Source organism: Phyllobates terribilis, unplaced genomic scaffold, assembly GCF_046119375.1.
Source record: "Phyllobates terribilis strain yellow unplaced genomic scaffold, ASM4611937v1 Scaffold_7__3_contigs__length_470593459, whole genome shotgun sequence".
In the NCBI taxonomy this organism is placed as follows: Eukaryota; Metazoa; Chordata; class Amphibia; order Anura; family Dendrobatidae; genus Phyllobates; species Phyllobates terribilis.
The window spans coordinates 246,742,190-246,860,922 of NW_027362767.1; the positions used below are offsets into that span (position 1 = coordinate 246,742,190).

The 118,733-nt window shown below is 46.4% G+C and overlaps 2 protein-coding genes and 1 long non-coding RNA gene across 3 annotated transcripts; 2 read left to right on the forward strand and 1 right to left on the reverse strand.

Moving 5' to 3' along the window:
- Positions 1–242: 242 nt before the first annotated feature.
- On the forward strand, positions 243–42,249 carry LOC141153109 (uncharacterized). Its single transcript, XR_012247239.1, has 5 exons — positions 243–454; positions 531–590; positions 23,467–23,555; positions 37,227–37,283; positions 42,104–42,249. It is a non-coding gene; the product is annotated as an uncharacterized lncRNA (long non-coding RNA).
- Positions 42,250–52,072: 9,823 nt separating this feature from the next.
- PMPCA (peptidase, mitochondrial processing subunit alpha) lies at positions 52,073–99,722 on the reverse strand. Its single transcript, XM_073640164.1, has 13 exons — positions 99,567–99,722; positions 98,345–98,547; positions 97,242–97,321; positions 95,964–96,046; positions 91,130–91,224; positions 72,303–72,403; positions 68,431–68,694; positions 60,181–60,273; positions 59,979–60,097; positions 59,725–59,815; positions 57,067–57,129; positions 56,802–56,946; positions 52,073–53,288 (listed from the first exon to the last, which is right to left on the reverse strand). Exons 1-13 carry the CDS (start codon positions 99,611–99,613, stop codon positions 53,119–53,121), a joined length of 1,554 nt encoding a protein of 517 aa, XP_073496265.1. The 5' UTR covers positions 99,614–99,722; the 3' UTR covers positions 52,073–53,118.
- On the forward strand, positions 99,668–116,584 carry ENTR1 (endosome associated trafficking regulator 1). The gene is made up of 8 exons (XM_073640166.1): positions 99,668–99,905; positions 103,561–103,673; positions 110,878–111,267; positions 111,510–111,583; positions 112,582–112,693; positions 113,398–113,460; positions 113,561–113,700; positions 113,780–116,584. The coding sequence occupies exons 1-8, from the start codon at positions 99,845–99,847 to the stop codon at positions 113,871–113,873; spliced, it is 1,047 nt and encodes a 348-aa protein (XP_073496267.1). The 5' UTR covers positions 99,668–99,844; the 3' UTR covers positions 113,874–116,584.
- The last annotated feature ends 2,149 nt before the right edge of the window (positions 116,585–118,733 follow it).

Sequence of the window (118,733 nt, forward strand, 5' to 3'; positions counted from 1 at the left end):
CATTCTGCAGTTATATCTGTGAACCAGGAAGCTCAGGATGAACAAAATTAGATTTAGCTTACACATTTCTTCCTCCTTTAACAACAGTAATGTCTATCATCAGGCAGCGCTGTAAAGTATGTGCCCCCCGAGGAATAGCGCTTCACTCTGTGTTCCCTTCTACGTAAAGTGATAATCTCATTGTCTGACTGCAGACATGGCGTCTGCACAATAAACACCTCCCCGACTGTAAATGTAACCAGTGATGAAGAAATAACCCAGCGCCACCACGCACAGCAATATCAGCCTGGGACAGACATTATCAATCCATTGCAGAAGCCGTGGGCATTGCCCGGCTGGCAGTGCCCGCTGGGACCCGGTGATTCCAGGACACAGCGTGCTGACTGAGCAATGAAGCCGCGGCTCTGCTCGTTCTTTATGTTACCGGCACATTAATATGAATTGTGGTGGAAATGTATGTATGCATGCAAATGAATTCACACATTTATGTATGTATGGAAATGTATTAATCATCATTTCTGTATTTCTAGAGCAGGTGTCAAGCTTCACGAGAGACGTCACATTACATCCCCCATCATAGAGGATTACAGGTAGGCTTGTGATAAATATTCCTATCTGAGATAAGCTGCAGGTGGACTACAAGAACCAGAACACTCCCCTTTAGGCCTCTTTAAATGAAGTCTAATGACCTATGTAATATCACCTATATAGAGGCTGAGATCAAGTGTGTAACTATAGGGGTTGCAGTCGCACCCAGACCCTGGAGACTAGGGGACCCAAAAGGTCCGTATGAGAAGACCAATACTATTAAAGACCCATAACAGTTGGGAGCTCAGTTGGAGATTTTGCAATGAGTCCGTGAGCCTCGTGTTGTGGCATCGGCTGGGGTGCATTATTTGCTGATCCAACAGGTTAGATAGGGTTTCATTGGGCAATTGGTTCAGATGTTGCATGGCTTAATGTGCTTTGCTTTATAGGATGTGCAAAAATATTCCCACCAATCCAAATGCTCTCTACTATTACTATTCGTCAAAATGCCCACACATTAGACCAACGTTGGCCAAACCTGCCGATCTCAATGAGTTTGGCCAACTGTCTAACGTGCATAGGGGCTCACGATCTTCTCCCAACAGATATCGGGGAAGATAAGGATCCGTCCTGTCCAATTTCAGACTGCCAATCCTTTTGTTCTCTAAGATCTAAGCCACCACCAGAGGAGTCTTGACAGATTGAGTGCTCCTGTGCCTGGAAGAGTTGGGTGAGATCTCTGTTGTCTGAACCATCGTTCGGCTGCCAGCTATCTAAAGTATATGGGGAGGCTTATAGGTGTCCCGAAGCTCTGCTGATGGAATATATTGAGGGAGAAAAGGTTTGGGGATTTTGGATTTCTGTAACTTCAATCTACTCGGATCAGTGGTCACTCAAGTTGCAGCGACGTAAGTCAATAGGAAAAATCAGCAATGAGGTCACTGGACAAGGTGTTCAAATAAAGGAACATTTCACTGGCGATGAAGACATGGCTCATACATAGTCTGGCCTTTTCTATAGTAACATATGGATTCGAAACCTGGACGATAAAGAAACAAGACAGAAGAAGAATCAACGCCTTCGAAATGTGGTGCTGGAGAAGGATGTTATCAGTACCATGGATGGCAAGAAAAACAAAGAAATCAATTTTGGAACACATCAATCCAGACACGTCACTCGAAGCAAAGATCACCAAGCTACGACTTGCCTATTTTGGACACATCATACGAAGAGCGCAATTACTGGAGAAGGACATCATGGTCGGAAGGATAGAAGGAACAAGGCAAAGAGGAAGACCAGGAACCTGTTTGCTTGATACAATCAAGATAGCGGCAGAGAAGACGTTAGTGGACCTATCTAGGCTTGCATAAGATCGATCTACCTACAGAACGTTCATCCATCAAGTCACCATGGCTTGAAATAGAGCTGAAGGCCACTAATATGAAGTATGCCCAATCCTTTCTTGCCATAGATGATAGACCAGTGCCGTACTAACCAACAGTCCAATATTTACCAGTACTGTCCCGTTAAATTTAGAGCTCTCCTGGGATGTGAAAAAATGGGGTTTGCATAAATTCTGCCCCCCCCACCCCCCCAATTTTTTTTTTTTTTAGCGTTCCTGGGTGGAATTGGAGCTCTTACCGAGTGAGTTTGGGAATGGGACTCAAACGTCCCTAAAATATGAACAGTAACGTTGATGTGTATGTACTTGTAGAGGGATATTAATGGGGCAGGGGTGAAAGAGAGAGTGTCTGGAAGGCTTTGGGAGGGAGGGGGTGGTAATAATAAACCAGTGTGCCTTGGCTGGGGTATTTAGATACAGAAAAAGGGCAGCAATCCTTCCTGGTTAAAGGAATCCCTAGCTATGGTACACAGCAGGGCTTTGGTGGGCTTTAGACCCTCTTCATTATGGTTGGGCCCTTACTATACGTCGTGAGGGTCAGTGGACTATATTAGTGCCCACACAGCTGAGCTTCACTTCCCTTCACATTCAGCTTGGTAAGGGTTAACAGGCGATCTCTCCTTTTTTTTGTGAATATTTTCAGCCTAACATAGGTACATTCAGAGCCGAGCCGCGAAGTACAGGGCTCAATTAGAACACATTCACTTCTGACTACCTATTTATAACAGCCGAGTGAGACTTTTTCCACAGTTAATTAACACGGTGTTCTCGAGTGAAATATCATCGCAAGCCAAGGAATAACACTTTTGATGTGTAAATTCCAGGCGAGGGGACGGTCTAAAGTGACCTGAATACATTTTATTAGCCTATAATAAGGCAAGTTGTGGCGCTTCACCGAGATATTTGCATTTTTTTATCTTCGAATAAAAAAAAAAAAAAAAAGAATGTTTGCTTAAGTTTGAGAATGAAATTAGATCTGGGCGCAAGGGAAAGGAGAAGAATTGCCAAAAAAAAAAAGTATTTCTATATGAGATGGATTAATCCAAACGCTGATGTGATCTCATTCGGCAGAAAAAAAAAAGCATAAATTCCGCGGCTGGGGAAGATGGGGATGTTCGGGGGACATGTGATTTGCAGAGAAGAATACAATGCTATCTCCGTCCTAGGCTTTGATTAGACATTTGTCCACGCCAACAATAACACCATCACAAAGGGAGATGAAAGGAGGGGAAAATTAGAAGCCGCCATTCTGTCGCTTTGTCTAGGGACACGGCGGAATTTAGTGGTATACGGATATAGACAATGGGGGGGTGCAGGACGGATTTGGACAGCGATTGATGAACTGTCATGTAGACATCAGGATGTTGATTGGAGAAGAAGGTAAAGCTCATCATGTATGGTGAGAGGTCTCATCAACACCTGCTTACTAGATCATACTCCTCCAGCCCAGCAGGGCCCCTGTTCAGTTACATGAACACGAGAAAATTTCCCATCATGTTAAGTGGTATAATGCAATGTAATGATTTGAGTATGACCCCAGTACCTAGCGACATCTAGCTATATAAAGCCAGGGGTCACTTGTAAGTGTTCAAAGGGACAGTGTGGCATCCTCTTTAAATAGTAAGGATACATTGAGACTTGTTGGACAGAGTGATTTCCCCACTCAGGAATGGCGAAAGTCCTCAGCAACAGTTTGAGTGAATTTTACTCACTCGGAGGCAACGAGCTTGATGATTACCAAATGTCTTCAAGAGTCAACAGGCTTGAACACGCATAGAAAGTTGGCTTATAGCAGCAAACTGAAAATGGCAACACTTTGATTGTATTTGAGACAAATTGCTGGCAAACACCTCAGCAGCTCTTCCTTCATACAGCTTTGTCTTCTTCCTAATGTAGCACAGGACACCCACAGTGCTTGTCACAGCTCACTTCTCATGATTACCTCTCATGGCAGGGGTACCCTTCATCAGATCTTACCTGGAAAAGTACACATTTGTGGTCTACTCGCTCAGTAACCGCAACACAATTCCTCATACATAGCACACTTTTTTCTGGCTGTCTCTGAGGTACTAATTCTCAAACTTCATAATTAAACCTCTATGCTCACCTCTGCTGTTTCTAGCCTTTGCTGTTTTGGCAGCTAACTTTGCAATACCTTCGCTACCCCACAGCCCTGCTGGTATACACTACATAAGCGGGCATAATATGCACAAGATTCTTGGAGTAATTCTTGCACAATTGCCAGAGCAACGTAGAATATTGATCTATATATGGCCAACTTTTAGAGAGACAGCTTAGTTTTCCTGGCCCTAGTGGGCCAGGGGGCTGATGCTGTGCAGTTTTAGTATCCAGTTGGATATGATCAGCAAGCAACTGGATCACGGAACCTGAAGGGGCACAAAAACACCTCTTCTAATATGGAAAGGAGCACTGAATCAGATTTTGGGGCCAAGGAGCTTCAAATTAGAACAACTCTGTACCAGGATGCTCTTTTCTTGTCTGAAACAGCACCATTCCTGCCCATTGGGCTATGCTTAATATTGTGATACTGCAACCTAGCCTCATTCACTTCAATGATGCTGAGCTGCAGTACCAAAAACAGTCTATGGACAAAAGAGGCGCTGTTTTGGGAGAAAAGAAAAGCCGTCAACAGGTCAAAAGTGACCAGTGTTTGCTCTCATTGTATTCCCTCTGTTCCCCTGAGTGATTTATTTATTTATTTTTTTCATGGATCCAGACCCACAGATTATCATAGGAGCATCTGACCATCTAACGTGTGGTGGATTCTTGACTGTCTCCTGAGGACAGTTGTTGGGAAAATTAAGGATTGGGCAGTCGGATTTCGTTATGTTCTCTTAGGGGAGATAAGGCGTCATCAGAGGTGTCTGGCAGCGGCTCCCCCGCCATCTCCATACGTGCAGTCTCTGGGGCGCGTACAATGAGGCATCTGCCGCAATCTACATTATGAATACAGGCAGGGATGGGGCCTTGGTTTCTTGAGCAGGTAATTAATTCAGCAGACACATCAACGGTACTGTCAATAATCTCTGACCCAAAGATGGAGATGCCGTCTGCTGAAGGTTTATCCCAGATCATAATATCTTGTGCAAACTCAGCCGCTTTTATAGAGCTTCACAAGTGAGTATGATTCCTACATATGGAAACAAGGAGCCACGGATATCTCGAGTCAACAAATTATCTTCCCGATCCGCCGGCAATGAGTTTATTTAGGATGCTCCTGTAATCCATATAAGCGGAGGGTTATTTTTGCGATTCTGACGATACCGGAGGAGGGGCTGCTATACACAATATGGACTTGGAAAGCAGCTGATTGCTGGAGAAAGGCTGAGCAATCATGGGGGCCATAAATGCAGGGCATCTCCACCCGGAACATCTTTATTCATGGGTGCCATCATCGTCCGTGTATCAATATGACAACAGGACGGATTTATGTTGATGGGGTTTTCAGGGTCACAAAATACAAGACCATGATAAATTCTTTGTGGCAAGACATCATGTACCTGGCTCAGGAAGAGAAAATACCTAACCCTGCCCATGCTCCTTAGATAGTGCTTGGCTGACAAATCTCTTCTGACTCCCCCATACACATGGACACTTGACCAACTGATTGTTCCTCTGTTTTCAATGGTCGAGAGTAGAGTTGAGCAAAAAGGGTTTGCAGGACCCTGGTCCGGCTGCCACACAATACCGACGTTGATGCCGAACCTGCAAATCTTTTTTACTCAGCTCTACTCTCGACCATTGGAAACAGGAGAACGCTCTTTTGAGTCAAGCATCCATATGTATGGGGGTGTCAGGAGAGATTTCGTTCTGTAAATCTATGTCCTCAACTCCAGTGGAGAGGAAAATTAAGCCACTGGCAGACACCTCTGGGGCTGGCTTATCTCCATACCGAAACAAAAGGATCGGGCTTGGCAAAATCAGCATGTCTGTCCCATCTGTTACTGGAGAATTGGGAGGCCTCCATACACAATAGATAAACTGCCGTTCCCACTGAAATTGCTGGTTCAGCAACCTTAATCTAATATTTATGGGCATAAGGCATCCATTGAATTTAGGACCCTTTACAATACAATCACATGGGCATTGGGCTGTCCAGGACCTGGCAGACCTCTTCTGTTTTGTCCATTGCTGCCTGTCAATATCTCATATTACAGCAGATATACATCATTGGGGTTGTAACTCTCTGAGAATCAATACAAAGAACAGCTCTTGCTTTCGGAGGACATTTGGCTGGATCTTGAATTACATGGTTGTTTCAATTGTCCTTTCGTTTGTCGCCATGTAACATCACATTTCCATTGATGTTTCAGATGCAGCCTGGTACATCATGCTTGCCTTCTCTCCAGGGAGTTTCTCTCAAGTTGGCGACTCTTGAAGAGTTCCCAAATCTTCAAAGAGTCCTCCCGAAACTTTCTAGAAACTTTCTGGTGCTTCCAAAAGGTTCTTTCTGTGAATGCATCTTGAAGAGATATGGAATGGATGTGGTCTGCATAAGGGGGGGCATTCCATAGGTGCCCATCTTGCACTGCATTCAGTCCCCTCCCAGTTGACTTTGCTTAAAAAAAATGTGCACCTTTTGAGTTAAAGCATTATCCTTACGAGGCAGCCCCTTTAAGAAAGACTGTGTTGATCTTGTATCTATTGGAGGCCATGAAAGTCTGAAATCGTAAGTAGTAGGAACACACCATGATCACCGTTAAAAGTTGTTTCCCCCCCACCCCCATGGTGTCCTTAGATGTGGCAATTGGACATGGACCCTACGCTGAGAAACGTTGATGGACAGCATGGTGGCTCTCTGGCTTGAATACTGTGGGATAGTTGAGCCTTTCTAAAGCGAAGCATGTGACTTGTGTCCTCACATGATTGGTAGTGGTGGAGAATTGACAGCTTTAGTACATATTTATGGAGCCTGGGCAGATAAGAATGCATATGTGCCTACTGTTTGCTGATTGTTTCCAGGCATTAGAAGAGTCAAAAAAATGTTCCTCTTGGGTCTGTAAGGACATCGGTGTCCTCAAATGTATTTTGCAGCCACAAACAGTCCAGTTCTGTGATTCCTGTGTATATACAAGAACTTCATTGTTCAAGTAACGATTCCTGGCACATTCCTATTGTTATGTGTTTAACCATGGAGATTTCAAAGTAAAAACTGTTAGCAGAAACGAGGGGTAAACATCCACAAATCCAGCTCATGTCAGCAGCTCCTGCCAACATCTGAGCAACCTTTTAGTAGAAACTCATGAATACAGGCTGGTATAATCCAGCTCTGCTCTTTTTTTTTTTTTCAGATCCAGCGTGTGAGGCTCAAGATGGGAAACCAGGTAGACTATGTAGAAAGCATTGACAATAGGGTGGCACTGGAGAAGTTGGGTTCTTCATGGTAGGAATTAGGAAGGTTTCATATTGCAAATTCAGAACCTCTGGGTTTTCTATGGCGGGTTCTGACTTGGTGAGTGGCACAAGTTGGGAAAAAACTTGAATAAGTGTAATACAATGTGGCATCTAAACACTTGCCACAGTTGAGTGGCCCAAGCTTGCAGGTCATTTGCGGTTTGCATGCTCAGTCCGTTTGAGTGGAAATAAAGGTTGCTCATCTATTGTTTGAATATGTCACATTCTTGGTTGACAGGTAGGGATGAGTAGAAGCTTCACCCAGTGCTTTCCATCAACATTCAAGTGGGCAATGGGGGTTTCTTGCCAGCTCAAGAAAGAACATGTCTCTTGTGACTTATAATGGTATGGCTTAACGATTTAACGATCTCCCGTGATCACGTTGTAAGGGGACAGGGTGCCTAGATCTGTCTCCAATTTCAGCAGTGAAAGGCAGGTGCTAGCTGTATAACTCGGCCAGCACCTGATGATTTTGGTGCAGGCTCAGGTCCTAAACCCACTCCATACACTCGTACTGAACATGATGGCAGATATCAGGAAGGGGTTAAACTTAACCTTTTCAAACTAGACAACCTTAGAAAAGGGTTGTCCAGGACTAGTTACACTGCTCAAAAAAATAAAGGGAACACTTAAACAACAGAATATAACTCCAAGTAAATCAAACTTCTGTGAAATCAAACTGTCCACTTAGGAAGCAACACTGATTGAAAATCAATTTCACATGCTGTTGTGCAAATGGAATAGACAGTAGATGGAAATTATTGGCAATTATCAAGACACCCTCAAAGGAGTGGTTCTGCAGGTGGGGACCACAGACCACATCTCAGTAGCAATGCTTTCTGGCTGATGTTTTGGTCACTTTTGAATGTTGGTTGTGCTTTCACACTCGTGGTAGCATGAAACGGACTCTACAACCCACAGAAGTTGCTCAGGTAGTGCAGCTCATCCAGTATGGCACATCAGTGCGAGCTGTGGCAAGAAGGTTTGCTGTGTCTGTCAGCATAGTGCCCAGAGGCTGGAGGCGCTACCAGGAGACGTGGAGGGGGCCGTAGGAGGGCAACAACCCAGCAGCGGGACAGCTATCTCCGCCTTTGTGCAAGGAGGAACAGGAGGAGCACTGCCAGAGCCCTGCAAAATGACCTCCAGCAGGCCACAAATGTGCATGTGTCTGCACAAACGGTTAGAAACCAACTCCATGAGGGTGGTATGAGGGCCCGACGTCCACAGATGGGGGTTGTGCTCACAGCCCAACACCGTGCAGGACGCTTGGCAGTTGCCACAGAACACCAGGATTGGCAAAGTCGCCACTGGCGCCCTGTGCTCTTCACAGATGAAAGCAGGTTCACACTGAGCACATGTGACAGACGTGACAGAGTCTGGAGACGCCGTGGAGAGCAATCTGCTGCCTGCAACATCCTTCAACATGACCGGTTTGGCAGTGGGTCAGTAATGGTGTGGGGTGGCATTTCTTTGGAGGGCCGCACAGCCCTCCATGTGCTCGTCAGAGGTAGCCTGACTGCCATTAGGTACCGAGATGAGATCCTCAGACCCCTTGTGAGACCATATGCTGGAGCGGTTGGCCCTGGGTTCCTCCTAATGCAGGACAATGCCAGACCTCATGTGGCTGGAGTGTGTCAGCAGTTCCTGCAAGATGAAGGCATTGAAGCTATGGACTGGCCCGCCCATTCCCAAGACCTGAATCCGATTGAGCGTATCTGGGACATCATGTCTCGCTCCATCCACCAACGTCACGTTGCACCACAGACTGTCCAGGAGTTGGCGGATGCTTTAGTCCAGGTCTGGGAGGAGATCCCACAGGAGACCATCCGCAACCTCATCAGGAGCATGTCCAGGCGTTGTAGGGAGGTCATACAGGCACGTGGAGGCCACACACAATACTGAGACTCATTTTGACTTGTTTTAAGGACATTACATCAAAGTTGGATCAGTCTGTAGTGTGTTTTTCCACTTTAATTTTGGGGGTGACTCCAAATCCAGGCCTCCATTGGTTAATAAATTTGATTTCCACTGATGATTTTTGTGTGATTTTGTTGTCAGCACATTCAACTTTGTACTGAACAAAGTATTCAATGAGAATATTTCATTCATTCAGATCTAGGATGTGTTATTTGAGTGTTCCCTTTATTTTTTTGAGCAGTGTAATTTCACTGTATAGTGGTTGTTCTAATTATTGCAGCACAACTAAGCTGCAGTATCCGAGAACAGTTACTGCACACTATAGGTGGCCGTGCTGTTCTGGCTCCATTCACTGTGTCTTTCCAGTTGGCTTGGAACCTAGTAACAGGTGATAGGCTATGTTATCAATATCCGATCAGTGGAGTCCGACACCCAAGAATAGGTCATAAATATCTCCATCTTTAAAGAGGACCTGTCACCAGGTCAAAAGTGGCTAGTTTTTGCTCCTATTTTATTCCCACTCTTCCTGAGTATTCAGTTTTGTTGTTTTTTTTTAATCTGCCATACGGTTGCAGAAATATTGGTCTTTTAACAACTGCTAATTTGTATGGTGTTTTACAAAGAGGCGTTGCTCACAGGATCCTCTGGGGCGTGTCTTATGAGCTCCACCCCCTTGTTGAAGACCATAAGTTAGTACTATATAAGAAGTCCTATATCTTTGGAATCATCTTGCAGATTTAACCCATTAACGACCTTGGGTTTTTCTGTTTTTGCTTTTTCATTTTTTTTGCTCCCCTTCTTCCCAGAGACAGAACTTTTTTTATTTTTTGTTCAATATGGCCGTGTGAGGGCTTATTTTTTGCGGGACGAGTTGTACTTTTGAACGACATCACTGGTTTTACCATATCGTGTGCTGGAAAACGGGTAAAAAATTACAAGTGCGGTGAAATTGCAAAAAAAATACAATTCCACAGTTGTTGTGTTTTTTTTTTTTTTTTTTACCACATTCACTAATTGCTAAAACTGACCTGCCATTCTTATTCTCCAGGTCATTACGAGTTTGTGGACACCAAACATGTATAGGTTATTTTTTTAAGCGGTGAAAAAAAATCCAAAGTTTGCAGTTTGCTAAAAAAAATAAATAAATAAATAAAAATGGCGCCATTTTCCAAGACCCGTAGCGTCTCCATTTTTCGGAATCTGGGACTGGGTGTGTGAGCTCATTTTTTGCGTGCCGGGCTGATGTCAATAAAAACATCTTTTTGGGGTAGATATGATGTTTTGATCGCCCGTTATTGCATTTTAATGCATTGTTGCGGCGACCAAAAAAACGTAATTCTGGCGTTTAGAATTTTTTTTCTCGTTACGCCGTTTACCAATCGGATTATTTTTTTATCTTGATCGGGCAATTCTAAACGCGGCGATACCAAATATGTGTGGTTTTTTTATTTATTTATTTATTTTTATTTTGAATGGGGAGAAAGAGGGGTGATTTAAACTTTTTTATATTTTTTTTAAACCTTTTTTTTTTTAACACTTTCTGCATGCTTCAATAGTCTTCATGGAAGACTAGAAGTAGCAGTTGTCTGATTGCTTCTACTGCATACAGGCGGTGAGCAGATCGCCTGTATGCAGTAGAAATGCTCATATGCTATGAGCAACGACCACTGGGTGTCTGCTGCAGACCCTGGGTTGTCATGCCCACCCATCGGTGACTCGCGATCATGGGACGGGGTCACCGATGGGCGGGGCTAATGCCGCACTTCCGGCGCAGCGATGTTAAATGCCGCTGTCAGAGACATGTGCCCGGTTCAGTGAGGGCTCAGCGCCGGAGTCCTGCTGAACCGGCCTTTCCGACCTGGGGCGTACTATTACTGACCAGGTTGGAAAGGGGTTAAAAAAAAAGAGAATAAAATAACAGCATAAAATGACCACTTTTGATCCATTGAGTGGTCCATTTTGAGAGGCTTTTCTAAATAAAAACTAGAAAAAAATCCCCTTAAAAAAAATGCAACTTCCTACCCCTCTCGCCCTATCCGATCTTCATTAGGGATCTATATTGGGTAAGCTGGCATCACATATTTCACCCACCAAAATGCCTAATGTGATCGGATGCAATCTCCCTACAAAGAGTGATTTGAAAGTGCAGGTTATTAGCCGAGTCTGATCTTATGAGGGAGATGATGCAATTAATGTTTAAGCTTACACTACACATTAGCACATATGGGAGCAATAGAAAGCGGCAATATTAAATTTAATGGACTTGGCAATTTGCAGACTGCCTCTCTTGGTATTCTCCGGGTACACCCAGGTGGAGGGAAGAATAACAATCGGGATACATAAACAATTTCCCAGACCAGCAGGGATTTCATGTACAAAGACGACTTATTAAGGATGTAGGATTGATGGATTATGTATGGCGCATTCAGCAACATTTATAGATTAACAGACAATTGTTAAAGCGCCGGCGCCCCGGTAAGAATTTATTAGAATGGAAGGATTTTGCAGGTGCATTATTCTGCCTGACTAAAGCAGCCTCCTGATGGGTCACCATCTCATATTTTACGTAGGTTACCTTCTAGATGATGACAGTCCTTGATAATTATAGATACATCAGACATCATTTAATGAAAAGGTGGGTGGCTATGCATTCGATTGGCTGACGGCAATCCCTCCCTACTCCCCCAAGCACATTAACACTCATCTTGACCAAATCTTCATGTGTTTTCAGTGGGGACAGGGGAGAAAGCCACTGCCAGATATACAGTAGATGATATTGTATTATCTCCCCTAAGAACAAAAGGATCAGGCTTTTCCTTGCAACTGCCCCATCCTTCTCTATCCCATCATCATCATCTGTTGGGAGGCCCCTATACATATCCGTCTTTTGGCTTTTTCCCCTTCCTGACATAGGACATAGAACTGTCTTATGTAGGATGCATCAGAGGCTTAGACTGCCCCATAACGCCCTTTTTTTCTTTTTCCTTGTTTCCATAACGGGCAGGAGCTGCCTGTGTTATACAGCCATCACTTGCCACTAACTGAAAATAACGGACCTAGCTTTGATCACTGATATTTAAAGATGACCTGTCACTTGCTCAAAAAAAATTGAGTTAAATACATTGATAAAAATCCCTGAGCTCCCCTGATTCTGCCTCTTTTCCTTTTTGCTTTGCATCGCTCCATTGCAGAGATAGTCACATTTATTTCTTCTGGAGCTCAGTATGTGAAATCACTGCTTTCCAGTCCAGCTGAGTGTTTCTTTAGTTTTCTCAGCAGGCGTGCACGTTCACCAGTCCTTCCAAGACACTGCCAATCAAAGCTCAGTTGGTGGTCTACCAATCTCTGACGCTGCAGAGCTATGATTGGCAGCGTTGGCGAGGAAAGGGTGAAAGGGCATTGCAGGCCTTCAACCAGTGGGACATGGCAGAAACACCAATGATGCGAAGACCTGCTGCGACAACTACTGCCAGTATTTTAACGGTCCTGGTGCTGTTCCTTGGCAGCATCAGAACCTATAGTGGGCAACTACTCATGTTTCTACACTACTGACATTTCTGTACTGATGTGCCTAATAAACTGTGTTCTACTATGCAAAAGCTTTGTTTCTCATTCTTTCAGTAGTAGCAGTAGTCACCGCAGTAAGCAGTCATATATATATATATATACAGTACAGACCAAAAGTTTGGACACACCTTCTCATTTAAAGATTTTTCTGTATTTTCATGACTTTGAAAATTGTACATTCACACTGAAGGCATCAAAACTATGAATTAACACATGTGGAATTATATACTTAACAAAAAAGTGTGAAACAACTGAAAATATGTCTTATATTCTAGGTTCTTCAAAGTAGCCACCTTTTGCTTTGATGACTGCTTTGCACACTCTTGGCATTTTCTTGATGAGCTTCAAAAGGTAGTCACCAGAAATGGTCTTCCAACAATCTTGAAGGAGTTCCCAGAGATTCTTAGCACTTGTTTGCCCTTTTGCCTTCACTCTGTGGTCCAGCTCACCCCAAACCATCTCGATTGGGTTCAGGTCTCGTGACTGTGGAGGCCAGGTCATCTGGCGTAGCACCCCATCACTCTCCCTCTTGGTCAAATAGCCCTTACACAGCCTGGAGGTGTGTTTGGGGTCATTCTCCTGTTGAAAAATAAATGATGGTCCAACTAAACGAAACCGGATGGAATAGCATGCAACTGCTGTGGTAGCCATGCTGGTTCAAAATGCCTTCAATTTTGAATAAATCCCCAACAGTTTGACCAGCGAAGCACCCCCACACCATCACACCTCCTCCTCCATGCTTCACGGTGGGAACCAGGCATGTAGAGTCCATCCGTTCACCTTTTCTGCGTCGCACAAAGACACGGTGGTTGGAACCAAAGATCTCAAATTTGGACTCATCAGACCAAAGCACAGATTTCCACTGGTCTAATGTCCATTCCTTGTGTTCTTTAGCCCAAACAAGTCTCTTCTGCTTGTTGCCTGTCCTTAGCAGTGGTTTCCTAGCAGCTATTTTACCATGAAGGCCTGCTGCACAAAGTCTCCTCTTAACAGTTGTTGAAGAGATGTGTCTGCTGCTAGAACTCTGTGTGGCATTGACCTGGTCTCTAATCTGAGCTGCTGTTAACATGGGATTTCTGAGGCTGGTGACTCGGATAAACTTATCCTCAGAAGCAGAGGTGACTCTTGGTCTTCCTTTCCTGGGGCGGTCCTCATGTGAGCCAGTTTCTTTGTAGCGCTTGATGGTTTTTGCAACTGCACTTGGGGACACTTTCAAAGTTTTCCCAATTTTTCGGACTGACTGACCTTCATTTCTTAAAGCAATGATGGCCACTCGTTTTTCTTTACTTAGCTGCTTTTTTCTTGCCATAATACAAATGCTAACACTCTATTCAATAGGACTATCAGCTGTGTATCCACCTGACTTCTGCACAACACAACTGATGGTCCCAATCCCATATATAAGGCAAGAAATCCCACTTATTAAACCTGACAGGGCACACCTGTGAAGTGAAAACCATTTCCGGTGACTACCTCTTGAAGCTCATCAAGAGAATGCCAAGAGTGTGCAAAGCAGTCATCAAAGCAAAAGGTGGCTACTTTGAAGAACCTAGAATATAAGACATATTTTCAGTTGTTTCACACTTTTTTGTTAAGTATATAATTCCACATGTGTTAATTCATAGTTTTGATGCCTTCAGTGTGAATGTACAATTTTCATAGTCATGAAAATACAGAAAAATCTTTAAATGAGAAGGTGTGTCCAAACTTTTGGTCTGTACTGTATATAATTACACACACATGCGTATACAGATACATACACACACGCATATACATTCGTGTACTCGTATGTAAACAGATTCATCCAAGTACTCATACATACATACTCTCTAACATACAGATATGCATACACATAAATGGCCATTTACATCTCTCTCTCTCTCTCTCTATCTATCTATCTATATCTATAATATGACATCTGTACAGGAACAATGCACACACCAGTGTTCCCGTCTGACCGGAGACGCAGTAGCGATCCCGTCTGGTGGGCGGTCTTGTGTTAAACCAAGGCCGCCCAATCAGAACTCAGTAGCGTCCACCAATCGGAGATGAGGGGGCGCGGAAAAGTAATTTTATGCACGCCTTTGTGACACAGTACAGTCCCTATCAAGGTGTGGATCGTTGAAATAGCTGCTGTGTGAAAGCGTCCCAACGACCGCCGAGATCGTTAGTTAGATCGCTGGGGTGGCCGAAATCGTTGGGAAGTTCTGCATGTTTGACAGCTCCCCAGCGATCACAAAACGACTCTCCTGCGATCCCAAAACCGTGAGGTACTAACGATCTCGCTAGCGATCTCGTTATGTGTGATGGGGCCTAAAGTCTTGCCTGATGTTTACACACAGACAATGTTCAAAGTAACAAAATCTTGAGAACTGTTTACTCACATTGTCTGAAGGTTAAGCTCTCAAATAGTGCTATGTTTATTATTTGTTATTGTAAAACATGGAGATTTGTTTAACCTTTGTTTGCTGTTGACTTGTGTGATTCTTGAGAGCTTTTGAATTGTGTGGGTTTATTGCCCCCATTGCTTGATTACCTTGTATCTCTGATTCATCTATTCCCAAAGGCTGGCCACTGGAGGTTAAAGGTTAGCTAGACTTCCCAGTGTAGATTCACTATATATAAAGCCAGAGAAATATGACTAAGACAGAAGCAGAAAATTGTGTACCTGTACTTATACGTGTACAGTGTTGTAACACCTGCATAAGGGGGATGCCTATGCAGTGTTGATTTGTCCAGGGGTTCTCTGTCTTGGTGGTTGCTTCTCTGATATTCCAGACCGATGATGTTTAAAAGCTCCTTGGTGATGACGTGAGTATATGTACTTAACCTTTGTATGTTAACATACAAAAGTGTACGCAATATAATATCATACCATTCCTTTTTTGTATTTTATCTTTTAAATTAACTATTATAAATAAAATTACGTTATATTGCAAGTGGTTGCCTTCTTTAAAGCCATTTCCGAACCTTGGTGTTAAAAATGTTGCAGTACAAGGACTCAGAAGAAACGCCCAGTTGGACTGGAAAGCTGAGATTTCACATACTGTGCTCCAGAAGAAGCAAATGTGAATATCACTGCAATGGAGCGACACAGAGGAAAACAGAAAAGAGCGTCAGAATCAGGGTGTAACGGGTCTGGGAGGTGGAACCTCAGAGCAACTATACAAAGGGCAGTCCTTGTAAGGAAGCGGGTGGCTCCCAGGGAAGGCGGGCAGGTAGTCACGGCAAGTGACAGGGACAGTCTCTAGGTAGAAGGGCAGGTAGTCACGGCAAGTGACAGGGACAGTCTCTGGGTAGAAGGGCAGGAGGTCACGGCAAGTGACGGGGACAGTCTCTTGACAGGCGAATGGTCACGGCAAGTGACAGCAGGGTAAGAGTCTCTAGACAGGCAGGTGGTCACGGCAAGTGACAGCAGGATAAGAGTCTCTAGACAGGCAGGTGGTCATGGCAAGTGACAGCAGGATAAGAGTCTCTAGACAGGCAGGTGATCACGGCAAGTGACGGCAGAGCCTCCAGGTAGGCTAGCAGGCAGGTAGCAGGTGAGCGCTCCCAGGTGAGCGGGCAAGAGTCTCTGGACGGGCAGGTGGTCACGGCAAGTGACGGCAGAGCCTCCAGGTAGGCTAGCAGGCAGGTAGCAGGTGAGCGCTCCCAGGTGAGCGGGCTGGAGTCTCTGGACATGCAGGTGGTCACGGCAAGTGACGGCAGAGCCTCCAGGTAGGCTAGCAGGCAGGTAGCAGGTGAGCGCTCCCAGGTGAGCGGGCTGGAGTCTCTGGACAGGCAGGTGGTCACGGCAAGTGACGGCAGAGCCTCCAGGTAGGCTAGCAGGCAGGTAGCAGGTGAGCGGGCAGGCAGATCCATAGACAGACTGACAGGTGTTGGAAGGCAGACTGTCGGACCCCAAGAATGCAAGCAGATAGACAGAAAACAGGTAGGAATCAAGCAGAGATCTGGCAGGTAACTGGCAGGTATCTGGTAACGGGACCTGAGGGCTGAAGCAGAGTTGAAAGGCTTTGCAACAACATTGCTCGGGCACCTCCATTTTGGAGGAGGTGCCTTATATATGGTGAGGTCCTCTGGCCATTGGCCGGGGACTCCTTAGGACGGCGCGCGCGGCCCCTTTAAGAGAGGGGGAGCGCGCGTGCGCCCTAAGCACAGAGGCCGGGAAGCAGTGCGCGCTGCCAGCAGAACAGGAGGAAGCCGCCGGGCACGGAGCGGAGAGGTGAGGGGAACGGCGTCCCTGTCTGGCAGGAGGCAGGGACGCCGACGCTACAGTACCCCCCCCTTTAGGCCCCCCCTTTTTTAGGCCAGAGAGAAATTTATCAAGGATGAGAGGGGCATGGATGTTCTCCCGGGGCTCCCATGTTCTCTCCTCAGGACCAAACCCCTTCCAATCCACTAGAAAAAAGGACTTTCCTCTTACCCTTTTGGTGGCCAGAATGTTCTCTACCTCAAACTCGTTTTCAGCGGAAACCGGAGCAGGAGGCGTACCTGTAGACTTGGAAAAAGAGTTAAGTACCACGGGTTTGAGTAGAGATGCATGGAAGGAGTTAGGAATCCGCAAGTTGGCTGGGAGTTTCAATTTATAGGCCACCGGGTTGATTTGTTTGATAACTTCCAGTGGGCCGATGAACCGAGGCCCTAACTTGTAGGAAGGAATCTTGAGCCGGACATACTTGGACGAGAGCCAGACCTTATCTCCAGGACGGAATTGTGGTGGATCCAGACGTCTTTTGTCAGCCTGTTTTTTCATCCGCTCGGATGACTGAAGAAGTGCGGATCTGGTACTTTCCCAAATGGAGGAAAATTCGCTAACGAGAGATTCCGCAGCCGGATTGTCCACCGAGGTGGAGACGGGAAAAGGGATCCGAGGATGCTGACCGAAGACTACAAAAAACGGGGATTTGGAGGAAGATTCGCTCTCATGATTATTGTAAGAAAATTCGGCCCATGGTAAAAGATCCACCCAGTCGGAATGGTGAGCATTAACAAAGTGCCGGAGGAAACTGGTTAGAATTTGGTTGATCCGTTCTACTTGGCCATTGGACTGTGGGTGATATGCAGAAGAAAAGTCCAAGGTGACCCCCAGCAGTTTACACATGGCTCACCAAAAACGAGAGGTGAACTGAACCCCTCGGTCGGATACGATGTGGAGAGGAAGACCGCGAAGACGGAAGACATGATGGATAAAGTCTTTAGCTAACTCTGATGCAGACGGGAGACCCGGCAGGGGAATAAAGTGAGCCATTTTTGAAAAGCGGTCAGCGACCACCCATATGACCGTACAACCGGCAGAGACAGGGAGGTCCGTTATAAAGTCCATAGCTATATGCAGCAGGTACAGGAAGAGGAAGGAGACGGCCGGCTGGCAAATGTCTCGGAACCTTGTTGCGGGCGCAGGACACACAGGCTGAAACAAAGTCTATTACGTCCTTGTGCAGGGTAGGCCACCAGTAATGCCGGGTAATAAGCTGGAGGGTCTTTTTCTGACCAGCGTGGCCAGCTAGCTTGGATGAGTGTCCCCAGTGTAGAACCGTCTCACGATCCGGAACAGTTACGAACGTCTTACCACGTGGAAGACTATTTAGATTCACGGGGGCCACCTGCATTACTTTGGCGGGGTCGATGATGTGTTTAGGCTCCTCCTCAAGATCAGAGACCAAAAAGGATCGGGATAAGGCATCAGCTTTGATGTTTTTGTCAGCCGGGCGAAAATGAAGAATGAAATTAAAGCGGGCCAAGAACAAGGACCACCGGGCTTGGCGCGGGTTAAGTCTCTGGGCACTCTGGAGGTAAGCCAAGTTCTTGTGGTCCGTGTAAATTATTACCGGGTGAAGAGCCCCCTCGAGCAGGTAACGCCACTCCTCCAGTGCCAGCTTAATGGCCAACAATTCTCGGTCTCCTATAGAATAATTGCGCTCAGAAGAGGAGAAGAGTTTGGAGAAGAAGCCGCAGGTTACCATTCTTCCGGAAGACTACTTTTGGGTAAGTACTGCTCCGGCTCCGGAGGAGGAAGCGTCGACTTCTAGAAAGAATTGTTTGTTGCTGTCCGGACGATGCAGCACAGGGGCGGAGGAAAAAGCTTGTTTTAAGGAAAGGAAGGCCTCCTCTGCTTCGGTCGGCCATTCTCTGGGATTAGCGCCCTTACGGGTGAACGCTGAGATAGGGGCAGTCCGGGAAGAGAAGTGCGGAATGAAGAGGCGGTAGTAGTTGGCGAAGCCCAGGAACCGCTGAATAGCCTTCAACCCCTCTGGTCGAGGCCACTTCTCGATGGCAGACAGTTTCTCAGGGTCCATTTGTAGGCCGGTCTCAGAGATTATGTAGCCCAGAAACGGAAGCGAGGTCTGCTCAAAGAGGCACTTCTCATATTTAGCGTAGAGGTGGTTCTGCCTGAGCCTGAGCAGGACCTGACGAACATCCCTCCGGTGAGTGAGAAGATCCGGAGAGAAGACCAAGATGTCGTCCAGGTACACGACCACGCAGGAGTAGAGAAGGTCACGGAAGATGTCATTGACCAACTCTTGAAAGACGGCGGGAGCATTACAGACACCGAAGGGCATTACAAGGTATTCATAGTGACCGTCCCGGGTGTTGAATGCCGTCTTCCATTCATCCCCCTGACGGATACGGACCAGATTATACGCCCCACGGAGGTCCAGCTTGGTGAAGATTCTAGCCCCCCTCAGACGGTCAAATAATTCAGGAATGAGCGGAAGGGGGTATTTATTCTTCACTGTGATCTGGTTAAGGCCTCTATAGTCTATACAGGGACGGAGTGAGCCGTCCTTCTTTTTGACGAAGAAGAAGCCTGCTCCCGCCGGGGAGGTAGATTTCCAGATAAATCCCCGGGCAAGATTCTCCTCAATATATTCAGACATGGACCGGGTCTCAGCAGCGGACAAAGGGTAAATACGCCCACGGGGAGGAGTAGCGCCGGGCATCAGGTCAATTGGGCAGTCGTATGGTCTATGAGGGGGTAATGTCTCTGCTTCTCTTTTATTAAAGATGTCCGCAAAAGACCAATAGGGAACCGGTAGGCCGGGTAGATTGGCTGGGGAAGGAGAAGGACGAGCAGGATGAACGGGAACTAAACCAGTCTTATGGCAGTCCTGTCCCCAGCGAAGAACTTCTCCGGTCTGCCAATCAAGCACAGGTGCGTGTCTCTGGAGCCAAGGTAGGCCTAGCAAGAGGGCGTGAGAGTCCAGGCAGAACATGAAAGAACATGCTCTCAGAGTGCAGCATTCCCACCTGCAGAGTTATGGATTCGGTGAGGAGTTGGATGGGATGAGGTAAGAGGCCCCCATCCACGGCGGCGACAGATAAGGGTACAGCCAGAGGTTTGGTGGGAATGCGGTATTTCTACCAGGGACTGAGAAATGAGATTTCCGGCAGCTCCAGAGTCAAGTTGAGCCAGTTCAAAATAACGGTTCTCCCCGCAGATGATAGAGACCGACAGCATTAGAGATGGAGAGGGTTTATTTCTGTCTAGGGCGACCTCTCTGAGCGACCCTAGACACAGGCGTTTCCTGACCTCTCCGGGCAGGAACGGATCCGGTGCTCCTTACTGCCACAGTAGAAGCAGCTCCCCTCGGCATGGCGTAATTCTTGACGGGTCTTGACCATCTTGGTCTGGTCGACCTGCATAGGCTCGGGTGAGTGCGCCGGGGGAGTAACGGAGGAAGAGACGGGTCTCTGGAAGGTAAGGGCAAGGCGTGGAAACCTCCTCTCACGGGTGGCCTCTTTGGTGCGCTCCTGGAACCTGATATCAATCCGGGTGGCAAGTGTAATTAAGTCGTCGAGAGTGGTAGGAATGTCCCGACCGGCGAGTTCATCTTTAATACGGCCGGACAGACCCTCCCAGAAGACGGACACCAGGGCGTCGTTATCCCAGGCAAGCTCCGAAGCAAGGGTACGGAACCTTATGGCATATTGACCCACGGTGAGACTTCCTTGGCGGAGGCGTAGCAGAGATGAGGCAGATGAGGTCCTCCGTCCTGGTTCGTCGAAGACCTTCCGGAAAGTCGTGAGAAAGGCTGGCAGGTTGGACACCAGGGGGTCTCCTCTCTCCCATAGAGGATTTAGCCAAGCCAGCGCCTCCCCGTGAGATGGGACATGATGAAGGCTACTTTGGCTCGGTCGGTGGAAAACTGGTGTCCCAACAGTTCGAAGTGCAGAGTGCACAGGTTAATGAAGCCCCGTGCCTGACTGGGATCTCCGCCAAAGCGAGGCGGGGCGGTGAGGCGAGGACCGGGAAGAGTTGCCATGGAATTGATGGGCAGCGACGCTGCCGGGGTAGGAGTCGTGCGACTTGAAGCAGGTCCCGAAGAGGTAGTCAGTGTGTCCAGGCGGGAGTTAACACTACGCAGGTGGCTCAGGATGGACTCCTGTTGGGACCTCTGACGGGAAAGTTCATGACATAGGTCCGAGAGCGAGGGAGCTTGGGTGCCACCGGGTTCCATGGCCCGAGCAAACTGTAACGGGTCTGGGAGGTGGAACCTCAGAGCAACTTATACAAAGGGCAGTCCTTGTAAGGAAGCGGGTGGCTCCCAGGGAAGGCGGGCAGGTAGTCACGGCAAGTGACAGGGACAGTCTCTGGGTAGAAGGGCAGGTAGTCACGGCAAGTGACAGGGACAGTCTCTGGGTAGAAGGGCAGGAGGTCACGGCAAGTGACGGGGACAGTCTCTTGACAGGCGAATGGTCACGGCAAGTGACAGCAGGGTAAGAGTCTCTAGACAGGCAGGTGGTCACGGCAAGTGACAGCAGGATAAGAGTCTCTAGACAGGCGGGTGGTCACGGCAAGGGACAGCAGGATAAGAGTCTCTAGACAGGCAGGTGATCACGGCAAGTGACGGCAGAGCCTCCAGGTAGGCTAGCAGGCAGGTAGCAGGTGAGCGCTCCCAGGTGAGCGGGCAAGAGTCTCTGGACGGGCAGGTGGTCACAGCAAGTGACGGCAGAGCCTCCAGGTAGGCTAGCAGGCAGGTAGCAGGTGAGCGCTCCCAGGTGAGCGGGCTGGAGTCTCTGGATAGGCAGGTGGTCACGGCAAATGACGGCAGAGCCTCCAGGTAGGCTAGCAGGCAGGTAGCAGGTGAGCGCTCCCAGGTGAGCGGGCAGGCTGATCCATAGACAGACTGACAGGTGTTGGAAGGCAGACTGTCGGACCGCAGGAATGCAAGCAGATAGACAGAAAACAGGTAGGAATCAAGCAGAGATCTGGCAGGTAACTGGCAGGTATCTGGTAACGGGACCTGAGGGCTGAAGCAGAGTTGAAAGGCTTTGCAACAACATTGCTAGGGCACCTCCATTTTGGAGGAGGTGCCTTATATATGGTGAGGTCCTCCGGCCATTGGCCGGGGACTCCTTAGGACGGCGCGCGCGGCTCCTTTAAGAGAGGGGGATCGCGCGCCCTAAGCACAGAGGCCGGGAAGCAGCGCTCGCTGCCAGCAGAGCGGGAGGAGGACGCCGGGCACGGAGCGGAGAGGTGAGGGGAACGGCGTCCCTGTCTGGCAGGAGGCAGGGACGCTGACGCTACACAGTGGAGCTCAGCTATTTGTACAAGGAATTTAACTCAATTTTTGTTTACCAAATGACTGGACCACTTTAACCATTTGAAGAAGCCCAGCCTGTATTGGTTAAAATCTCACAGGGAGAATAAAAATAAAAACAAGCCTTCGTACGGTTATGTGAGTGGGAAAAAAAAAATATGGCTCTAGGGAGAAGAGAAGGAAAAAACTAATGTGCAAACCCTAAAAATCACCCTGTCTGTTGTGGTCAAAATTATGTATATGGGGTCATTTGGCTTGGACTTGGGTGCAATATTCTTTTTTAGGTCTAAATCTAGTTCCTGACATATGTTATCTTCTGATATATTTGTGGAGGTAGCAATAAGGTAATTCCTACTGAATGCTAGAAGGTTGGGACTATTATTCTGCCCAATTTTTAAGCCCTAGTATAGGGTAAGGGTGTTTTGGTGTAGCTTTGTAATTTATTTTGGAGATCTGATTAAGGGGCTGGATGTATTTAAAATGCATTTATCATTCCAGGTGACTTTTCAGAATAAGCTCTTTTGTGTTTACATGATGACTAACAGTATTTCTGGCCATTATATGACTTGTATTCTGCATTTTTGACCAGTTTTCCCCTCTATAGACTCTATCTCCGATTCAGTTGTCTCTGACCTGGTGGGTGCAGACTACCTGCTATATCTCCCATACACAGCACACACAGACATGAGAAATTCCTGCTCTTCTCTATGTAGTACATGACCAGAAGTAGCAGCATGGAGGACATTGTACAGTAGTACTGAGCAGTGTATCTGTGAATCTAGAACTTTTGAGATAAAACACTTACTAGAAAGCTGCAGAATTCTCTTGTTTCCATCTCTATAACTCAACTTCTCCAACCTTCTCCTGTCCCCTATACTTAGATTGCAATGGAATCTGTGTTAGGGAATCTGGTTCAGAGACTGAGAGGTTCTTGTCCCATGGGTGCAGGGCCGCTTCTGCCATGAGGCAAGATAAGCATCTTGTCACAGGCAGCGGTCTGGGTGTGTGTCTCTGGGTGGCATTTTTCCACATCTCAGGAGTGTGATTCAGACAGGTCCCTGCTTTTTTGCATTCATTTATATTTGTATTTTTCAGACAATAATTCAATTGAAGATATGAGTGGCACTACAGGGACCGAAGAGCACTTATCAGCTTCCCACTTCGATGTGCAACAGCGTGATGAGGTCAGTGCCATGGGGGTGGGGGGGTGGTAAGGGTGGAGATAGTGACTGTGTCAGGGGCAGTGCGAAGATGGGGACAGTAAGGGAGTGGTGCAGCGCAGAGATAGTAACAGTGTGAGGGGAGCAGCATGGTGGTTATAGGTCACAAGAGGTAATGGTGCATTATAGTTCATAAGGGGACAGTGTGAAGGCTATGTACCAGAAGAGGGACAGTGTGGGAGTTTTTGCAGGGAGCACAGTGAGGGTCAATCATTTATTCAGGAGCACGGCATGGGTAGATAATTTTATTCAGGAGCATTATAATGACACTTATCTTTAAGGGAACCATGTCAGAATGTAGTGCAAAGGACCAGAGAAGAAAGAAATTAGCAGAGACAAGCTGTGGATGATAAAAGTCCTCATGATGTCTGGACCAGATGGTGACAAAAGTTATGAGAAGAACAGCAATTTGAGAAAGTCAGCTATACGTTACCTGGGTGTAAATGTTTATTTGTGATACTGACTTTGTCTAACCAGTACTGTGGTTACTCTATGGTCCATAGTCTGGTGATAACTGGGAACAACAATTTCCAGTATCTACTGTTAGCAACATACTGGGAGTTGTATTAGAAACCAAAAAAGAAAAAAATGGAGTAACTGAAAAACCACCAAACCAAGGAATAGAGTAAAAACTTTTTTCCTTTTTATTAAACTATTTCTACTGAAACTGCCCTGACTAAAGTCACCAACGATCTACAAATTGCCAAATCAAAGCAACACTACTCCGTCCTCCTCCCCCTGGACCTGTCATCTGCCTTCGACACAGTGGACCATTCCCTCTTACTACAGATTCTCTCATCTCTTGGCATCCCGGACTTGGCCCTATCTTGGATCTCCTCATACTTAACAGACAGAACATTCAGAGTCTCCCACTCACACACCACCTCCTCATCTCGCCCCCTATCTGTCGGTGTCCCCCAAGGTTCAGTTCTAGGACCTCTGCTCTTCTCCATCTACACCTTTGGCCTGGCACAGCTCCTAATCACACGGCTTCCAGTATCACCTCTATGCTGATGACACACAGATCTACCTCTCTGGACCCGATATCACCTCCCTACTAACCAGAATCCCACAATGTCTGTCTGCTATTTCATCATTCTTCTCTGCTAGATTTCTAAAGCTTCACATGGAAAAAAAACTGAATTTATCATCTCTCTCACCCCCCCCCCCCCACCTGACCTATCAACGTCATTGGCTGTCCACTCTCTCCAGTCCTGCAAGCCCGTTGCCTCGGGGTAACCCTGGACTCTAATCTCTCATTCAAACCACATATCCAAGCCCTTTCCACTTCCTGCCGACTCCAACTCAAAAATATCTCCCGGATTCGCACATTCCTCAACCACGAATCTGCAAAAACACTAGTGCACGCCCTCATCATCTCCCGCCTTGACTACTTCAACCTCCTGCTCTGTAGCCTCCCTTCCAACACTCTCCCACCCCTCCAACCTATCCTAAACTCTGCTGCCCGACTAATCCACCTGGCCCCCCCGCTATTCCCCGGCCTCTCCTCTCTGTCAATCTCTTCACTGGCCCCCCATTGCCCAGAGACTCCAGTTCAAAACCCTAACCATGGCATACAAAGCCATCCACAACCTGTCTCCCCCATACATCTGTGACCTTGTCTCCCGGTACTTACCTACAGGCAACCTCCGATCCTCACAAGATCTCCTTCTCTACTCCCAACTAATCTCCTCTTCCCACAATTGCATACAAGATTTCTCCTGTGCATCCCCCTCTACTCTGGAACTCTCTACCCCAACAAATCAGGCTCTCGCCTACCATGGAAACCTTGAAAAGGAACCTAAAGACCCACCTCTTCCGACAAGCCACAACCTGCAGTAACCACCGCTTCACCATACCGCTGCACAACCAGCTCTACCCTCACCTACTGTATCCTCACCCATCCCTTGTAGATTGTGAGCCCTCGCGAGCATGGTCTTCTCTCCTCCTGTACTAGTCGCTGTTACGTTTTGTTCAAGATTATTGTAATTGTTTTTGTATGTACACCCCTTTTTCACATGCAAAGCGCCATGGAATAAATGGCGCTATAATGATGAATAATAATTAAACACATTTAAAAATTACATCTCATAGATAAAGAGAGGTCACGCTAAGGAGGATGTCACGGATGTGTCAGAAGTGATAGTCGCCCTGCAGTTGGTTGCAGGAGATCTCTACGTTTGGCATTGCAGACACCTTCTTAGAGGCTGTCTCTAGGACCCAGCGGCTACTTTCCTCTTGCTAATTAACACCCTGGCCTGGGTGTATAATACCTGCTGTCTGCTAGAGGGCGTTGCCGGCGATACTCACATTACCCCTTGTGAAGTCTCGGAGCAAGTGCATTACTTCATTCTCTTTGGAGCTATGAGGACGGGTGTTCATCTCTCTGAAGTCGGCTAAAAGCTAAGCTATCTTCCCTTGTTTGTTCCCCCTTGTTGTCTTTAGTGGTCAGTGGGGATCGACTAGCTCTCATCCCCTTCCCTTCCCTAGCCAGGGCCAAACGCCAGGGAAAAACAGGGCGAGGCTCGCGTGTGGCGATTGGTGAAGAGCCAATATAGGGACGTTAGTGGAGACTGTGATATTGGATCAGCCTATGAGGTCTCCACTACCCCATTTCCCTAGAGACTGGGCTCCCTTTTCCTCTTCCCTTTGTGTTGCACTAAGTCTTTCCCACACCTTGCGTGACATGTATTGAATTGCACATGACACTTTAGATCTTGATATAATTTTTAATGCCAGTTTTATTGTGTATAGTACTTTGCCTGCTGATCCACATGCTTCTACTTGCACTTGATCTATGTGGTGCACTTCCATTTTTGGTACATATGCATAGCTGTGGATTCTACCTTTTTTTCCCACTTCCATATCCTCCTTAGTTTGACCTCTCTTAGCATAGCTATGTGAAGCAATTAAATGTGTTTAATAAAAGGAAAAAAGTTTTTACACTATTCCTTGGTTTGGTGGTTTTTCGGTTACTCCATTTTTTTCTTTTTTGGTTTCTAATTTATTATGGGAGTACGCCACTATTTACTCTACAGTTTCATTTAGGGAATATACACAATTTTTTTCCCTGACCTGGGTTAATTGTGTTTTATGAACATTTTTGTATTTATACTGGGAGTTGTAGGTTCATGTAATACAAGTGTATGTGGCGGTTGCTGACTTGACATTGCTGTACTAATCTTGGTGCCGTATATATGTACTGATTGCAATTCTGGTGCTGCTTCCATGTGCTAATGATGGTTCTGGTGTTGTATTCATGTACTGATGCTATATTAATGTACTGATGGTAGTTATCTTGATGTATTCCTGTAGTGATTTTGGATCTGGTTCTGTATTCATGTACTGATAATGGTTCTTGTGATGTATTCATGCACTAATGTTGGTTCTGGTGTTGTATTCATGTACTGATGGTGGTTCTAATTCTGTATTCACATACTTGGGGTGGTTCTGGTGATGAATTCTTGTAGTAATGGTGGTTGATGGTCCTGGTGTTGCATTCATGTACCACTAATGGCTTTGGTGATTTATTTATGTAGCGATGTTAGTTCTGGTGATGTATGTGTGTACTGATTGTAACATACCTTGCGGCGTGCTTGCATAGTGCACCATCTCCCACTATGCAAAATCGCATCTTAACCTTCAGCCCAGTTTGTAAGTCGTGCTCCTGTTCTACTGTGTGCATGCTCTGGTCTGACTGCTTAGGGCGGCGGCCCGGTTACTTCCTGTTTCTTATAGCTGCTGTGGGCGCACTCCTAATGCGTCCCCAGCCTATTGCTGTGAGTCACTGGATATTTAAACCCACTCGACCCTGTAGGAGATGCCTGAGCAACTCTTACCTTCAGAGGGCTCCTTGCCTCTGATGTGCCAGGTCCCATTCTGTTTCTTGCCTGTCCGCCAACCTGGGGGCTGTATTCCCAGTCCTGTCTGAACTATCTCTTAGCCTGTTTGTCCGCCTCTCTGGGGGCTGTATACCCAGACTCGCTCCTGTATCTTGTTGCAGAGTCAGTTCCTGTCTGAACACTCTCCTAGCCTGTTTGTCCGCCTCTCTGGGGGCCGTATACCCAGACTCGCTCCTGTATCTTGTTGCAGTGTCAGTTCCTGTCTGAACACTCTCCTAGCCTGTTTCTCTGTCTGTACCTTCCCTTTTCCTGCTGTATCTGAACCTGCACCTAACTCCAACTCGTTGTCTCTGTACTTCTGTTTGTGAGTTTTGTGTCCACTCGCTACTTCATGTGTAGTACCTTGTGTGTATCTGGTTCTGCTTGTCCCTTTTCCCTTCCTCCGTATCTTCCTTCTGTGTTCTAGCCATCTTCCTGCACTTTCCTGTCTGTTCCATGTGAACACAGCCCTGTCCTCTCTGCCTTGTCCACCGCACCTGCGGTTTCGCTCTGCTCAGCCTTGTCCACCGCACCTGCGGTTTCGCTCTGCTCAGCCTTGTCCACCGCACCTGCGGTTTCGCTCTGCTCAGCCTTGTCCACCGCACCTGCGGTTTCGCTCTGCTCAGCCTTGTCCACCGCACCTGCGGTTTCGCTCTGCTCAGCCTTGTCCACCGCACCTGCGGTTTCGCTCTGCTCAGCCTTGTCCACCGCACCTGCGGTTTCGCTCTGCTCAGCCTTGTCCACCGCACCTGCGGCTCTGAACCCGTTTCCCAGTCTGTACTGGACCCTATCCAGCCTGCGCTCCAATCTGCTAGTGCCCACCTGTCTGCATACCAGCCGTGCTTGCCAGTGCCCACCTGTTTGCATACCAGCCGTACTTGCCAGTGCCCACCTGCCTGTCTGCCAGTCTCACCTGCCTGTTCCTGCCTGTTCCTGCATTTCCCGGTGTGGGTCAACAACTGTGACCGGGGTCTGACCTGGAGTTTCACCTGGTCCCTCTGCTCGGTTCCTCCTTGGTCCACGGAGTCGACTAAGCCGCTGTGCGACCTTGGTCGGATCGGGTTGTGTAACATGCCAAACGGCGTTCTTGCATAGGGCACCATCTCCCACTATGCAAGATCACAAACTTGATCATCAGTCCAGTCTGCTAGCCTGGCTTCTTTCCATGCTGTCTGTTTGTCTCTGTTCTGACTGCTTAGGGCAGCGGCCCGGTCACTTCCTGTTTCTTGTAGCTGCTGTGGGCACACCCCTAATGCGTCCTCAGCCTATTGCTGTCAGTCACTGGATATTTAAACCAGCTTCACCTGGAAGCTGATGCCTGAGCAACGCTATCATTCAGTGTGCTCCTTGACTCTGAATGTGCCAGGTCCTGTTCTGTTCTTGTCTATTTCCACCACTCTGGGGACTGTATTCCCAGACTGGCTCCTGTATCTCTTTCAGTAGCAGTTCCTGTCTGAACTGTACCCTAGCCTGTTCGTCCCGCCTTCTAGGGGCCGCATACCTAGATCTGTTATCTGTGTTTTATTGCCTGTCTGTCCGCCTTCCTGGAGGCTGTATTTCCAGGCCATTCTGAACACGCTCCTAGCCTGTTCGTTCCGCCTTTTCTGGGGGCTGCATACCCAGACTCGCTCCTGTATCTCGCTGCAGTGTCAGTTCCTCTCTGTACACTCAGTTCCTGTCTGAACACTCTCCTAGCCTGTTACCTGTCTTTCTCTATGTCCGTACCTTCCCTTTTTCTGCAGAGTCTGAACCTGCACCTAACTCCTACTCGTTGTCGCTGTACTTCCTTTTATGAGATTAGAGTCCACTCGCTACTTCATTGCAAGTATCTTGTGTGTATCTAGTTCTGCCTTTCCCTTCCAGTCTGTTCCGTGTGAACAGAGCCCTGTCCCCTCTGCTCTGCCTTTGCTCACTGCTCCGGCGGTTCTTGCCTGCTCTGCCTTGCTCACCGCTCTGGCGGTTCTTGCCCGCTCTGCCTTGCTCACCGCTCTGGCGGTTCTTGCCTGCTCTGCCTTGCTCACTGCTCCGGCGGTTCTTGCCTGCTCTGCCTTGCTCACTGCTCCGGCGGTTCTTGCCTGCTCTGCCTTGCTCACTGCTCCGGCGGTTCTTGCCTGCTCTGCCTTGCTCATTGCTCCGGTGGTTCTTGCCTGCTCTGCCTTGCTCACTGCTCCGGCGGTTCTTGCCTGCTCTGCCTTGCTCACTGCTCCGGCGGTTTTTGCCTCCTCTGCCTTGCTCACCGCTCCGGCGGTTCTTGCCTGCTCTGCCTTGCTCACCGCTCCGGCGGTTCTTGCCTGCTCTGCCTTGCTCACCGCTCCGGCGGTTCTTGCCTGCTCTGCCTTGCTCACCGCTCCGGCGGTTCCTGCCTGCTCTGTCTTGCTCACCGCTCCAGGCGGTCTCGCTCTGCTCTGCCTTTGCTCACCGCTCCAGGCGGTCTCGCTCTGTCCTGCCTTTGCTCACCGCTCCGGCAGTCTCGCCCTGCTCTGCTCTTGCTCACCGCTCCGGCGGCCTTGCCCTGCTCTGCTCTTGTTCACCGCTCCGACGGTCTCGCTCTGCTCTGCTTGTCTACCGCATCTGCGGTTCTGTTCCTGAGTCCCAGTCTGTACTGGACCTTATCCAGCCTGTGCTCCAACCTGCTAGTGCCTCCCTGTCGGCACTCCAGCCGTGCTTGCCAGTACTCCCTGCCTGCATACCAGTCGAGGTTACCAGTGCCCGCCTGTCTGCATACCTGCCCTGCCTGCCTATACCCACCAGTCAGTGTGCCAGCCTAACCTGCCTGTTCCTGTATTCTCTGGTGTGGGTCAACAGCCGTGTCCGGGGTCTGACCTGGAGTAGCACCTGGTCCCTCTGCTCTGTTCCTCCCTGGTGCACTGGCATCGTTAGCCGTCGTGTGACCTTGGTCGGATCGGGTAGATACTTAGTTACGCCCCTCCAGGCACTCTCCAGTTCATGGTCCAGTGGGATCACTAAACACGCACACGCCAGTCAGTCCGGGCATGTGCATAACAGGTTGATACTTAGTTACGCCCCTCCAGGCACTCCTCGGTTCATGGTACAGTGGGATCACTAATCACGCACACGCCAGTCAGTCCGGGCGTGTGCATAACACTGATTATGGTTCTGTTTATTGACTGTCAATAGTTAGTTATTTGTATTTATATGCTGATAGTTCTAACGCTGTATTCATATACTGATGGTGGTTCTGGTACTGTAATAATGTACTGAAGGTGGTTCTGATGCTATATTCCTGTACTGATGATGGGTTCTGATGATACATTCATGTACTGATAGTGGTTCTTGTGCTGTATTCCTGTACTGATAGTGGTTCCAGTGCTATATTACTGTACTGATGATTGTTCTGCTGCTGTATTCATGTAATAATGAGAATTCTGGTGCTGTATTCATGAAGTGGTAATGGTTCTGGTGATGTGTTCCTATAGTGAAGATGGTCCTGATGCTATATTTATGTACTACTATTGGTCCTGGTTATGTATTTATGTACTGATAGTTCTGGTGATATATTTGTGTGCTGATGCTGGTTTTTGTTCTGTATTAATGTACTTATGGTGGTTCTGGTCTATAATCATTTACTGATGATGGTTTTGGTGCTGTATTCTTGTACTGAATGGTTTTAGCAATGCATTTATTAATATTATTAGTAGTTTTTAGAGCACCATTGATCATGTGCTGTCCATGTGAAAAGTGGTTACATAAAAAATACAAATTACAATGAGCAAACTAACAATGACCAACTGGTACAGAATGGGCTGAGTCTACATACAGTCTATATTCATGTATTGATCGTGGTTCTAGTGATATATTCATGTACTAATAGTAGTTCTGGTTATGTATTGATGGTGGTTCTGGTTATGTATGCCAGTACTGATTTTGGTTCTGGTACTGTATTCATGTACTGATGGTGGTTATGGTGCTGTATTCATGTACTTATAGTGGTTTTGGTGCTGTGTTCATGTACTGATGGTGTTTCAGGTGCTGTAATCATGTGTCGATGGTGGTTTTGTATTCCTGTATTGAAGGTAGTTCAGGTACTATATTCACATATTGATGGTAGTTTTGGTAATGTATGCATGTGTGGTTCTGATGCTGTATTCGTGTACTGATGGTGGTTCTCGTTCTGTATTCATGTCTTGATAAAAATGTAAAGAAATTGCAAGCTCACCTGAAGCGGTTCATGGATTTTGAGCGCGGAAACTCGTCCTGACCAGACGTATAGCATACAAAAGAGAAAGATAGTGTTCCAGCTCCATTAGAACATTTCATTTATTCAAAATATTTAAAATGACAAGGTCCTTCTTCTGATGGATTTTTTTCTCATGATGGTTATGTCATTTTAAATATTTTGAATAAATGAATGTTTTTTTTTTTTAATGTAGCTGGAATACCTTCCTTTTTTCATGCATTGGTGGTTCTGGTTCTGGTGCTGTAGTCAAGTACTGATGGTTCTTGCGCTGCATTTATGTACTGATGGTGGCTCTGTGCTGAATTCATTTATTGATGGTGATTCTGGTGCTGTATACCTACACTGATGGTGGTTCTGGTGATGTATTCCTGTACTAATTGTGGTACTGGTTCTGTAGTCATGTACTGACGGTGGTTCTTTCATGGGACATGGTGATTTATCCTTTACTGCAATATTGTGTGTAGTAAAGTCGGGAAGGGCAGGGTTAAATCCTAGCTCTGCAGGGTTTGATTAGAGGCACCTGCTTAGCTACAGTTGCATCTCACTAAATTAGAATATCATCAAAAAGTGAATTTATTTCAGTTCTTCAATACAAAAAGTGAAACTCGTATATTATATAGAGTCATTACAAACCGTGATCTATTTCAAGTGTTTATTTCTGTTAATGTTGATGATTATGGCTTACAGTCAATGAAAACACAAAAGTTATTATCTCAGTAAATTAGAATACTTTATAACAACCGCTTGAAAAATGTTTTTAAAATCCGAAATGTTGGCCCACTGAAATGTATGTTCAGTAAATGCCCTCAATACTTGGTCGGGCTCCTTTTGCATCAATTACTGCATCAATGCGGCATGGCATGGAGGCGATCAGCCTGTGGCACTGCTGAGGTGTTATGGAAGCCCAGGTTGCTTTGATAGCAGCCTTCAGCTCGTCTGCATTGTTGGGTCTGGTGTCTCTCATCTTCCTCTTGACAATACCCCATAGATTCTCTATAATAGATTCTCTATGGGGTTAAGGTCAGGCGAGTTTGCTGCCAATCAAGCACAGTGATACTGTTGTGTGTAAACCAGGTATTGGTACTTTTGGCAGTGTGGACAGGTGCCAAGTCCTGCTGGAGAATGACATTTCCATCTCCAAAAAGCTTGTCGGCAGAGGGAAGCATGAAGTGCTCTAAAATCTCCTGGTAGACGGCTGCACTGACTTTGGTCTTGATAAAACACAGTGGACCTACACCAGCAGATGACATGTCTCCCCAAACCATCGCTGATTGTGGAAACTTCACACTAGACCTCAAGCAGCTTGGATTGTGGCCTCTCCACTCTTCCTCCAGACTCTGGGACCTTGTGGAGTGTGTCAATGACTGCCTTCTGGACATCTGTCAAGTCAGCAGTCTTCCCCATGATTGTGGAGCCTACTGAAACAGACTAAGGGACCTTTTTAAATGCTTAGAAAGCCTTTGCAGGTGTTTTTGTTAATTATTCTAATTTACTGAGATAATGACTTTTGTGTTTTCATTGGCTGTAAGCCATAATCATCAACATTAACAGAAATAAACACTTGAAATAGATCACTCGGTATGTAATGACTCTATATAATGAGTTTCACTTTTTGTATTGAAGAACTGAAATTAACTTTTTGATATTCTAATTTAGTGAGATGCACCTGTATGTCTAGAGCTAGGCCCTGTGTTCATTTTGAGTCAGTCTGCTGGAGGATGCTGACCAGAGTGGAGTGTGTTGGACCTGGTGAGTGACCAGTAAATGTTAGCTGTATCTGGGATGAGAAACGACCTCTGGTGTTGGCAGTCTCAGCTAAAGGCTGAGAGAGGACTGTAATCTGTTCTGGTGAGCCAGTACTGACATATATGTGCCCTGCTAAATGAAATGAACTGTTAATTTGCTGTCATACCTTTTATGCCCAGAAGAGGTTGCTTTGTTTTGAATCCCTTCGAGTTTTATGAAAGCCATAAAACTGCACATTTGGACCAAACCACATTGCCTGTGTGAACGCTACCCACTGGTGAGTGTGAATCCCTCCATGTGTTATTGCAGTATATAGTGTAAGCTATCAGATGATCGCAGGTTCAAGTCCCCTAAGGGTATTGAGGATGCTAAATAAAAATGAATAAACACTGTAAAAGCAAACCCCAAAAAGCACTGAAGAAATTGCTCTTATACACTATAGGATTTTATTGCACTGTGGGGAGGGGTGCTATTTCAGGTTTTGCGTCAAGCAGCAGGAAAGCTAGAATCTACTCCGAGTGCGCGTGTGCGTGTTAGTTTAGGTCTGTATTTGTATTCTTTCAGGGTTCTGATGAAGGGCTCCCATCTCTATTTCAATGCCTTGGATTGGGGATGTGCTACTTAACCCCTTTCTGACATTAGATGTATCCATACGTCCCTGTGGCCTAATACGTCTCGGCGATTTTGCGCACACAGAGGCTGTGCGTGCGAGATCTCCACCGGGTGTCAGCTGATTCTGACAACTGATACCCAGGTCTCAGTGCCAGGAGCGGTGCCCGCACCTCTCCCGGCACTTTAACCCCCTAAATGCTGCAATCGCTGCGATCGCAGCATTTAGCGAGCGGGCAGAGGGACAGAAGCCCTTCTGCTCTTGGATCTTTTCAAGTGAAAGTCCCATAATGGGACAAAGTAAAAAAGTGAAAAAAAGTTGATTTAAAATATTTTTTTAAATAATAATAAAAACATATATATTGTACCCATAAATAAATATTATTATGAAAAAATACACAATAAAAGGTACACATTTGGTATAGCTGTGTCTGGAACAACACAACCTATAAAACTGTCCCACTAGTTAACACCTTTAGTGAACAGCATAAAACAAAACCCAAAAAACAATTCCTGAGTTGTTGGTTTTTGTTTATTCTGCCTGCCAAAAATCGGAAATAAAGGTGATCAAAAAATGTCACGTGCCTGAAAATGGCACCAATAAAAACGTCAACCCGTCCCGCTAAAAATAAGACCTCACGTGACTCTGTCAGCAGAAATATGGAAAAATTATAGCTCTCAAAATGTGGCAATGCAAAAAAACAGTTGTTGCAAAAAAAAAGTGTCTTTTAGTGTGTGACAGCAGCTGAATATAAAAACCCGATATAAATCTGGTATCGCTGTAATCGCACCGACCTGAAGAATAAAGTTGTCTAATCACTTATACCGCACGAGGAACAGTGTAAAAATAAATAAAACCATTTCTTCACCTGCTGTTGATTTGTTCATTCTGCCTCCCAAAGATCGCAGTATGGCTCGGCAGATGGAGGCACTGTGAACGCCGTCTGGCCTGTAATCCAGCGTTAAAGCGCCGTTGGCCACCTGTCGCCGTCGGCCAGTTTTGTGCACCTCTGAAAAAAAGGACACCGCTGAACTGAGGCCAGACGGAGTCCAGAGTAACTCTGCTGCCTCATCATAGTGAATGTATCCCTCGGGGGTTTCATCTGAATTACATCACTCAGAGATTTAAATGGAAACTCAATATCCGTGCTCAGCGTAGAGCTCAGGATAAATTGGAATATTTTACATACCATTTTGGATCACAATAAAAGCTTCAACTCAATCCACAAAAAAGCAAGTCCCCACTCAGGTACTTCATCTATTAATGGAAATATAGGGGGCTTCCACATTACTGGTAGAACAAAGGTTCTGGAAAAGCGATATGGCCCTTTCCCCCAAAAAAGAAATTCAGCAAATTCTGTGCTCCCAAATACAAATTCCTTCCTCCTTTCTGAGTCCCACAGTGTGCTTAAACTGCAGTTAGCGTCCACATGTTTGGCATTTCTGTAGCAATGAGAGCCTGCCTAATTTACAGGTGCATGTCTCCAAAAGCATGAGTTGGGCATAACCTACTGGTCGCTACAACGTACTGGTCACTACATTTGTGGGAAAAATATATTTTTTCATTTTCACAGATCAACGTTGTAAAATTCTGTGAAACACCTGTGGGTTCAAGGTGCTGACCACACATCTAGATAAGTTCGCTGAGGGGTTTAGTTTCCAAAATGGTCTCACTTGTGGGGGGTTTCCATTGTTTAGACACATCAGGGGCTCTCTAAATGCGACATGACACCTGCCGATCATTCTTTCAAAATCCATGTGCCAAATCGCCAGTCCTTCTTTTCTGAGCTCTGCCGTGTGCCCAAACAGTAGTTTTCCCCCACATATGTGGTATCTGCATACGCAGGAGAAATTGCACAACAAATCTTGTTTTCCATTTTCTCCTGTTACTCTTGTGAAAATAAAAAATTGGTGCTAAAAGAAAATTTTTGGGCAAAAAATATGAAATTTTTGAATGTGGTTTTGAGCACCTTGAGAGGTGTAGTTGTTAGAGTGGTGTCACTTTTGTGTCTTTTCGGTCATTATAGACCCCTCAAAATCACTTCAAATGTGATGTGGCCCTTAAAAAAAAAAAAAAAAAATGGTTTTGTAAATTTTGTTGGAAAAATTAGAAATTGCTGGTCAACTTTTAACCCTTATAACTTACTAATAGTGATGATCGAGCATGCTCGTTGCTAGAGATTTAGGAGCATGCTCCAGCGAACACCTCTTATCTTCAGCTTGCTGGGGGAGTTACATTTTCATCGCTCCGTGAACATGATTTGCGACTGTTTGACAGCTTTAATACATGTGAGGAATGCTGGCAAAACAGGCATTCCTCACATGTATTAAAGCTGTCAAACAGTTGAAAATCATATTCAAAGAACGATGAAAACTTAACCCCCGAGCACGCTGAAGATAATAGGTGCTCGCCCGAACATGCTCGTAAATCTCGAGCAACGAGCATGCTCGATCATCACTACTTACTAACAAAAAAAAAAGTTTCAAAAATTGTGCTGATGTAAAGTAGACATGTGGGAAATGTTATTTATTAATTATTTTGTGCGTCACGAAAAAACAGTCTCTGAATTAGTGGGATATGTTGATGCGTTCCAGAGTTATTACTACATAAAGTGACACTGGTCAGTATTGTAAAAATTGGTCTTGTCATTGAGGTGCAAACAGCCTTCGGGGGTAAAGGGGTTAATACATTTCTTCTGGGAATCTTTAAAAGTTGGCATGTATGCAAAAGTGCTATGTACTCTATACAGCTTCCACCCTAGGTCAATCTACCTCTTTTCCTACAAAACTTAATTTTGACAAACCAAAAGAATTGCAAGTGTCAACTCCACCGTTTCTGCTGGGATTCTGACCGGAAATTTTACATTTCTGAAATTAAAAAATATATATATATGAAAAGTTACTGACAGGCAGGATAGTACTGCTGTGTGTGCAGCCGTGAGGTGACGGAGCCTCTCTCCGAGTGTCTACATTATTGATGGCTGTGAATGATTTCATATTTAATCGTAAGACTATTAATTACACTGCGGAGGAACCGCACAATCCCGACTTGTCTCGCCAGCTCAATTATTTAGTGATGTACCATATTTTAACAGAATGCCAGCGATGACATTAACACAACCATTCTCCCATTAAATGCCATTTGTCATAGGGGAGAAATTTAAAAAAAATGACAAAAGAAAAATGTGATCTATTTTGCAGATATGAAATGAAATGTTGAAGATCCAGGGCCGCATGACGCTCGTCTTGGCAAATAAGGTAATGTAAAAAATTCTGTGTTTTTTTTTTTTTTTTTACCAATTTGTTTAACTAATGGAATGAAGTAAGCAAAACGAATAGATGTAAAGCTGGTGCAGGGTCTGCAGGGGTGAGCCCTGTGCGGTCAGGAACCTCCCCAAGTAACAAAATATAAGCCTAGAGCGCATTACCAATGCAATAATTCTAAACATTTTTTTTTCTAGAAAATATATTTTTCCTTTTAGCAGTCATTTTATGGTGTTCAATGGTGAATATATAAGAACTGTTTGGCATCATGTTTCATCACATACAGGAATTTTTGCTTTTAAACAATAATTCTAGGGAAGAATCTTGCTGGCACCACAGGGCGGCACATAGTGCCCACAGCTTTGTGGTACAGAACTACAGTACAGACCAAAAGTTTGGACACACCTTCTCATTTAAAGATTTTTCTGTATTTTCAGGACTATGAAAATTGTACATTCACACTGAAGGCATCAAAACTATGAATTAACACATGTGGAATTATATACTTAACAAAAAAGTGTGAAACAACTGAAAATAGGTCTTATATTCTAGGTTCTTCAAAGTAGCCACCTTTTGCTTTGATGACTGCTTTGCACACTCTTGGCATTCTCTTGATGAGCTTCAAGAGGTAGTCACCGGAAATGGTTTTCACTTCACAGGTGTGCCCTATCAGGTTTAATAAGTGGGATTTCTTGCCTTATAAATGGGGTTGGGACCATCAGTTGTGTTGTGCAGAAGTCTGGAGGATACACAGCTGATAGTCCTACTGAATAGACTGTTAGCTGCTTTTTTCTTGCTATAATACAAATTCTAAGTAAAGAAAAATGAGTGGCCATCATTACTTTAAGAAATGAAGGTCAGTCAGTCCGAAAAATTGGGCAAACTTTGAAAGTGTCCCCAAGTGCAGTTGCAAAAACCATCAAGCGCTACAAAGAAACTAGCTCACATGAGGACCGCCCCAGGAAAGGAAGACCAAGAGTCACCTCTGCTTCTGAGGATAAGTTTATCCGAGTCACCAGCCTCAGAAATCGCAGGTTAACAGCAACTCAGATTAGAGACCAGGTCAATGCCACACAGAGTTCTAGCAGCAGACACATCTCTACAACAACTGTTAAGAGGAGACTTTGTGCAGCAGGCCTTCATGGTAAAATAGCTGCTAGGAAACCACTGCGTAGGACAGGCAACAAGCAGAAGAGACTTGTTTGGGCTAAAGAACACAAGGAATGGACATTAGACCAGTGGAAATCTGTGCTTTGGTCTGATGAGTCCAAATTTGAGATCTTTGGTTCCAACCACCGTGTCTTTGTGCGACGCAGAAAAGGTGAACGGATGGACTCTACATGCCTGGTTCCCACTGTGAAGCATGGAGGAGGAGGTGTGATGGTGTGGGGGGGCTTTGCTGGTGACACTGTTGGGGATTTATTCAAAATTGAAGGCATACTGAACCAGCATGGCTACCACAGCATCTTGCAGCTTCATGCTATTCCCTCCGGTTTGCGTTTAGTTGGACCATCATTTATTTTTCAACAGGACAATGACCCCAAACACGCCTCCAGGCTGTGTAAGGGCTATTTGACCAAAAAGGAGAGTGATGGGGTGCTACGCCAGATGACCTGGCCTCCACAGTCACCAGACCTGAACCCAATCGAGATGGTTTGAGGTGAGCTGGACCACAGAGTGAAGGCAAAAGGGCCAACAAGTGCTAAGCATCTCTGGGAACTCCTTCAAGATTGTTGGAAGACCATTTCCGGTGACTACCTCTTAAAGCTCATCAAGAGAATGCCAAGAGTGTGCAAAGCAGTCATCAAAGCAAAAGGTGGCTACTTTGAAGAACCTAGAATATAAGACATATTTTCAGTTGTTTCACACTTTTTTGTTAAGTATATAATTCCACATGTGTTAATTCATAGTTTTGATGCCTTCAGTGTGAATGTACAATTTTCATAGTCATGAAAATACCGAAAAATCTTTAAATGAGAAGGTGTGTCCAAACTTTTGGTCTGTACTGTATATGAACTCATGCACGTACAGGGGGATAAGCTCCATGGTAGATTCACTTTAGATTGGGATATGCATGCTATACTCTAAGTTGAACAAGAGGGCACAACCAATGGTGTGGCAGGCCATGCGACTACTATGGGGTCAGTGAGCCAAGGGCTCCCTGCCTGGTGACTACCCACTTCTCCCAACATCTGGTGTATACGTATGACAGAAGTTGGGAGGATTTGTTTGCAGTCAGCTCATGCACCATTTCCCCCTCCATAACTGCTTGGTGCCAGTTGTTTTACACAGCAGACACCTGCTGGTAATTGCTGCGATTTAGCTAAGTCTGATCACAGCAGTATAACCCCTAAGATGCTGTGGTGAACAGCGGCCATGGCATAGAAGTGGTTAGACAGGGGGGGGGGGGGGGTGGCCTCTTTAACCCACTTTGGTCCCCAGCGAAGTGATCCCTAGAATCCGATAGGCTGTTTAATGGCAAATGGGGGCCCTGGGGCTACCCATTTCAGACCATTGCTATGGGTACTCTGGATTTCTGTGTACACTCTAGGCCTATGCCTACACCTACTAATTAGCCTGTCGGGTCAGAATGATAATCCTTAAAATAGGGGACCTTTTCTCTGCATAGAGCCAGGTCTTCAAGGTAGTGGTTTCTGAGCCATCTTGGCACTGCTAAATGGATGGGTAGTTTTGGGATTTGCCATATTGTGGAAAACTACTTTATCAAGCTAGTGTGTGCAATAGTTAAGTCACAAATTCATCGGGACTTGGCCCAAATATGGTTTAGCACCAAGCTCAGACTAGCCATCTGCCCGACTTTGTAGATTCCTGGGAAGCCGCAGTGCTCAAATTCATAGTGGGTCACCGGCCCCATTTTGCTTTGCCACTTACCTTATTTTTCTGCACAGAAGCACTGTGTGCAGCGTTTAGTACTGACCGCTGCTGCGGCGCACACAAGGCTGAATGAAGTTCATAGTCAGCCAGGGCCGGTATCAGCATGTTCTTTGTGGGCTATATTTTGCTCTGTCTTGCTCCCGCCATTGTAACTATGCAGCCAATGTCAGTCGGAGTAGAATCTACTCCTGTGGGTGTCAAGCGGTCTACAGCCTTCAATTTTCCCTCATCTCCAGGGTCTGGGTGAGTTACCGAGATAGGCCCTATGTAATGTCTCTACAGCAGACTCTATGTATATCCGGTGTCTTATACAATTTATAGCAGTCTGTGTATCCTATGTGATGTATACAGCAGTCTCGGTGCATCTTATGTGATGTATACAGCAGAGTCTCAGTGGATCCTAATTGATTTATACACAGCAGACTCAGTGGATCCTGTGAGATGTTTACAGCAGTCTCAGTGGATCTTATGTGATGTATACAGCTGAGGCTTAGTTGATCCTATTGATGTATTCAGCAATAGCAGAGTCTCCATGTATCATATCTGATGTATACAATGGAGTCTTAGTGTACCCTATGTGATGTATACAGCAATCTCAGTGTATCCTATGTGTTGTACACATCAGAATCTCGATGTATCCTGTGTGATGTATACAGCAGTCTGTCTCTTATGTGATGTATACAGCCGAGTCTCAGTGGATCCTATGTGATCTATATGGCAGTTGGTGCTCTGTATATATAGCGTAGAGCTGTGTATATAGTATGGTGATTTTATATATAGTGTAAACTACACTACATACTATTTACACAGGTACATATTCACACTATATAGTGTATGTACAGAGCTATACACTATATACTCTAGTATAGTGTGGAGCTGTATATATACTAAATAGTATATAGTTTATCAGTATATTATATACACAGGAAGGTGTAATTCTCAGTATCTGTGTGTGTGTGTATATGTGTGTGTGTATATAATATATATATATATATATATATATATATATATATAATATATATATAATATATATATATCTCACTGCACAGTACCATTTCTCCTGTCCTGTATACTGGGTGTAAGGCCACGATCACATATGTTCAGTATTTTCCATCGGTATTTGAATAATTAATCCTGGTCAACCTTTTTAAAGAGGTATTTTCAATTATTCTCATCCATGGGATAGAGGATAATTTCCCAATTGCTGGGGTCTGACCACTGGGACCCCCACCAATCCCGAGAACCAGGACTCTGAAGAGCCCCATGTGAATAGAGCGGTGGTCTATGGGATGGAGCGTAATAGGGCACTCTGCTCTACCATAGGATCAAAGTATATTGGTGCTATGTTGACACTAATACAGTTCAAAGTGGCTCTTGCCCCGATTTCTGGGGCACCTAACCAAGGGTCAGGGTCCCATGCACTGCCCGGATATTAGGCACTAGTCATACCACTGTTTTCTTATTTCTTTTTAAATATCGAACTGGCTGTAAATGGTACTGCAAGCTCTCTTCCAGAGAAATAAATGGCAAACTCTTGGTGCAGCTGGCATTACTATTGTTTGGGATGATGATGCCGATTTGTCCTCGTAGGGTAGCAGCAGAAATATAACTCCATGCAACATTTCTGAAACCACAGAAAGAGGATGTGGACCCCGGGAATAGAGATGGGGCTCCCTCACATTCTAAGTACATCCACACCGGCAGTGAAGGGGTGCCTCATGTATCACGCCTTCATCTTCCACCATTGAGCCCGATCCTACAAATATCTCCCCATATTGTGCTAGGAATAGTCTCGCTCCACAATGAGCTGCGCGTCCTGACCATTTGGCGTTCTGCTAGAGCCCAATTCATTGCAGAAGCTAAATTAAAATCCTATTGTGCTGTGTTGTTAATATTTTATGCCCTTGTTTTTTGAACAGTTATTACATGGCATGGTGCCCAATCTGAGTCAAACTTCACAACCATCTGCGGAGATTCAGAAATAGCACAACCAAGCGGCTCCATTTCCCCTTCAACTCACCTTCTGGCCCCGAGCGGCAGGACTGGGAGGGGGAGCGCAAGGATCAGAGGTAACACATGAGCCCGGCCAAGTCAGGCCCTCATTACAGCCAAGTGCTTCACATGGGGCCCCTATTCACTACTTGGGGCCCATTGGGATGTAAAGAGACAGACTAAGCACTTCTTGATGGCACGGGCAGGGTGTTGGGTACCACTGGGCGCTCTATGGACCACAATGAAACGAAGACCTGGTATTGCAAATTAAAGGGTCTTTATATAATGATTTAGATTTATATAAAAGAAAACTTCTGCAATTGTGATACATTGTGTTTCAAGATCTCTGCTTCCTCATAGTGAGTAAAAACACTATCATTGGCTTGAAAAAAAAAATTGCCGTGATCGTAGGAGAAAGTCAAAATGGTTTTGGATGTATCTGAGAATGTTCCCATTCACTGACAGCAAGCAGAGATTCTGGATGCTATGCGCATTTGACGCACAAAACGTATTATAAAGCAATAGGCGGTGTCATTATTTGGTGAATATTCTTTGTATAAAACTGGAAAAATGATCAGATGTGAGAAAGTCATGTATGACGGATTTCTGCTCGTTGTCATTGAATAGGAACCTTCATCATTTACATCCAAAGCATACGTGTCAAACTCCGGCCCGCAGGGTGATTATATTTGGCCCCCGACACCAGAACCACCACCCCTATGTGGGACCCATTACACTGTATGGAGCACTATGTGGTGCCCATTATTCTGTATGGAGGACTATGTGGTGCCCATTACTCTGTATGGAGGACTATGTGGGGCCCATTACTCTGTATGGAGGACTATGTGGGGCCCATTACACTGTATGGAGGACTATGTGGGGCCCATTACACTGTATGGAGGACTATGTGGGGCCCATTACACTGTATGGAGGACTATGTGGGGCCCATTACACTGTATGGAGGACTATGTGGTGCCCATTACTCTGTATGGAGGACTATGTGGGGCCCATTACACTGTATGGAGGACTATGTGGGGCCCATTACACTGTATGGAGCACTATGTGGGGCCCATTACACTGTATGGAGGACTATGTGGTGCCCATTACTCTGTATGGAGGACTAGGTGGGGCCCATTACACTGTATGGAGGACTAGGTGGGGCCCATTATTCTGTATGAAGGACTAGGTGGGGCCCATTACACTGTATGGAGCACTAGGTGGGGCCCATTACACTGAATACGGAGCACTAGGTGGGGCCCATTACACTGAATACGGAGCACTAGGTGGGGCCCATTACACTGAATACGGAGCACTAGGTGGGGCCCATTACACTGAATACGGAGCACTAGGTGGGGCCCATTACACTGAATACGGAGCACTAGGTGGGGCCCATTACACTGAATACGGAGCACTAGGTGGGGCCCATTACACTGAATACGGAGCACTAGGTGGGGCCCATTACACTGAATACGGAGCACTAGGTGGGGCCCATTACACTGAATACTGGTTGTCCCATGACTTTGTCCAAGTTTTCCACTTCGGCCCTCTGTGTTTGAGATTGACATCCCTGCTCCAGAGGATGACACACTGTCCCGGGCGTGTGATGATCACTCAGGAGCATGGCTGGTTGTAAAACACATGTAACAATAATTTCACATGACTAGGACTTGAAAGTTAAGCTTTGAAAGTGGCTATGCAATGACAGCTAGCAGAGATTGTGAAAAATACTAGAATTAATACCGAAAATATATCAGATGATTAAGCTTTATTTACTGACAATCATGAAAACACAAACCCACTGGTGGATCTTATACTCTTCTTTTGTGGAATAGCCAGGAGACCGTTAGTATTGCAGCTTTTGTCCCCCAGCTTTTCTAGAACCCTGAATAAATAGGGTAGTTTTGTAATTACACATATTATACGGGCAAACTTAATCAGATTTGACATTGAGGGGCCTCGGAAAGCTGGGTGACATTCATCACATGTAGGGTACATCGCTGCTATCAGACCGCCGTCCTTATGCCATCTCTATCTCTATACAGTATGTCTTTTAGTTCCTACAAGGAGAAAGCAAAGTGGCTGGGACACAAACATTAACATACATGATGATGCGATACAAAGGGGCTTGTGATGCCACAATAAGGGTGTGTAAAGTAGTGTTCAAAATATTAGCAGTGTGTTCTAAAACATGAGTTAAGCACAAAATCTTTATACCAGTTTTTATTTCCAGGCATTGGGAACATTGCACACGGTTTTCTAATTCAAAACATGAAGAGAAATGTAGATAATTTAACTACTTTACAGAAAATAACAAAAAATGAACACTGGGCTGTTCTAAAAAATAGCAGTGTCTGCATTTGTCTTTACAAACTCGCAATATGTCTCTTTTTTGAGGATTTGGAATTGCTGTGAATCCCTAACCTCCTATTTAGTTGTTACCCACAGTTTTTTAGAACTGCTTCACATCTATGTTGCATAGAGTCAACCAACTTCTGGCCCCTATCACCTGTTGTTCCAGCTCAGGATTCTTTGACTACATCCCAGACTTTTTTGGCATTTGTTGACTTTGCCTCAGAAACGGCATTTGTTGATGTCACCCCACAAGTGTTCTATCGGATTAAGGTCCGGAAATTGGGCTGGTCACTCCATAACCTCAATTTTGTTGGACTGGAACCAAGATTTTGCTCATTTACTGGTGTATTTAGGGTCATTGTCTTATTAAAACACTCATTTCAAGGGCATATCCTCTTCAGCATAAGGCAACATGACCTCTTCCAGTATTTTAATTTATGCAAACTGGTCCATGATCCCTGGTATGCGGTAAATAGGTCCGGCATCATAGTAAGAGGAACATTCCTATATCATGTTACTTGCACCACCATGCTTCACTGTCTGCAGGGTGTACTGTAGCTTGAATGCAGAATTTGGGGGTCGTCTGATGAACTGTCTGCGGCCCTTGGACCCAATAAGAAAAATTTTAATTTCATCAGTCCACAAAATGTTTCTCCATTTCTCTTTAGGCCAGTTGATATGTTCTTTGGCAATTTGTATCCACTTCAGTACATGTCTTTTTATTAACAGTGGGACTTTGCGGGGAGTTCTTGCTATCAGATTAGCTTCACACAGGCGTCTTCTAACTGTCACAGTACTCACAGGTAACTTGAGACTGTCTTTGATCATCCTGGAGCTGATCATTGGCTGAGCCTTTGCCATTCTGGTTATTCTTCCATCCATTCAAATGGTAGTCTTTCGTTTTCTTCCATGCCTCTTATTTTGCTTTCTATTTTAAAGCATTGGAGATCATTTTAGCTGAACAGCCGATCATTGTCTGCACTTCTTTATAAGTTTTACCTTCTCCAATCAACTTTTTAATCAAAGTACACTGTTCTTCTGAACAATGTCTCGAACGACCCATATTTCTCAGGCTTTCAAGGAGAAATGCATGTACAACATGTGCTGGCTTCACCCTTAAATAAGGGCCACCTGATTCACACCTGTTTCTTCACAGAATGATTGACCTCACTAATTGAACTCCACACTGCTATTATATTGAACACACCCCGTACAATTATTCAGATATACAGACTCAAGAACCTGCAGATCATGAATGCTGAGTCTGGTGGTTTTCTTAGAATCTACTTCACCAACTGGTAAATTTTTGACATGTGGTGATAGAATTTATACCAAAAACAGTGATTAATCTGCTTAGTCATATTGGACTGCTATTATTTTGAATAATATACAATACACTGTATACTTTGGGAACCGAATTTCCAATGTATATAAACTAGAAAATGAAGCAACTTGGCCTATAGTCTTGATTAAAAATCTGCTACCGTTTTGTGTATACAGCTACTATGAAGAGCTATCTGTCTCCATAGTTACAGACTACAAACCTTATGTAATCACATTTTTGCCCTCCTTTTTCTAGTGCCTACAAGTAGAAAAAAGTGGGGTGAGAAAAGTGTGGAGTAATGGTTGACTACAGAATCATACGGTAACGAGTTTGTGTGTAGCCAGTAATTATGGAAATGCATACATCTGAATAGGGTATATATACACAAAGCAGACAGAGAATTTTCATCTTTCCCCTGTTAGTGAAATTAAATATTACGGGTCGGCCATTTTAAAAGATGGCCGACCAGGTAATACATGAATGGGTTCGGTCTGCCAAAACAATAGCCACTCTTAATTAGCTTGTGACCCTGCCTTTATGTGGTCGTTACACCCTATTGGGGCACACTGTTGTAAGACGAAACTGCTACCAGAATGTTTGAAAAGAAAGCATGTATGTAATGGGGGACATTGGTTACTATGGAATTGAGCCATTGCCCGTAGCAACCAATCAGGTCACAGCTTACATTCTCCAAAAGCCTTCTGAGAAATGAGAGGCGGAATCTGATTGGTTGTTAAGGGTAACTGCTCCATTTCTCAGCAGATTAGGTGAAATGAGGCCTAGTATATGTGGGAACGACATTGCGCTCCTAGTTTCCGCTGTCTGTGCAGCATGTTTATCTTTTTCTAGTTTGTAGCTGCCGCCTGGAGCAGCCTTGGAGGGATACATCTTAAATATGTAACATGCATAAAATTTTTACAATCTGCAGTTTTGCACAATTTAAATAGCTAATAATTGTATATACAATACGCCTGGCTATAAACATCACATTGCGGATAATTAGCATATAGAACTGCAGGTGGGAAATCTCCCGTCTTGTGCAAAAAAAAAAAATCCATCTCTCCTCAGTTTATTTTTGGTATCAAATAAGATAATTCAGCGACGTCTGGATAAGATGCTGCGGCCATAATGTCCTCCTTATTTACAACGCATAAAACATGAACGTGAGCGCAGCGACTTCCAGAGACCTATGTAAACGAAAGCATCCCACCACATAGGACTATGGATGCAAGTGACTTGTTAGAATTTAAAGGGACGGTGTGCTGTAACTGCTCTTCAAGGAAGTTATTCCCATCTTCATAAATGGTTGTCAGATAGTGCTTGAAAATACAAGACCTTTTGCTCATGAGAACTTACCTATTCTTAAGATATTAACATTTTTGTTTACAGCTCGTTGCCTTGGAGACCGACCACCACTGCCAGACACCGCGCTTATAAGCTCTCTTCTATTCAGCTGGTAATCACTGTTTTGAAGCTGGTCAGGATCGCTGGAGGCGCTGTTACCTCCTAATCGCGACCTGCACTGCTTACAAGTTAGACAGCAGCGGTGGTCGGCCTCCCGGACAGCAGCGGTGGTCGGCCTCCCAGGCAGTGAGTTGTAAACAAACGAAAAAGTTTCTCAAGAACTGTTACAAATTCTAATAAGTGGTTAATTGCAAAAGTGTTTTTTTTTTTTTTTTACAAACCCTACCCAAAGATATTAATCTATGAAGATGAAAATATCCCTTTAAATTTTATTTAACAGTAATTGGAACAGTATTGTGTAAATTAAGTACTGCCCCACACTAATTATGAGGAGTGGGGGGAGGGGCTCAGTTTTTTCTAAGATTCAATATTTTATTATGATGCTTTTATTAAAGGGGTTGTCACCAATTAAAAAAAACATGGCTTTCTTTGCCTGAATTAAGCACCACTTCTGTTTACCGATTAATATTGCAGCTTGGTTCCATTGAAGTACATACCACCTATAGACAGGAGTGGCGCTGTTTTCGGTAGAAGGCAGCCATGTTTTCGGAATTCTGGACAAACACCCTTTAAAATTGTTTGCTTAATGTTTCATCTTCTCATACATATCTATGAAAAGTCACCAATTTCAGCAAGAAAGACCCCTTATCCTACGTGTATGGGGTCCGCCGACAGATGGAGGAGTTAGAGGAACATGTTGAATTTCAACATCCGATCCTGAGTGGCGATAATCTGGTGACAGGGGTGTCCAACAATGGATTACTCCCCTCTCCCTATAAGAAACATATGCATGCTCGGCCAAGTTGTGCATGCATGTATATGGGAAAGTGTATGGGCACAAACATGATTGCTTACTTTTAAAGGGGTTGAACAAGATAAGAAAAACATGGCTGGTTTCTCTTCTAGAAATAGCGCCACCCTTATCAGACTGTGTGTGGTATTACAACAATAGAATTTAGCCGCAATACCAGACACGATCCATGGACAAGGGTGGAGCTGTGCCTAGAAGTAACCAGACATATTTGGCTAATCTTGTACAGCACCTTTAACAACCCATAGATGGAGCAAGCGTTGTTGGCTTTGGCTATATTTTGTATAGAAAAATAATTTAATTGCGGTCTCTCAATGTACCAATGCCTGCACTTTTGTTTGCAATATTCAATCTAAAACTTTCAATTATAAATGATAAGCAGGCACCACTAGGGGGCGCTCACAGCAGATACAATATGACCACTTCTGTGGCCAGCTCCCCCTAGAGGCAGGTACAGAATTCATGCTTGCTCTTATTTTATCAGTGCACTATTATAATGTTATGTATCTTACCTTGTAGTTCATATACAGCTTTCTCCACCCTGGAGTAGGATGAACCGATAAGTGGTCAGAAATCTTCATGGTGGAGGGTTCCCAGTCATAGCTGCTGTTTATCCCAGCAGGATTCAGCGCCGTGGAGAGCGACATGACAGGTGTGTGCAGGACAAGGGGGACACGCTGTGCGATTAATGCTGCCATCCCATGAGACTGGCATTGCAATGTAGGCTGAGCCAGTAACCGTTCTATTCCAGGGAAAGCTGGGTGAGAACCAATCTAATTAAGTGGTGAATTCTGCATACGGTTGAAGCAATGATTGCACTGTAATGAAAGTGAATGGGGTCACATTGCAACAAACAAGTCGCACAGTTGGGACCGGTTGGATTTTTTTTGCAATTGTCACGGACCCCCAATGAGGCCGCCATTCACTTGCATTTATGCTATGGCATTCAGTGATCTTTGGCCCTGTGACCTTTGTGGACCCCCCATGAGGCCCCTGTTCCTATGCATTTATGCTGTGGCATTCAGTGATCTTTGGCCCTATGACCTTTGTGGCCCCGGCCTAATGAGGTAGATTTGTCATCCGGGACACTATCATAGGTGCTGGGTTAAAGGTCACTTCATAATCAGTAAAGGAAGTCGAGCCATGTGGCGCTGTATGTTGATGATCTGACCTGTGGATCCTCCATACTATCAGCACCATGGACAGAGGCAGGAGCCTGAATCCAGAATATCAATACAGTGATCAGATTTTATGTATGGGCCAGTACAGTACATGCACTCCGCCATCTATAGAGCCATAATATATTGTACCCCTGGTACTTGCTAGGACTGTTGCATTTGTCTCCAATCCGATACAGTTCCTTTGTTTTGCAGTAACAGCGCCTTTTTTGTCAACAGGTTGTGTCTGTTACTGCAGCTTGCTAAATTCAAATGAATGGCAATGAGCTGCAGTACCTTATACAACCACTGGACAGAGTAACGCTGTTTTTTCTAATTCTATACAACTCTTTAGTAATAAAAATTGCATTTTTTTTTAGTGTGAACACAACCTTACTAAATAGTTTACAGTATTCTCCAATGATTGTTACCTTCCACCTTGGTATACTAGGAGTTGATTAAAGGGGTTGTCCAGGATTTAAAAAAAAAACAAAATGTGGCTGCTTTCTTCTCAAAACAGTGCCACGTGTGTTCACAGGTCATGTGTGGTAATGCAGTTCAGTCCAAGCTGCATTAGTAGAAAAAACCCATGGCCAGATGAGGTACTGTATTTGGGAGGAGGGAAGCAGCCATATATGTCTAATCCTATGGAATCAGCGATGTATTAGTTGTCCTGATAAGTCTGCTTTAGCAGTCATATGATTAGTTTTGCATAGTGTTCCTCAGCTATTCCTCCTGGAAATGCATGAATAATTAACTGTTTACCGTTCTTCAGCCATGTGACTGGTAAGTAAATATAATTGTGTTCACTATCTTTTTAGTCATGTAACAGTCACTTTATCCTTATGTACTGTGGCCGTGACCTGGGGTTACAGGTGACTTGTCTGTCATTACATGACTGATGGTGGAGAATCAGAATTGGCCTGGTTTAGGTGTATTTTAGAAACTGGCTGCAACAAGCCACCTGCCATCACTAGAGAACAGAAGCCGATCTGCAGCACCCAGCTGTGACCTCTACATATTGTAGGGGGCTGTGCTGTTCCGGCTCCTTTCAATGTTTTTATTGGGCTAATAATAGCTGATCAGTGAGAGCGCCACATTCCCACCACTCTGATATTGATGTCCTGTACAAGAATGACTGCATTTATCTGTACAACCCCTGGTAAAAATTATGGAATCACCGGGCTCGGAGGATGTTCATTCAGTTGTTTAATGTTGTTGAAAAAAAGCAGATCGCAGACATGGCACAAAACTAAAGTCATTTCAAATGGCAACTTTAGGGCTTTAAGAAACACTAAAAGAAATCAAGATTAAAATGTGGTACTCAGTAAGGGTAATTTTTTTCAGACCAAGCAGAGGGAAAAAATTATGGAATCACTCAATTCTGAGGAAAATATTATGGAATCACCCTGTAAATTGTAATTTCCAAAACTGACACCTGCATCAAATTAGATCTCCTCGTTAGTCTGCATCTAAAAAGGAGTGATCACACCTTGGAGAGCTGTTGTACCAAGTGGACAGACATGAATCATGGCTCCAACACGAGAGATGTCAATTGAAACAAAGGAGAGGATTATCAAACTCTGCGTTCAGAATCGCCCGATCTATCAATATAAAAAAACAATTAATCCGATCGGTAAACGGCGTAACAAGAAAAAAATTCTAAACGCCAGAATTAAGTTTTTTGGTCGCAGCAACATTACAATAAAATGCAATAACGGGCGATCAAAACATCAGATCTACCACAAAAATGGTATCAGTAAAAACTTCAACTGGACGTGCAAAAAATAAGCCCTCACCTGGCTCCAGGTCCCGAAAAATGGAGATGCTACAGGTCTTGGAAAATGGTGCTTTTTTTTTTATTATTATTTTTTAGCAAATTTTGGATTTTTTTTTCACCACTTAAATAAAAAACAACTTATACATGTTTAGTGTCTACGAACTCGTAATGACCTGGAGAATCATAATGGCAGGTCAGTTGTAGCATTCAGTGAACGTGGTAAAAAAAAAAAAAAAGCAAAAAAACAAACAGCTGTGGTATTGCACTTTTTTTGCAATTTCACCGCACTTGCAATTTTTTTCCCATACACGATATGGAGAACTAGTAATGGCGTTGAAAAGCACAACTCGTCCCGCAAAAAATAAGCCCTCACACGGCCATATTAACCAAGAAATAAAAACGCTATGGCTCTGGGAAGAAGGGGAGCAAAAAACGAAAATGCAAAAACGGAAAATCGCAGGGTTGCGAAGGGGTTAAACAACTGAATGAACATCCTCCGAGCCCGATGATTCCATAATTTTTGCCAGGGGTTGTAGTTAATACCGTAAAGACACAGCTCCACCTGTTAATTGTTTACATGCAGGCAAGGTGCAATTCTTTAAAATAGCCACAAGATGTCACTGGTTCTTCCGTGCTTGCCACCTTCTTGCATTAGGTCTGCCATCAGTCTGATGGAGGAGACTCCTGAGAATGAAGGGCTGCAGTGCTGCTCCAGGATCTCCCTCTTCTGTTTTCCTGCACTCCTGGCCACCACAATTACTAGAGGGGTAGCATGTCAATTGCCTTACAGGCAGTTAAGGACATACAGCATTAGTCTAACACTATGCCCACTTACTTGGGGTTGGTGGCGGTCTGACCTCTGGATCTCCCAACCTTGGACAGTGCCCAGTGGACCTCCTCCTTAAGTGTTGTATTATGAGGTTGCACAGACATGATACCATTGGTACCAGAGTCCAGGTTTCTATATTGTTGCCCCTTGAAGAATGACTCATTTCTAGTGACTCCGCCTTATTGTACAAGTAGTTTATAATTAGAAAATAATAACTGTAGAGAGGTTCATGATGCACAACATCGCCCCTGACTTGTACCTTAGAAGACCAACACTGTAGAGCAGGGGTCTTCAACATGCGGGCGCACCCCCCCCACCTCTACCTCTACCTCTAGCCATTGGAAAACTACAACTCCTAATAAGCTAGCAGCTGTAGTTCCCCACTGGTTGGAAAGAAATGCTGGAGCCATGGTTATGGCTGATGTACAGTATCGCTGTAGCCTGGCTAATGACACAACCTGGTATAATGGATCCGGGTGATAACACAGGAGACGGCAGAAGATGGTCTCTATAGGACATCACAAGGTAATGATACACCAAGCACACAAAACAAGATGGGGGGAGGAGGGGTGTTTCCTCTGACTTGTCTTAAACTAGCACAATACAATCCAAAAAGGTTGGGGGGGGTTACTTTTTGGCATCTACCATGTTGGAGAATTTGTTTAAGAAAACATGGTTAAGGTTCCTCAAAAAAACACCTCCATGGCATTGAAAAGGGGCAATCACATCATCCGGCCGGATTCACACATCAGTGTTTCACGGCCTGAGTACTGAGCCTGATGCAGCGATCGGTCGCGGGTCTCCGGCCTGAACTCACTGTCATATATGCCCATGACGCTGCGATATAATGCTCAGGAGACCCTACCCATCCGGTCCGCACACAGACTGCAAATCACTGATGTATGAATCTGGCCTTAACAAGTAAAATTGCAAAGTTATTGGTTTCTTTTTTAACATGCAATTTTCCACTTTACCTCATTACAAATCCTCTTTTTACAAGAATGGCAGGGGGCACTTAGAGGACCCCCTTAAGATTGACATACACACCAGCGTAATAGACTCGGGATCCTTACATAATTCCTGGCTCCGACTCCTCAGACGGTGAAATCTACTGAAGCCAATAAGTCACTTTATCACTGACGAAAACCCGATATACAGCAGCGGGTGCAGGGCGGACCCCGCCCCGAGTAGGATATGTTCACATCACTTCTGTACAGGGCACGGCCTATCGAAAGAGCCTGTACGATCGCGGCAGACGTCCGTCCTTGCTGGAAAGCGCGGCCTGAATCTGATCGTAATCCGGTAACTCAGACAGATCGCCCAGTGCAGCGACTGCAGGCTTACTCCTCAGCATTTTAGTGGCCACTCTCTTTATGTCACTAGCCTGCACCTTGCCTGAAAGAATCAGATATACACACAGCCTTTAAAACCATTTCCAGTTTTGCAAACAATTTTTTTTTTTTTTTTTTTTTTACTGCTCCAATGCATCGGTCATAAAAACATAATGCAGCTTTGCAGACAGTCATGTGTATAAGTAAATCACCGTTTGCTGTATACAGCGCACATGCAGATTTGTGTTGGCTGGAAAGTTTTATACAGCAGTTGGCCCATCGGCCACGTCAGTAATCTGTAGCCACTGGACAGGAGCCCTGAGAATCACCTCCTAGCTGAAGGCATCTGCGGATCTTCTTTTGATTACATGTGCGTCACACCAGGCCGGCTACAGTCACACCAGGCCGGCTAATCAAGAGAAGAGCTGCTGATGCCGTCTGTGCCCTCCACTTGCTGCTTCAAGGAATTGTTTTAAAGACATCCATGCCTTAAATAAAAAAATTCAAACAATTCCTTGAAGCACCAAGGGGATGCCGCACTGACCGCTCCAGGACTGGCTGTGATTGGCCGATGACGTGCTCTGCTTGTCACCTGACACGAGTTTTTGGTGGGTGCTGGTAGGAGGACACGCCTCTGTTTATAATTTTAAATACATCCAGGTCTAAAAATTTTTTTTTTTTAGTGTCAAAGAGTGACATTAGGTAACACTACTAAAGCTAATGTGTATGAGAGGCTATGTAAGATTTGCACACACAGAGAAGGGGCTGCCTTAATCAGGAGTGGGTAGCCGCGAGGTCCCACCCCACAGCCAGGGGCCGGTAGCCGCGAGGTCCCACCCCACAGCCAGGGGCCGGTAGCCGCGAGGTCCCACCCCACAGCCAGGGGCCGGTAGCCGCGAGGTCCCACCCCACAGCCAGGGGCCGGTAGCCGCGAGGTCCCACCCCACAGCCAGGGGCCGGTAGCCGCGAGGTCCCACCCCACAGCCAGGGGCCGGTAGCCGCGAGGTCCCACCCCACAGCCAGGGGCCGGTAGCCGCGAGGTCCCACCCCACAGCCAGGGGCCGGTAGCCGCGAGGTCCCACCCCACAGCCAGGGGCCGGTAGCCGCGAGGTCCCACCCCACAGCCAGGGGCCGGTAGCCGCGAGGTCCCACCCCACAGCCAGGGGCCGGTAGCCGCGAGGTCCCACCCCACAGCCAGGGGCCGGTAGCCGCGAGGTCCCAGCCCACAGCCAGGGGCCGGTAGCCGCGAGGTCCCACCCCACAGCCAGGGGCCGGTAGCCGCGAGGTCCCACCCCACAGCCAGGGGCCGGTAGCCGCGAGGTCCCACCCCACAGCCAGGGGCCGGTAGCCGCGAGGTCCCACCCCACAGCCAGGGGCGGGTAGCCGCGAGGTCCCACCCCACAGCCAGGGGCGGGTAGCCGCGAGGTCCCACCCCACAGCCAGGGGCGGGTAGCCGCGAGGTCCCACCCCACAGCCAGGGGCGGGTAGCCGCGAGGTCCCACCCCACAGTCAGGGGCGGGTAGCCGCGAGGTCCCACCCCACAGTCAGGAGCGGGTAGCCGCGAGGTCCCACCCCACAGTCAGGAGCGGGTAGCCGCGAGGTCCCACCCCACAGTCAGGAGCGGGTAGCCGCGAGGTCCCACCCCACAGTCAGGAGCGGGTAGCCGCGAGGTCCCACCCCACAGTCAGGAGCGGGTAGCCGCGAGGTCCCACCCCACAGTCAGGAGCGGGTAGCCGCGAGGTCCCACCCCACAGTCAGGAGCGGGTAGCCGCGAGGTCCCACCCCACAGTCAGGAGCGGGTAGCCGCGAGGTCCCACCCCACAGTCAGGAGCGGGTAGCCGCGAGGTCCCACCCCACAGTCAGGAGCGGGTAGCCGCGAGGTCCCACCCCACAGTCAGGAGCGGGTAGCCGCGAGGTCCCACCCCACAGTCAGGAGCGGGTAGCCGCGAGGTCCCACCCCACAGTCAGGAGAGGGTAGCCGCGAGGTCCCACCCCACAGTCAGGAGAGGGTAGCCGCGAGGTCCCACCCCACAGTCAGGAGAGGGTAGCCGCGAGGTCCCACCCCACAGTCAGGAGAGGGTAGCCGCGAGGTCCCACCCCACAGTCAGGAGAGGGTAGCCGCGAGGTCCCACCCCACAGTCAGGAGAGGGTAGCCGCGAGGTCCCACCCCACAGTCAGGAGAGGGTAGCCGCGAGGTCCCACCCCACAGTCAGGAGAGGGTAGCCGCGAGGTCCCACCCCACAGTCAGGAGAGGGTAGCCGCGAGGTCCCACCCCACAGTCAGGAGAGGGTAGCCGCGAGGTCCCACCCCACAGTCAGGAGAGGGTAGCCGCGAGGTCCCACCCCACAGTCAGGAGAGGGTAGCCGCGAGGTCCCACCCCACAGTCAGGAGAGGGTAGCCGCGAGGTCCCACCCCACAGTCAGGAGAGGGTAGCCGCGAGGTCCCACCCCACAGTCAGGAGAGGGTAGCCGCGAGGTCCCACCCCACAGTCAGGAGAGGGTAGCCGCGAGGTCCCACCCCACAGTCAGGAGAGGGTAGCCGCGAGGTCCCACCCCACAGTCAGGAGAGGGTAGCCGCGAGGTCCCACCCCACAGTCAGGAGAGGGTAGCCGCGAGGTCCCACCCCACAGTCAGGAGAGGGTAGCCGCGAGGTCCCACCCCACAGTCAGGAGAGGGTAGCCGCGAGGTCCCACCCCACAGTCAGGAGAGGGTAGCCGCGAGGTCCCACCCCACAGTCAGGAGAGGGTAGCCGCGAGGTCCCACCCCACAGTCAGGAGAGGGTAGCCGCGAGGTCCCACCCCACAGTCAGGAGAGGGTAGCCGCGAGGTCCCACCCCACAGTCAGGAGAGGGTAGCCGCGAGGTCCCACCCCACAGTCAGGAGAGGGTAGCCGCGAGGTCCCACCCCACAGTCAGGAGAGGGTAGCCGCGAGGTCCCACCCCACAGTCAGGAGAGGGTAGCCGCGAGGTCCCACCCCACAGTCAGGAGAGGGTAGCCGCGAGGTCCCACCCCACAGTCAGGAGAGGGTAGCCGCGAGGTCCCACCCCACAGTCAGGAGAGGGTAGCCGCGAGGTCCCACCCCACAGTCAGGAGAGGGTAGCCGCGAGGTCCCACCCCACAGTCAGGAGAGGGTAGCCGCGAGGTCCCACCCCACAGTCAGGAGCGGGTAGCCGCGAGGTCCCACCCCACAGTCAGGAGAGGGTAGCCGCGAGGTCCCACCCCACAGTCAGGAGAGGGTAGCCGCGAGGTCCCACCCCACAGTCAGGAGAGGGTAGCCGCGAGGTCCCACCCCACAGTCAGGAGAGGGTAGCCGCGAGGTCCCACCCCACAGTCAGGAGCGGACGGTCGTAAGGTTCCACACCACAATCAGGAGTGGGTAGCCGCGAGGTCCCACCCCACAGTCAGGAGCGGAAGGTCGTAAGGTTCCACACCACAATCAGGAGAGGGTAGCCGCGAGGTCCCACCCCACAGTCAGGAGCGGACGGTCGTAAGGTCCTACACCACAATCAGGAGAGGGTAGTCGTGAGGTCGTACAGCTAAAAGGTCCTATTACAGTAGACTGCTCAGCCAGATACTCACTGATGAGCGAGCAGAGCTCATGAGGAAGCTTCCTCTTCCCCGTGGCCAGAACCTGCCTCCCAACATCCTCAAAGATGACCGGTCTGGACTCCAGGTTCATCATTAGCATGGACTTTAGCTGGGTCTTTGCCCGATCGAGTTCAACCTGAATAAAAGAGAAAAACATCCGAAGCTCAGGCCGAGCAGCACAGAACCGCACCCACCATATGATGATGTCCCCGACCATCAACAGAAGGAGAAATGAGCTCTTCAATGGCATACCGACCTCCCCTACTGATCCGGCCATCAGTATGAACTCCCGAGTGATGATTTCCACCATTTCTCTCACCTGCAAATTATAAAAAAAAAAAAAAAAAAAGAGAATGTAAAACTTAAAAAAAAAAAGAAAAAAGAATGAAACAATAGAAAGCGACAAAGCCCAAGACAAAAGTGAATAGCACAATATATGCCAAATAAAGGTAATGGAAACAGCAGAGCGTCCGTGTGTCCTTCATATCATATGATCATTGCATACAAGTATAATTGTCAGGATATTCCCAACTTAAAAGTCACCAGAATTCACAGTACAAGCTGTGGATAGATATCTGGCCTGATGAGGCTGGTGTACTTGTTTTGAAAATCCATGTCAGAAGGGCAGTACAATAAAGGTTTTCCCATCTGATACTGAGTCCTGTTCATTTGGGACCTTCAAAAATGATTCTGACAAAGGTTTTTAAAATAAGTATACCGGCCTAATCAGGTCTAAGATCTATTTAATAATGGATGCAGCTTGTACTGTGAAATCTGATGACGTACATATTCTTTAAAAAGGGTGTGTAAACACAAAATGACTGTTCAAACCAAGCGCAGTCGCTCAGTACCCCCTTGGTGAGGCCAAACACTTCACTAACCCTTCCCAACTACTTATTTTCCATCCATCCTCACCCTCCAATCCACTGACAGCAACTGGCGGAGGGCAGGGATAGATGAAAAACAAAAGGGTGGGAAGGTGCGCTGAACTGTTTGGCCACGCCAAGGGTGCATCAAGTGCATGTGCTTGGTTTGAACAGTCATTTAAGCATCTTCTATCAGTGACCACATTTGCAAATCCTTCATATATAGAGTTAATATTTGGTGTGGGAGATACAAACGTATGCTGGGCAGGGCAGATGCCGACAAAAAATATTTGATGGGCGGCAGATATCTGACCAATTATTAGCACGAATGCACGATGCTCACTAGGAGTAACTGTTCACACCTGATGAAAGATTGGGCAGGAGGGTAACCCTGAAGGTACAATGTTACTCACTTACAAATGAAGCTCCCAAAAGGTGGGGGTCCCAGAGGTGGGATCTGTACCTATCAGGCATGTATGGTGTGCCCTAGAATATGCCATAAATGCTTAAAACAGGACTACCCTAAAATAAGCAAAAGGCAAGATCCTGCTGATCAGGATGAGAAGGTGCACTCAGACATCAAATGGTTAAGCTTAGAGTACTGGAAGACCCTCAAAATCCCACAAGGTGTAACAGGAGGATGAGGGTGAATGTTTTCTGGAAGGGGAACCATAGGAGCTAAAAAAGGACCTGAACTACTGGAACAAGCCATAAGATTTAGAAGCATTTGGATTGCGCCCACCCCAGATTTTATAGACTCTGTAAGGCCAACTAGTCTACTAGTAAATGTACAAGATATCTGGGAACATAATGGGGCCAAGGTGGTTATACTAAATGTGCAAAACAGGCCAAGATCGAAGGACGTGAGAGGAATACTGGGCAAGATTAACTACTGATATGTCAGCCCTTAGGAAGGTGGCAGCAAAAATTCAGCTGGTAAATCCCGGGACAGTATTATGCCAGAGTCTGGGTGAAGGTACAACCAGGTAGAGCAGTGTTAATTCTGGAAGAGCCTTACAATGCTACAGAGAGTCCCAAGACCCTCACAATTACCCACAGGATAGATGAGAAGTGTCTGAGCATCAGGGGATCATGAGAACAGGGATCCTGTGTTCCCCATTTAACTGGAGCAGTGCAGTGCCATTCATTGTCTACATGACTGACAAAGAGAGACAGAGTCCTATAGACAATGAATGGAGGGACGAGAGGTGCTCATCCCCCGTCATGTGGATAGGTGAGAATTTGTCAGTACCAAGCAGCAACTGCAGACGAGCCAGCGATGAGAAGGCACACCAACACTGTGAACAGCACACAGCTGGGCTGCTGCAATGAGCGCTCTCATTGCCGACTCCTGTCTGCAGCCACCGCTTGGTACTGTACTACAGACAGGAGCCAGCGATGAGAGTGCACACTGACACTCTGATTTGTGGGGGTGGCTGGTGTCGGACCCCCACCAATCTGCTGTTGATGAACTATCCTAAGAAAAACCATCATCATTGTACTCTCATCGCTGGCTCCTGTCTCTATTACAGTTCCAAGCAGCAACTGCAAACAGGAGCCAGCGATGAGCGCGCACAACGAGGACGCTTTTTCTTAGGATAGGTCATCAACAGCAGATTGGTGGGGGTACGACACCAGCCGCCCCCACAAATCACAGTGTCAGTGTGCACTCATCACTGACGACCCTTTTTCTTAGGATAGGTCATCAACATCAGATTGTGGGGTCCGACAGCAGCCACCCCCACCAATCTTGTGTTTCCATCTCCAGCAGTGGATGTAAGCAGTGTTCAGCTCTGTGCAATATGTGGATGCCGCTTTTGTTACTGCGGCTCAGCTCCTATTCAGATGAACGGGAGATGATCGGCAATGTCCGGCTGCTGACGGAGATGGTAACAGTTGACTGGTGAGGGTGCCGGATATCGGACCCCCCATGATCTGATATTAAGGACCTAAATTGTACTGGAAATGCTCTTTAGCAGATTGTAGATTGGTGCAGATTCCCTTAAAATCCTCTCTCTGGGGCAAGTTATTGTGGGCGGAGGTCTCACCTGGCGAGGGTCAGCGCTGGCATGTATACACAGGAGTCCAGTGTCTTCATAACTGTGGTGGTAAGAGGTAGCGTTATACATCCAGTGGTGCCTGCAGAGACATGGAAGTGGTCTTACCAATCTGCATCACAGACCCCACATGTGGTTTTAATAAAATGGAGACTCCGGCAGGTGTCAAAACGTGATTCATAATACAGTATGGAAATAACAGGTAAGGGGTGGAGGGCGGGATGATGAAGATGTTGGGGTCTCACCTGTTGAGAACATTTAGGTACAATCTGGTGAACATGCCTTTCCCCGGTCCTCCGGCAGAGAAGGAGCCTCCACCGCCCATCATCATATTCAGGACAGCAAATGGGATGAAATCATCTTCCTATCGGAGGACACGTGATGGGATTAGGGACATGAGCGCAGAGATTTTTCATCATTTATAATGATTGTAAGGTGGATGATTACCAGGAAAGAGCAGCTCTCCAGGCCGATCATGATGTGTGACAGCTCCGGGATGGGGGTGGGCCCCAGACTGACGTCAGACATGTCCTTCTCCACCTGGAAAACAAGAGGAAGGCAATACAGACTGAGGGGCAAACACCCCGAAACACATAGCTGCAAATGCACTGTCTGATTTGACTTCCTAGTCATGTGTCAAGGCCCTTTAAAGAGTCAATTTTGACTTTTAGCATTGCTACCCACAATAGGTGGTGCTAGAGTCCCGTCCTCATTTTTTCTTAAGAGACTAGCTGCACATGAAAGTTATAGAGGGATTTTTGGTACTCACCGTAAAATCTCTTTCTCGGAGCCTTCATTGGGGGACACAGGACCATGGGGTGTATGCTGCTGTCGCTAGGAGGTTGACACTAGGCAAAAAAAGAAAAATGGCTCCTCCTCCGCAGTATACACCCACCGACAGGCACCAAGCTCACCAGTTAGTGGCTAGAGCAGTAGGAGAAGCACAAAATAACCAACTATGTAATGCCCGACAGGGCACAACCGTGAAAAACTAAATGAGATGCTCAACGGGACATATGTCCAAAAACAGGGAGGGTGCTGTGTCCCCCAATGAAGGCTCCAAGAAAGATATTTTACGGTGAGTACCAAAAATCCCTCTATCGCTTCATTGGGGGACACAGGACTATGGGACATCCCAAAGCAGTCCCTTGGGTGGGAGAACAGAAGATAGTCACAGACTAGGTCAGATTTCGGCAACTGCCGCCTGCAGAACCTTCCGTCCAAGACTGGCATCAGCCGAAGAATAAGTGTGGACTTTGTAAAACCTTGAAAAGGTGTGAAGAGAAGACCACGTTGCGGCCTTGCAGATTTGAGAGGCCGAAGCCTGATGGCGGACCGCCCAAGAGGCCCCCACCGCCCTGGTGGAGTGAGCCCTTACTCCGGGAGGGGGAGGTTTGCCCGAGATGCGATGTGCCTCCAAGATGGTCGAACGTATCCAACGGGCGATGGTTGACTTGGAAGCAGAGAGACCCTTGCGATACCCCTCAGGGATGGCAAAAAGGGCATCCGAGCGCCGAAGGGAGGACGTTCTGGAAAGGTACACACGTAGAGCTCTGACCAGGTCCAGTTTGTGCAGGGACTTCTCCCGTGGATGCACTGGAGCAGGGCAAGAGGAAGGCAAAACGATGTCCTCATTAATGTGAAAAGCGGAAACCACCTTTGGCAAAAAGGAAGGCACCGGCCTGAGCACTACTTTGTCTTGATGGAAGACCAGAAAAGGCGACCAACAAGAGAGGGCTGCGAGTTCTGCGACCCTTCTAATAGAGGTAACAGCCACCAGAAAAGCCACCTTCCAGGAAAGGAGAGAGGCTGGAATGTCCTGAATGGGTTCAAATGGAGGCTGTTGTAGGACGCTTAGGGCCATATTAAGGTCCCATGGTTCCACTGGAGGGCGATAGGGGGGCGCCAGGTGAGCCACCCCTTGTAGAAACGTCCTGACCTGAGGACGGCTAGCTAAGTTACGTTGGAATAGAATGGACAAGGCCGAAACTTGGCCCTTGAGAGTGCTGAGAGATAGTCCCGCCTCTAGGCCAGACTGAAGAAAGGCCAAAATGAGTGGCAAAGAAAAGGACATAGGAGTCAGCTGATCTTGTTCGCAGTGACGAAAAAAGGCTCTCCAAGTTCTGTGGTATATGCGCGAGGTAGCGGGTTTTCTGGCGTTAATTAGGGTCTGAATGACATTGTCAGTAAAGCCCGCTGCCTTCAACACCGCGGCTTCAACGGCCATACCATTATATTCAGAGAAAGAGAACTCTGATGAAGAATAGGACCCTGAGAGAGAAGGTCCGGACGGTCTGGTAGTCTCCAGGGGGAGTCGACAAGCAGATTTACCAGATCTGCGTACCAGACGCGTCTGGGCCAATCTGGGGCTACTAGGAGGACTGGTACTCCGTCTTGACCTTTTTGATGACTTGAGGGATCAAAGGTAGAGGTGGAATGAGATAGGGCAGTTGGAACTGTGACCATGATATGACTAGCGCGTCCTGGGCGATTGCTAGCGGATCACGGGACCGAGCTACAAAGGACAGAACCTTGTGGTTTAACCGGGATGCCATGAGGTCGACGTCCGGCGTGCCCCATCGTAAGCAGATTTGGTGAAACACCTCGGGATGGAGAGACCATTCTCCTGAGGCGAGGCCCTGCCGACTGAGAAAGTTGGCCGCCCAGTTGTCGACCCCTGGAATGTGGACTGCTGAGATGGCCGGGACCATCTTCTCGGCCCAAAGTAGCACTCTTGCCACCTCTTTTAGGACGGGCTTACTGCGCGTTCCTCCCTGATGGTTTATGTATGCCACGGCCGTGGCATTGTCCGATTGTACACGGACTGGGAACCCTACCAGGATCTTCTGCCAGTGACGCAACGGCAGGTAAATCGCCCTTATTTCCAGAATATTGATGGGGAGGGAGACTTCGTGGGGACTCCACCGGCCCTGGACCATGTGTTGTAGAAATACTGCCCCCCAACCGATGAGACTGGCATCGGTCGTGACCACCTGCCAGCGAAGCGGAAGGAATGATCTTCCGGGTCTGAAGGAAGAAGGGTGGGACCACCAGGTTAGCGACAGTCTTACTTGACGAGGTAACTTGATGCGTCGATCTAAAGATGAAAGATTCTTGTCCCAAGCTGAGAGAAGGGCTAGTTGAAGAGACCGGGTATGGAACTGGGCAAACGGAACTGCCTCCATGGCTGCTACCATCTTTCCCAGGACACTCATGCATAGGCGAAGGGAGTGTGGACTTGGGTCGGAGAGGATGTGGATTCCTTGTCGTAGGGAGTTCATCTTTTCCCTTGGAAGGAGGACCCGGGCACGGGTCGTGTCGAACTGCATCCCTATGAAGGTTAAGCGTTGGGATGGGACCAGGGAGGATTTGTCCGTGTTGATCAGCCAGCCTAACTGGGAGAGAGTGTTCAAGGTGATCTGGAGACTGTGGAGACAGTCCCTGAACGTGGGACCTTTGATTAACAGGTCGTTGAGGTAGGGGATGATTACAATTCCCCTTGTTCGAAGAATGGCTATAACTGTCGCCATCACCTTCGTGAAAACCCTCGGGGCTGTGGCGAGGCCGAAGGGGAGGGCAGTGAACTGGTAATGCGCTTTCTTGAAGGAAAAGCGTAGGAACTTCTGATGTGACGTGCAGATTGGGATGTGAAGGTATGCATCCTGAATGTCCACTGAACATAGATATTCCCCGGCCTCCATTGAGGCGATTACCGACCTGAGGGACTCCATCCTGAACTGTCGGATGCGTACATGTCTGTTTAACTGTTTGAGGTCCAGAATAGGACGCAGTGAGCCGTCCTTTTTTGGGACGACGAAGAGATTTGAGTAAAAAACGGAAAACCTTTCCTGAACGGGAACCGGGACTATGACTCCTGAGCGCAGAAGAGAAGTGATGGCTTGAAGGAAACCGGGAAGCAGAGATGGTTGTGGGGGGCGGGACCTGAGAAAACGTGATCGTGGGCTGGAATCGAACTTGATTTTGTAGCCGGAAGTCACAATTTCTTTGACCCAGGCATCCTCTATTGCCGGGAGCCAAGAATCTGTGAACAGAAGGAGACGGCCGCCCACCCTGGGAGAAGTCCCAGGTGGGAGTGACCCGTCATGTTGAGGAAAACCTGTTGGATCGTGATCCAGAGGACTTGGAGGAGCGACTCTTTGGGCACCAGTTAGGCGTGGGCCTAAAGGAGGGTTTACAACTGTCCCGCTGTGCTGGAGTACGGTCCTGTTGAGAGGAGGGGTTCGGTTGAGAGAACTGACGAAAGGACCGGAACTGAAGGGGGTGTCTCCTAGGAAAAGGGAGTTTGGGTCTGGGGGAGAGAGGTGCTCTTACCCCCAGTAGCATCAGAGATGATCTGATCTAGCTTGGAGCCAAACAGCCTGGAACCCTGAAAAGGAAGATTAATTAACGATCTTTTGGAAGCCGGGTCGGCGTTCCAGGCTTTAAGCCAAAGAATTCTACGTAAGACAAAGAGATTACTGGAAACCCGGGCTGAGCATGCAGCGGAGTCGAGGGACGCCGTAAGCAGATATTTTCCGGCGTGGCCGATTTGATCAGCTAAGTCGGCCAGATCGTCCGGGGAGGCGCCTGCTAGGATGCCCTGTCTGAGCTGTTTGGCCCATGCGGACACCGCTTTTGATACCCAAGTTGAGGCGAAGGAAGGGCAAAGGGAGATGCCCACGGCCTCAAAGGCTGACTTAGCCAAGGCCTCAACCTGTCTATCCGTGGTATCCTTAAGGGAGGAACCATCCGGAAGAGACAGTACCGCCTTGGCGGAAAGGCGAGAGACCGGAGAATCCACAGATGGGGACTCCGTCCATTTGCCGACAAGGTCATGGTTAAAGGGGTATAGGACGTTTAACTGTTTCTTTCCTGTAAAGCGCTTTTCTGGATGCTCCCACTGCTTTTGAAAAACGCTGTCAAATTCTGCATGGTTAGAAAAAGTGTGTGCGGGACGCTTAATCTTTTTGAAGGAAACTGAGTAGTCCCAGGAAGGGCTCTCGTCTTCTGTAACATGCAGAGTCTGATTGACAGCCGTTATAAGGCTGTCTATCATGTCCTGGACCTTGGAATACTGGTCTGAGTCAGAACCAGAGTCTGAATCTGAAGCAGAGTTAGGTCCCGGGGCGATCTCCGGGGAAGAGGTGTGAGACGCAGGGAGCAACTTGGAGTCTGGAGAGCTGGAGGATGAGCTTGCGTGAGTCCGTTTCTGAGAACGTGCCGTCAGTCTGCCCCTGTGAGGAGGGGGCAGGGGTGCCTGCGAATCGTCTGTGGGGACGTTCGGAGCGCTGGTGGCCGTGGATAATATAGGCAAACGTTCTGGCAAGCGTTCTAAGACCTGCACCAGAGATTGAGAAACCTTGGTGAGGTCAGAGACAGACTGACATAGCAACAGTCCACTCCGGAGGGGAGGGGGTTACCACGTCCTGAGCGGCGGTGGGATCTTGGGGTGCCAGCATGGCGGGAGGTTTGCAGGTCGAGCAGAAGGCCGTAGTGAGACCCGCGGGCCACTTAGTACCGCAAAGAGCACAGGCGTAGTATGTGACAATGTGAGAGGGACGGACTGAGGGCTCCCTGGGTTTGGGCATATGTGGATGACCAGGGATACTGCAGAGGGGAGCGATGTGAGCAGGGAGGGGTGGGGGTCGTGTGTCAGGACAGAGCCTACCCAATCCTGCAGAGAAGCGGTCCCGTGTCCCCCTGAAGGCTCCGAAGGTGAGGCTGGAGTGGGTCACAGTAGGTGCTGACGGAGTAGAGAGCTGCGTGCGGCAGAGTGATGGCGTCGTGCAGAGGACGCTCGTTGATGACGGAGCGCGTGAGGCTCCGATAGGCAGATGGGAGGGGGGGCGGGCTTGAGAGGCCCCTCGATGATAGGTCTGCGGAAGGCACGAGGGAAGCGCTGTTAAGCGCCATGTTTGGTGAGAGGGGGAGGGGGGAGGAAGGCGGCTAACGCCGGGGGGCTGGGACCTGCAGCTGAAAGGCAGGGAAGTACCTGTCCTAGCGGGTGCGGGAATCGTCCCTTCCTTTCTCCTCCTGAGGATGGTCTCAGGATGCCTTCCTGGATAGGGGGGGATCCTGGCTTTTCCTTCTTCCTACACTGTCCGGTCCTGGACAGTGCAGGAGACGGTGTCGACCCCAGAAAACTGGGGGAAGGTCACCCGCAGGGACCACCGTCTCCCTCCCAGGCCGCTCCGAGGAGGGGGCTGGGGTGGGGAACAGGCTAGGACTGGCCACCGAAATCACCCTGAGACACCCTAAGGTGACAGGGGATAAGTCCTGCCCAGCGGGTCCGAGAGTGGGCGATGTGGGGGTAGCCACATTGCTCTCTCGGTCGCTAGTGGGTTAACAGGGGACGCAGTGTGCCCTGTTAGCCTGAAGAGCTGTATCTGAAAGAGAAAAAACAAACATTAATAAAACACAACAGGGTTGGATCAGTAGGATCCAGGTCTACCTCCTACAGACACTAAGCTTAAACTGGTGAGCTTGGTGCCTGTAGGTGGGTGCATACTGCGGAGAAGGAGCTATTTTCCTTTTTTTGCATAGTGTCAACCTCCTAGCGACAGCAGCATACCCCATGGTCCTGTGTCCCCCAATGAAGCGATAGAGAAAACATTTCATTAGATCTCCCAGATTATAAAACAAGGTGCTGTGCCGTTTAAGGAACATTTCTGGACAGAGCGTCACATACCCAGAACTCAGCCCATGTTTCTGCGCCTGCATAACCGGCTCTGTCTGAGTCCAGTTGCACGCACAGTGTCAGTGCAGGCGCACGCGTTCTCCTCCCAGGCTCCTCTCTGCAGCCACCGCTTGCTCCACTGATCCACCCACAGAATACAGTAGTGTCTATGACTGACCAGATTAATCACTGTTTTTGTTATGAATTCTATCACCACATGTGAAACAATTTACCAGTTGGTGCAGTAGATTCTCAGAAAACCACTAGACTCAGCATTCATGATCTGCAGGTTCTTGAGTCTGTGTATTTGAATAATTCATTGTACGGGGTGTGTTCAAACTAATAGCAGTGTGGAGTTCAATTAGTGAGGTCAATCATTCTGTGAAGAAACAGGTGTGAATCAGGTGGCCCCTATTTTAAGGGTGAAGCCAGCACATGTTGTACATGCATTTCTCCTTGAAAGCCTGAGAAATATGGGTCGTTTGAGACATTGTTCAGAAGAACAGCGTACTTTGATTAAAAAGTTGATTGAAGAGGGTAAAACTTATAAAGAAGTGCGGACAATGATCGGCTGTTCAGATAAAATGATCTCCAATGCTTTAAAATGGAAAGAAAAACCAGAGAGGCGTGGATGAAAACAGAAGACTACCATGCGAATGGATTGAAGAATATAAAGAATGGCAAAGGCTCAGCCAATGATCAGCTCCACCATGATTAAAGACAGTCTCAAGTTACCTGTGAGTACTGTGACACTTAGAAGACGCCTATGTGAAGCTAATCTCTTAGAAAGAAGTCCCCGCAAAGTCCCACTGTTAATAAAAAGACATGTACTGAAGTGGATACAATTTGCCAAAGAACACATCAACTGGCCTAAAGAGAAATGGAGAAACATTTTGTGGACTGATGAAAGTAAAATTGTTCTTTTTGGGTCCAAGGGCCGCAGACAGTTCATCAGACGACGCCCAAACTCTGCATTTAAGCCACAGTACACCCTGCAAACAGTGAGGCATGGTGGTGCAAGAATCATGATATGGGCATGTTTCTCTTACTATGGTGCCGGACCCATTTACCACATACCAGGGATCATGGACCAGTTTGCATATATTAAAATACTTGAAGAGGTCATGGTGCCTTACGCTGAAGAGGATATGCCCTTGAAATGAGTGTTTCAACAAGACAACAACCCTAAACACACCAGTAAACAAGCAAAACCTTGGTTCCAGTCCATAAAATTAAGGTTATGGAGTGGCCAGCCCAATCCCCGGCCCTTAATCCGATAGAACACTTGTGGGGTGACATCAAAAATGCCGTTTCTGAGGCAAAGCCAACAAATGCCAAAAAATTGTGGGATGGAGTCAAAGAATCCTGGGCTGGAATAACAGGCGACAGGGGTCAGAAGTTGGTTGACTCTATGCAACATAGATGTGAAGCAGTTCTAAAAAACTGTGGGTATACAACTAAATATTAGGTTAGTGATTCACAGGAATGCTAAATCCTCAAAAAATGAAGAGACATATTGTGAGTTTGTAAAGACAAATGCAGACACTGCTATTTTTTTTAGAACAGAACAATGTTCGTTTTTTGTTATTTTCTGTAAAGTAGTTAAAAATTATCTACATTTCTCTTCATGTTGTAAATTAGAAAACAGTGTGCAATGTTCCCAATGCACAGAAATAAAAACTAATATCAAGATTTTGTGCTTAACTCATGTTTTTGAACACATTGCTATTATTTTGAACAATACTGTATAGAGAGTGAGCGGCTCCAGAGAGGAGACAGGGAGAATGTGCTCGTCCATACAGCGTGCACTCCAACACTGTGCGCGTGTCTGTGCGTATTTTCCCTACAGAGGCCACTAAAGGTGAAACATTGCATTGGATGATCACCATGTAATTCAGGATGGGACAAATCTGCCAGGACAGGTGCCAGAATAGTTGCTCTCAGCTCTTACTAACAGAAGCGGTGGGTGTTCTACTGTTCTAATACAGAAGTTGACAAATAAAATTAAGCCCCATTGTTACCTTGACAATCCCTCCTGTGTACTGAGCATTGGACTTATCAATACTCCTCGGCTTCCCAGACTGCCACGTGGGCGTCACATCTCGCAGGTACTTCTTGGCACACTCCAACAACTGGTCGTGTTCAATGCCCACTCCTGCCAGGACCATCCTGTCCGGGGTGTAGTAGTTGTTCATATAGGAGTGCAGCGTTTTCTTGTCGATTTTATCGATGTTCTCGATGGGGCAGAATCTGGGGAGTCCCACAGTGTTATCCCGGAAAGCGGCCTTGAAGAAAAAAAAAAAAAGTGTGGTCAATGTTGAACTCTTAAAGGGAATATCGTGCATAACTCATTTAACCCCTTCACGCCATGGCCATTTTCCCCTACCCTTATTTCAAGAGCCATTACTGTGTCATACTTCTGTCAATATGGCCTTATGACTGCTTGTTTTTTGCGGGGCGAGCTGTACTTTTGAATGGCACCATTGATTTTACCATGTATTGTACTGGAAAGCAATTCTAAAAACAAGTGCAATTCCAGTTTTTTGCTTTTTTTATTTACCCTGTTAACTATATTGTAAAACTGACCTGCCAATTTGATTCTCCAGGCCAGTACAATTGCGCAGATACCAAACATGTAAAGTTTATTATTTAAATGGTAAAAAAAAAAAAAAATCTGTATGAAAAAAAAAAGTTTTTGCATTTGTCACCATTTTCTGTGACCCATAGCATTTTTATTTTTCGTAATCTGGGGCTGGGTGAGGGCTTATTTGTGCCCCGAGCTGTAGTTTTTAATTGATACCATTTTGGGGTAGATACGATGTTTTGATTGTCGCTTATTGCAAGGTTCCTGCAGCCCCCAAAAAATACATAATTCTGTCGTCTTGATTTTTTTCTCATTGTGCCGTTTACCAATCTGATGTAGATTTTAACTTTTTTATTTTTCATATTTTTGAAGAAAATTTTTTTTCACTTTTTATTGTATTTAATAGTCCCTTTAGGGAACTTGACGCTGTGATCGATCGCCTGTGCTACACATAGAAGGGTTTCAGCTTCAACATCGCTTTCTATAGCAAAAATCACAATCTCCTATGAACACCGGCCACGAGCCAGCATTCACAGGAGGATAGTAATGACAGGCACGGGGGTCTTCTGCAGACTCCCGGATGTCATGACAACCCATCGGCGACCCGCGATTACATGACAGGGGCGCCGATGGGCGGCTGGAATGACTGACTTCTGGCCGGCGAGTGTTAAATCTCCCTATCAGAGATTGACAGCAGGATTTTACTGGTTAGAAGCTGCAGGCCGAGCTCTGATCCACACGCGGCTGTTAAAGGCACATTACAGCTGATTAAATCAGCTGTCATGTGCGGGGAAAGATGTGGGCTCAGCGTCAGAGCCTACATCAAAGTCAAGGACATGGCATATGATGTAAATATATGTGATATGTCGTGAAGAGGGTTAATATCTTCCCAATGTTACAATGTCATGTGTGGGAGTATTGGGCAGGCTCAACAACTGAGCGTGCTCCATACACTATGGATGTCGGCTGTGTTATACAGTGGACGTCTGGCTGTAACTAGAATGACCAGAGCCAGTGCCAATCACTGACACCAGCATTTAAAAGTGACACAGTCCATTCCAACACCCATCGCCTGCAAAAAGATGATGGGGTGCAGATGGGATGGCACTAAAGGCCCCCCCCCCCCCCCCCAATGGCTGCCATATTTGTACTCCTATGAAGACCAGCTACAAAATTGATCGTCATTTCTTCTATATACTTCAAAACTGAAGTACAGCAGTGTACAGAACAGTGATCAAACTATCACAAGTTCAAATCCTCTAGGAGAACAAAAAAACAAGCGAAGATGAAGAAAAACAAATGTTTTTAAAAATATTTATAAAAAAAATATAACCTTTCAAAAATAAAACTATCATATATACACACGTGTATATTGCCGCAACACCTCCACCCAAAAAATAACAAAGTAATTAAACGGTACCCCCCCCCCCAAAAAAAAACGACAGCTCACCACAAAAAGCAGCCTCCCACACAGCTCGACCAAAAGTAACAATTTTCTTTGTACTAAGATTTTAATTCTTATAACCTCAAAAATTATATACTATTTTTTTTTCTCTTTGTCTTCCAAGAGCCATGACTTTTTCTTTTGATTATGGTCATGGATAACACAGCTGAGGAGGGGGGGTCATGCAGATCCCCCAGCTGTTACCACTTTGTAGCAGATGACACCGGAGAGATCCCACCGCTGCCACCAGTTTGTCAAAAGAACACATCCGCTGCCTCCGATCATCAGGACAATTACGCAATTGACTGATGAGTGACGGACGAGGCCGCAGCTGCTTCCACTACTAGGCCGGTTATTGGGAACTCACAGTGAGCGTATGACGTATACATCTCCAATTCCAATGCATGGAATATATATATATATATATATATATATATATATATATATATATATATATATATATATATATATATATATATATATATATATATATATATATATATATATATATATATATATATTTATATATATATATTATATATATATATATATATATATACACACACACCCCTGTACGGATCACTGCCAACTCCACTATAACAAAAGAACTACCAGCTACCACCACCAATCGTTTATACAGGCCGATTGAACACCCGTTACAGGTAGCGTATGGCTTCAGGGGTGCGGTTTACAGAGAAAGAGGAACAGAGCTATTAAATTTTATATATTTAATCCAGAAAGATAGGCAGTGTTTATAAAAAATCTAAAAAGATGATACATTATATACAATTACATAAAATAAAAAGAAATAACGAAAGAGAATTACTAAATCTGGTCACGGAAATGGCTCAGAGCTTAGCGGAGGGAAGCATTCAGATTGGGAAAATGGACAGAACCACAGCGAATTTATGTCTTCCAAGGACTGACAATGACCCAGACCCAAATATTGCTTTTTATTAGCTCAAAGTTACGCCCACACACCTCTCCTTGATGAGCTCATGTGGGGGCTGGTTGTGGGATGTGCTGGGTCTGTTAGAATTTTATGAGATCCCCAACTTACAGGATATCTTCACCCCTGAAGGTTCCAGGTGGTAGATATTGACGACATATTTCTTATCATGAAGTTCAAACATGGCATGGTTTGCATCATCTATCGGGCAGTTATTAAGTTGGAGGGATTCTAGTGCCCCCTCAGCAATGTGAGTGAGAGTGTCAAGTTTGTCCCTTTGCTACAACACCAAAAATCTATACCCCATAAATATCGTATTGATAGAAATCCTAAATATTCATACCTGGACAATGGAGACACAACATCTGGAACACTGTTGAAAGAATCCTTTGGACCAAGGATGCTTATTCCTTGGAAAAAAGGAAGCCCCTGCACTTTTCCTCCCCTGCGTAAACATATCTCACAGCTTACTGTCTTTTCCCCAGCAGATATCCTGTTTTAATCACATATCCACAGCAGGAGGTCTCTGCTTCAAAGGTGGTTTTAATTAGTTTCTCTCTGCCTAGCTATAATTAATCCCACTTCAAAAGGAAGGTTCGAGTGTCAGCTCTTCTCCAATTATGGATCGGTTTCCCTCTTCCTCCCCATATGTTCAATGTGAGGGGGGGGGGGGGGGTATTTCGCTCTCCTGGAGAGTTCCTCTATGACAATTATAATAAAAATAAAAAGTTATGGCTCTTGGAAGATGAAGAGGAAAAAGAAATAATGAAAAATCGGGGATCATGAAGGGGTTAAAATGCTCTATCAATAGCTTGTATTTCATCATGTCCCATTAAATACCCAGAATGCTTTGCTGCAAAAATAAATAAATAAATTAAAGTGAAGCAGCTAGTAGTAGAATATCGTCAGCACTTACTGCATGAATCATCTCTGTCAGTAATGGCTCCGGATCCGGCCTCATGTTCAGGTCCTCCAATTCAAAGCGTACGGCCATGCGCGTCATCTCCAGCTCTTCATCTACAACACAGGAGCTCCGCATCAGCCAGGTGTCACGTGGATAGGGTTTCCCCATCTACATGGTATTTTCCCTTTTTTCCCTTTTTCCTACAGTAACTTATTAAATTCTACCCGTCCTCCAGGGTGGGGGCAGCTGTGACGTCGCCACATTTATAGATTAGCCATTTTGCTGTCTTTAGAATTTTTCAGAAGTCACAAAGTACAATAGACACTAGAGATGAGTGAATGTTTCAATATTCGGTTCGGATTACGATCGCTGAATTTGCAATATTCGCTGATTTATTCGTCAAATATTCACCGAACGTCACCGAACGCCATAGGATTCAATGGGGGGCAAAAAAAAAAACAACGCATACACAACACCTTCAAACGGGCCCAAAAGCTGCCAAAACACATCAAATTAGGGGTAGACACCAGAAAAGTGCCATCAATTGACCCACAGTACAAGTAATATACAGTTATATGAAAAAGTTTGGGCACCCCTATTAATCTTAAGCTTATTGTTTTATAAAAATTGGTGTTTTTGCAACAGCTATTTCAGTTTGATATATGTAATAACTGTTGGACACAGTAATGTTTCTGCCTTGAAATGAGGTTTATTGCACTAACAGAAAATGTGCAATCTGCATTCAAACAAAATTTGACAGGTGCATAAGTATGGGCACCTCACCAGAAAAGTGACATTAATATTTAGTAGATCCTCCTTTTGCAAAAATAACAGCCTCTAGTCGCTTCCTGTAGCTTTTAATGAGTTCCTGGATGAAGGTATTTTTGACCATTCCTCTTTACAAAACAATTCCAGTTCAGTTAAGTTTGATGGTCGCCGAGCATGGACAGCCCTCTTCAAATGATCCCACAGATGTTCAATGATATTCAGGTCTGGGGACTGGGATGGCCATTCCAGAACATTGTAATTGTTCCTCTGCATGAATGCCTGAGTAGATTTGGAGCGGTGTTTTGGATCATTGTCTTGCTGAAAGATCCATCCCCTGCGTAACTTCAACTTTATCACTGATTCTTGAACATTATTGTCAAGAATCTGCTGATACTGAGTGGAATCCATGCGTCCCTCAACTTTAACAAGATTCCCGGTGCCGGCATTGGCCACACAGCCCCAAAGCATGATGGAACCTCCACCAAATTTTACTGTGGGTAGCAAGTGTTTTTCTTGGAATGCTGTGTTTTTATAACGCCTTTTTGTATGACCAAACAACTCAATCTTGGTTTCATCAGTCCACAGGACCTTCTTCCAAAAAGAAATTGGCTTCTCCAAATGTGCTTTTGCATACCTCAGCCGACTCGGTTTGTGGCGTGCTTGCAGAAACGACTTCTTTTGCATCACTCTCCCATACAGCTTCTCCTTGTGCAAAGTGCGTTGTATAGTTGACCGATGCACAGTGACACCATCTGCAGCAAGTTGATGCTGCAGCTCTCTGGAGGTGATCTGAGGATTGTCCTTGACTGATCTCACCATTCTTCTCTGCCTTTCTGATGTTTTTCTTGGCCTGCCACTTCTGGCCTTAACAAGAACGGTCCCTGTGTTCTTCCATTTCCTTACTATGTTCCTCACAGTGGAAACTGACAGGTTAAATCTCTGAGACAGGTTTTTGTATCCTTCCCCTGAACAACTATGTTGAATAATCTTTGTTTTCAGATCATTTGACAGTTGTTTTGAGGAGCCCATGATGCCACTCTTCAGAGGAGATTCAAACAGGAGAACAACTTGCAAGTGGCCACTTTAAGTAGCTTTTCTCATTATTGCATACACCTGGCTATGAAGTTCAAAGCTCAATGAGGTTACAAAACCAAAAAAAGTGCTTTAGTAAGTCAGTAAAAAGTAGGTAGGAGTATTTAAAACAAGAAAATGATAAGGGTGCCCATACTTATGCACCTGTCAAATTTTGTTTGAATGCAGATTGCACATTTTCTGTTAGTACAATAAACCTAATTTCAAGGCAGAAACATTACTGTGTCCAACAGTTATTACATATATCAAACTGAAATAGCTGTTGCAAAAACACCAATTTTTATAAAACATTAAGCTTAAGATTAATAGGGGTGCCCAAACTTTTTCATATAACTGTAATTACTATTACAGCGACACTCCGTGGCGCTTTACATCACAAAAGGGGTCACCGACTGGTACAAGAGGAGAGAGGACCGTGCCCGCGAGGGCGCACAAACAATCTACAAGGGATGGGTGAGGATACAGTAGGTGAGGGTATAGCTGGTCATGCAGCGGTATAGTGGAGTGGTGGTTACTGTAGGCTTGTCACAAGAGGTGGGTCTTCAGGTTCCTTTCCAAGGTTTGCCGAGAGTCTGATATGTTGAGGCACAGAGTTACACAGTAGCGGAGATGCATGGGACAAATCCTGTATGCGATCGTGACAAGGAGGTAAGTGGGAAGTAGAGAAGGAGATCTTGGAGGGATGGGAAGTTGCGTGCAGGTAACTAGCACAGGGAGACTAGGTCACATATGTATGGAGGAGACAGGTATTCGATGGCTTGGTATGCCAAAGTTAGGCTTTTTAACTGGAGTCTCTGGGCAACAGGGAGCCAGCACAGGGATTGACAGAGGGGAGAAGCCAGGGAATAGCGGGATGACAGGTGGATTAATCGGCCAGCACAATTTAGGATAGATTGGAGGGGTGCGAGAGTGGTAGAAGGGAGTCCACAGAGCAGTAGCTTGTAGTAGTTGAGGCGGGAGTTGATGAGGGCATGCACTGGTGTTTTTCTATATTCATGGTTGAGGACTGTGCGGATCCCCAAGATACTTTGGAGTTGGAGTCAGCAGCAAGTGGAAAGGGCTTGGATCTGATGTTTGAAGGACAGATCAGAGTCAAGCTTGCGGGACTAGGGAGATTGGGCAGCAATTCACTTTGATGGCTGGGTCATCTGGGGGGGTGAATGAGATGGTGGAAAGATGATGAATTCTGTTTTATCCATGTTAATTTTTACAAATCTAGCAGAAAAGAAAGATGAAATACAAGACACACATTGTGGGATTCTGGTTAGTAAGGAGGTGATATCAGGTCCAGAGAGGTAGATCTGTGTGTCATGAGCATAGAGGTGATACTGAAAGCCATGAGACCATGAGCTGTCCCAGGCCGAAGGTGTAGATGTAGAAGAGCCTGGGTCCTACAACTGAACCTTAGGGGACACTGACAGATAGGGGGTGAGATGAGGAGGTGGTGTGAGTGGGAGACACTGAATGTCCGGTCTGTTAGGTATGAAAAGATCCAAGAAAGGGCCAAGTCTGTGATGTCGATAGGTGAAAGTCTGTAGTAAGAGGGTTTGGTCTACTATGTTGAAGGCAGATGACAGGTCTAGGAGGAGAAGGACCGAGTAGTCTTGCTTGGATTTGGCAGTTAGTAGGTCATTGGTGACTTTAGTCAGGGCAGTTTCAGTGGAGTGATGCGGTCAGAAGCCTGATTGTAAGCGGTCAAAGAGGGAGCAGGAGGAGAGGTGGGAGGACAGTTCAAAATAGACGGTTTGGAGGCATAAGGGAGAAGTGAGATGGGGTGATCGCTAAACATAGAATGGTTCAAAGGATGGCTTTTTGAGGATGGGCGTGATCGAGGTATGTTTGAATCATGAGGGGAAGACGCCAGTTGTTAGTGACAGGTAGAAGAGGAGGGTTAGGCTTGGAATGAAGACTGTGGTAAGGTTTGGAATGGGGTGGGATGGTCACATTCACAGGTGGTGAGATGTGATTTGGAGAGTAAAGATCTTCAGTGATGGCGGAGAAGCTGGTTTTGGAGGAGGAGAGTTGAGTCGTTATGAGAAGGGGCTGTTGGGACTTTAAGAAAAAGCTTTGCCCTATGTTGTCAATCTTCTGCTTGAAGAATGAGGCTAAGTCTTCAGCTGAGAGGAGAGGAAGGGGGGAGCTGGTGGACAGAGGAGGGACTTGAAAGTACTGAATAGCTGTTTAGGGTTGTGAGACACGTATGATATGAGAGATGAGAAGTAGGTTTGTTTTGCTGCAGTGAGCAATTGTGCAGCATTTTGAAAACTTGTTACTGGACTCCACTCCCTTTCTTTGGCAGTCGCACCCCAATTACCCTTGTTTTCACCCACGTCACAACTCTCCAACCGGCCAACTGACTATGGGGAAGCACAGATGGGCGAGTCTGCAGAGCTGTCCACTCATTCTATTTCGGGGCATCGGAAGTCTGATCCAAACCTTTACAGACTCAAGAGGGGGAAAGCGTATGTAGCGATGCCCAAATTTTTTTTCAGTTGATCCGGGACTGGACGAAGTAGGGTCCGAGAAGAATCCAAACCCTCTTCACCAGACGTTAACCCCTGGGGGTGGGCATGGGTGTGTTGGAGAAAGAAATAATACACACCAGAACATGGAGAACTAAACTAATATTCAACAGGGGTTGGAAAACTAACCTACTAAACAGCTAGGGTTGGAGAACGAAACCACTACATACCAGGGGATGGAGAACTAAACCACTAGACACCAAGGTGTCACTAGACAGCAAGTGTTGGAATCCGCAAGGCTTGCGGGACAAACCTCTGTATCCAACACTTCCTCCAGTACTTATGCATCCTCCACCTCCTCTAGGGCTTCCACCTGCGCCCTCAACCTCTGTCTTAGTGAGACACATGTTCCAACAGTGCAGAGAAAATCCCCCCCCCCACCTCTGTACTACGCAGACAGGTCTCACCGCAATCAGGCAGTGTTAAAATTAATATGCCTTGGAGATCGCAGTCATACAGCTGAAGAGTTGGGGACAGCTCTCCAGGCTGAGTTTGAGCAATGGCTGCCTCCATTGAACCTGGAGCAAGGGAAGGCCGTGTGCGATAACGGTGCAATCCCAGTGGCGGCCCTACGCCGGGGCAACCTCAGACACGTGCCTTGCATGGCTCGCATCCTCAACCTGATGGTACAGCAATTTCTTTGCCACTATCCCGGCCTGGATGGTCTCTGTATGCTCACTTAAAACTACAACCCCTGGCAAAAATTATGGAATCACACCGAGCTCGGAGGATGTTCATTCAGTTGTTTAATGTTGTTGAAAAAAAGCAGATCACAGACATGGCACAAAACTAAAGTCATTTCAAATGGTTTTTTTTTTCAACAACATTAAACAACTGAATGAACATCGTCCGAGCCCGGTGATTCCATAATTTTTGCCAGGGGTTGTATAAAAATGAGAAGTATCTTTAGAATAAAAGCCAGACTACTAGACAACGAGCAAACTCCTTCATGATGATAGAGGCCACCATCTCCTTAGCTTGCTGGTACTTTTCTGTGTCTCCAACCAGCCAGGAGTATCCAGTGAATGGCATGCCAGTGTTTGATATTAACACCCAGTACCAGAAGCGAAGCCATCCACAATTTCCGTACCTCAGGAATTTTATTGGGTAGACTGGCTGAAAAAACATCAGTTTCTCACAAAAGGAGCTGAAGACACTGAGTGGCAGTAGGTGCAAGTTTCTCCAGCATGACCAGTTTGTTATTGTTAGATGTCAGGGGGAGAACATAACTGGACTTTGCCAAGGTGCCATATTGCATCTTAAGTCTTCTAGACCCTGCACTTGCGGCCTTACATTCTACAGGATGGTGGGGAAGGAGATAGTAGGTTGTGGAGTTGCATTAGCTCAGGTAGTGTTGAAGTGAGGTGTCAGCGAAGCAATGGCAGGCTGTAGGCTGTCTTGAAGAGATGGGTTTTCAGGTTATGTCTGAAGGATCCGAACGTGGTGGCTAATTGGACGTGTTGAAGCACAGAATTCCAGAGGATGGGGGATATTTGGTTGAAGTATTGGAGGTGATTGGGTGAGGAACAAATAAGTGTGGAAAGAAGGTTGTCTTGGGAGAAGTGGAGATTACATAAGGGAATATATATCGGGAGATTAGTTCAGAGATGTACAGAGAAGAAAGGTTATGGATGGCTTTGTAGGTCAGTGTTAGTAGTTTGATCTGAATATGCTGGGCGATTGGGAGCCAGTGAAGGGATCTTATAGATTGCAATCTTATGGATTGCTGGAGCCAGTCCACAGTAAAAAAGCAGCCATAGAGTGTCCGGGAACCTTCCCACAGACTTTTCTTAGCAAGAGCTGCTTCTTGGCAGGGTTGGACGGGCCCACCAGAGAATCCTCCGGTGGGCCCTGACTTCTCCATCAGGAGAGTTCATAGCGCAAACCTTTCAGGTTGTGATGATGATGAGGCCATCCATCTCCTTGGTTTTCTGTTACTTGGAATGCAAGCGCAAGTATGCAGCCAGACACCCACCCACAGGCCGCAATACTAAACTGCCACATTTCTGGACAGCTGCTCGCACTTGAAATGTTGCCCTTTAGGCTCGTGGAGGCGGAAGCTTTCCACAACCTCATGGCGGCGAGCGCGTCTCCATACTATGTCCCCAGCCGCCACTATTTCTCCCGGTGTTGTCCCTGCCTTCCACAAGCACGGGTCCCAGAACATTACCAGTGCCCTCCCCAGTGCACTTATTGGGAAGGACCGCCTAACCACAAACACATGGACAAGTGAATGTGGCAAGGGACGGTACAGAGTCAGTCCACAGTATAAAAAAAAGCCATGTCCAGGAACCTTCCCCACACACTTTTCTTAACAAGGGATGCTTCTCAGCAGGGTTGGACAGGCCCACCAGAGAATCCTCCGGTGGGCCCTGGCTTCTCCTTCAGGAGAGTTCATAGCGCAAACCTTGCAGCTGCTATGTGGGTCTTTAGCGGGGGAGAAAGGTGGTCCCTCAATCAAATCCTCTAGTGGTACCAATGTTCTTCAGCCTGACACTGCTTCTCAGTGAGAGTTGAATTTCACCATAGCCATATTTTTTAGTTCGGTGAAAGGACTGGCATAGAGGGAAACTATCTACTCCAGCTGTCATTTCTCCCAGGAAGTCCTCTAATGCAGCTTGTTGCAAAAGCAATGGCAGCCCGTCCAACATCAGCTCACACTTCTCAGTGGTGCTTAGTCACAGACAAAGATCTTTCTCTACGCCTTGAATTTAATCACTACAGAGTTGGACAATGGCCTGATCTGCAATGCGTTTTAAGAAATAACTTGCATAAGCAAAGCCACCGTTTAGGCCCCTGAAGGTCATTAAGCGAAAGTCATACAGCTTTCCCACAGACTGAAAGAGGGGTATCAAGACTTCCAAGACAGCCAAGACTTCCCTGTCCCCCCCCAAGAGGACAACTGTCCATATTCTCCTCCTCATCACCCAATCCGCATTGAGATGAGGCTGGGCTGCATAGTTCCTTGCTCCGCCTGAAATGCCTCCTCTTTAACAGTGAGCACAGAGCGTTTCAGTAGACAGAGAAGAGGGATGGTGACGCCAATTATAGCGTCATCGCCGCTCACCATCTTGGTGAAGTCCTCAAAGTTTTGGAGGACGGCACAGATGTCAGACATCCATGCCCACTCATCAGCTCTTATGTGTGGAGGCTGACCTGAATGCCAATGGGCATGTTGAAGCTGGTACTCAACAACTGCCCTCTGCTGCTCACAAATCCTTCTCAACAACTGCAACGTTGATTTCCAACATGTGGTGACATCCCACAACAGTCGGTGAGCTGGAAGCAGCAAACGCTGCTCAAGCACTGCCAGGGTGGCAGAAGCTATAGCTGGCTTCCTGAAATGGGCACACACACGTTGTACTTTCACAAGCAGCTCTGGCATATCTGGGTAGGTTTTGAGAAACCGCTGAACCATAAGTTGAGCACATTTAGTGCTCTCTCATTACTAATGTGTACCCCTGTATGGAGAACAATATCAGCACTAAAAAATTAAAAGATGAAATATAGCCTGCTTTATATACCACGGTACTAAGAAAACCAATTTCGATTATATCTTGTGTACCCCTGTGACAAAAATATCTGCAGAGAATACATTTCACTAGAGTAGAACTAGTATAATGGTGACCAACAACTCTTCCACTACAGCCAACCCAATAGATGGAGACCCAAATCAGGATTCTCCACATTTTTATTTTTTTTTTAAAAAAAAATCTGATAAATTTTTATTAATGAAATTCAAACAAAGAAACAGAGTCCAGACATTACAATGTCACATATTTTCAATTACAGCACATCCCCTCCCTTATAAAACATCAACAACAAATACTCAGAAGTACATCCTCCTTTCGGGATCATCTTCTCTCCACCTACGGTGTCCACAATGTATTGAACGTTTTTTCCCTTTTTCTTTTGGCATAAATACCTTTTTCCATATTTACAATAAAGTCTGATTGTCTAAAAAATTCTTGTATCGTCGGTGGTTCTTCATTTATCCAATGCCTGGCTATTAATTTACGTGCAATGTATAACAACCTTGCAATCGCCAATTTTAACTGATTTTGAATGTGGATCTCCTCCACATAACCTAAAATACAAACCACAGGATCCCTCTCAATTCTACAGTCATACACTCCCTCTATAGTGTTAATAACCGCTGTCCGGTATGAGTCCAGTCTGGAGCACTGCCACAGCATATGCAAGATCCCGGCCCCATCAGCCTGACAACGAGGGCATTCAGAAGTCTGTCTCAGTTCTGCCCTATATAGTGTTTCAGGGCTCCTGGATACTCTATGGAGCACATATATTTGTGAGAGCCTCCCACTTATCCTCTTCTATCAGTCCTAATTCGTCTTCCCACTTTCCTTCAGCCTTAATCGGGTAATTGATTAAAAAGGTGTGCATTAAGTCCTTATAAATACCTGACATAACTCCTTTTGTTCCCCCATCACTACACACATAGTCCACCAATATGTCTTTTTGGACCCTCATAGAAACCGTCTTACCCTGCACTATGTAAGCATGACAGAACTGTCTATACTGCAACCTACAGATCTCAGATAACTCGTATTCCTCCTGTAGTTTCTGAAAAGTCACTAGTCCTCGCGAGTCCTGTAATTGGGCCATGTATTGAATTCCTATCCTCGTCCAGTTTTTAAATTCCCCTATTTTGTCAAACTCCAGCAGTTTTCCATTTTGCCATATAGGTGAATAATTAGTCAGGGCCTCCACTCCCCTAATCATTTTAATCTCCTCCCATACCTTGTGTATCAGGGCCAGAGTGGGGCATGACAGTCCCAGTTTCCTAAAACTACCAGCCTCCAGTCCTTGAACCAATGGATCTCTCCCCAGTACCCGAGTCCATATCCGCCACACCGAACCCGTGCGCTCTGTCTCTCTCAATCCCCTCAGCTGTTGACCCTGAGCTGCTAGATAGTAAACCCACGGGCTCGGGAGTGCCAACCCCCCCTTCATCTTTGGGCCTCTGTAATATTTCCAGTCTAATCCTCAGTTGTTTTTTCCCCCATATAAGATCCTTAAATATAGAATTGATTGTACGGAACAACCGTTTCGGTAACCATATGGGGATATTGTGCAGCACGTACAACACCTGGGGCATCAGCACCATTTTAATCAGATATGTCCTTCCCACCACTGATAGATGTAATCTATACCAGGCCCCCACTTTGCTTCTGAACTTACCCAGTAGTGGGATCAGATTCAGGTCTATATAGCTCGAGAGCGGGAGCGATACCTAAATGCCCAGGTACTTGAACTGCCGCGCTAAAGCCACCCTACTACCATCCCCCTCTATCCTAAGGTCTTCACCACTACCGTCCACAGCTAGAATGTTGGATTTCTCCCAACTGATTTCCAGGCCTGACATAGCCCCAAATCTCCCAAGAATGCTCATCACACCCCGCAAAGACTCATCAGGGTCTTCCAGGAAAAGCAGCACATCATCTGCGTATAAAGCTATTTTTTCCTCTATAGATCCATACTTATACCCCTTGACCGAGGCTGCCTCTCTAATTGTCTGCGCCAAGGGCTCCACGGCCAACGCAAAGAGCAGCGGACACCCCTGTCTGGTCCCCCTATGAAGAGCGAATTGTATGGATGTCTGCCCATTAACCCTGACCCTATCAGTTGGGGATGTGTACAAAAGCCGTATCCACGATATGAAGGTTGGTCCAAGTCCCAAGCACTCCAACACCTTCCAAAGATAGCTCCATTCGACGCTGTTGAATGCTTTACGTGCATCCAGTGACACTACCACCCTACGACCCTGGTTATCTGACGGCAGCTGCGAATTAAGAGTCTACGTATGTTTATTGCTGTAGACCTACCCGGCATAAATCCGGATTGATCGGGGTGGATAAGATCTTGCATCACACTCACCAGTCGGTTTGCCATAATTTTGGCCAGAATTTTAACATCCACCGTCAGCAACTAAATGGGCCTGTAGTATTCTGCCAACTTCGGGTCTCTACCTTCCTTAGGGATAACCACTACCACAGCATCCCTCATGGACAACGGCAGAGCACCACATTCCAAAGTCTCCTCAAAGAACACCTTTAGTCTAGGTGCTACCATCTTAACCGTTTATAGATCTCACCCGGGAGTCCGTCCGCCCCTGGAGCCCTATTATTTGTCATAGACATTATAGCTGTTTCAACCTCCTCCTGTGTTACAGGCTCTTCCAGTCTCCTCCTGTCACTCTCTGCAATCCTAGGGAGTCCCGCTGCCCCAAGAAACCCTTCCATATCTGCTGATGAGGCTCCTGATTCAGAAGAATATAGCTGCTCATAAAACAGTCTAAAATTTTCCAGCATATCTTCCGTATCCACCACCTCCATCCCCTCTTCCGTCTTCAGCTTGTATACAAATGAGGATTCCCTCTGTGCTGCCGCCACAGAATCGTGTCTTCTGGAAAGCTCTTTTCCTCTCTATAGTTCGTTGACTCCCTTCTGAGCTTCCTTGAGCCCGTTCTGACTCTCCACTGATGGGTTCACTATCAGTTCCTTTTCCACCCTTTCCAAAGCCTGCATCACTGCCCTGTCTTCCGAATTAGTTTTAGACTTACATCTAGAAATTTCTCGAAACAGAAGACCCCTCAAATATGCCTCCATGGCATCCCACACCACTCGCCTATCAGCACTACCTTCATTGATCTGCCAATATTCGTCTAACTTACCCTTTATTGCTTCCATATTAATATGTTCCAGCCATAGTGGATGAAGCCTCCACCTGCACCCCTGTCTAGATCTTCCCCCCGTCTTTTTAATAAGCAGTTCCAGAGGTTTATGGTCCGAGAACACTCTCGGGAGATATTCCACTCCACAAATCAATTGTGTCAACAATTCACTACCCAGCGCTAAACCAACTAGCAAGAGAGATTCATGAGTAGCAGGAGTAACACACCACATCCTCATTCTTTACCCTCCACAGGTCTACCATTCCAAGCTCTTTCACATAGTTCCCAAATGATGTCAATTTCTGGCCACCTTTTCCTATTCACTGTTTATGCCTATCCCATCCCTCATCCATCACATTATTAAAATCGCCAATAATTAATAACGGTAGTCCCATATCCCTTTTGTACAACTCTATCACCTCCTGGATCTTCTTCCCCGAGTACGGAGGTGGTATGTACATGGCCACTATACATAACAATTGTTCATAAATTTTACAGGATTACAAAAATGTATTGGCCTTCAATGTCGATATGGCTTTCAATTTCCTCAAAGGGTGTGGACGCACCCACCAACGAGACCCCCCTGGCATATGAGGAGTACATGGAGTGATATGCCCTCCCGATCCATCTTCTCTTCAACACCTCCACTTTCTCCTTAATCATATGCGTCTCTTGAAGGCATATCACATCTGGTCCCTCCTTCCTATAGTCCATAATCGCCGCTCTTCGTTTTCCATCAGACAATCCGCTCACATTCCAATTAAGAATTTTAATCTTATCACCCATCATATTTCCCTATACGTATCCATTCCCAATCCCGTAGAGGACAATACTTCTCCCAAGAACCCCTATAACCAACCCATAGCCTGAAGGGCCTCCCCCGTCCCTCCCCACTGTTGTTGAACATAACAAACCGTTACCAAAGACTTCCAATGTGTTTCTCCCCTCTAAACCAGAGAGTAGGTGACTCTATACCTAGGAAACTTACAGACGTTATCTCAAAACCGTGAATTACTTTCAATCCCTCCATTTCTCCTCCGCTTATATGTGCTATCATCTAAAGTCCCTCCATTGTCCATGATAACTAGAACGCAGGAAAAAAAAGTCTCTATATAACAGCATCATCCATCTTTCCTCCTTCACAAGTATATGGCTCGACAAGTCTCTCAGCGCGTTTTCTCACTTCTCCCTTCCTTTACCAGCTCTGATCTTTTTCTCGTTCAAGTCCAGCCACTTGGTGGCCTCCTCCAGAGTTGGAAAAAAATGAACAGATCCCAGGGCCACAACCCTGAGCTTAGCAGGATACAAAGTAGAGTACGCCAGTTCCATATCTCTCAGCCTTTTCTTCACCCGACCATACCGCATTCTTTGCTTCTGAACCTCAGCCGAGTAGTCGGGGTATATGGATACTGTTTGGCCATTAATACTCATATCCTTAGCCATTTTTGCCTTCCGTAGGATATGTCTATCACTATACTTAAGAATCCTGGCCAGGATGGTACGGGGGAAGGAACCCGGAGGGCAGGGCCTCATGGGAGCACGGTGTGCTCTCTCCACTGCAAACAGTTTGGTCAGATTGTTAGCGCCAATTTTATTGTGGAGCCAGTCCTCAACAAATGCTGTAGGATCAGTCCCTTCTGCCTTTTCAGGGATACCCACCAGCCGCACATTGTTCCACTTGGAGCGGTTTTCCAAATCGTCATTTTTATCAGTCAGCATGGCACACCGCTGCAGCCATTGGGTATAGGACTTCTGCAGCTTAGAGAGCTGGTCCTCCAGTGTGCTCACTGTTTCTTCCACCACCCCCACTCTGTTATCAGCCTTGTTAATGGCTGCCTTCATATTGATCATTTCCTCCTTTATACCGTCCACTCTCTTTGTAAGGCTAGTTTTGCAAAACTTAGCCAGATCATATATGTCCCTCATTGTGGGCTCCGCTACTACAGGCTCCTCAGAAGTCTCCTGCATCATGCTTTCCTGCTCCTGTCATCTCTCCTCTCCCTCTAGCCCCTCCTGTACTGCATAGTCCTCCAGATCTTCTCCATCCAGTTTCTCCCCAGTCTCCTCCTCATCCCCTTCGGCCACCTCCTGTGCTGCTCCGTCCATCCACGCAAATCTTTCAAGTTTAGCAGCAATTTCAAGCCTCTTTGTGTATGCTGCATTAGCTGCAGCGGATTTCTCCACTGCCTCCTCACTGTCGGCACCATCATGGACCTGGCTCCCTTCTCCCGCGTCCCTCTGCCTTCTTCTCACCATTGCCGCAGTCCTCAGTTACACCGCACGTCAGGGCCGGTTCCTGCGATCTTCTGCCATCGGTATAGGTACTCTGAAGGTACTTTTAACCGGATAAAATCAGGATGAAAGCAGTCTGCTCACATGGAGTGCTAGGTCATGCCCCAGGATTCTCCACATTTACAAAAATTAGTGGCAGACACCAGCAAAGTGGCATCAATTTCACTGCAGTAGAAAAAGTGTAATTAGGACCGAAACCTCTTCCACTACAGCCAACCCAGTAGATGGAGACTCAATCAGAAGTGTTTACATTTCCCTAAATTAGGGCCTGACACCACCAAATTGGCATCAATTTCACCAGAGTAGAAGTAGTTTAATGGAGACAGAAACCTCCTCCCCTACAGCACAACCCAGTAAATGGAGCCCCAATCAGGAGTGTTCAGATTTTAATAAATTAGGGCCTAAAACCACCAAAGTGGCATCAATTTCACTAGAGTTTAAGTAGTATAATGGAAACCGACACCACTAACACTACAGCCAACCCAGCAGATGGAGACACAATCAGAACTGTCCACATTTAAAAAAATTAGGGCTTAAGACTACCATTTCCGTGGCCTACAGATTGGAGATGGTGGAGTTCAACCACTTAGCTTTGTCATGTGTAGGAGTAAACAATCTTTTACGTGACCACAACTGCGGGACTAAGGGCTGGCTGCAGTGCTGAGAGAGGGAGGAGTACGGTGAACCGGACAAACTGCTGGACCGTCAGTGAGGTGCAGGGGGACATGTTATGGTGGATTGAGAAACATGCGGTGTGTTCGGTGAAACAAACACAGCAAGCATGTCCACTTCTGTTATAGCTGACGGGCTGTCACTCAGCCTGACTGGAGCGAGTATACAACCATAGGTTCTGCGGTCAGAGACCCTGCGTGACAATACTTGGCGTGGTAACAGAGGAGGAGGAAGCAGCAGCAGATGCGTTTGATGGGACGGCTGATGATTGTTTATTGAAAACCAATTTTGAGTTTATCATGTTTGTGTACCCCTGTGTGGAGAACAATATCTGCATCAAATAATTAATTTCACTACAGTATAACTATAGAAATGGATGGAGGCCAAAACCTCTTCCACTACGACCAACCTAGGAAATGGAAACCTAACCAGGAATGTTCACATTTCCCTAAGTTAGGGCCTAACACCAACAAAGTGTCATCAATTTCACCAGAGTAGAATCAGTTTGATGGAGATAGAAACCTCTTCCCTTACAGCCATTTCAAAAAATTAGGACCTAAAACCACCAAAGTGGCATCAATTTCAGTAGAGTACAAATTGTAGAATTAGGAACGACACCTCTTCCCCTACAGCCAACCCAGTAGATGGAGACCCTATCAGGATTCCCTACATTTCCAAAAATTAGTGGCAGACACCAGCAAAGTGGCATCAATTTCACCAGAGTATAAGTAGTTTAATGGAGACAGAAACCTTTTCCACTACAGCCAAACCCATAGATGGAGACACAATCAGGATTCTCCACATTTCAAAAAATTAGTGGCAGACACCAGCAAAGTGGAATTAATTTCACTACAGTAGAAATTGTAGAATTAGGAACCAAAATCTCTTCCAGTACAGCCAACCCAGCAGATGGAGTGCACCATCCTCTTCAGTCGTTCACTACGTGTCTGACTTGTACTCTGTTGTGCAGGTGCACGAGCTGGTCTAAAAAATGTGTGAAGGGACTCTCAGAAATTGCTTCTGCCACTTACACTACTGCTGCTGCTAATATTTTGGAGTTGACGAATTGACGTGCCGGAGGTTGGAAGTGTAGAGCTGCGATGAACTCTGTGTGCCTCACTGCTGGTTTGGGGAAAACCTATGTTAAGGTTGTGTAAAAGCATGTTTCAATACTCCAGCGTTCGCGGGTCCCTTTCCAGGGTGGGAAGCATCTGCCAAAATTTACTCTTATAATGTGGATCTAAGAGAGTGGCAACCCAGTCGTCAGAACTATTTTGAATCATAACTATACGGGGATCATGTTGCAGATAGTGCAGCAAGAACGCATTCATATGTCAGGCTCTTTCCTGAGGTTCAAGCCCATGCAATGTTGGTGGCTGGGTAATTCTGATGCTTGTTTCCTCCGTTCCCTCCCACAAACACGAACAGAGAGGGGATGATTATCCTCTTCATGTTCTGACTGTTGGTCGCCCATCACCTCTTCCATTTGTTTCTCGCCTCCACTAACAGTTTTTCTGGTATTGCTAACCTCCCCTCGATCGCAGTGAACCACCCTCCCTTGGCACCATGAGCTGTCCCCTAGTGTATGACGTTAGCAACAGAAGAAACTATTTTTTGACTGTGGGTGAGGCCTGTATAACATAGAATATATGCTCCAATATATGTCAAACTCCGATCTAGCCTGCTGTATCACGTCAGTCACAGTAAAAAATAGATTTTTTTTTACTCTGCATGAGCTCTGCATACAGCTGAATTTCACCGCCACTAAAATAGTATGTGGCTATTAGCAGAGTGCATCACGTTTGTGACAAAAAAAATCTTTGGTGGACTCTGCCTAGTAGCAGAAAAAATCTATTTGTTTTACTGTGCATACAGCTGAAGTTCACCCACCAAAAAAAATGACAGACTGGGCTAACACAGCTTGCACTATCACATTAGTAAATGAAAAAAAAGTTTTTTGTGCTCTGCACTCAGAAGCTCTGCAGATAGCTGAATTTCAACCCCACAAAAACAAAAAGTGGCCTACAAGGACTTGCTAGCTTTATCATATCAGCAAGTGCAAAAATAGATTGAAGGTCTGCATGGAGCACAGACAGTACAACTGGTGCACAACATTGTTCTAAGCCATAGGCCCTGCTCTTTGTCAGAATCTCAGTAATTGCACAAAAACAAAAAAAAAGTTCTGCAAGGTTGATTGAACAGGTACACAGCACAGGACTTATCTACACTATTTGACTTCCACAGAAGTTCCCATCTCTCTCTTTACACCATAGCTGGGTGCAGGAGCAGCGACATGCATAAAATGGCGCTGACGGAACATGGCTGGTTTTTATATGGAGAGGACATGTGATTTCAGCAGTCAATTGCAGAAGCCCTTGTGTCTGGGACACTGTGGATGCTTCCTGCGCTCTGATTGGCTAGCCGCGCTTTCCTGACTTAAAGTTACCGCCTACAGGAAAAAAACAGCGTGCTGCTGATCTGACCTGTTCTGAGCTTTCACCAGCCCCCCACTCATCTGTCACGTCTCCCCACTCATCATACACAAGCACTATGCTAGCAAAACTGTAAAAAACGCTGTAGTTGCCCCGCAATCACGTAAATTCGCCGAACGTTACCGATTTTCCCGAATTCAACAAATTTTGTCAGTCTTTCCGATCACGAATCCGAATGTGCCACATTCGTGTCGAACTTAAAGTTTTGGAGATCGGATTTCGAACATATTCACTGAGCACTGGTGGCCACCTGGGACACTGATGCCTTTATGCCACTTTGTATCACAGCGTAATGTCTTGTAAAAACGCATATAGGTTTATGTTTTTCTGACCCAAGTAGAGCATAAATTGTACAAAACCACCTAACGATAAAACATCAGGATGTGCAAAGCTCATATGACACTTACAGTATGTCTATACCCACACACAATACACAAGCAGGAAAGAGAATGTGAAGATAACTGGCTGCTGCACCAAATCTTACACTCCTACCTCCTTCACCGAATGTATTTCTACAGACATAGCATATAGTATAAACTGAGGATAGGTCATTATACAGGAGGAGGTAAGCTGTGACATCACCTATTGTGGATGGTGGATCCTATGTTATCTACTGTATATACAGGTGCATCTCGCTAAATTAGAATATCATCAAAAAGTTAATTTATTTCAGTTCTTCTATACAAAAAGTGAAACTCATTATATAGAGTCATTACACACAGAGGGATCTATTTCAAGTGTTTATTTCTGTTAATGTTGATTATTATGGATTACAGCCAATGAAAACACAAGTCATTATCTTTGTAAACTAGAATAATTAACACCTGCAAAGGCTTCCGATGCGTTTAAAAAGGTTCCTTAGTCTGTTTCAGTAGGCTCCACAATCATGGGGAAGACTGCTGACTTGACAGATGTCCAGAAGGCAGTCATTGACACACTCCACAAGGTCTCAGAGTCTGGAGGAAGAGTGGCGAGGCCACAATCCAAGCTGCTTGAGGTCTAGTGTGAAGTCTCCACAATCAGTGATGGTTTGGGGAGCCATGTCATCTGCTGGTGTAGGTCCACTGTGTTTTATCAAGACCAAAGTCAGCGCAGCCGTCTACCAGGACATTTTACAGCACTTCATGCTTCCCTCTGCCGACAAGCTTTTTGGAGATGGAAATGTCATTCTCCAGCAGGACTTGGCCCCTGTCCACACTGCCAAAAGTACCAATACCTGGTTTACACAACAGTATCACTGTGCTTGATTGGCAGCAAACTCGCCTGACCTTAACCCCATAGATAATCTATTATAGAGAATCTATGGGGTATTGTCAAGAGGAAGATGAGACCCCAGACCCAACAATGCAGACGAGCTGAAGGCTGCTATCAAACCTGGGCTTCCATAACACCTCAGCAGTGCCACAGGCTGATCGCCTCCATGCCACATTGCCGCATTGATGCAGTAATTGATGCAAAAGGAGCCCCGACCAAGTATTGAGGGCATTTACTGATCATACATTTCAGTAGGACATTTCGGATTTTAAAAACATTTTTCAAGCTGTTATAAAGTATTCTAATTTACTGAGATAATGACTTTGTGTTTTCATTGGCTGTAAGCCATAATCATCAACATTAACAGAAATAAACACTTGAAATAGATCACTGTTTGTAATGACGCTATATAAGGAGTTTCACTTTTTGTATTGAAGAACTGAAATAAATTAACTTTTGGATGATATTCTAATTTAGTGAGATGCACCTGTAGAGGTGTTATCAGTCGTTGTACAGGAGGAGGAGGTGAGCTGTGACATCCCCTATTGTGAATGGTTGATCCTATGTTACCTACTGTGTATAAAGTCATTATAATCCTGCCTGTGATGAAAAGTCATCTGCACAGAACAGGATGTACAAGTCTACTGTAGTATTAGGCCACGTGGCTGGTGTGAAAATTGTAAAAATTCTGATATAGTGATACAGAAATGTAAAAACAACAATAAAAAAAATACATTTAACATAAAAAATCTTATTATTTTTTTTAAAACGTCATTTCTGATGACACTTTTCCTTTAAAGTCTGAAGACAAAATGGCCATTTCTATTCCACAGCGGGTTCAGCGTTCAGGTCTGTGGTTGGAGACCTAGTGCTGGAGGTACACGGCTGCACCCCGTACTATGTTCATTTAGGCAAGAATGGACATCGGGAGGCAAAACCGCCACCTCCACTCTGTGCAGGTCTAGCCGCACATTACAGGTTACTGTTGGAGGCGCACAATATATAAACACCTAATGAAATAGGAAGCAGAGCAACAAGATGAAGGGTCTCTACCTGACAACCGCGGCTGTAGGACTACTTCTGACAACAGACTGACCACAGTGTCCAGGCCTTTGGCATCTGCAGATACTGCATACATTGTGGTGTCCCTGAAAGAAGACAGCAAGAACATGTTATCCACATGTCACAGCCTTACACAAGCACTAATTATTGGATTGACCTGCAATACCAAACACCGCCTGTGGACAAAAGTGGCACTATTTCTAAGAAAACTAAAAATTACAATCCTGGGCATCTCTTTTCTCATTCTAGTCTTTTAACATGGAAAATACGTTATCAAATTACACATTGTAAAACAGCAGTGTACAAATATACACTCTGGCTTTACAGAATCAATCAACATGCTGCTGATGACTGATCTATTGTACTTATGGCATTATCTCACTATGGAATACTTAAGAATGTATAACATACACATTTATTTCATGGATCATTAAAATAATAATCGCTTCCTGCATGGAAACCATCAACAAGTAGGCTAATGATGGACCGGATTACATTAATCTGTACTGAACATTTACTTGAAAAACGGTTTGGCTATGTGCCCACAAAGCAGAAATGCTCCGGATTTTTTCTGCATCTACCTGGCAGAAAAAACGCATGCGGATTGTACATGCGTTTTCCTGCCAGGGACATGCGGATGTGAAGCGTTCTTCACATGCATTTCCGCATGCGGGTTGTCAAGCGCTTTTAGCATCACAGTAGTGTGACCAAGTTACGATGCTGCAAATGCAGCATCAATAGTGAAAAAAAGAATAAAATGGTGAAAAATAATAAAAAAAACCATTATACTCGCCTTCCGATGGCCCCCGATTTCCTTCTCCGGCTCGCAGTGGTGTAAAAGGACCTTCCATGACGTCATTTAGTAATGTGACAGGTCACGCGACCACTCGGCGGTCGTGTGACCTGTCACATGACTAAATGACGCCATGGAAGGTCCTTTTACACCACTGCGAGCCGCCGAAGACACCGGACGCACCGTACAGGAGACCGGGGCCATCAGAGGATGAGTATAATGTTTGTTTTTTTATTTTAATTATTTTTTAACTACAGGTACTATGGTACCCGGGTCTGGAGGAGAGTCTCCTCTTCTCCAGACCCCGGTACCATCCGCACATTGAATCGCTTAATATCCGCATGTGCACATGTAGTCATGTGGATATTATGCGATTCAATGCAAGGCTGCAATTACGTCGCGTTTCCGCAAAATTAATAGACGTGCTGCAGATTTTTCAGCAATGATAATCCGCAGAGGAAATTTCCGCAGCATGTGCACAGCACATGCGGATTATCATTGGGGAACATGGCAGACCTTCTACCAAGCATTTAACACTAGAACTACTGATGGAGTCATTTTGACTCCTTTCGTTTTTTATTTCTCTTCTGTGACTACATTTTTCAGAATTCCGGCTTGAAACTCGGTGACTTTTCCTCAAATATGATGTGAAAAAAGATTTTGTGAGAATAAATAATTTTGGTGAAAAATTTGCGCGTTTTTTTTCAAAATTTACCAAGAACTACTGAAGGGAGTCATTTTGACTCCCTACTATATTTTGAGGTCCTTTTGTCACTAAATGTTGCTATAAAGTTTTGTGCATAATTTTTTCACTCTGTCTTATTTACCCTGATGTTCATATAGATGTAGTTCAATTTACATGTCAACTTTTCACATTTTCCTTGTGTTTTACCTGCTTGTATTACTGTGTAATGCTGAACAAAATAGCTTGTTTACTCTAGGCTCTTATCTTATGTTAATGAAGGGTGGTGTTTTTCTAAGGTCCTAGCAGGAGACAGTATTCTGGATAGTAACTTTACTTTCAGTTCAGCTGAAGAGACAAAGAGAACAGACGCAGACATACGAGCTCTGAAGACTCATACAGGTATGAATTGTTATGAAATAGTTTAGCTGTCTGTCAACTGATTCAGCCCACCTACTTTTGAAGGTGGCAGAACAGTTATTTCTTTTAGTTTTCATTTCATTTCTATTTTTCAGCAGGGAACTATATAGAGTTATGGAATTTGTGAGGAATATGGAGAGAAGACGTTTGATAAAGCCTCAGGATATTCTGGCTACTTTGCAATCCATACCGGAGGATGAATCGGAATCCGAATTGCAGGAACATGTATTTGATTCTGACAGTGATGAAGATTTCATTCCTCAGAACATATCAAGTGAATCTGAAGACTCAGAAGGAACAAATCCAGAAGGTAAGTAGTTATGTGTATTTATTTGTTCTTCCACACACTGAGTTAGGGCCTGTGCACACTAGCAGAATTCTGGCTGAATAGCCATCTGGATATTCTTGCTGCAATACAGGCCGTACCTGCCCGCTCATGCCTGAAGCTCCGCTCCGAACCCCGGGCTGGAGCCGCTGTCAGGGACAGAGCAGCGCTTGCTTACGCGCGAGCACGGCTCCGTCCCAGACAGCGGCTCCAGCCCGGGGTTCGGAGCGGAGCTTCAGGTATGAAACTCCGCTCTGTACCTGAGCGGGCAGGTACGGGCCGGATTGTGGTGAGAATATCCGGTCGGATATTCCGCCGCTAATCCAGCCAGTGTGCATGGACCCTTACAAAACAAAAATTCTAAATATTCATCAACTTTTTTACAGATATTCCAAGCACATCAACTGGGGATCGGGCTCATGCAGTTATGTTGCCTCGTGACCATCCTCCTGGTCGTGGACAGAAAAAATCAGCAAAACGTCCCAGAAATGAAAGAACAACAGATAACGATGGCGGCGAAGGTAATGCAACAACAAACACCAGAGAAGGCGAATCTGAAGGAATACTAGTTTCAGCGGATGGTATTCAATGGAAACCTGTTGAAATTGGAGAACACTTGCCTGGTAGGCGTGACAGCCAAAATATTCTACGAGAAGCACCTGGCCCTACAGGATACGCCAGAAGAAATATCATTATCGATAGTCCTTTGAGCGCATGGCGTTTATTTTTTGATTCATATATATTGACACATATAAAGAACTGTACGCTTGCAGAAGCATGCAGGAACAATAATTTACAGTTTACTCTATCTGATGAGGAGCTAGATGCATTCATTGCGATATTCTATGCTCGTGGAATATCTGGCACAAACCGTCACTCGATTAGCAGTATTTGGTGTAATGACTGGGGAATACCGTTTTGCAAAGCGACAATGTCTAGGGACCGCTTTGTTGAAATTATGAGGTTTCTCAGATTTGATGAGAAATCTACTCGATCGGAGAGACTGCAAACGGACAAGTTTGCTCTATTTTCTACTGTGTGGGACAGGTTTATTGAAAATTGTATTGCGTGTTACAAACCTGGCCCATACATAACGGTGGAAGAGCAACTTTTCCCAAGCAAAACTAGGTGTCCATTCACGCAGTACATGCCTTCCAAACCAGATAAATATGGCCACAAATATTGGCTAGCTGTTGATAAGAGGAGCAAATATCTGGCAAATGGCTTCCCTTATCTAGGCAAAGATGACACACGCCGTGCTGAGGACCGTTTAGCTGACCATGTGGTAATGAAGTTATTGGACCCGTTTTTGAAAAAAGGTCGCAATGTTACAACCGATAATTATTTTACTTCAGTAAAATTAGCTAAACAGCTAAAAAGCAAAGGAACAACCATCGTGGGAACACTGAACAAGATAAGGCGAGAAGTGCCTAAAGAAATAAAATCCATGAAAGAGGAATTGTACAACACTAAAGTGTTTAGAAATGAAGACAATTTTACACTTACAGTATATCAAGGAAAGCCCAACAAAAATGTTGTCATTTTGAGTTCCGTCCATCCAGATGTTGTTGTTGCGTCTGATTCCGCTAAAAAAACTCCAGAAACGGTAAAGTTTTACAATGAAACAAAATATGGAGTAGATGTAGTGGATCAGATGGCACGAAAATATACCACACGAACATGCACAAGGAGATGGCCTGTTCATGCATTTGAAAATGCCTTAGACTTTGCGGGTATAAATGCATGGATAATATTCAAGGAGATTACCCACCAAAAAATGTCACGCAAGGCATTTTTGCAAACGCTTGTGAGAGAGTTGAGTGGTCCTTATGTCACAGATAGGGAAAAGGGTTCCACGTCCCAAGTTTCTACATGCTCAGAAGTGATGGTTCAAACAAAATTTTGCCAGATCAAAGAAAAGTGCAAGAAAAATAGATCTGTCGGAAATTGTAAGACTTGTGGTAAGTCTTTGTGTGGGCAATGTACTGCCATAAATCAAAGGCAATGCCTAAAATGCGAAACACCAAATGTTTAGAAGGTGAATTCTGCGCCATATTTTCATTTTTATGCTCCTCCACCTACATTTTCTCTGCTTTTTGTTCTTCAGTTGTTGTTTATATGTGTGCACTTGAATAAAAAAAAATGTTTGAAAAACGTCTATTATAATTATTGTTATTTTCTGTAGAAAAATAAGAAAAGCAGAAAAAAAACAATCAAAAGCATTACTGTTGGATCTCACAATAATAATACATTACAAAAAATATAATTATTAATAAATAACCACAAATGAAACTCTAAAAATAAACGAAAACAAGCAAGGAGTCAAAATGGCTCCTTTCAGTAGTTCTAGGCGGGGTCACGAGTCCAGTAGTCCTAGTGTTAAGTGTTTCCGCGGTGGAAGGGCCGCTGCAGAAACGCTTAAAAAACGCATAGTGGGCGCACAGCCTTTGGGAAAAAATAGGGCACACAATTAGATATTGAGCAATTAACCGGCTTGCTGACAGTTTTCAGCACCAACTTCTTTCTTCTAATATATTTTTTAAATCACACATGATGACATTAAGCCGTCTGATCTGGGCTACATTCCTCGTGCCTTGGTGCTTACCTGGAGGTCTGACAGTCACAAATGCCGCCATGTTTTTCCAGCGTCAGGAGAATTTCATCCTTACTGCCAAACCGTGCTGTGGACTATATGGAGGGTGGGAGGGAAAAATACCCTTTAGGAGTTATAAATGAAGGTGTATTGTATAGGTAACATTCACAAGAAGCCCTAGTGCCCCTGTCTGTATTCTGTCCCCGTCGTCCTGAGCGGCGGACACCGGTCACACGTAAGTGGATGCATCTCTCTCAGCACCGGGGGGTAAGGGACAAAGTCGTAATCATGGCGGCAGCGAAGTCACTGCATCTAGTCACTTGTCCTTTCAAGTGACACAAAATTCAGACTATATAGAGGCTGAAATGGCTGATAACAGAGAATAGCAGATTCCATCCACTCGCACCATGATCTGCGTCCCTTTAACCCCTTACTAACAAGTCTATACATGACATGCCTGGTAGTGGGCTCCGCAGGCAGAACCTCATACGTGACTTGTACCTGCCGAGACAGGAGATTGGAACGATCCTGACATTTTAACCCCTTAGTGGTCAATGGGTTGCCATGACAACTGTAGACCAAATAAAGAACTATTCCCCCACATCTGTCACCTTAGTACTTATGAAACAACTAAAAGGGCAAGAGGATTAAATGGCGACATTACATAATACTAGTCGTACCATAAAAAGAAGCACCATACAGAGGTGACGATGGAGAAGTGAAAAATAAAAACTGTTATAAGTAATGTCAGGAGAGGATGAACGAAGAGGAGTGGAGAAAAAAAATATGAAAATGATGCCTATATAAGCGCCAGTCTGCAATACTATACTCCATCACACAATTATCAGACATCATGGCGGCCGCCTGGAAGATGTACATACACTCACATCAAACAATGGGTTAGAATTTTCATATCCAATAAGAAATAATTCAATCTTGAAATATAAAATAGTGTGGTCTCTCTGGAATAACATTTTCCCTCCCAATTTAAGAGTCTCTTCCGTCTCCACTAGTGCTTGAAACACAGAAACCTTCATTAACCTACTTTCACAGATATTCTTCTTTGTCTCCACTTCATTATGGCTATAGCAGGCTCAGTTGGTCTTATTCAGTTCTTCCTTTGTTTAATTTCCTTTCCTCTTTCCTTGTCATTCCCTTATACCCACTTCCCTCCTTTCCTTATTATAGGATACTTTTCTTTGTATTGTCATTTTATCATTTTCCTCGCATGTATTGTATTCCTATCCCCTTACAAAATCAATGAGAACAATTTGAAGACGATCTACATACAGAGAAGGCGAGTTTCTCCAGAAAGTGAGAGATGCCGCTGAGATACTTGGTTTCATGTCTGGAGCCTGAATTGATGAGAACTGAAACAAAAACACAAAAAGAAATGAAAATACAGCAAAAAGAAGTATGCAAGAACTAAACTATTCCTCATAGAAAAGGCCCAATGACCCCTAAACCCCTGTATTATACTCCAGAGCTGCACTCACTATTCTGCTGGTGCAGTCACTGTGCACATACATTACATTACTGATCCTGTACTGATTCTGAGTTACATCCTGTATTATACTCCAGAGCTGCACTCACTATTCTGCTGGTGCAGTCACTGTGCACATACATTACATTACTGATCCTGTACTGATTCTGAGTTACATCCTGTATTATACTCCAGAGCTGCACTCACTATTCTGCTGGTTCAGTCACTGTGTACATACATTACATTACTAATCCTGTACTGATTCTGAGTTACATCATGTATTATACACCAGAGCAGCACTCACTATTCTGCTGGTTCAGTCACTGTGTACATACATTACATTACTAATCCTGTACTGATCCTGAGTTACATCCTGTATTATACTCCAGAGCTGCACTCACTATTCTTCTGGTGCAGTCACTGTGTACATACATTACATTACTGATCCTGTACTGATCCTGAGTTACATCCTGCATTATACTCCAGAGCTGCACTCACTATTCTGCTGGTGCAGTCACTGTGTACATACATTACTGATCCTGAGTTACCTCCTGTATTATACTCCAGAGCTGCACTCACTATTCTGCTGGTGCAGTCACTGTGTACATATATTACATTACTGATCCTGTACTGATCCTCATTACATCCAGTATTATACTCCAGAGCTGCACTCACTATTCTGCTGGTACAGTCACTGTGTCCATACATTACATTACATATCCTGTACTGATCCTGAGTTACACCCTGTATTATACTCCAGAGCTGCACTCACTATTCTGCTGGTGCAGTCACTGTGTACATATATTACTGATCCTGTATTATACTCCAGAGCTGCGCTCACTATTCGTACCCTGGCTTCTGATGCTCCACACCCTCAGACATAACACATGCGTCTCCTAGTGCCACTTACGTCCAACCGTACAGAACTGTCCAAATTTGTTCTGGGAAGCGACACGTAAGCCGTTCTCCAGGGTGGTGACCTTGGTCTCGTACTTCTCCTGTCCGTCTACTCTGGCAAACACTGGCTTGGGCACCCCAGGCAAGGGGGCGGTGAGGGGTATGGTGGGGTAGGTGTTGCCGCTGCTGAACCTCCTGTACGCCGGCAGCCCAAACCTGGAACACAGAGCAGATGAGCATTCAGTGCACACATAGTCCGGCCTCCTGTCCTCTGCCCTCTTCTCTCTCCCCCAGCCTCCCGTCCTCTGCCCTCTTCTCTCTCCCCCAGCCTCCCGTCCTCTGCCCTCTTCTCTCTCCCCCAGCCTCCCGTCCTCTGCCCTCTTCTCTCTCCCCCAGCCTCCCGTCCTCTGCCCTCTTCTCTCTCCCCCAGCCTCCCGTCCTCTGCCCTCTTCTCTCTCCCCCAGCCTCCCGTCCTCTGCCCTCTTCTCTCTCCCCCCGGCCTCCCGTCCCCCTGCCCTCTTCTCTCTCCCCCGGCCTCCTGTCCCCCTGCCCTCTTCCCCCGCCTCCCGTCCTCTGCCCTCTTCTCTCTCTTCCCCCGGCCTCCCGTCCACCAGCCCTCTTCTCTCTTCCCCCGGCCTCCCGTCCCCTGCCCTCTTCTCTCTTCCCCCGGCCTCCCATCCGCTGCCCTCTGCTCTCTCCTTCGGCCTCGAGTCCTCAGCTCTCTTCCCCCGGCCTCCGGTCCTCTGCCCTCTTCTCTCTCCTTCGGCCTCCCATCCTCTGCTCTTTTCCCTCGGCCTCCTGTCCTCTTCGGCCTCCCATCCTCTTCCCTCTGCTTCGGCCTGCCGTCCCTGCTCTCTTCCCTCATCTCCAGGCCTCCTGTCCTCATGCTTTCTGCTTGTGGTCAGTGAATGGGAACACTCCTGAGGCCATAAACTGCCACCAACCTAACACTTCTCACAGCTGAGGCAATTCTACGTATGTGCGCTCCATACAGCACACAGACGACGGTCAGGATTGGATACAACTGTAGCGAACCCTCAGCTGTGAGAAGGAGCAACAACTGGCTACGGAGGGAAATGGGTTACATGAGCGGTCAGGGCTCGCTGTAGCTGTTGTTATGGGTAACACTATTTTCCAGGTGAAGCTGGATGACAGCCCTGCCCCCTCCCCGTATCCCTGCACATCACATGACTGTGCCCCCTTCACAGTTCCTGTCTGTCACGGTGCTCACTTACCGTCGCATCCCGCCCCACGCCCGTCTTCTCGCCATGTTCGCCGCCATCTTTGCACTCTCACCCCTGACCTCCCCTGAGACCGGTCACGGCAGCTCACTTCCGGCTTCCTGTCAGGCACCTTACGTCACTTCCGGCGTGGGCGGAGTCTGCGGCTGGTCAGCTGAGCCTGCGCTTCTGCGTTCCATGTGCGGCCCCTGTGACTCTCCACTGCCCCCTGCAGGAGATGAGCGGCCTATGCTGAGCCCTGTCAGCCCTGCTGCCCCGCACCACCCTGTGCCATGTCCGGGTTCTCCAGGCAGCCCCCGGGCAAGAGGGGCAAGACCCTGATCATCCAGGATGGTGAGTGTAATACTGTCAGGACGGGGCGCCCTCTATGGGAAATAGGATGGAGCCGCCAAAACTTTCTTCTTACGGGGTACCCAGCCCTCTGCGGGTTCAAAAATCCACATTAAAGGGGAACTCCTCTGCAATGAGAAATCGTACACGCTTTAGTCCTGGAGTCGCTTTGTAGTTACCTCTTCTTAAAGGGGTTTTCCACTAATTTTTGAGTTTCTTTATAAATGTTACATTATTTGTCTTCTATTGCCAAAACTACACAGGATGAGCTAACTGACAATCCATCAGTGAGCTCGTTCTGACGATCCAATGGGAGAGTATGTAATTCCTCTCAGCTGATTTATGACCACAGCAAAGTGCAACTTGTCTGGAAACAAAGCGCCTGTAAAAGCAAAGTGGTCCGAAGTTTGTAATGAGACTCAATTGGAACAATGATTTTTAGCACGAAATGTTTGCAATTAAGTAAAAAAAAATAAAATTGTCTGTAGAGTTCCCGGCCGTATCACAGACCCATGGGAACATTGCAGCTGATCAGTGAGGGAATATCGCTAATGAATAGCTGAACATGTCCGTTGAGCCCATACCGTCTTGCTTAGATTATAAAAAAAAAAATGACTGGCCCTTTAAATTTTCTCCTGCATCAAGGAATTGTGCTTGTTACAATGTATCAACTCTGATGTCATGTGACCAAGGAGGCTTTATATTGTTTCCTGGATTTTGAAACAAAGTAGATGCCTCCAAACTTAATCTTTAAGGCCACAGCCCCACTATCAGTATTCGGTCAGTATTTTTTCTCAGGAGTGGGAGCAAAAACCAGGTGAGGAACAATCAGAGAAAAGGTATAATAGAAACAAGTCACCAATTCTGCATTTATCACCCACTCCTGGTTTTGGCTCCCACTCCTGAGAACAAATACTGACCGAATACTAATAGTGGGGCCGTGGCCTTGTGTATATTTCGCGTTTTTGCCACATGGGTTTGTTACAAAACCTGATGGGTTTCCTGATACCAACAAAGTGCATGAGAATCTTGAAGTCTTGTACACACTGTGCTTATTTGTGCAGTGATTAGAAATAATACTGGACAATGGCAGAATAAATATGTCAGTGCAATGTAGGGAAGAAAAATGTCAATCACACATCAATCCAATTAACATATATCTGCCCAGACTATGAATGGCTGACCATTCGGAGAATTACATAATCCTTACAGAGAAAACCGAACAAAAAGTCATTGAAGGACTGCACTAATATATGTTGAAATAAAAAACCTTTATTAGTACAACCATGGTTATGGCATGGTATTGCAAAGAGGAGTGCACACACAGCATCGACATCAAATATTAAAAACCGGACCTAGACCATAACATATATAGACCATTGACTATAAAGATCAACTGTGGCAATGAGTCATATAAAAGGGATACATATACATAAAGGTACAAAAACATTCCATACAGTCATAATGTATAGTGACCACCATCTCAATGTACACAAACGATTAATGCCCCATAAGCATAATAAATAGATGTAAATATTCCCCCAAGATGAATTGTGTCCCCCTGACAAAGGAGCAACTTCCGAAACGCGCGTCGGGGTTTCGGCGTGACATACACAGGCTTCAGGTGGGCCAGGTAGTTTATCTCCCTTCATCCTGACTATTGACACATCTGGTGTCTGGTGCCCTTAGGTGGATATTACTAGTTTATACATATGTACAGGCTATCCAGAACACCCGTGTATGTGGCTAATTTATTACAGGATTTCCATATATTTGGCCTCAATCATATGATCATGTGGTTTTAAGCCCTCTTCTATATATCTCAATCCCCTTTATTTTTGGTTGGTTATAGGACACAATTAATATTGCAGCAGTAATAATTTTTGGGAATATTTACATCTATTTATTATGCCTCTGGGGCATTAATCGTTTGTGTACATTGAGATGGTGGTCACTATACATTATGACTGTATGGAATGTTTTTGTACCTTTATGTATATGTATCCCTTTTATATGACTCATTGCCACAGTTGATCTTTATAGTCAATGGTCTATATATGTTATGGTCTAGGTCCGGTTTTTAATATTTGATGTCGATGCTGTGTGTGCACTCCTCTTTGCAATACCATGCCATAACCATGGTTGTACTAATAAAGGTTTTTTATTTCAACATATTTTAGTCCCGTCCTTCAATGACTTTTTGTTCGGTTTTCTCTGTCGGTATTATTTGTGACGTGCAGATTTAAATCTGCAGCGTGTCAATTCTATGAGCGTTTTCACAGCATTTTTCACCCAATGACATGGGGTCCCCCTGTTTTTTGGTAACCAGCAAAGGTAAAGCAGGCAGCTATTAACTGATATTATCAGGCTGGGAAGGTCCATGGCTATTGGGCCCTTCCCAGCCTTTAAATACGAGCCCGTAGCCGCCCCGGAATTGGCACATCACATCAGATGCTCCAATTCTGGCACTTTGCCAGCTCTTTGCGATTGCCCTGGTGCATTGGCAATCAGGGTAATGGGGCTAAGGGGTTCATGACAGTTTTGATTTGTCCAAAAACACAGCGGGCATCAAGCCCTAGTGCTAGTAATGAAGAGGTGTCTGTCAGTAAGAAAAAAATACATACAAAAATACTTTATTTAACAAAACTCTCTGACACTGTCCCTCGTTCACCAATTTATTAGAAAGAAAAGTTCCCACACAGCGGGACCTAGTCCAGAGCGCAGAGTGAGCAGGGACATCTGAAGGGCACTGACGCTCCTGGTCACTGACTACGTCACAGCTGCGTGGGAACTTTTCTTTCTAATAAATTGGTGAACGAGCACTAGTGTCAGTGTTTTTTTTTTAAATAAAGCATTTTTGTGTATTTTTTACATTTCATTACTGGGTGTCTGGTAGATAACTCTCCATTACTAACACCAGGGCTTGATGTCAGTTGTTTTTGGGCAAATCACAGCTGTCATCAACCCGAACTACCATTACCTTGATTGCCCTGGTGCGGTGGCAATCGGGAAGAACCGGACAAAGCACCAGAATTGGAGCATCTCATGTGATGCGCCACTTCTGGGGCGGTTGCCGGCTGGTATTTTTAGGCTGGGAAGCGCTCAATAACCAGGGACCTTCCCAGCCTGATAATATCAGCACTCAGCTGTCTGCTTTACCTTTGCTGGTTACCAACAATGGGGGGACCCCATGTCGCTTTCTGCATTTATTTATTTAATCTTAAAAAGCTGTCCAATAAGCTCCTCAATTATAAAATATGTCAGGGGGTTGTGCAATTATATGTCTATCTCTACAGCATTCATTGCTGATCAGAGGGGTGTTTTTCCTGCCAAGAGATGCAGAAATTTCTGTATTCAGATACTCAGCGTGTGCACATGGCCTTAGGGGCTTCCATTAGATTTCTTAATAAAAGGAAGTTAGAAGGGGCGATTGGAGCCCCTGTATAATCTGGGGTAAGAGGGTGCACCCAGCACTTTATATTGGGGGGGGGGGAAATCACATGATCAGCTCCAGCCATCTTTTCAAGTAAAGAATCATGTGATCTTACCTGGATGGGAGAACGTCATTACCACGTGCTGTAAAGTGAGACCTTTCTTCTGCGATACCTGCATTTCTGTATGATCTGCATCTTCTGTGTTTTGTTTTTTTTTTTTGCAGATAATGACTTGGATAATCCAGAGGAAGGGAATCCATTTTCTTTCAAGGAGTTTGTGAAAAGCAAATCCTGTGCATTCCCCACTGGAAGAAACTGTGAAGGGGATTTCTCCCTTGTGAGTGACATTAGGCTTAAAGGGGTTGTCTCTTATTCTTTAATGGGTAAAATTACAAAGTACATATAACAAAAAAACCACAACTGTTATTTACTTTTTTTTTTCAAACTTTTTTATTGATTTTAAGTAATACATATCAGATGAATAACAATCATGAGTTCTGTGTCTGTTTTTTTGTCCTTTGCCTTCCATTTTGATATACATATGATATAGTACAGCAAAAATCTTATTCAAACTTCACCAATTCTATATCCCCCCCACCTCTGCGTGCTCCCCCGAAAAAGAAAAAAAACAAAACAGTATTTATGGAATCGGAACACAACCTTCAACACATTTAAGGAGATACCATTTGGTGTCCTTTAATTGAGCTCTCAATCTATCTTTAATAGCCAGAGATAATGTGGGAATAAGGAAAGACCAAGTTGTGAGGAATCTCCCCGTTAATCTCTCTTTGTCAGTTAATGTTTCCAGCCACTCCATTTTGAATAAGAACATTATTTTTGTCTGTATCAATGATTGGGATGGTACATTAGGGTTCAGCCAGTGGTGTAGTATACTTTTCCTAACCGCTGAGGCCCATGTTACCAGAACTGCTTTTATATGTTTGGGCAAAGATTGTTGGGGTTCCCCTAGTATGTTGGAAATTGCCCATTGTGGTGTAAGTGGAAATGTAATATGGAGGGTATTTTGTATTTCTATGTGTGTTTCATGCCACAAATCCTGTATCTTTGAACAACTCCACAAGTGTTGAAGTATGTCCGTGTTGTGTGTCCCACATTTTGAGCATGTATATGATGTTGTAGGTGTAATTTTTGCCTGTTTTGCTGGGGTTATGTATGCCCTATGGAGGATTAATAGAGCCATGTCTGTATAACTATTATAGGGAATATATTTCTTTTGTGACATTATGGCATTCAAACCCTGGTATATCACTTGCCCATTTGGAAGGTCCACTATTCTTCTCTTCCCAAGCGTTGACGTAGTATAGAATATATATTGCTCGTTGAAGCAATTTGCAGCCTCGAGTTTTTAAGAAAAACCTCCAAGTTATTTATCTGAGCAGAATTTTTCTTACCACTAATATATTTTTGGGCTAGGCTGCGTGCCTGAAGAAAGAGGAAAGGCCTGTGTCTGAAAGAGGGGAAGCGTTGCGTTGCGTTGCTATTGCAAAAGGTAGTAGCGAGAAATTTTGGTCCAGCATATTGGCCACCATGGTACAACCCTGTTCTGCCAAGGTTACATAATGTGAGGATGGACAGTAGTGTTGAGCTTTCCGATACTGTAATATCGGGTATCGGCCGATATTCGCGGTATCGGAGTTCCGATACTGAGTTCCGATAATTTTACAATATCGGATACCGGAATCGGAAGTTCCCATAATGCCTGCACTCTGCAGTGTCTCTGAAGGATGACAAGCTGGATGGCAGCGCTCAGCTGCGATCCAGCCTGTCATCAGAATGCCATCCCAGCGTGGGAGAATTCTCCTGATTGTTTAAAAGCCAGCGGCTTTTTACCGCCCGCCGGCTTTTAAACAATCACTCAGCCCCATACTCGCTTCCCCGCAGCCTCCCACCCCGATCCTCCGCTCCCCTCGCCACCTCCCATCCCGATCGTAAGTTAGGACCGGGCGGGGAGTGCAGCACCAAGGAGCGGGGAGCGAAGGACCCGGGCGGGGAAGCCGGCAGTGAAAAGACTTCACCGCCGGCTTTCCCGTTCTGTGCTGTGCTCTACCGCCGGTTATTTCAAATGAACAGCTGAGGTATCAGGTGATGCCGATCAGCTGTTCATTTGAAGTCGCCTCGGTGCCCTCAGAGGGTTCACGTGAGTTCATGCTTGACTGCATTGCATGAACTCACATGAACTTTCCCACGGCCGCACAGGTCAGCCTCACCTCCCAGACCATCAGCCCGTCATGATTGGTGTGTGCGGGTGTCTGTGCGATGTCTGCGGGTGTGTGCGGGTGTCTGTGCGATGTCTGCGGGTCTGTGATGTCTGCGAGTGTGTGCGGTGTCTGTGCGATGTCTGCGAGTGTGTGCGGTGTCTGTGAGATGTCTGCGAGTGTGTGCGGTGTCTGTGCGATGTCTGCGGGTGTGTGCGGTGTCTGTGCGATGTCTGGGGGTGTGTGCGGGTGTGTGCGGTGTCTATGCGATGTCTGCGGGTGTGTGTGCGGTGTCTGTGCGATGTCTGCGGGTGTGTGCGTGCAGGCAGACATAGGCCGATGTGACACTACTACTCCCATCGGCCTATGTCTGTCCCCCGTCCACTCGTGCCAGCAGGATCAGCTCGATGGGAGCAGTAGTTCCCATCAGCCTGATCCTGCTATTTAAATTGCCTAACTGTGTCCCCAATAAATTTTAAATACATGTCATTGGTGGCCAGTGGTTACCTACAATAAATTAGTTCATACATTACCTGTCCCCGCCGATCGCCACCTAAAATAAAGTAAAAAATAAAAAAATACACCTATACTCACCTAGACACCTAATTCCCCGAAGCCATCGATCTCCTGTAATAAAATATAAAATAATAAACCACAACCTTATCCTTACCCCTCCGTAGTAGTCCACGAGTGTCCCACGATGATCTCCAGTTTAGAGCAGCCACATAAAATGTGACCGCTCTGAACCGCTGCCGCCGCTAGAGTGATGGGGCCGTAAAGCAGCCCCGTCATTGCATAAGCGGGTTCGTCGGAGTTCAGGCAGCGCTGCTCCGGTTAGCTGCTTTACGGCCCTGCTGTATCGTGAGAAATTCCCACGGTACAGCAGTGCCGTAAAGGAGGTCTCCGGAGCTGCGCTGACTGAATGCACTCCGGTGACCTCAGTCAGTGGCTCCCGCTGCCGGGAGCGGACGTGTTCCCGGCAGCGTGAGCTTACAGCAGCCATGCACAGCTGTCACCATCTCCAGATGTGACAGCTGTGCATGGGAGATCAGCGCAGGAACGTGGACAGGTAACTATTTTTTTTTAGTAAACTAAGAATTAAATAAAATTGTGTGTTTTATTTCAAATAAATTATTTTTTTCTGGGTGTAGTGTGTTTTTTCTTTTTAACACTTTGTAGGTTAGTAATGGGGGTGTCTTATAGACGCCCATCATTACTAACCTGGGCTTCATGGCAGCTGGCGCTGACATGAACCCCAACCCTATTACCCCCTGCCACCGCACCAGGGCAGCGTGGAAGAGCGAGGCTAAGTGCCAGAATTGGCGCATCCTATGGATGCGCCATTTCTGGGGCGGCTGACGGCTGGTGTTTCTAGCCTGGGAGGGGGCCAATATTCATGGCACCCTTCCTGGGCTATTAATATCAGCCCCCAGCTGTCTGCCTAGCCTTTGCTAGCTATTAAAATAGGGGGACCCCACGTCATTTTTTTGGGGGGGGGGTCTTCCATTTTAATAGCTAGTAAAGGCTAGGTATTCAGCTGGGGGCTGATATTAGTAGCCTGGGAAGCTCCGTGGGTATTACCCCCTTCCCAGGCTTCAAACATCTGCCCCAGCCGTCTGCTTAACCTCCGCTAGAGACTAAAATTATGGGGGATCCCACGCCAATTTTTTTTTTAATAAATCCTTTATTTTAACACTAAATGACACTTGAGGGGTTAATAAAGATGCTGTCCCTAAATTATTTATTTATTTTTTAATTCATTTTTCCCAAAAATTTTGACGTGGGCTTTGCCATATTTTTGTATGCCAGCCAGGTACAGCAGGCAGGAACGGGCTGCCCCCAACTCCCAGCTGCCTATTTGTACCTGGCCGGACACAACAATATAGGGAAGCCCTTTTTTTTATTATTTCATGAATTTCATGAAATAAGTTAAAAAAAAAAAAAAAAAAAAGACGTGGGGCTTCTCCCTATTTTTGTGTCCAGCCAGGTACAACTAAGCAGCTGGGGGCTGGAATCTGCAGCGCAGGGAGGCCCAAGCTTTGTGGGCCCCCCCTGCTGCGAACTGCAGTCCGCAGCCACCCCAGAAAATGTTGCGTTCATAGAAGCGCCATCTTCTGGCGCTGTACCCAGCTCATCCAGGGCCCTGGTGCGGTGGCTCACTGGGTAATAAAGGGGTTAGGGCCAACTTTGTATTATCCGCTGGCCCTAAGCCCGAAATTCATGGGGTCACGCCAATATTAGACATGACCACCATGAATTTCAGGAAATTCATGAAATAATTAAAAAAAAATTGATGTGGGGCTTCGCACTATATTTGTGTCCAGCCAGGTACAGCAGGCAGGAACGGGCTGCCCCCAACCACCAGCTGCCTATTTGTACCTGGTTGGACACAACAATATAGGGAAGCCCTTTTTTTCTTAATTATTTCATGAATTTCTTGAAATAATTATAAAAAAAAAATATGTGGGGCTTCGCCCTATTTTTGTGTTCAGCCAGGTACAACTAGGCAGCTGGGGGCTGGAATCTGCAGCGCAGGGAGGCCCAAGCTTTCTGCCCCCCCCCGGTGCAAATTGCAGTCCGCAACCACCCCAGAAAATGGCGCGTTCATAGAAGCGCCATCTTCTGGCGCTGTACCCAACTCATCCAGGGCCCTGGTGCGGTGGCTCACTGGGTAATAAAGGGGTTAGGGCCAGCTTGGCATTATCAGCTGGCCCTAAGCCCGAAATTCATGGGGTCATGCCAATATTAGACATGACCGCCATGAATTTCTAGTAAAGTATTTAAAAAAAAACACAAACACCCGGAATAAAGTCCTTTAATTGAAATAAAGACACAATTCTTTATTGTTCTAAATTAAACCATACTTACCATCACGCCCATTCCAGCTGAAGCCAACGATCTCCTGCAATAAAAGAAAAATAATAAAGCAACATTATCCTTACCTTTCCATGGTTCCCAGGACAGCTTCAGCTCTGCTACATCGAGATGACAGGCTGGACCGCAGCAGAAAGCTGCCATCCAGCCTGTCATCCCGCAGACACTGAGAAGCGCAGGCATGCTTGCGCTCCTCAGTGTCAGGCTGTGACGGCATCCAGATGAGCCGAGTCTCTCACGGTCACCGCATGCGCAGTAGAATTCTCCCACGCTGTCAGTGACGTGCATGAGGTGAGCTGAGTTCATTGTCGGGTCATCGGGATGCCGTCACAGCCAGACACTGAGGAGCGCAAGCATGCCTGCGCTTCTCAGTGTCTGCGGGATGACAGGCTGGATGGCAGCGTTCTGCTGCGATCCAGCCTGTCATCTCGATGTAGCAGCGCTGGAGCCGTCGTGGGAACCATGGAAAGGTAAGGATGATGTTGCTTTATTATTTTTCTTTTATTGCAGGAGATCTTTGGCTTCAGCGGGAATGGGCGTGATGGTAAGTATGGTTTAATTTAGAACAATAAAGAATTGTGTCTTTATTTCAATTAAAGGACTTCATTCTGGGTGTTTGTGTTTTTTTTAACTTTGACTATGGGGTTAGTAATGGGGGTGTCTTATAGACGCCTTTCCATTACTAACCTGGGCTTGATGTCAGCTGGCATTATAAGCTGACATCAACCCCAGCCCTATTACCCCACTGCCACCGCTACAGGGCAGTGGGAAGAGCGACGCTAAGTGCCAGAATTGGCGCATCCTATGGATGCGCCATTTCTGGGGCACCTGACGGCTGGTGTTTCTAGTCTGGGAGGGGGCTAATATTCATGGCACCCTTCCTGGGCTATTAATATCAGCCCCCAGCTGTCTGCCTAGCCTTTGCTAGCTATTAAAATAGGGGGGACCCCACGTTATTTTTTTGGGGGGGTCCCCCATTTTAATAGCTAGTAAAGGCTAGGTATTCAGCTGGGGGCTGATATTAGTAGCCTGGGAAGCTCCGTGGGTATTACCCCCTTCCCAGGCTTCAAACATCTGCCCCAGCTGTCTGCTTAATCTCCGCTAGAGACTAAAATTAGGGGGAACCCCACGCCAATTTTTTTTTTTAATAAATCCTTTATTTTAACACTAAATGACAAGTACAGTAACCAACACTGTCACTGTACTTCATATATATGTGACTGACCTGTTTCTATCTATCTAATCTATGTGTGATGCTCTATTCTTTCTGTTATAATAAATTGTCAGGTACAGATGCTGAATTGCCGGCCGGCTTTTTTAAAGAGACGGTGCATGAAAACACTGTTATTTTTTTAATGAATCCTTTACACTAAATGACAAGTACAGTAACCAACACTGTCACTGTACTTATTATATATGTGACTGACATGTTTCTATCTATCTAATCTATGTGTGAAGCTCTATTCTTTCTGTTGTAAATTGTCGGGTACCGGTGTATGCCGCTGATGAATTGCCGGCTTTTCGTGTAATACATTCTACATTATTGTTAGTTGTTTTCCTTCATGTAGAATTACCCTACAAGGAAAGAAAGGGTTTATTTTCATTCCGATATTTGTGTCCCATTGACTTGCATTGGTTTCCGGTATCGGAATCGGCGATATCCGATACTTTTTGGGTATCGGCCCGATCCAATCCGATCCGATATTTCCTGATATCGGAAGGTATCGCTCAACACTAATGGACAGTTATTCATAAAGTTTGGGTTGCCTAGGAATGGCTGGAAGGGAGATATATTCCCTGACCCTCCACAAATTTTTCTCCCTCTTCTCCAAGTCAAAATAGTTTGCCACAAGACCGGGTGTTCGCAGCTGTGAAGTAGTTCCCTGCAGAGCACTACTGTGCAAGGAAACACTGTGACTAAGCTCCTTCCTTCTGGGGATCAGAACCATCCAGTAGCCCGATTACTTAGTAATATGCCATCATGTAGAATTTTGGAAAGCCGGTCCCTTTAAATTCGCCCACTGAACCCTACAGGCGCAAACTGTGCTCAAAATGAAGAGCTCCAGATCTCCGTCCAACCCAGTGGACTCGTAGGCCTCATGTTTCTCCACCCATTAGACTCCATATCTTGTAGTTCTGATATGGCCCAGGAGAGGCGGGGGGGGGGGTCCCGACTTGGCCCGGGAGAGGCGGGGGTCCCTATTTGGCCTGGGATAGGCGGGGGGGGTCCCGATTTGGCCCAGGAGAGGCGGGGGGGGGTGCGACCCGATTTGGCCCGGGAGAGGCGGGGGGGGTGCGCGACCCGATTTGGTCCGGGAGAGGCGGGGGGGTCCCGATTTGGCCCGGGAGAGGCGGGGTGCTGCTATAGCACACAGGGCAGCTTAATTTTGGGGACACTGTCCCTTTAAAACCGAGAACCTTCTATGATAAAACTCATTATTTCCTCATTAGGAAGCCAAACATGGTGCCACTCTCCTCCCCGATGCCCGGGACAAGTTGACCTTGAAGTACCAGGATACATTTTTCAAGGACCCCACGATGACCAACGACCTGGAGGATGATGAGGAGGAGGAGGAGGAGGAGGACTGGAGCGGCAGCTATCACCCGTCAGTGGTGGAGCAGACCCTTAATGTCAGCACTTCTCCGGACAGCATCTATAACGAGTCCTATGTGTACGGCGACATCTCGGGGGGCGATCAGTTTACAACATGGCGTCTCCCCGGACGTACCCCTTCTCCTGCTACTGTCGATGATCACACCAATCCAGAGCCGCCCCTGCTGACAGCGAAGACCCCCTCTGATGGTGCGCCCCTCCAGAACGTGCGGATGAGCTATGAGGAGGTAGGAGGCGCTAGTAAAGGTGCACGACACCTGCCAATCACGCGCGTGTCCCAGCCGTTACATACAGATGTGGGGCTGGATGATCCCTTTAAGTACCAGATCAGCACAAGATTTGAGCAAAAAGGTTCCCATTTGCCGACAGCAATCAGAGATCTTGCAAATGGTCTATTAGAAAGTCTTAGAACTTGTCCTTATTCAGCCCCTGGAAAGTGTGTAATACAAACCTCGTGTTTATCTTCCAGGTTTTAGAAGAAAATAATTATCTAAAGCGAAAAATCCAAGAACTCCGGAATCTTAATGAATCGCAGGCAGAAAAGTCAGTATCATAGGTGCCAGGTTTGATTTGACTTCCTTTCCCTCCTTACTGTTCACTGCTTCTTGTAAGCAGCGTCCTAAAATATTGCGCATGCGCCGTGTTCAAGATGACAGCACACACCACAGTGACGCTTCATAGCGCTGCAGACAATCATCAGGGCCAAGGAGGAGGCTACGTTAATTAGGGGCACAGGAGCACCTGACGGGTTGGGACCGCCCTCAGGACACTTGCTGGCTAATTTACATATTAGGACAGTTGATTTTTCTTTATGTTCCTAAATCGATCTGTTTTAGCATCATGTCCTAAAGACCCTCTGGGACCCCCAACTATTGAAAGAATTGGGTTCTGGATGTTGCCCCGAGACAAAGAAGTAAAAGCATGCTCGGATATGTGGAGGTTTGACTGCCTTTTTTGACTGGTAGAACCCATATGGGCCCCATATCCGTCCATATTGAAACTGAAGAAGTTTGACCTTTAAGGGGCTATTCTCCATCGTCGTAAATGGATATTGTCGGACAGTTCTTCTAAAAACAAGCAATTTTGCAATTTACTGCTTATTAAAATTGTCACCGGTTCTTGAGATATTGACACTTTTCTATAGTTTACTTCTTGTTGCCTTGGAGACCGACCACCGCAGGTAGACAGAAGAATAGATAGAGTATTTACAAGCTCTTTTCTATTGAGCTGTTTTGCTGCTGGCCAGGATCGTTGGAGGGCGCTATTATCGCCTAATCCCGGTCAGCTTCAGCGCAGCGCTTACAAAATGGACAGCAGCTGTGGTCGGTCTCCCAGGCAACAATCTGTACACAAAAGAAAAAAGTGTTTATCTCAAGAACGGCTGCAAATTTTAATAAGCAGTAAATTGCAAAAGTGCTTGTATTTACAAGCTCTATCCGTCTCTGAATAGAGGTGTAACCCTTTAATATACGAGGAGCAGGTGAGACATTTGACCATAAAGGACAGCAGTAATATCTGATCTGTATATCATCCCATTTTAGGGTTAAACATTTCGAGCGAAAACTGGAAGAAAAAATCCTGGAGGAGCAGAAGGAGGCGCAAGACCTGGAGTCCATGGTGCAACAAGTGGAGGCGAACCTGCAGATGATGACAGTCAGTGGCCATGTATCTCCTGATGGCGGAGGATGTGCTGCCTGACAACTCCACATCCAGGACTAGATGTCAGGCAGTGTAGTGCTAGCCACGAGTCTGTCTCAGATAATTCAGGCTAAAACCAGAGAGAGAAGCTTTTTTTTTTTCCAGGTTCCTCTTCCCAAAATGAATGTGCGGAACCTCTTTAATGGAGTTCATTCAGCACCCATGAAGATGGGGGTCCCAAGAACCCCCTGTTCGAATGGCGCATGGATTAAGCATGTGCACCACCTCTCCATCCAGAGAGTAAGGGACTTGCTGAGTACAGTGCTCGGCTAGCTCCAGTCCCATACACTGCAGTGGCTTTATCCAAACGGGAGGACATGGGACCCCTGTTCTCAAATTTGGAGGGGTGGGGGGTCACAGAGGTCAGCACCATATTCTGTAGACAGGTGATAAGTTGTGACCCTGAGGCTGTAATTAATTAGAACAATAAGTCTGCTTTCTTCCAGAAACAGCTCCACCCCCCATCATGTGGTTGTCTGTGGTACTGCAGCTCGGCCCCATTCACTACAATGAAGCTGAGCTGTAATACCAGACACAACTCATGGACAGGTGTGGCGCTTTTTCTGGAAGTAAGCAGCCATGGTTTTCCAAAACGTAATCCCCTAGTGTATTAGAAATGTGCCGTGAATCCATCCTGCTTACTGACTGTTCTCTCGTAGAAAAGAGCAGCGAAGGCCGAGGGCAACGTGACGAAGCTGAAGCAGGAGGTCACTCTGCTGCAGGTGGGTGCCGCGCCTCTAGAGGCAGCGATGGCAGCACTCCCATCATCTGAGTGGTAGTTTTGGTGGAAACCATGCCCCCAATCACCCTCCTGTATTTCAGATCCAGCTAAACACTTACAAAGCGGAGAATGAAGCCCTGCGGCGGGGGGAGACTGCCGGGATGAACGCGGTGAAGCAGAACGCCAGCCTGGCCCTGGAGAACCTGCACAAGGCAGTGAGCGGAGCGCAGGCTTCCATCAAGTATGTGGGGGTCTGTGTATTTGGGGGGTGGTCACCCCGCACCTCGTATATTATCTAATATCAATCCCCCCTACAATAGGCAGCTGCTGACCGGAGCGGAGGCCCTAAACCTTGTAGCCGATCTGCTGCGATCCATTGACAAGATAGCAGAAGTCCACGATGACGGATCATAGAGGACCACTTTATGGAACTTGGCAATTCCCCCCCCCCCCCCCCTCCAAAAAAAACACCTCACCTCCAGGACGGACAGGTGGAGGCTCCTAATTGGCTGCTCGTCTTTATTTGATATTTAAAGGTGCTGTCTGTGATGAGAACAAGGCGACTGATAGAAGATCGCAATATTGTGCAGCTGATGATAGTGAATATGGGCACAATGACCCACAAGTCAGCAGAAATCCAACGTTTTTTTTTCTTTTTTTTTTTTTTTAGAAACAGCGCCACCCTTATCCATAGGTTGCAACTGGTATTACAACTGCAAGTGAATAAGCTGCAATACTGGAAAGAGCCTACTACCAAGAGTGGTGCTGTGTCTAGAAAATACATCAGACCACCTGCTTGTAAACAGTTCCTGGTGAGGGGGCGCTGTTTTTACTCCCTAGTGACTCCATGCTAGCCCCCGCTTGTGCACATAATGACCCGCTCCTTTCAAAAACATAGGCTGCTATTATATATCTAAAGATGGCTGCCTCCGCTATTCCCTCTATGGAAAAAACTTTAGCTCCAACAGAACACCCTTTCAATGAGTACCTATAGGACCCCCTCAGTGAGCTAAACCAGCGGGTGAATTTGCAGCAGCAAGAGCAGAAATCTAGTGTATGCTTCATGCCAATAGCATATTGAGACCCCCTAGGAATGGGATTGCTGTGTTTACCCTTTTTTTCGTTAGTGGGTGTCTGATAAGCTAAGCCTGTGCTACGGACATGGTGTGGGGGGGCACTTTTGTATACCACGTACTTCCCGTCTGCCCCTCCATTGGCCTGTTAGTCAATGTAAATGCACCCCTATCTTATGAGTCAGCGATCCCCTTATGGGGGACCAGATATGTTAGATGAATGTCGGCCATATGCAGTGATAGGCCACCTTAAAGGGTTTTTCCCAAGATAGCAAATTATCCCTTTGGTTAATTTACTGAGCGGTCCCAAGAACAAGGGTCTGGAACTGAGGAAGTCGGCTCTGCAGCGTCCCATCCTGAACGGAGCGGAGGGGCACACGCTACACCTCTGCTCCACTTACTATGTATGGGATATTTCCGGAAGTCCTATAGATAATATATGGAGTGGAGGAGGCAGAGCCCTAACCTCTGTATCAGCCCAGCAGTCGTATCAGTCATTTATTTCTCTATGGAACAACCCTTTAAGGGCCCAGGTCTACTGATAGATTCCCATTAAAAGCAGCGCTGTGTTCCCAGCACTGTACTATATACAGCCTTATATATAGGTGATGCGGTGCTTTATATGTACTTTACCAGGAATAGACCCTCAGGGTGTGACTGGCGGGTTCTGACCCAGACAGATAAGTGGCCGACTTCCCTCTAAATGCTCATCCCGACACGGCGCTGCCTGTGGCCGAATCCGGTCCTGCCACTCATCGCCATTTAGTAGGAGATTGGCTATTACATTTTTCAAAAAGTTATGTATATTCCCAAAAACTTTTTTTTTCTTGCATGTGGCTTTATTTTTGTTGCCGAGTGACCATATCCTTAAATTTTGGCCTAGTTCTCCTGTTCATTACGTGCAGGACGTGATGCACATTACACTTCACCCCCTGCACCGGCGTGATGAAATATAGGATTATTTTAGGTATTTAATAGTCTGCAATCTGCAGTTCTCTACCTGTTGGGAAGCTACAACATGCAGAATGCTGGGAGTTGTAGTTCCCCCTGACAGGTGTGCCCCGGGTCTAGCACTGAGTTCACCTGTGTTGTTTTTTTCTATAGGAGATATTTCTAATATTTTTATATATTTCCACTTGTACCAAATTCTGGTGTAATTCTATTTTCTTTTCTAGATTTTATATATTAAGCGACTATTTATAAGTATTAATGCGTTAATTTAATAAGATAATTGTGGTAGAGCACTTTAATAGAGTAAGCAGGGGGTCTGTATGACATCACAGCTGAGGGTTTGCTACAACTGCATCCAGTCTAGGCTATAACCTATGAGGTAATCACATCAGAAGTCCTGTTTGCTACAATGTGTCAGCGCAGGTAAAATGCATCAGACTATTTAGCGCTGGCCCCATTATACCCCCATACCCTTCCCTGAGAGAAATATCAGGTTTGTTCAGGTAATTGTTTTAGCCATATAATCTGTTTCCATTCAGTGACAGCAAGCAGAGATCTGGAAAATGAACTGAAGACCTCAGTGTTGTGGCATTATTAGTGAATATTTCCATTGCTGTAGTCCTCATGGGGCAGAGACTACATGGTAGATGATACTCTACAATGGCTGCCTGTAAGGGAGCACCAATATGAGAGCGCCCCCCCTCTGTCATTACAATTGGCGGAGGAGGCTGCACCAGTGATCAGACTGTTTCCAAGTTCTCCCCGCTGAGGTCAATTCACATTTGCAAGAAAAAGAAGAAAAAAAAAAGGCAGAGCTGTTTCAATTGCCCTATGACTGCAGGAGTGCTTTAGGAGGGAGAGCTGCAGCAGGAGCAAGGGGAGGGGTGGGCGAAAGAACAAGAAGAAGGAGCAAAGGGAGGAGAGCTGCTGCAGGAACAAGGGTAGAGGAGGGAGGAGAGCTGCTGCAGGAACAAGGGTAGAGGAGGGAGGAGAGCTGCTGCAGGAACAAGGGTAGAGGAGGGAGGAGAGCTGCTGCAGGAACAAGGGTAGAGGAGGGAGGAGAGCTGCTGCAAGAACAAGGGTAGAGGAGGGAGGAGAGCTGCTGCAGGAACAAGGGTAGAGGAGGGAGGAGAGCTGCTGCAGGAACAAGGGTAGAGGAGGGAGGAGAGCTGCTGCAAGAACAAGGGTAGAGGAGGGAGGAGAGCTGCTGCAGGAACAAGGGTAGAGGAGGGAGGAGAGCTGCTGCAAGAACAAGGGTAGAGGAGGGAGGAGAGCTGCTGCAAGAACAAGGGTAGAGGAGGGAGGAGAGCTGCTGCAAGAACAAGGGTAGAGGAGGGAGGAGAGCTGCTGCAAGAACAAGGGTAGAGGAGGGAAGAGAGCTGCTGCAGGAACAAGGGTAGAGGAGGGAGGAGAGCTGCTGCAGGAACAAGGGTAGAGGAGGGAGGAGAGCTGCTGCAGGAACAAGGGTAGAGGAGGGAGGAGAGCTGCTGCAAGAACAAGGGTAGAGGAGGGAGGAGAGCTGCTGCAGGAACAAGGGTAGAGGAGGGAGGAGAGCTGCTGCAAGAACAAGGGTAGAGGAGGGAGGAGAGCTGCTGCAGGAACAAGGGTAGAGGAGGGAGGAGAGCTGCTGCAAGAACAAGGGTAGAGGAGGGAGGAGAGCTGCTGCAGGAACAAGGGTAGAGGAGGGAGGAGAGCTGCTGCAGGAACAAGGGTAGAGGAGGGAGGAGAGCTGCTGCAAGAACAAGGGTAGAGGAGGGAGGAGAGCTGCTGCAAGAACAAGGGTAGAGGAGGGAGGAGAGCTGCTGCAAGAACAAGGGTAGAGGAGGGAAGAGAGCTGCTGCAGGAACAAGGGTAGAGGAGGGAGGAGAGCTGCTGCAGGAACAAGGGTAGAGGAGGGAGGAGAGCTGCTGCAGGAACAAGGGTAGAGGAGGGAGGAGAGCTGCTGCAGGAACAAGGGTAGAGGAGGGAGGAGAGCTGCTGCAGGAACAAGGGTAGAGGAGGGAGGAGAGCTGCTGCAGGAACAAGGGTAGAGGAGGGATGAGAGCTGCTGCAGGAACAAGGGTAGAGGAGGGAGGAGAGCTGCTGCAGGAACAAGGGTAGAGGAGGGAGGAGAGCTGCTGCAGGAACAAGGGTAGAGGAGGGAGGAGAGCTGCTGCAGGAACAAGGGTAGAGGAGGGAGGAGAGCTGCTGCAAGAACAAGGGTAGAGGAGGGAGGAGAGCTGCTGCAAGAACAAGGGTAGAGGAGGGAAGAGAGCTGCTGCAGGAACAAGGGTAGAGGAGGGAGGAGAGCTGCTGCAGGAACAAGGGTAGAGGAGAGCGGCTGCAGGAACAAGGGTAGAGGAGAGCGGCTGCAGGAACAAGGGTAGAGGAGAGCGGCTGCAAGAACAAGGGTAGAGGAGGAAGGAGAGCTGCTGCAGGAACAAGGGTAGAGGAGGGAGGGGAGCTGCTGCAGGAACAAGAGTAGAGGAGGGCTGCTGCAGGAACAAGAGTAGAGGAGGGAGGAGAGCTGCTGCAGAATGGAGCATGGGGTGGGCCAAAGAGCTGCTACAGGAATGAGCAAAGGGGGGAGCTGCTGCAGGAACAAGAGTGGAGGAGAGCTGCTGCATGAATGAGCAAAGGGGGAGGAGGAGAGCTGCTGCATTAGCAAGCAAGGGGTGGGGGAGAAAAGCTACTACCAGAACAAGAGTGGTAGGTGGTGGGGGGGATGCTGCAGGAGTGCACAAGGGGGGAGGAGTTGCTGCAGGAGTGAGCAAGGGGTAGGGGAGGAAAGCTACTACCAGAGCAAGAGTGGAGGTGGGAGGGAGAGCTGCTGCAGAAGTGCACAAAGAGGAGGAGTTTCTGCATGAGCAAGCAAGGAGGAGGAGCTGCTGCAGGAGCAAACAATTAAATGGAGGGAGAGGTGCTGCCGAGGAAAGTAAAAGGGATGGGGGAGGGAGAAACTACTACCTTAGCGAGCAACTGTGTGCGAGAAATTAGGTGGTGAGATACTACTGTGGGACAATCAAACCCTCTGTACGCTGTATACCCTGCAGCATGGACGGCATGAGGAGCTTTTTTGGTCCTGACAGCGGTCATCACTGCCTCCATTCAGAGAATACAGGAGATGGAGCCAGCGCCTGTGCAGGGACAGCAATGATGGGGAATTGAGGTTGGCTGCTGCTCCTGTTATCCCCGGCTCCTCTATTTCTGGATGTGCATTTTTTTTTTTTAATATTCACCAAAGCAAAGGAGAATATACTTTACTACTTAC

Excerpts from the sequence above, each read along its gene's own strand:
- PMPCA (XM_073640164.1), bottom strand. The coding sequence starts at position 99,613 with ATGGCGGCGAACATGGCGAGAAGACGGGCGTGGGGCGGGATGCGACG. Across the intron at positions 98,548-99,566 it reads GCGTGGGGCGGGATGCGACG|GTTTGGGCTGCCGGCGTACA; the intron begins GTAAGTGAGCAC and ends TCTGTGTTCCAG. Across the intron at positions 97,322-98,344 it reads ACAGTTCTGTACGGTTGGAC|TTCTCATCAATTCAGGCTCC; the intron begins GTAAGTGGCACT and ends TTTTTGTTTCAG.
- ENTR1 (XM_073640166.1), top strand. The coding sequence starts at position 99,845 with ATGTCCGGGTTCTCCAGGCAGCCCCCGGGCAAGAGGGGCAAGACCCTG. Across the intron at positions 99,906-103,560 it reads GACCCTGATCATCCAGGATG|ATAATGACTTGGATAATCCA; the intron begins GTGAGTGTAATA and ends TTTTTTTTGCAG. Across the intron at positions 113,461-113,560 it reads AGGAGGTCACTCTGCTGCAG|ATCCAGCTAAACACTTACAA; the intron begins GTGGGTGCCGCG and ends CCTGTATTTCAG.